General features: G+C 38.4%; 3 protein-coding genes and 1 long non-coding RNA gene across 9 annotated transcripts; 1 reads left to right on the top strand and 3 right to left on the bottom strand.

Moving 5' to 3' along the window:
* Window positions 1-358: 358 nt before the first annotated feature.
* On the bottom strand, window positions 359-81105 carry LOC105394222 (protein hu-li tai shao). Of its 5 annotated transcripts, XM_048629928.1 has the most exons (22): window positions 80778-81105; window positions 63808-63857; window positions 32146-32272; window positions 31238-31411; window positions 30499-30631; window positions 29326-29496; window positions 28684-28851; window positions 27412-27632; window positions 26640-26777; window positions 24046-24140; window positions 23485-23608; window positions 20878-20901; window positions 18865-18975; window positions 18213-18344; window positions 17648-17801; window positions 17053-17148; window positions 16592-16663; window positions 15411-15464; window positions 11585-11671; window positions 5066-5133; window positions 4146-4288; window positions 359-3268 (listed from the first exon to the last, which is right to left on the bottom strand). In XM_048629928.1, exons 3-21 carry the CDS (start codon window positions 32245-32247, stop codon window positions 4148-4150), a joined length of 2265 nt encoding a protein of 754 aa, XP_048485885.1. In that variant the 5' UTR covers window positions 32248-32272; window positions 63808-63857; window positions 80778-81105; the 3' UTR covers window positions 359-3268; window positions 4146-4147. The 5 variants fall into 5 exon arrangements, with proteins under 5 accessions (XP_048485885.1, XP_048485888.1, XP_048485887.1 ...); XM_048629931.1 differs by lacking the exon at window positions 11585-11671 and having other exon boundaries at window positions 80778-81104; XM_048629930.1 differs by lacking the exon at window positions 15411-15464 and having other exon boundaries at window positions 80778-81104.
* A 1857-nt stretch (window positions 81106-82962) lies between these two features.
* LOC105388212 (U4/U6.U5 small nuclear ribonucleoprotein 27 kDa protein) lies at window positions 82963-83409 on the top strand. Its single transcript, XM_011559085.3, has one exon. The coding sequence runs from the start codon at window positions 82963-82965 to the stop codon at window positions 83407-83409; it is 447 nt and encodes a 148-aa protein (XP_011557387.2).
* A 16133-nt stretch (window positions 83410-99542) lies between these two features.
* On the bottom strand, window positions 99543-103579 carry LOC105388235. 2 transcript variants are annotated; one of them, XM_038110487.2, is made up of 8 exons: window positions 103400-103579; window positions 103022-103164; window positions 102601-102671; window positions 102223-102375; window positions 101309-101453; window positions 100714-100806; window positions 100231-100318; window positions 99543-99705 (listed from the first exon to the last, which is right to left on the bottom strand). In XM_038110487.2, exons 2-8 carry the CDS (start codon window positions 103154-103156, stop codon window positions 99578-99580), a joined length of 813 nt encoding a protein of 270 aa, XP_037966415.1. In that variant the 5' UTR covers window positions 103157-103164; window positions 103400-103579; the 3' UTR covers window positions 99543-99577. The 2 variants fall into 2 exon arrangements, with proteins under 2 accessions (XP_037966415.1, XP_037966416.1); XM_038110488.2 differs by having other exon boundaries at window positions 103022-103161.
* Window positions 103580-111684: 8105 nt separating this feature from the next.
* On the bottom strand, window positions 111685-113081 carry LOC125490507. The gene is made up of 2 exons (XR_007267716.1): window positions 112589-113081; window positions 111685-111946 (listed from the first exon to the last, which is right to left on the bottom strand). It is a non-coding gene; the product is annotated as an uncharacterized LOC125490507 (long non-coding RNA).
* Between the last annotated feature and the right edge of the window lie 204 nt (window positions 113082-113285).

Genomic DNA, 113285 nt, shown 5'->3' with positions numbered 1-113285 from the left:
GTTTTCGATAGGTACTTAGTTTTCATAAAAAAAACATATCTCGAGATTTAAACGCCTTACGGACATGAAATAAAATGAAATAAAAAATTCCACAACTGCTATAAAGTTACATAAAATCTAATCTAAAAAAACAGCTAAAATTTACATTTACTTTAATTACTTTGAAAATACCTTTAATACCTTTGATGGTATTTTTTATGTTTTTATTAAAAAGTATTTGAAATAAGCTAAACAATGATACCAAAACCTTATCTGTACGTCGAGGCATTCAAGAATTATTGAAGTTCAAAACACACCTAACGGAGCGCCACTTTCGTAAGGGATTTTAGGGATTTAGATGCCATAATAAAAATACAAGTTAATTTTCATAATTTTTTATTGCATATCAAGCCTGCGTGTCTATTCAATTTTACTTAAAAGGCAAAATCGTTTCTGATTTTTCAAATCGCAACTTTAAAACTATGAACTTCTAGACTTTTACAAAATCGAAGACTGAAATACGATTGGACAAAATCAAAAACGGTTCAGTCACCACTCGAGATTATTACGACAAAGACAAAATATTACTGCGCAATCATAGTCTTTCCAAATTTAACATAATATTTTGTTTGTAGATGGCGTTAGTGTTGGGAGAATGTTTACGACAGTCACTAGATGGCGCTGTTAACAGTAGCAAATGTAATTAAAATGAATCATTTATTAAGATATCCAAGATGTGTACTTGAATAATTTAACACTATTCAAATTTATATGTATTGAGGAGAAAATCTTTTAGATTATGTACCTATAATTGTTCACCGATTTATCTTTGCATGTACTTAGATATACTTACTTTATGTAAAGTTGAAGTCACTTTTTCTATGGCAGTGAATACTTTTTCTTATTCTCGTAAAAAGTAATTAATAATGTACCATTTTATTGTCCAGAATATTCAAGTACAAATTATACAAGTAAATTAAAATTCCCTTTTTTTTAAAGTTCACAATTTGTACTGATTGGTAATTATAATGATATAATTAGAAGAAAAAAAAACTGGTCCTAAGTAAAGGTATTTTTTACCACTCGACCACCGTTAAGTTTACTCTTCAATGTTGCGCTGAGAAGTGCCGCACTGTACCACTAGAGGGCATTAATTTGACTACGAGTATTTGAATTAGATAATTAGAGTAATCCTCAAGGCGTTCGGTAGGCGAAGAAACCTACGTAGGTACTACCAAAAGTGCGTTACATAATTTGTGTTCACATTATTAGCACCTAAACAGGCAAAGATACAAGATAACGTTGCGAATGCAAAATATATCTTAATTAAAGGTTAGATTCCATTATGTCAGACAGCAGCGTGCCAGGCCACATCGCAATCGTATTTTATATGAAAATGCGGCCAGCTGTGCCGTTGTTCATTTTAAGTTTACTGGAGCGATTTTTGCTGTGCGTCCCGGTACGCTTCTTCCAGACATTATGTGCTAGAACCTTAAATAAAGCACCATCTCACATTGATAGATGCGTTTCTAGATTTCCGTTCAGGAACCTCATAAAATTTATACCATCAAAAGCCACGCAACACTCACGTATGTCAGTTATACTTAGAAAATACGTTTCTAAAACTTTACCGGAATTAAATCTTCAAAGGTGTAATTTTATTAAGTTTACATAAAATAGCATAATTATAGCCTGCATTTTTACAGGTTTTTTTTAACATTTTATATACGAATATTTAGTTTATCTTTCCAGTAAAGTTTTACCTATCCTTAACAACATTAATTACTACACAAAATAAAACAACTTGTTGTCAATATTATATCTTTAGAATAGCGTATATTTAAAAAATAAAATTACAAGATACAAATCATATAACTTTTCTTACATTTAAAAGTATAATCACTTACCAACTAGAGAAAAAGCCAAGTATTAGTTGTTGATACTGGCAACATTTGTGACAGTAGAGGAAATAAAAAAGAAAAAAAATCTTGTAAAACTAATAATTTATTTAATCAAAATACATATTGCGTTATCATTATAATATTTAATAAAATTGTCGGTGTCATAGTTTTTACACTAAAAAGTACATGCTTAAAAAATATTTAAATAACAAGACGCTTGTTTAAACACCAAAGTTTTAACTATACGTACAAAACTTATCTGTTTTCAAGCATCATGTTTTTAGAGTCAGACTAATGATTGAATATACCGACTAGGCAGATTAAATATTTAAAGAAAAGATATATTAAAATCTACCGTTCATGTTTTTTTTTGAGGAACGTTGACTATGGAATTATTTCCACTTTTCCAACTAAAAAGCCAGTACATACTATCATTAGACAGACTCTAGTAGGTATAACGTATCATATAAGTCAACTTGTCATTTTAACAACACTAGAACTTATTCTAGGTAATGTCAAATTGCGTCAGGGTCGATCTTGTTCCGATTTGTTGAAAATAATAATAATAATGGACCCTTTTAACAGTGTAACGCGTACTCTTGTTAGGAACGCCCTATTTTTTTACACAAAAAAGACAAAGAGGCCGATTTTTATTTCCATTTGTTTTTACTGGACCCCGTTTTCGAAGCATTACATGCGTTTTAAAAAAGAACTTAATTAGGTTGCACCAGTAAACGTCATTGAAAATAGCATCAACACATCCGCAATGTATAAAAAATAAATTCATTAAAAAAGTAAATTGGCAAGGTATAAAAAAATATTTGAGTACTTTGTATTCTGATGCATTTTTTTGTCAAATAAATAAAAAATAACGTAACTATCTGCCAATGTACTTTGAACATAGAATAACGATTTTATTCTAATATGAATTCAAACCAGCTCGCCTAGAGAAGATATAAATACTATTGTATATCAATAATATTAATCATAAATGATAATATGTGTGTTTTTTGCGAGCCAGATCTAAACCCTAATAGATTTAAATCCTAAAAAAACGTAACACGTAAGTGCAATACAATATTAAATTAATATTCAGCTATTGAGTACAGACAGATATTTATATATTAATTTAAACTTATATTAATAAGCCACAAACAAGTTTAAACTAATTCAAAATACAATATCTGCAATATCATAGACTTTTCGTGAAAAAATGCTTAATATTCATTCTCCAATGAAAGTATTTTTCGCAGATAATAATTGAATAAAATAGCTGAATATAACATTAAATAAAAGTAGAATATATAGAACGGCTATGCAGGCGTCACCTTACGATTAAATTACAAGTATTTTGAAAGCGAGATGGCAGTGACCTTACGATGCTTTATCTGTAAACAAGAAAACGTATAGTAAGTAAATAACAAGGGCAAAAAATATTTTACACCAAAAGATGGCGTGACCAGAGACATAACTAGAGGTTTTCTGAAGAGTTCATTAAAACATTCATAGATGGCGATTCGATTCTTTCATTCATCCAGTAGCGCCATTTTTGTTATCAATTACATATTATAAATTTTCTGGAATGATATCTGTCTGTGGTAGTGAAACTCCCCGCCGAACCGGATTTCCTAATGTTTAGTCTTAGCCACAATATATGATATCAAAATCTAGGCCATTCAAAAGTGATGCTACTTTTAGGGTGGAATGTACCTAACATTTTAACTCAATTGCTGTATTGGTTTGAAAGTATATTGTCAAAGAGCAATAGATTTGATTTAATTTAATTGTTTGGTGCAAGCCTCCCTTAGGCTGTTTTTAACAGCATCCATATTTGATCACGCAAGCGGGATTGCCCCGCATGCGTGATGAATCCCGCACGCTGATAAAAACAGCCTAACGCGTGGAATATGCACGCGAGAAGCGGGTAAATGGCGTTGGCGTGCCATCCCGCGGGCGTGATGAAATCCGCATGTTGTTAAAAACTGCCTCAGTGTTGAATGTCGAGGGTTTTTTACGTTGTTAGTTATAGGTTACTAGCTGTTCCCGCGAGCTTCGCTTCGCCTTAAAAAGTATTCCCGTGGGAATTCCGGCATAAAAAGTAGCCTATGTTCTTTCTCAGGGTCTAGACCGTATGTATACCAAATTTCATTCAAATCCGTTCAGAAGTTTTGGCGTGAAAGAGTAACAGACAGACAGACACAGTTACTTTCGCATTTATAATATTATATAGTTAGAAATTAGAATAGGATTAGGATAAATGCTCACCTCTAGGCGGGCTGGGGCGTGCTGGATTTGTCCTTCTTCTTCTCCTTCTTCTTCTTGAGGAACGACGGCGTCCGCAGCCCCTTCTTCTTCTTCTTGTCCTTCTTGGGAGAGCCCTCCGTCGACATCTCCTTGGACGGGGAGCCCTGGTGTGAAATGTGACGGTGTGAGTTTTGTGGGTGGCGGTGTGAAATGTGCACTTTTGCATTTTTTCTATTTCCCTCGTTACTAAGGTAGACCTAATTTCAGAGGCTTTATACTACAGAATGGCTATACAGTTAAAAAAACACATAGATAGAGTGCAACAAAGAAACTTTGCAACGGGTAACATATGGGCATAGGTTATAAATTCTTTAACTTTTTTATTCAAATAATTTGGTAACTACTGGCACTGAAACTTTTTCCTTGCTCGTGAGGGTCATCAATACTCATCATCATCACGACCAATCACGTCCCCACTGCTGGGACTCGGGGTTCCAATGAAGGAAGGGTTAGGCCTAGTCCACCACGCTGGCCTAGTATCTCGTGAGTGTGTTTTGATCAAATTCTAAATTTCCATAAAAATTAGTTCCCATATGTTGGCATTTTGTAAGTGGAACTTTTTCATTGCCCGTGAGTGTATTATATTTACAATAGCTAAAAAAAAAAAAAAAAAAAACACGCACTCACGCCTTGTACTAATGTACTCCCTTGCGGGGTAGGCAGAGGTGCATTGCTGCACCCACTTTTCGCCAGAGTGTATGTTAGTCCCAATGTAATAGGGGGCGGGCCTATTGCCATTTTACGGGCACATCCAAGACCCGAGAACAAATATCTGTGTTTAAACAAATATCTGCCCCAGCCGGGAATCGAACCCGGGACCATCGGCTCAGTAGTCAGGGTCACTAACCACTACGCCATTCGGTCGTCACAATAGCTCTTACCTCTTTACTGCTATGCGAGAAAGTGCTCTGGTGTGCGTCGGAGTGGTCTCCGTTCAGCGTGTGCTCGCCTGGAAGAGATTGTTTTAATGCCATAAGTCATTGCATTCCATTTGTCATGATATGTATAATATTCATGGATAGTTAAACTGGAGAGTAGGTGTACATGTCATCGAATAAGGATAATAATCATCATCTAATGATAATCTATACATAATAAGAATTCTTTAATAAGTCTGTTATTGCTGAATTTCTGGGGTTTTTAACCTAGGTTAGGTCATATTCTAAAGCAAATTAAATTAGTAAAAAACCGTGCACACACAAACACAAAATGATTAGTATAAAGCATAACTTACCATCTCTCGGCGCGGTCAGTAAAATAAAACTTCTCTCCCGAAACCATCCAAAAGCTAGGTGTCATGCGTTTGTCATGTGCGGTACGTATGCGGGTTAGAAATAAGCAAACATAATTTGAATGTGAAACTAAAGTTTGTTAGTGGTAAAGCGAGGATTTAAGAACACTACTTTAAATTGCCACCGATAGATTTAGGTATGATGAGATCCACCTCTTCTAATCCATTAGAAGTATACTTAAACTTAAAAAATATTGCTGCCATTTGCAAATTTGTCTCATCCAAGTACAATAAAGCAGTGTTCTTAAATACCTCAAGAAATAAATAAATATTGTGACAAATAATTGAATAACAAAAAAACAACCACAAAAAATAGAAGCATTTAATAAAACAATAGCACAATGAAACACAAAAACTTATAAACTAATGTAAGCATTTCGTATTCGAGTCAAAATGTAAATTAACACACTAGTAAAAGAAAGGTGCATTACATCTTAAATATGAAATTTTGAAATTTAAAGCAGGTTTACAACTATCACTAGCTGACTTCAACAAAACCAACAAATATCCATTTGGTATATTTTCTAGCATAACATTTTAGTATAGACAAATATGAAACACAAAATTTAAAGCATGCAAGGTAAAAGACTAATTACTAAACTGTTAATCAAAATACCATAATATAGACCTAATAGTTTAAGACATAATTTAATGACAAATTCGGAGAACAGAATGTGTATTAATAATTGAATTTAAAACCTACCTGTTACAAATTTGCGCCTACCTATAACACATCTCAGTAGTAGGTAATTATTATATTTAAAAGTATGGTTTCTACGATATAAAAAGGTAAGATCATACCTACAAAGACATTTCTTCCCTATAAGTAACATCTAAAATTCATGCACTCTACCACATCTAACTTCACAAACTAGACTCATAATTCTCAAAATCGCTCGGATCAAAACTCTCAGACATCCTAAACTTAGAGATGATTTTGTAAAACAACGATTCTTCGAATGGAGGCCAACTGTAATACTGTCTTCTGTTCCTAGCACCGCTCGATAACCTTTCTAGTTTATTACCGTAAAGTAACTTCTTTTGTGGTGTATCTGTTTCTTCGACTACCCTTAGAGGTTGCTTTTTTTCGTTAACAGGAGTTCTAAACTCCGCCGACTCACAAGTATCAAAGCTCTCAGTTTTAGAAGCACAGGCTGTTGCAAAACTATCGCTTAGCTCCTCGCAAAAGACGCTTTTTCGTTTAACCGCTTTCTGATCTTTGTCCCAGTATTTCGGCGAGTCTGTATCGTTTATGCACTCTTTGAAATCGTTATCTTGTTTTTCATTATTCAAGTTGATACTAATGAAACTTGGGGTGGCGTTTTCTGTGTGTCTTTTGAAACCTTTCAACGGTTTGTCATCATTTAGATTGCTGTCAAAAGAGACCCAGTATTTAATGCCACCGCTGTGGAATGAATGCGACATGGATATCACTGGAGCTTTCTTAACGAAAGGTGATCCCAAAATGGTATCATCCTTTTCGTATAAGACGCTTAAATCTTCACCAATAAATGTAGCATCAGTGTTTCTGATAGGAGACTCGTCGCACACATCGAAAACTACTGAATTTTCTCGGACTGGTGAAGAGAAATTATTGACATTGACAAATGATACATCAGCCACAAATGCCATATTCATCTCTTCTACCGCTTGTATGTCTTCGTTGACATTTTTCAGGACAAAAGTTCTGTTATGTATGTTAGAGTCTCTATGCACGTACCCTGCCTTGGTTCTTAGTTGTTCATCTTCAACTATACTTTCGTGAATTGCAAGAGAGTCATCGAGGGCTTTATTAATTATTTCTTCAGCTAACGAAATGCTATCATCATTGTCTACGTCATTGTAGATTTGAAACTGTTCATAGGATATCGTGTAGGATTTGTTGTAGGCAATAAATGAATCGTTAAAAACGTCGCCGGTTTCGACATCATCTTCGCAATATTCAAAATTAGTTACGTTTGAACTTTCAAGAAAGTTATCTAATAACGCGTCTAATAAACTTTTAATTAAGTTGTATGCCATTTCATAATTCTCATCTTGATTAGTTTCTTTAGCCTGCATTTCCGTAATGATATGGTCAAGCGATTTCTGTTCATTTGAACATAGGACATATTTGGGTGGTTCATCATTATTTTCACAGGCGATTACATCATGCTCTACGGTTACTGAATCACCAACTAACAAACTGTCATCATCATCATCATCTAAAACTGTACTGATAACAGCTTTAATAGTCTCCGGCATACCATCAATACTTGGTATAGTTTCCTTGTCTTCATTATCAGCTGCTAGTCGAAACAGAGTTGATATGAGTTCCGGTGACGGAGGGACAAAGTCTACAGCATTTTTAAACAAATCTTCTTGAGCTAGATTTGGTTCAAAACTTATTATTTCATCCACTACTTCACAACGATCTATGTCCGGTGTAAAAAGTTTTTCTGCATGCAGTATAGTTTCTAGTGCTATATCTGTGCTGAAAACTACATTATTTATTGGTTCGATGCTATTGCTATCCCAAAGTGGTTTCGCGGTGAATAGAATATCTTCAGCATCAACCACCGTGACAACTTTTTTGACTTTTCTGTCGCTATCCACTTTCATGTTATGAGAAACAGTGGCATATGTCAGTTCCAACAATTGCTGTATGATGCCTTCAATAACCTTTTCTGGTTGTCTTTTAGGATCTAAATCACTGTTGTCTGTTAATAGAGAGTCGTGCATACTAACCGAGGTGGTTTCTTTCTTCATCAACTCTTCTTGTTCTTCAATGACCCGTATCAAAAGTGCAATGGAGAAATTTTCTTCAGCCTCTGTTTCATTTACGTTTGACAGATTTTCAACATCATCTTTGTCTTGGCAATTATCTGGGGACCCGTCGATTACAGCCGTATTCTTATTGTAAGATTCTACTTTAGAACTATTGTCAAAAAGTTTTACATTGCGATCCTGCGCTATAGTATGAAGTTCGTCAGAGAAATCTAAATCGAATGTCTCAGTAGCTAGCAAAAATTTATTTAGTATTATGCCAATGATTTCTGATACCGCTTCATACTTCTCGAACTCAACGGTAGAGTTAAAACTTGGTGTTTCAATGACAGTGCTCGCAATACTGTAGTCGGATGTTATTGATATTTTTCCAACAGCCATTTTGTTTTCATTTACTTCTTCATTTATGGCACTAGCATTAATACCGTTTCCTGGCGGCGCTACTGTGACTATTTTCGTTGTAGCTTTAACTTCCTCTAAACAATGATCTCCAGCCGCAAGGATTTCTTTATGTTCATTTACCTGTTCCATATCTTTTTCAACTTTCTGACATTCAATCGATTTCACACTATCGCCTCTCTCTTGCGTTTCTTCCAATCCAATGTCCATAGCTATGTCATTTATTAGGTCATCTAGAAACACAGCTGCTACAGTCATTAGATCGTTTAAACCTGATTTCATATCCGCAAAGCTTTCGTTATGTTTTGATGTTCCATCAGAGTGATTACCCTGAGTTATAACTGACATATTATCTTTATTATTTATAGCAGTTATATTAGACGATTCGTCACCACATGAGCTTTTCGATTCTTCAAGTATTGGTTCCAGGACAATTGATTTTGCAGATTCCCGTCTCTTTTTCGGCGACTTTCCTGAATTGTAATCTTCACAATAGAAATTGATAGGCACAGAATAATCCCTTATATCTTTGCCGACTAAGTCTTTCACTGGACTCTCGTAAACTGCCTGGTCAAAATCCATTTCAGCACTAAAATTAAGATACTCTCCTTCGCTATTTTCCACTGAAACATAGACATCATTATCAGGGTCACCTTCGATTGTAGCACATTCATCAGCATTAGCTTCAACATTTCCTTCTTCTTTCAACAATTGACTGTTTAGTTCTTTTACAACCTCATCGAAAAACTCATCCCGGCGTGAATTCTTTACAGTGCTTTCTTCTTCAGAAGCATAGGACACGGCAGGTGGAGTTTTCTCTATAACTGTGAGGTTTTCAGAAGATGTACTGTTAACTATGTCCCCCAAGTAACAATCTTCATTGAACTCTTGACAATCAACAAATTCTGTCTCCTCCTCATTGAGTACCTTTACTTTACAGACTGGAACCTCTTTTGCCTCAACTCTGACCAATTCACAGTCTGGTGTAATGGTTTTATCTGCATCTTCAATGCATTTCTGCGCAACATTATCAATGGATTCGTAAATTGAATCTTGTCCTTTTCTAAAACAATTTTTTTCACTTTTGTCTCTGGACAACTCCCAAACGTACGACGAATTGGTCGATCCACAGGATCTGCAGCGTGGCAAATGGAAGTGAACAGGCTCGGGGTCTTTCAATTGAGAATTTATAAACCCAGCGTGAGATTGTGTCCGGAATAAATGGCCTAAGCTACACTTTTTACCTGGACGCGGTAGTGACCTGGTTTTGAACAGGAATTCTGTCTTCCTTCCGTCCCATTCTATCGATGGTATAGAGTACAAACTAGACCTACTACTAGGAATACCATGGTAAATATCTAGAGCATCAGACCTAACATTATCATTAGAACCTACAAGTCTAGAACTGAGGCTAATTTTACACTTTGGCTGTGCAGTTTTGTGATCATCTATAAGTTCTTTTGTTTCTGGTGAGTCGTATTTTTTGACTAGCGTGTCGAATTTTGCGTTTCTGGTGTAGTCACGTTTAAGCGAAGTGTTAGTTGGTGTTATTTTGTTAGCGTGCGCGTGCGATGGTTTGCTGTCAAGCTTCGAACCTGCAAACGACAAAGCTAGCAAACAAACAGGCAATGTTAGGAAGCATTAACTGCCAGTTTCTATAACTCTATCTATCTATAACTGGTAGTCACTTTCATACGATTTTGACAGATTGTTACTTTTGATTATGTCAAAATCGTATGAAAGTAACTACCAGTTATGGATAGATAGAGATATAGAAACTGGCAGTAAGGTAGTAGAATATAACATTTGTACGACTCTTTTATGCCGTGATTAACAAATAATATTTTAAAGTAAATATAAAATATAATGTCATATATTATATTGTCGTACAAATGAAATAACTACATGCAGGTTACAGCAGTACAGTCAGCCAATAATATGTTAATTTTAAGATTGAATTGGTTCATTATAATTATTAGATGACTGTACAACGAACACACACAGATGAAAACACAACACAAAATAATATCCAAAATGCACAGGACAATTATAAATACAAAATAGCTATGGATTAAGTATAATAAAATGTAAATGAATTGTGCATAGACTAAATCTAATGGACAAAAGAAACTTGTAGCAGAAAAAACTCTTCATAAACAAAAACTAGACGATACAGCAAATGTGTTTGATGTACACAAAAAGTTAAACCAATAGCAGTACAAGCAGCCTGATCCAATACAATCATAGACAAATACACAAGAACCTAAAGAAAAACACTTCCTTAATTTACACGAGACCACCATGAAATCGGAAACAACACAAGATATCGAAGAGTTTCCTCACATTCAAACACATCTTTCATTCACTGAGATGATAGATTCACACATTTAGGCCAAGACCTCAAGAAGCCAAACGGGATGCCCTCCACGAGCACTGGAGCGACCGAGGTAGAGTCTATATGATGTATAAATATCTTCCGAAAACCTGGATTCGAAGCGGGCACATAAGCCACGACTCTAATCACAATACTGGAATTCTTACTTTTTAATTTTTACTCTCTCTTACATATCATAGTCCATACATTTTCTTTGTATTTTTTTTCAATTTCAAGGGAAAACCACCTTTATTTGCACATACAGTCATACATATCTCGCTCTCATTCCAACACAATAGAGGTCAACAACACCAACAACAACAATAGACAAGGACGCCACTACCAACAGCTACCGTACCACCACCGACACATTTAACAATCCATAAGCAGCGTCGCTTGCCTGTCAGATATCTGTCAAATCCATACAAGTTTCATGAGATTTGACAAGATTGTTAAAGCTCGGTAGAGGTAACCCCACAGATTGATTAACCCAAACGCACATAAACCTCTCTCTCTCTCTCACTCCAACACACAACAATAGACAAGGACGCCACTACCGACAGGGAGTACCTCTGACTACGGAATGCTGCACTACGGCGCGGTGGCTCACCACCGGTGACGTCATAGGCGTGGAAACAGCTGACGACGTCTCGTGTTCTAAATTCAAAAGTGACAGTTCGCGTGAGACAAAATGGCGGAGGGAGTTTAACGGTTTTTGTAACCGTTTGGCGGGTTAAAATTGAGACTAGATGTGTTTAATAATAGTGCTGCGAAAGAAATAGGTTTTGTTTTGGCCACTGCCAGTGCATTATGGAAGTAGGAACACCGAATAAATTGCAGTTATTATTTAAAGGAGTCAAACTATACCATAACATAGCATATAAAAATATTGCATAGTGTAGTTAATAAAAACAGTGTCTAGTTGTAATGGTATAATCAAACCCCTTACACTGTTATTAGTAATCTTACGGAATTCTGACAGTTATCAATTTTAGAATAATCAGAGATCACAAACCTTTTTGGGCTGGGCACTTTTTCAATACGAGTCTGGACATCTGAGACTATAATATATTTTTTTTAGTCCCTGTATCCATTTTATTAAGTGCGGCGCTCCAAATTAAAAGGGGATTTACCTACGGTGAGAAATAATTACCGTACCTACCTAAATATATTACAAACAGTGAAAAATACAATTAAAGATAATCTCAATTATCTTATATAATTATCGCTGTCGTAGAAAATATATCTAAAAACAACTAGTAATTATTTTTGAAACGGTAGCCGCGCCGATGGGGTGCGTATTGCGACGTATAAAAACGAAATGTATAATTTCACATTAATAACGTTCACAACATATAATGAACGTTACGTATAACAACAAAATCTATATTTTCATAAGGTATAAGATTCAATTGGTATAACGTAGGTACATTTTATATAAAATCAAAATATATAATACTTACGAGGACTAATATCAATTCGTATAACATACATTACGTATATCGTTTAAAATATATAATATCATTTAGTATAAAGTTCATAAAACATACTAACATATAACATTCTGTGTTTAATTACCCAACGCCGTCAAACCCCCTAGCACCAAAACCTAAAGATAGGTGCGACGACGAGCAAAGCGAGGAGGAGCGTGTTAGGTGCACATGTTCGTTGAAACCAAAGCGGAGCGCAGCGAAGCGGAGCGGAGCGTCTCCCCACATAGCGCCAATAATAATAATAATGCCAAAACCCCTAGTACCAAAACCTAAAGATAGGTGCGACGACGAGCAAAGCGGAGCGCAGCGAAGCGGAGCGGAGCGTTCTCCCCACATAACTTTAATAATAATGAAAATACCATACGACAATCTTTATACTTTTTGTGCATTATACATTATGATAATTATATCCGTTGTAGAATATATGTTATAAACGTTATATATTATGAACGTTATGCATTTTAATCGTTATATCATTTGAAATTATACTTTTTGAACGTTATTCTTTACGAAATTATGTATTTAGTAATTATGCCTTTCGTTTGTTATGCACGGTGATCGTTATACTTAATAAATTTATATCATATGGGCGTATACCTTGTGAATGTTATACCATTTGTTTTTATACCTCGTATTACTTACCCGCGCCGATGTCAGGGCGATGTTGCGTTCGTATTTGAATAGAGGTAAAAAAAAGAGATGTCGCTCTATAAAATTGTATTGTGTGCACTGACTGGCTTGCGTGTCGTCACAGCAAACTGTGAGTCTAAAATGTGCGGTGGAGGTACCAAATTAGCGATACAGGTGAAATTGTGTCAGCGACTCATCGCTGACAGCAGAACACGTTTACCCCATCGGTCATCGGTTCTTCGACAGATGTGACCAGCCCATTGCCACTTAAGCTTACTAACTCGGTGAGCTATGTCGGTGACTTTAGTTCTCTGTCAGATTACTTCGTTCCGGATGCGATCTTTCAAGCATAGCTCCAAGCATAGCTCTTTCCATAGCTCGCTTCGTGACCTTCCGTTTATGAACCAGTCCCACAGTAAGTGTCCACGTTTCAGCCCCATAGGTCATAACCGGTAGGACACACTGATCAAAGACTTTCGTCTTGAGACTTTGTGGTATGGGCGACGAGAAGACCACTGCGGTGTTGGTGGGTTCACATATGATCACAGATGTTTTCCTTCTCCGTAAGAGCGATGGTATACATTGTACTTAAATTCAAAGAACTCATTGTTACCTACATGTCAGCGCCGAGATTCGAACCCGCATCTCTTGCTTGAGAAGCGGGCGCTTACCCGACTGAGCCAGTTGGACTCGCGCAGTGAGTGTTCCGTACAAGTATACTTAATTACCTGAGGTAGTTTTCCTTTTAATTTCATCATAATTATGTACATCTATACGAAATATCAGCTTGATATCTTTACCCGTTTCCGAGAAAAAAGGTGGTGACAACAAAGTGTGATCTTATAAGGGTTCCTTTTTTTCCTTTTGAGGTACGGAACCCTCAAAAAGAATAGTGACAATCGGATCAATCGTTTCGGAGATATGCGTGGACAAACATACATACCAACAAGCATATTTATAAACGTACATAGGTACATAAACATTTATAAAATTTTGAATATTTGTTTATTAGCCCTAATACTCGTATATTGTCATATGTCAATATGGTGCAGTTCCAATAATCTTACATACATACCGAACATATTATATGTACTTACCGAATAGACAATCTTTTTTTGAAATTGACTAAAAAGGTTTATTATCCCTGAATTTAGTAGGAAGTGATGCCATGCTAAAGAATAAAATAAAGCAATTAAAATTAATTCGATACATGGGTCGTGAGTCGTGATCCTACTTCATATTATAAATGCGAAAGTTTGTAAGTGTATATGTGTATGTATGTATGTATGTATGTGTGTATGTTTGTTATTTCTTCACGTCAAAACGGCTGAACCGATTTTAATGAAATTTGGAATGAAGTTAGCTGACACCCTGGATTAACACATATGTTACTTTTTATCGCGGAATTCCCACGGGAAAACTTATTAAGGCGAAGCGAAGCTCGCGGGAACAGCTATTATATTGAAATATTTGTTATTTTTGTATTAGTTTACTTGAGCAAGTAAATATTTAGATTTATCTTTTTGTATAAAAATATGAAGAAAAAATTATTGCCCAGAAATGAATCGCAATTTTTAATTTTTTCGGTAAAGAACTTTTTTAGTAGCATCACTTATAAAATGTCAGAATTCTTTCCAATTAAAAATCAGAGAGTAGGCATAAAAAAATATCGCATAGTAGGTACAAGGTTTTGACAGTTTACAAAAACTAAAAGAAATTCCGCATACAAAGCGCCTCTAAACATTTGACAGAAAACGAACGTTAATCTCAAGAAAACGGTATAGTGCCACAAACTTATCTGTTCCGGTGAGAGTGAACTAAATTGATCCATATCTCATTACTTACTAATTAATTGTATATTGATATAGATTAGATGGGTTTATTAAAACCTCAAGGGCAAATTACCACTACGGGCAAACTTAAAATCTTATAAAATTAAGAAATATTAGACATTTACTTGAACTGTCACCGGAACAGATAAGTTTGTGGCACTATAACTACTATCGTTAATGTAAACGTCAAAACCTGTAATTTAATCACAGGATTCGATACTATTTTCGAATTTTTACACAAACATAATTAGAAAAAACAAAAGTATCGTCAACTATCACTGTCAAAATGTAAAGTAAATTTGTCAGTTACAAAAGTGACATTTGTTTTTCCCATATGTTTGTGTAGATTCGAAAATAGTATCGAATCCTGTGATCCCTGCACTGTACTAAAACTAGGCATGCCACTAAACACTACACCACGTGCGTCGTACGCGTGCGTACCTCTAGTCCTGTCCGCGTGCGTACGCTCGGCTTGCAGGAAGTCCGTCGCGTCCACTGCGCGGCGGAGAAAGGGGGGGTAAAGACTAAAGTCACACATGCGGTGGGGGGTACGGTTGAAGGCTGTTTTAACAGCGTGAGGATTTCATCACGCACGCGGGATGGCACGTTACGCCATTTGAATAATATGTGGGGATATCTCACACACGGCCATCCGACCCCAAGCTAGGCACGGCCTGTGTTATGGGTATCGGACAACTGATATATCTACACAAATGTATAGATAGATAGGTACATATTAAATATAAATACCAACACCCAAGACCCGAGTAAAATATCTGTCTGTAAACAAATATCTGCCCCAGCCGGGAATCGAACCCGGGACCTTCGGATCAGCAGTCAGGGCCAGTAACCACTACACCAGCCGTCCCGACATTTTCCCGCGTCTCGCGTGCATATTCCACGCGTTACAATGAATACTTGTATGAACGCGTGCGGGACAATCCCGCGTGCGTGGTCAAATCAGCATGCTGTTGAAAACAGCCGAAAGATGGGAGAAGATTTTGTGTGTCTTTGATTCACAAAATTCTTTATAATGCAGCCATTTGTACATATTTACATACACATTGCAATTTGCAGTAATATTATGTATAATTTGAAATAACTACTTAAACAAAAAGATAAAAGTTTTATCATGATGCAAAATAATTTAGAAATTATTTGTGATAAAAAAGATATGCTAAGAAAACATCGTGCCTGGAATTTGTAACACTACAAGAAATTCAAAAAGATCGTGCCAAATGCATTGAAAAGTAGTAAAAATCATAATTATATTATTTTCTAACACCAGAGGGCAGCACATAAAGTTTTGTCAACTGTAATATAAGTACATTTTTGTAAACAAAACAAGTAACATAACATGTTTTGTTTCAGTATGACCGTACATGAAAACCGTAACATGATGAAATAACAAAAAAAAATATGAAAACTTTTAATAACAAGAACCCGCCGCCCTCTAGCGTCAAAAACTTGAACATACCATTATTTTTCAGGTCTTCGCAATACATACTCATATCTCTATCCCTGTTAGTCCCTGCGCGCTCACAGTCCTAGACCCTTTCTACATAAATCCCCTTATGTATTCACTATACATAACTGTTATGTACTAATCGTTATGTACTCACCGTCGCTAAGCACCACCTCCGGCTGGCTGCGCACCGGCACCGACTTGGTCTCTATTCTTAGCACGCGGTGCTCTGGAAAACATTACAGAAAAACATCATCAAATAAAGTTTTATTGGAGTTTGTAGGTATTAAATAATTATGCAAATGGAGAAGGTAGTTGGAGAGAATCCAGGAAGGTTGCTGAGGATATTTTTTTTGGTAACTCCAGGGCTACGACGGAAAACGTAATCCGACGTCATCGTTCGCTCTCGTTTTCGCGTTAGATTGGGTTGGAAAATTTACTTAATTGCATACTGTGGCAGGTCATTGGATAGCCTTGGGCGGGTGGGTAGATAGGTGGTAACATAAATAGTCTAATGAGGAAAACCAAGGGAATAGTGTTGCCACGCTCCTTGGGAGAGGCCTACGTCCAGCATTGAACGATTACAGGCTGATGTTGATGATAAAAGTAGCTAATTACCGTCACGCGATTCCTCCTCGGTTTCAGACGGCGCGCTAGCGGGAGACGTCATCTGCGCGGCGCTGATCGCCTCGGACTCCGACAGGTCTGTGTCGTCTGTTGAATATACAGAAAACATTATAACACCTCATTATTAAAATTATTATGTACGGTCAGCTGCATAAGTAGCTATTCACTTTTGTACCTTGTCAAAATGACGAACCGTCAATGTTTCAATGAATGGATAAGCGGTTTCAGATTGACAAGATACAAAAGTGTATAGCTACTTATGCAGCTGACTGTACCCATAATAGCTCTGGGAACCAATTCCCCAATCGATCGTATACGTGAAAACTGACAGATTACACTTTACTGGAAGGAATACTGAAGTTTACGAAACATGCACGGCATACGTAGCAAGAAGCGCTCGTCTATAGCGCGAGTACAAACGTGATTACAAGTGTACTCTCAACAATACTGCGGTCAATCTATCGTGATTACAAGTGTACTCACACGGCAGGCGGCCCTCGACGCGGCACCTATTTACTCAACTACGTCCTGAACGATACCGTGCTCGACCTATCGCGAGTACAAAAATGATTACAATTGTACTCACACGGCAGGCGGCCCTCGACGCGGCGCCGGTACTCGTCGATGTCCTGGTCGGTGACGTGGTCGAACGGGTTGCGCGAGTACGGAGCCGAGTACATTGTGGCGTTGTGCTGGTACCCACGCTGGATTATGCCCTTGGAGGCTGCGCCCATCAACACCTGTAAAGGGAAAAGAGGGGGTAAGAAAAATAAAAAATAAAGTTATAGATAGCTTAAATAGCTATTGTGAGAAAGACAAATTTTCTGGCTCCAGATAGAAAATGCATTTTATTTTATGATTCCAAAAAATATGGATTGGCCACTTAAGACACTTTACCTGTAAATGCCACGGTTGGTTATCACTACCCTTGCTGGCCCGTATTTAGATCTAAATCTAGACGGCCTTGATTGACGTTATCATTAGAAAACATGTCGATAAGTCGCTATCACAGGTTCACGTCCGGCCCAAAGGACCAATTTATGGACGGGAAAAAGAGAAATCTCTTTAAGATACCCTTTTTCGCCCTATATTTAGCTAGCTTCCATAACTTTTGATTCTAGGTCTATATCTAGATGGCCTAGGCTACTCACGACATGGTCGCCGGTCTGCGTGGTGGTGGCGTCCTCGGCGGCCATCTTGTTGGCCTCGTCCCACGTGACCCCCTCCAGGATATGGGACTGCGGCCCCGCGCTTATCTTGTCCGCGCGGCGGTTGTCCTTTATCTGTTGGGTTTTGGGGTAAATTGTGGTGTATTAACTGTTGACATATCAAAAGTATTATAATACATTTATTAACATATCAAAAGTATATTTATGTATCTTAACAACCACAGTAAGACTATTTCTGTTACAAAAAAATAGTTTTAAATTTTTTTTTTTATAAAATGACATAATGTTTTTTTAAGTCTGTCCTCTGACCTTCGCTACGACTGCTGGGCAAAGGTCTCATTTTTTGTACATCTAACAATTTAAAATTATTAACCTATTTAGATAGCCACCACTTTCTCGACATCACCAAAGGTTAACTGGTAGAGAATGCTACTAGCATTAAGTTCGCCTTTGTACATTTTTTTTATGTGCAATAAAGGATTTATAATAATAATAGCGTCTTCGAAACTAGATCTAGCTTCAAATGGTTTTTGATTCAACACAGAATCTATCTGTCCATTTTTGGACGATACCAGACAGAATAACTTCACTTACGGGCAGTATTTTATATTTAAATAAATTAAATTGTACATACCTGCTGCTGCAGAGCCTTGAATTCCTTCGGGTTAGTGTTCTTGGGCACAAACTGGAGAGTGTCGATTTTGAGCGGAGTGCTCGAGTGCGCAGGCGACTGATCTTGAACCCACTGCCGCACGGAATAGAGTCCACAATCCAATGACGCGACGTTAACGTTTCGAGCGAGGGGGGAAGAGAAAAATCTTGAATTAGTAAAAATGTTGCCAGCATGACGCACTTGAAATTCGCCAAAAATATTCTTTTATTGCACTTTTTTTTTATAAAAAAAAAATATTTTTTGACAAATCTTGTACGTTTAGGGATTGATTATAAAGTAGGTAAAGGAAAGGTGATAAGAAAGGCAGAAGTGGCATTCGGAATAAAGGAATAAATACAATAATGTGCTTTAAGAAATAAAAATGTTTTTTTAATGTATACAAATTCTAACCTGGCGTTTTTAACCACCGAGTGTGTACAGTATAGACTATTTTTAGTAAAAAAAAATATATATTTTTGCCATGCAACTATAGTAACATAAAGGCTACTTTCTTCTATTATTTGTTAAATTTTGCCATCAAAACATGCCATTTGCAAAAATCAAGTTTAGTGTAAGTCGAACAAAAAAATTACGATATAAAACAAACATGGATGAAAATAAAAAGGGAGAACAGAAATGATTTCGTGCAAGGATAAGGATTGGTTTCATGTGGCAACATTTTATACCAATTTGTATGTTGTTATTTTATCTACACTGTACAGACTCGTTGCAACAATTATTAATTAGAAAAAATCAATATATCATGTTTTAAGTCAAAAATCGGTTCATAGTTTTGTTAATTACCTAATGACATTAATGGATTTTGTACCAGTTATACTTGAATCGGTTAAAAGGGTGTATTCTGAGTAAGAATATTGTTTTGTATACAATATTTTTACTAAGAATTCTGTTAATTGATGAAATGCTTTCGATATACATAAGTGTGTTTAGTTTTAGAGTAATAAGCAATAAAAAACGATGTTATTTCTAGTTAGCAAACATATACAATACAAAGATTAATGATATACATAAAATACAATCTATTTACGACTTTTGGAAATTTTAAAAGGTATTTTTTATCCAAAAGTCGTACAAAATATGTAATGTTAAGTCGTACAACCCTATTTCGAAAGAAATATTTTTTTTGCGAATGATGAAGATATGCTAAATAAATCGTAGCATTTCAATATACCCCTGACTAGATATGTTTCGACCAATGACCAGGTACAACCAAAGAAGAGTGTGTAGAAGAAAATATATAAAAAATGAAAAAGTATATTGTAAGTATGACTAAATTTTCATTGTAAAATGAGCTGCAAAGTTTTATCAGTTTTATGTCTATTTCATGTCTAGTTTGAGTAAAATCGCTTATAGCAATAAGATAAATTTTAAATGCTAATAATAAAAATCTATGTTAATACACTCACGGGCAAAGAAACAGTTCCACTTGCGAAATACAGACACCTATTTGCCCCAATTTTTGTAAACATTTAAAGGGAAATTTCAACAAAATCTTTACGTTTTTAGTTCGTAATATACCTACTGATGCACCGTTAAATATTGCAGAAGGCCTCAGTAAGTTTTTTTTCGTATACGAGTAGGTAAATTGGTGATTTTCTCACTGGAACTTTTTCATTGCCCGCGAGTGTATGATATTCCATTTGCGTACAATTAATTTTTTCTACACCCTGTAAAAGCCTTCAATCTAAGTTTTACAACCTATCAAGTGATTACATTATGTACAGTACATAGAGAGTGACACGATTGCGAGTCACTTGTAACTACCCATTTCAGGGATACGAGTGGTCTGCATATAAATATTAAAGTAGCTCATTTAACAATGAAAATATCCAGTTATAAATACAATATGAAACCATTTTAACCCAACAGAGATAAACAATATAGGTGAAGAAAAAGAATGGCAGAGAGTAGCCAAAGAAAAGACAATCGAAAAGGAACTTTAAAGTGAAAGAGAAAAGACACATTTCTATTTACCTCCTCGTTGTTAGCGTCCACCCACTGGAAAACATTGTTATATTAGTCACAAAAACAAAACAAAACAAAAAAAACTCTTAGTGAAAAACAAAAAAATATATATTGAAAGCATTTCATAGGTGTGATGAGCTTTCAAAAACGTTTAGTATTTTTTTAATATACTTTATTGATTGTAAACATACGTAAAAAGCACACGACAAGCTTTTTCTGAAGGCCTAGTGTAAGTTTTCTCATCTACAAAGTTGACTAGTACAAGTATCGATATAAGCGCCATCTAGTGTTGTACTCGTGGTATTATTTGTATGATCAAAAAATACTTTACGCAGACAGAGTAGTGAGAATAACTTACAATTTAAGCCTCTATTTCAATTTGTATAGAAAAATATATTTATGAAATTATATATTTTTACGGCTAAAATAAGTGTAGGTACATAACACGAAGGGTTTTTATACATACCGTCTATAAGTTGTACGATGCATCATTAAATTTAAAAAATTATAATCTCTTAATTACATTTTTCTATACAAAGCTGAAACTTCAGTTAATTAACACATCATATTACGCAAAAAGCATGATAGTAATAAAATCTTTTATAATCATAAATATTCTTTACTTTAAATATAACCTCTAAGCTATTCTATATCAAGTTTAAATAAAATAAAAATTTAAAAAGAAAAGACTCAAAAAAATCTGAATGACTAATATAGTTTGAGCCATTTCACTTAAAAAGTATGTAAGAAATAATATATAAAAATATGAAAAATTATGCTTTATGCCAAGATATAGATAAAAACTTTCTTATATCTACGAAAGGAATGTAGGTATATTAGACTCAATCTTTTAAAAGACTTAAATTATCAAATATCATGAACGATGTAAGATTTTTCACAATATAATATCAGAATATTACTAGCACAAGTGATGTTTATTAGATTGATAAAATCTTAAATGAACGTATGTTCCAAAAAAACTAACCATACACACAAGGCAATAGTATAGATTTTCAACTGTGGCGTTTTTCGGTTCTCCATAAGTAGGTAAACTGCATTTTTTATGTTTGGCATAAAAGGTAAACAATGCTATGTGACTTTTTATTGGATTTTATTTAAAAACTAGGTTTTAAAATAAAACATAAGAACCAATAAAATACTTAAAAGCTAAAATGGCTACTTCGCAATGAAATAATTGATTTTAACTATAGATTTCTTGTTTAATAATATGTTGATTAACACACTGACATTATAGACACACTAAAATTGTTTTCCTTGTATGCCAAGTATCAAAAAATTCAGTATAAAATGGCACTGAGGGTTCGAAGAATAAAAATGCATAATATTTTATACTACCTAAAGTTGAAATATCAGAAAACCTGAGTATTATTCGATTCAATAGTATTCTCTAGTCATAATGCCGTACCAAAGAGCGTATTTTCATCTGCTCAGCTTGAATTAAATGACAATGGGCGTTTTGGGACCTATGTCCAATAAGGATGAGACATACATCGTTGGATAGCTCTTTTCAAGTGAGAAAAAAAGTATTATGACGACAAATCCGTATAAGTTGTCCATTTTGAAATATATTCGTCGGAAGGAAGTATTTTTCTATGGCATTGCACTCTCTCTCCTGATGACAGTTAGGGCGTAATACACGTAAACACGTATTATTGAAATTGGAGAAATTATTTTCAACTGGTTTTATTTACTGAGATAATAAACAAATATAATATTATATGAAATATAATCATTTTGTTACAAAAATTAAAAATGAATGTGAAAAACTAACAAAAACATTAAAATTACAGAAATATAAAAACTTTCAAGGTACGATTATTCTAATTGGACAGTAAATCAAGACTAGCGCTTCCGTTATTGATATTCTGCAAAAAAATACCTTTTCAACGACGTATCACTCATTTCTATTGGTGCTGGTCCCAGCTTCCATATATTGGTGCCCATCATCATTTGGCGTAACTATAGCTTTGATGTTGAACAAATGCTTTCATCTTTGTTTCCTAACCGCTGAAGAGTCCAGACTGGAGAAATCCAGTAATATCAGTATCGCTATGAATGAATATGAAAGCGGATTCATAGCTGAACTGCTCAAAATGAAAACCTAGTAACCAAATATTTATAAAATGGTTGTTTTATCTACCCAAAATTTGAGAATAACTTTTGCACTGACCATATAACCAAGATTTTGCATATCCGAACATTCCTACGTATGAAGGTTACTTTGGCAACACCTGCACCTGGATATCGGCACTGCTCTGTTAAAGTGCTGTTTAAATTACATATCCTAATACTTCTTTTCAAATCTCAAATTTTCTTGATTTAGCGCAGCAAAGCCTCTCCTCTCCTACTATACTCAAATCAGTTTCAACCGCCATTTTCTTATTCTGCCTTTGCACCAGCGATGTGCTATGCAGCTATGCTATGCTATATTTTCCAATGAACATGATTGGCATTAGATTAGACCTATGAAACACATCATTACATACCACACCTCTGGTGCAAAAGCGCCCCCATTCTTGCGTTACTAGGTTTTCATTCCACCCCGCCCTACCCCCCGCTACCCCTCTACTCGGCCTCCACGCGCAAGTATTCTACCTTGGTGATCTTCTTGGGGTCGCTGGTGCCGGTCTCTAACACCTCCACCTTCTGGTACACGTTGGGTGAGTTGAGCCAGCGCGTGCGCTCGCCCACCTTCATGCCTTGCCCCTTCTTCCAGAGCCTGATGGGGGGAAAGGATAATAATATAAGTATATGTTTACATAGTTTATTGTGACATAGTTTTTATAATCAGCACACCTAGCATAGGATGCGAGACGGTCACAAGATGTGACATATATCGCGGAGCCTCGAGAGCGAGCGCAGAAACTTATGTCATATCTTGACGTGTGCGTATTGAGCATATTAGATATGCTGCAAGATTAAGTACTGGTTATGAGTGAGACCACATATGCCGACTAATGACTGGTGGGGTTAAGTGAAAGTGGAGACTACGAACTCGAAAGATTAACGTATGTGCATGATATCAGTTTATCTAATAATAATTTTTTTTTCTTTATATCTCTACATACAGTAATCTGCATCCCAGTATACGCCTAGGTTGTCCGTATGTCCCGGAATACCCCTGATCCCGGGGAGATGATTGCAAGTGCTACTCACCCCTGCTTGTACATCTCCTCTTCTTCAAGCAGATATCCGAGAGAGGACACGGCCGGCGGCACCTCCACGTCGCTCTTCGGCTTGGGCACGTCGTTCTGGAAATAAATGTCATTATTTTAATTCCAATGGACATAGTACATTAAATTTATTAAAGGCCATACATCTCAACCCTGCATTCCCTAAAGCTTGGAAATCCGAGCGTAGCGAGGCAACACTAACCTTATCCTTTAGTCTGGATTCGCTCGGTTCTCCAGGTTTTAGGAAATGTGGAGTGATGTGTTTGGCCTCGCTTCGCTCGGCTCTTTGAAGTTTAAAAAGTTACAGTTAAGTTTGTATTGCCTCGCTTCGCTCGGTTCTCTAAGCTTCAGGGTATGCAGGGTGGAGATGTATGGCCTCGCTTCGCTCGGCTCTTTACAGATTGAAGCAAAAGTGGTATAGAAAGTAAGGGGGTGATCCAGGAGGTCATGCTGAGCAACTAATGTTAGGTTTGTGCTGCCTCGCTTTGCGCGGCTCTGTAGGTTTTAGGAAATGCTGAGTGGGTATATATGGCCTCGCTGCGCTCGGCTCTTTGGGGCTTAGAAAGTGGCGGTTTGGTTTGTATTGCCTCGCTTCGCTCGGCCCTTTTAGAGTTTAGAAAGTGCCGGTAAGGTTAGTTTGGCCTCGCTGCGCTCGGCTCTCTAGCCTTTAAGGAATGCAGGATAGAGATGTATGGCATCGCTTTGCCCGGCTCTTAACGGTTTAGGAATTGCCGGTTAGGTTTGTATTGCCTCGCTTCGCTCGGATCTCTACTGATGCAAAAGTGGTATACACTCGCGAGCAACCAAATCGACTCAAGCCTTCACGGCGCACATATACATTGATTTTCCTAAAACGATAAATGGTAAATATAAAAGTGATATGTCATTCGAAAGCTGAAGAATTAGGCTTTCAATTAAGATCAATACCATAAAAAAAAACTAAGCGCAGATTTAATGACGCATTTTAATTGCCCGTCAGTGTTAATTACCTCATTAGGAATCCACGCCTTGCGCTACCTGATCCCGCTATAAAACCTTTCCACATCCGGTGTACCTTATCAGTCGCTTGTTGCAAGTTGACCGGTACACATCTCGTTGCATTGTATTCCTTGTTTTCGCAAACCCATGGATACCACACCAGAAGAAGCTGCTCAAGTTGTTGCCTTGCTGCAACAAGGGTTAAGTCAGCGAGCAGTCGCTGCCCAGCTCCACTTGAGCCAGTCTGCTGTATCCCGAGTATACAGACGGTTCCAAGAGACTGGTGCCTTCAATCGAAGACCAAGAACGGGCCGCCACCGCTGCACTTCAGAGAGAGACGACCGCTTCATTGTCTCAACCTCGCTGCGCAATCGACACCTTACGGGCGTTGATGTGCAGCAAGAACTGAGACGTGTACGACAAGTGGCTGTCAGCGAGTGGACAGTGAGAAGACGCTTGAAGGAAGCCAACTTGACACCAAAAAGACCTGCATCAGGCCCCAAATTGACTGCAGGCCACCGACAAGCGCGTCTTCAGTTTGCTCGAGAGCATCTCGATTGGAGCATTGCGCAATGGCGGTCGGTCCTGTTTACTGATGAGTGCAGAGTGTGTCTGCATGGCAGTGACAGGAGAGGCCGGGTCTACCGGCGTCCGGGGGAACGATTTGCCCAATGTTGTTTCGCTGAAACAGTAGCATATGGCGGCGGTTCCTGCATGATGTGGGCTGGTATTTCTCTAGAGGGAAAAACCGCACTTGTTTTCGTGCCTGGAGGCGGCCGAGGAGGCGGGTTAACAGCTGATCGGTACATCACCGACATTCTACTCGGTCATGTTGTGCCCTATGCAGAATTTGTCGGTGAAGACTTCGTGCTAATGCACGACAATGCCCGCTGCCACACGGCACGAGTCAGTCGGCAGTTTCTGAGAGAGAAGGAATTGCGCACGATGGACTGGCCTGCGCTCAGTCCTGACCTGAATCCCATCGAACACTTATGGGACGAGCTCAAAAGAAGAGTTCGGGCCAGGAATCCAGTCCCTGCAAGCGTGGACGAGCTGAAGACAGCTTTATTAGAGGAGTGGGACGGCATTCCTCAGGAAACTGTCAAAAAGTTGATAAGGTCTATGAGAAACAGGCTGCAGGCTGTAATTAGGGCAAGAGGGGGCAATACAAAGTATTGATTTAAATAAATAAATTTTTATCTTAACATTTTTTGTTTAATTTGTATAATACGATACCCATACCCTTTTTTCCTAAATTCCCGTTTTTCCTACAATTGCGTTCAGACATCATTTATTTCAAAAATGATGAATGGATTTCAATAATAATGATATCAAATTAAAGCTGACATCTTAAGCTTTTAAATGACATATCATTTTTATTATTTCTATTCATAATTTTACTTGTATTAATGTATGTTTGCGCCGTCAAGGCTTGAGTCGATTTGGTTGCTCGCGAGTGTAGAAGGGTCATTCTGAGCGTAGTAGTCAAAGTTTATTGTTATTGTATTGCGATACTACTTATTCAGCTAAAATTTCACGTCAATACACGGTTGCGTCCAGGGGGACACAGGCACACCCACTTTTTTATCTTATCCTCACCTTAACGAGCGGGTGCCGGTAGATGTATCCGGTGCGGAAGCCGGCGTTGTCCAGCATACGCATCAGCGCCTCGAACTCCTCGCCGCCGACGCGCCACTTCACGCCGTCGGCCGGCGGCTGGCGGGACGCCTCGTAGATCTGGGGAAAGGGAGAGGGGCTTAGTGAATCATATGTGGGGACTGCTCACTCACGACCCTCCGAAGATAGGCAGAGCCTGTGATATGGGTGTCGGAGAGGTGATGTATCAAGTCAGACACACCGGCAGGGCCCGACGAGAATTTAGTATAGAAATGGCAAAAAAGCAGAAATGGCGTAAGGGTCAATTTATACTGGGGCAGAGTCGAAGCACAGCGAAGCGTAAAACTCTTCACAACTAAAGCAAAGCCGCACGAATGGTTGGTTGCGTTGGTCACGCGTAGACGCGCGAATCACGAAGAATGCGCGCGACTTTTTAAAATCTCAGTAGCAATGTGTGCGTTATGCTGTGGTGTTAATGTTGTATTTGTAATGTTCAGTATTGAATAGACGCTTCGATGCGCTTTGACTCTGTACTAGTATAAATTGACCCTAAGGAGAATTTACAAAGTTCTATAGATATCCTCGTCTCGCATTGCCGGTGGAAAACCAAACTGTGGTGCACTAGGCCAAAACCAAAAACTTTACGGCGAAAAATTTGACGACGGGTTTCATCGTTCCTACACGCCCTTACTTGTTTCTTTGATCATATCATGTCGGGGTCACCAATTTCCCAACTACAGGCCGTTCCTCTCACCTGCTTCCTCCTCTCCGGCTCGATCAGCAGCAGCTCGTCGCGCGGCACGCCGCCGAGTCTCAACTGCACGTCGCAGGCGGACGCCAGCTGCCGCGCCTGGTGGAACGCCTCCTCGAGCGTCTGGCCGCAGCACAGGGCGCCGTCCCCGGTCAGGAACAGAACCTTGGACGACGGGCCCAGGATGCGGACCACTCGGTCGCGCTCCTCGTTGTCTAGGATGCCTGGGGAGAACAGAAATTGTTATTGTATTGTATTTTGTAAGAAATTAAATAATTTATTTTTGTCTATGAGAATAGTTTAAGAGAGTAGTTTGTAAAAATTGACTTTCATCAGAAAATTTTATATTTATACGATGAATAAAAACATTTGACTTTGACTTATGCCTAAACTTAGATTCCCGCCTGGTTAGGATAGGTTTCCTTCGTAAATTTAAGCTATAAGTTCCGTCATAAGTTAATCCTTCGGGCTGGATATGAGTCTTAATTCTTCGTTTTAAACCTGTATTTTGTATGTAGGCTTCACTTACCTGGTGGAGCAGCCAAGTAAGCCGGCTCCCCTATCAGACACGCCTCGGCAGTGAGCGGCAGCAGCCCGCCGCGGTAGCTGGACACGGCCAGCGCGGACGCGCAGCGCAGGTGTGTATAATTATGTGTGCACTGATGAAAGTTACTATTTTGCCATTTGTGTTGAAGCTAGAGGTATTTACATATTATACTGTCGGTAGATTTATGTCGTTCCTCCATTTCCCTTTTTTCCTCATCATTTCGTGGTCCTCCGGGCCGGATTACAGTCTAGACATATTGTCTCTGTGTGTGTTTACTTTTGTCATTAACATTTCTTAGTCCTTCGGGCCGGATAAGTGTCTAATTCCTCGTTTTAAACCTGTATTTTGTATGTTTGGTTGTAGAATTAACTTACCAGGCGGAGCAGCCAAGTAAGCCGGCTCCCCTATCAGACACGCCTCGGCAGTGAGCGGCAGCAGCCCGCCACGGCAGCTGGACACGGCCAGCTTGTTTGTATATATAATTATGTGTGCACTGATGAAAGTTACTATTTTGTCATTAATGTAGTTTCATTTGTGTTAAAGCCATATAATATAATAGCCTTTTTCTTCACCATTTTTTGGTCCTTCGGGCCGGATTAGAGTCTAGATCTAATATCTGTGTGTGTTTACTTTTGTCCTTAACATTTCTTGGTCCCTCGAGCCAGATTAAAGTCTAATTCCTCGTTTTATACCTGTATTTTGTATGTTTGGTTGTAGAATTAACTTACCCGGTGGAGCAGCCAAGTAAGCCGGCTCCCCTATCAGACAGGCCTCGGCAGTGAGCGGCAGCAGCCCGCCGCGGCAGCTGGACACGGCCAGCGCGGACGCGCAGCGCAGGTGCAGCACGCAGCGGATGTCCGGACGCGCCGCGTGGACGGACGCGTGGATGGAGAAGCCTGGAATAGAGGGGAGGTGTGAGTTTGATGTAAAACGAAGAGTCGGCGGAGGGAACTTAGACTAGGAATAAATACTGTAAGTAGGTATATTAACTCTAAAAATGATTTGTTGTAACAGTAAAATAGAAGCTATGTTCATTCATCATTTTCATCAACCCCAGCAGCAGTGCATATTTAAATAATTGTATTTTTTAGTGACCTGTATAAATTCTTTTTTTGTTTTGGTTTATGTAACCAGTGAAGAAAGCCATAAGATAAATAAATAAATTGGTGGCTATGCTCCGATAACTGCTTATTATATAAATTTAATTCCACATTTGACGACCGACGTCAAGCCAAACGGACTATTTATTCTTTTAATGCACAGCATACAAAAGTAATGATGTACAATCAGGTACATTTAATGCCAAAACCATTTTCTACCACAAAACCTGCAGCATCTATTTTAAACACTCGCCGTCGCGGTCCACTCACCCTGCACATTGACGGGGAAGTTGGTGGTGCCCTGGTCCACGACCAGCCCCTGCATGTCCACCTTCACCAGCGAGGACGCGGTCACCTCGTGCGGCAGCAGCCCCCGCGGCGTGGTCAGCACCTGCTCCACGGCCGTGTTGAGGCGCGCGGTGATCTGGCTGCCTACGCCGGCTGAAAAAAGAATTTGGGGATCGTTTAGTATGTTTAAAAGTAAAATTGGGGATGCACGAAAAGAGCTTTTCCTTATATAAGTCTGATGCAACCTGCTGCCTCTACATGGGTTTGTTATCGACGCAGACAAACGTCACTTTATCGCGATTCATCGCATAAATACAGCACAGCGCTGATTGGTGGAACGCGCATTAAACGAGTTTATCGACGTCGATAATACCCGTGCCGTGGCCACTGGACAGTCAGCGACTGGCGTTAATCTGAGTGGCCAATCCTTTCACCACGATGACAAACCCTAGATTAGCTCTTGCATTTGTCACCCAAGAAGTTAAAAGTAAAGAATAGAAGACCAGAGAGAATATAGTGTCAACATTCCTATTTTAGTAGTTAGATTAGTCCCTAATCCTCTCAAAACAAACACCAAAGTCCTCCTGAAGATATCAACAAAGGAGTTTGACTCCTATCCCCTTCAACTCAAACCAACTCACACTGAGTCCAGCCGAACAGGTCGACCAGGCGGTAGACGGCGGCGAGCTTGCAGCGCAGGATCTTCTCGCCCTTCTCGTAGCCGACGCCCTCCATGCCGCGGATGTCGTTGATGGGCAGCACGCAGCTCGGGCCCTGGGGGACCTCCAGGGTCCCAGAGTAGTACCAAGGAGTTTGACTGCTATACCCCTCAACACAAACCCAGTCCAACTCAAACTGCGCACCCAAACAGATCTACAAAGGACTCCTTTGCCTCTCAACGCAAACCTCTAGGGCCTTACCACAAAAACATAGACAGTATCCAACAGATGACTAGCGCTGTCAAACGACCACAAAATCTGCCAAATTTTGATTTAATCACTTGTTAAGCAGTGTTTAAAGTTTTTTGTGGTAGCATATATTGTATTTAACAGATGTTTAGCGCTGTCAAACGCCTCCGAAATCTGTCAAATTTCGTTTTAAACACTTTTTAAACAGTGTTTCAAGTGTACCCAGTACAGCAAAAGTCCAACTCACACTGAGTCCACCCGAACAGGTCGACCAGGCGGTAGACGGCGGCGAGCTTGCAGCGCAGGATCTTCTCGCCCTTCTCGTAGCCGACGCCCTCCATGCCGCGGATGTCGTTGATGGGCAGCACGCAGCTCGGGCCCTGGGGGAGGAGGAGGTCAGGGTTAGAAGGGCATATTGTCTGTGACATAACATACGACTCTGTTGAGGAACCATAGGGTGGAAATCCAACAGAACTCGGACCCTGGAAGATCAGGAGTCAGAGTTACTATGATTTATGTATGACATAATAGTTGGTATAGCGTTTCGACCTGTGATTGGTCGTTGGATTGATCTTACGAAGAACCCAATGGGTCTCTAGATCCGCTAGGAAACATTTATGTATCAAGCTGTGAAAGTGATTTTTCTAAAAGGACTTCGTTATTGACAGAGATTACTCTATCAAAGCCGAAGCATGGTTCATATCTTTATTGATCCTGGGTGTCTTGTGGAGGTAAATATGAAGGGCATCCCCCAACCCTGCAGCAACACTCACGTTGAAGCTACCTCATCTGCTGGTCCAAGACTCGCTTCAGCTTATCCCTTCTGCTGTCCCACAACCCTTTATACCCTTCATCACACTTCCCCAATCCTGAAGCAACACGCACCTTAAAGCTACCTTATCCGCCGGTCCAATGCTCCAGCTTTAGTGGTCCAAGACGCCAGCTTATCCCTTCAGCTTCCCACAGACCCCGCAACTCCCACTCACCCGCAGACTGCCGGTGTGCAGGCGCCCGCCCACCATCTCCTTGATGCGCTGCAGCAGCGGCGCGTCGGCGCCCTCGCTCATCTGCTGGTCCAGCACGCGCTCCAGCTCCTCGCGGAACAGGCGCGACGACATGAGCGCCTCCACGCGCTTGCGCCGCTCCATCTCGCGGACGTCCTGGAAGGGGGGAGAGAGATGGCATATAGTTATGGAAATTGATTTATTTAGGGTGGGTTGCACCATTTAACTTTAACTATTACAAACGTCAAATCTCTTGAAGATTGATCTCTCTCGTCAAGGGATTTGACGTTTGTAATAGTTAAAGTTAAATGGTGCAACCCATCCTTAGTGTTATTGTGGTTAGAGGATTACACAGTCTGATGGTATAGTTCCAGAGTATAATTATCTGGGAGGCCGTGGGGAAGAGATGGCGTTTAGTGGTGGCGTGGTTAAAGGATTCGGCAGATTGTTGGATCATTCATATCGTCCATTGGTTAGGTCTTAATATGAGTATCTGCTAAGAACCGATAGGCTGATGTTGACGATAAATTATAACATCCGTCTAAGAAGTACGGATCCAAAATAGCTCTTATATCTGCAAACTGAATTGGCCTGTTATATCTGTGAAGACCACGAACAAGCAAACGAAGAATGTAATCCACAAACTACCGATGCTTAAACTACAGCGGTAGCCGGTAGTTATTGGAATAGCAGGGAAGGCCCAGAACAGAAGAAGATTACGACCCTCCTTGGGAAGTGCACGAAATAACCATCCGTATAAACTGAAGTTTATAATATATACGTCTAGCGCACCCTTGTCAGACCAACAACTAATCTCACCGGACCAATGCTTTAACCATGGTAGCAAAACTCCAGTGCTTGACTTTGTCACCAACACGCGAAGCACTTACAGCATCGATATCAGCCGGCCGCTGCTTCATCCTCTCATCCTCCTCCTCGGCCGAGAGCCCGCCGGTGCCGTTCGGTATCACCTCCGTGTCTGTGTCCGCCATCTTGGATTGTCAGCTGACGGGTCGGCTGGAAGGAAAGAGAGATTTTTGTTAGACTTGCTGGTAATAATAATAATTTGCCTGGAAGAGATCGCTCAGCGAAAAGGCCTCCCATTGAGCTTATTCTTACTTTGTAATGTAATAATTAGGTTGTGTGTTTTTTTCAATAAAGCCTTACTGTATTGTAATATGTGGCGACATCTCATACACGGCCATCCGACTCCAAACACGGCAGTCAGTAATATGCGTATAGACATATCGATACATGTACATAGATAAATAAATTATTATCAATGGTTAAGTTTAATTTATTTATACTTTGGCCGGGACAAATTGTGCAGATTTTTGCCTCAGGAGGTTTACAAATGAGACGTGTGGAGTAAACATGGGAAGGCCTATGAATGATTAATAACACAATAACCTATACATGTAAACAAAAGAGACCCAAACTCTCTATAGCTAAACAATTCTTCTATGAGTTAAAATAACATTCTGCAGAATAAAACTGACGTCAGGTCAAAGATATGTATTTGAAGTGATTACTGAAGTGGTCGGCCCAACGATTGTTATCGTGGTATCTGCGACCGCTTTCTTTCAACGATGCGATATGGATAAGAATGTTGTCGATAATTAAACAAAGACATAACATAAGTTTTTCATAGTAACACCATCAAGTACTCATGACTCATCAGCTCTGGTGGTACACTTCTTTATCTATCGAAGCTAATCATAAAAATTATATACGATGGCATGCCTATTTGTATCCAAGACTGATAAATATGTTATTAATGATGTTATAAGTTTAGTGTGTCTCTGTATCCGTCTGTGGTAGCGTAGGTCCTAAACGGCTGAACCGATTTTCGATTTGTTTATTTTTTTGTCATAGGTAATGTTACCCCGAGTGTGCTTAGGAAAATTTTAACAAAATCGGCTTAGCGGTGCGAAAAATTACTTTTCGCGGGTTTTTAACGTTGGTTCGGTTATTTTTTATTTATTTATTCTTTTATTGCACAATTTACAAAAGTAGATGTACAATGAGGTGGACTTAATGCTAAGAGCATTCTCTACCAGTTAACCTGTTATTCTCTATGATACTCCGTACAAATGACCATCCTGGCTAGATGAGGAAGATCAAGCAAATTACATATACTCGAGAGCTCTCAGGATTACTCTGGAAGATGATTACACCACAGGGACACCACCAATTAAAACGCACGTGAAACATGGGATTACGTAACATTAATAAAACGACGCTTCGTTTCGTCCGACAGATAACTCATCATCTCAGTCGGAAACCAGACGGAAACGGACCTTAACACGTGAAATTAAGATGCAATATCGGCAGTCGCACGCGCACGCAGCCTGCATACATAACGATCGTAAATCTTTTACAGTGTGTAATCACTGATTCAATGACGACGTCGAATAGTTCTGGCACGTGACGAATGCAGGTGTAGACAGTGCTGCTAAGTTATATCAATTAAGCTGTTTGTAAGATAGAACAGCAGCTTTATCGTCATCAGGTAAAAAACGACCACTGCTGGACACATGCATCTCAACTCAACAGACTACAATAATCCAGTTACTCTCGACTGCCTGCTTAAGGTTTTCTATACAGGCGGAGGAAAAATCTACTACATCTGCAGTTAATGGTATCCACTCCACAGTCGATGATATAATATAACGGATGGTTATATCATCTTATACCTCGTTTCAGCTAAGATAATTCCTGTGACAGTAGAGTGCGAAATCTGTGTCAATTAATAACATTTCATTGGATACAACTCATACAATAAGTCTTATAGATAAAATCTATAGAATTTCTATAAAACAGTAAAACACAAAACGTCTCCATAACGTCACAGGAATCAGCTAGGCCAAAGTCAAAGTCAAATGTTTTTATTCATCGTATAAATATAAAAAATTCTGACGAACGTCAATTTTTACAAACTACTCTCTACTCAAAAGAACCTCTCTGCCAAGTCCAAAGAACCTCTGTCGCAAAGCCCAGTGGCTGCAGAGACGCGGGGTGCAGGGAAGGGAAGTCATGTTACCTGCGTATGCTAATGGCTTGATTCAATGTGCGCAGCGTAAGCCATTGTGTCAGATTATCCGTGTGTTGTGTAACTGGTGTACTTCGTTATGGTTCAGAATTACGTTTACTCGACTTTACCTGTAGCTAGCGCCAAGGCATGGCTGCGTAACCGAATATTGATTTGAGTAACAATAATAGTGGTTGATTAAGACACCTTATCTTCTCTATGTACAGCGTAAACCTGACCCCCTCTTATTAGCAATGTCACTCAAAGAGGGGTCAGGTTTCTGTGCAGCCCATTGTACAACATACAAGATAAGATCAATCATGATCAGCCCGTAGTCAAGACTGTCTTCGGCCTTCCTCATCCAGACATCACAGGCGAGGAAATAGTGACGATACTATCGTCGTGCCACGCATTTGTATATATTATAGTCTCATAGAAGGTGTCTCAACACGGCGATGTTATTTGTGGTTTCCTCACCTGTGGAGACGGCCTTTAAGGTCGTCGGTTCAGCGTCCCACGTCAACGCGACCCCAATACCCATTCAGCATAGCACCAGAAGTAGGCAGTAACAGAATACCTAGGTCACATTCTTTCACCTTGACTTCAGTGACGTGACATTTCGCCGCGGCCAGTTCAACGACCCAGTATCGATCGAGTTTGGCTGCCATTATCATTCAAGTGTAATCCGTATATTTATAGTTGTACGAGTGGGATTGGTGTGGCATTTAGACCACATATGTCACTGTCTGTGGTTTCTAGGTGACCGCATATGGTATTGTTCGCTATCAAACTTGTAAATTATGTTTTGGGGCACAGTATTTCGTCCACCGTTGAGGTTGATAGTCAGGAAGCGAAGAATCAGACTGCTTTATCAATTCACCGCGGTGACAAACCCCAAACCCTAGTCCAGCTGTAGTGTTTGCCACCGACACTATAAGAACCATAAATCAATAATTCTATGATGACCCAATTCTATAAACTCTGTTCGATTATCGAGCGTAAAATCGATTATGATTGAGCAAGCGAAATGGGGCCAGACGCACCGAATATAAACACGCCTAAGTACAGGCCAAGACCATAAAAAAAACAGTTAAACAAACGAGAAAAAAGAAAACAAAACCGACATAATGGGCAGACACAGACACTTACGAATAAGAATTAAAAAGTTGGTGAAATTTAAAATTGGAACTGGAGCGGGCGGAAGTGCATTCCTTGGGCGCGCGGTCACTATTCCGTCTTTCGGTGTTCCATAAAGCATTTCGAATTAAAAAAAAAAAACAAACATGGCCGCCATGACATTCCTTTGCCGCGTGAATTTGTGCCGTGCACGGAGTTACATTTACGTTTAAAGATTGTTTTGACAACTGCCACGAGGCGAGGAAAGATATTGGATGATCGAGCTTAATTAATTCTGTGTGTATTTGAATCGAGCGCTAGAAATAGTCGGTCGCTTGGGTGGGAACTACATTTTCAGGTTATTTTTACTTTATTGGGTTCAATAAACAGAGGATAAAATGTAATAGTCTAATTTTCTTGCTATATAAATCTGACAGCTGTCTATTGTGACAGCAGATTAACCAATCACAATAGCAAAAAAATCAAAGCCCACAGATAGGTACTTGAAAGGGACAGGAGGAAAATTTGACACCGGCATGTCATTTTGACACTTATGTATGTACGAGTTCTACCTTTAGTTTAAATAATACAAGATAGGTATTATGTACACTAATATACAGTTTAATAGGCATATTTCCATAAAATCCTGTTTTAAAACACAATTTGCATGGCCGTGTCATACCTATACTGGTTTATGCAAAGTCCCAGACACTGTAGTAAAAGATGTGAAAGCTCAATAAAAGCTCAACCGACGAAAGCTCCTCCACTTTATGTCTCCCTCGAGATTCAAACTGGGTTGAAGCGTACAACGTTAACTTTCCAACAAGTCAAAAAGGATGTGGTGACATCTCACACACAGCCATCCAATCCCAAGCTAGGCAGAGCCTCTTATATAGATATCTGTTAGCTGATATGTTACACAGATAGATACATATGAGTACTAACACCCGACACCAAATATCTGTCTTTTTACAAATATCTGGGGTTATCGAACCCGGGACCTTCGATATAGCAGTAAGGGTCACTAACCACTACGCTACCACAGACAGATACACAGAAACTTATAGCACCCCTATTTTTCCATTGGGGGTTAATAAAGACTATATAAATAGAACTCACACAATATCTGCGTCCTATACCGTCTATCCGCCATTTCTAGAATATTGAGATTTGACCCCACATATGGGGGTTTTTTCCCGATGAAATTACTCGTAGAATCCACCCTTTAAAGTTTGTCGGGTCCGAAAAACCACACACTGTAGAAAAGGTCAAACTAAAAGTTTCTATTTATAACAAAGAAGACGTTAAGGGGAATTATGTAAATGGGTAAATTGTTCGTCTCGTGGTAATTTTGTACAATGACTATGAACGGACGGCTGATGGCTCGGATTGTGGTGTGGCCATGCGCTGCAGGTGCAGCGGGACTTTTAAATTAAAATATAGGTGAATATATATGTATTGGATGACGTGGTATTTGGTTGTAAAGTAATCAAGATAATTTGCCATTACTTCACTGTGAGCTACAAGTAATAAGTATACTTAAATAAAATAAATAAAGATCTAATTAAGTAACTTATTTTTTTTAAATAACACCTTTCGATCGAACAGTGCAGAAAGCAAAACCAATATCGTTTTTTTTATTGTACAGTGTAGTAATGTAAAATTATGAAGCTAGTTATTCGTTATTAAAAACCAATCTGCTTTAAAAAAACTTCAGAACTCGGCCCACACCCTATGGATGACTCCAGCTGACGAAAATCTAAGTTTCGGAGCTCTGCTGTGGTAACAACTACAGTCTATCTAGCTGCAGTAAACGTACCGATTGTATGTTCTTATTCATTCGTTTCTTGTCAAGCTAGACGTAGCCCACCAGCTCGGCACACACCACTAATCCCCGGGCCACCGCCCCTCGCGACCCCCGCAGACCCCGCAACCCCCGCGACCGCACACAGAAGCCCTACGCCGCCCCACTTCCCCACACACCTGGAGGGCACGAGGTAATCGAATATGGCACGGGTGTGACACAGTTCCGTCTGTAGACTGATTGCTTCGGAGTGGAGACAACGACAAATAAACACTAACGACTGCTAGTCTGTTTTGAACAGCGTGAGAGATTACAGCGGGAAAATGGCGGCCATCCCGCGTGCGTGATAAAATCCGCATGCTGTTGAAAACAGCCTAGTCCCGTCAGTGTTTAGAGCTTTTAACAGAACACAAATATTTTATATTGGACGATCGGTTAATTTATAAATCATCCTCTTTCTCAGGTTAAGCACGTAACGGGCGCCATATTCTTTTGAATATTACTAATTAAATAATAAACACTCGATGGCCGTTAGCCATCACCTAACAGATATAATAACCAGCTATATGATAGGTTTGCCAGTATAGTCTATCTATGCTGTGCTGTGAGTAACACGCTAATGATCCAACTGTCAACGAGATAACAAATTAAGCAGCGAACTAAACTAATTACTACTACCTACTAATTGTTTAGAATTTCCTGTACAAATGCACCGGTAACTTTTAGACAAAATAGATGGATAAGTTATTTATTTACTTAACACAACATAAAATTAAGCATTTATTTATCCTATATTTACACAGCGAAATTTCCCCTATTGTTCTGAAGCACTTAACACCCTCCAGTGCAACTCCAGGGAGTCCAAAATTTACTTACAAACTACAAGCGAACTTAAAACACTTACCCCAAAAAATGCATTTTTCCTAGATGTCCCGAGAACTATGTGGACTCATGGTCACCCTACCGCGAAGGGCATCGCCCCCGCTCAAATATCCAAGACAATTGCCTGTGATCTTTGATTTACGTCCGAGACTAGAGTCACCATTAAGCGCGCTTTAATACGGGCTTGTGTTTATAACGGGTTGGGACACGGATAAAAATGATATTCAGGGCTATATTTATTAATTAATATGACAGAGAGGGCGGAAACGTAATATTTTGTACATAAAAAACGCGATTGTTCTTATTAATGAAATATTTTTCTAGTGAGATTCGCTGTCTCAAAGCTAATTTTGGGAGGAAATCCGGGATAAAAGTAAGTAAAGTAATTTTATAAATCGATAGCTGGTCCCGCGAGCTGCGCTTCGCCTTAAAAAGTTTTCCCGTGGAAATTCCGGAACAAAAAGGCTAGCCTATGTTCTTTCTCAGGGTGTAGACCATATACCAAATTTCATTCAAATCCGTTCATTGGCGTGTCTGTTTCGTTGGCGTGAAAGAGTAACAGGCAGACAGAAGGACAGACAGACAGACAGACACAGTTACTTTCGCATTTATAAAATTAGTTAGGATTTAAGTAGGTTAATCCGCAGGTCACAGACAAAAGCTAGTAGCTAAATAAATGAATTGATCAATACCCAACGGCAACGTTATGCCAAATCAATAATTTTACTAATTACACTCCGTAACAAATCATATACCTGATCATTGCAATCATTACAAATGATGAGTCATGATCGAAACCTCGATCGAATCGAAACTTAATTTCACGAGGAACCCGCAGTTACACTCTGTCATCGCAATTGTGGCATTGCATCTTTGGTTCTGGAGTGGAGACCCCGTGTCGGCAAACGGCGTGTCGGTCGCCCCCCAACCCGTTGGTCTGATGATCTGCGGAAGGTAGCGGGAAGCCGCTGGATGCAGATGGCGGGTGACCGTTTGGGGTGGCGATCGTTAGGAGAGGCCTATGTCCAACAGTGGACTACAGAAGGCTGAGAGAGAGAGAGAGATCTTTGATAAACAATACGAACAAGTGAGCGTTTATTTTGAATTTGTTAATCTTCTTCATCTAGTTTGTTCAGTTGTCAAATAATAATAATAATTTATTTCAAACATGAAGGTCCATAATTAATTACAAAAAATCATTAAAACACATGCAATAAAATCATAAATAATTACATTAATCTAAGTATAGGTATCAATAAAATTTCATAAAAAATATCAGATTTAAAAATTAAAAAAATAGCTTCCTTAGATTCAAATAGATGTCACTATCCCGGAATCTGTATCTCGGTATTAAGATTTCTTTCTTGTCAAAATTCACCTTTGTAATTATATCAATAAACGTTGCTTCTACTACCAGCGACCCGATCATAAGGCTACCAAGCCTTTTCACGGTCCTTCGAGTATTACAGTATCGTTGCCTGTCATCGAAGCGCAATGCCATCTAGTGGCATAATGACGTAACTTTATCGCAAAAAACTCACGCTCCCATAATGTTATGTTGGCATAATAGATTATTTAACGCGAGGTTAGTTTTTTGCGGCGGCGGCTGCGTGTATGTTAAACTGCTAATCTGGAGGCCCGGAAAGGTTGTTATAAGAAAATACGTTAATAGTACACTTTGAGGTGTTAAAATATACAGTGCGAAATTTTATCATTGACGGCTCGTACAAGACTCTTGACGACCGAATGGCGTTGTGGTTAGTGACCCTGACTACTGAGCCGAAGGTCCCGGGTTCGATTCCCGGGTTCGATTCCCGGCTGGGGCAGATATTTGTTTAAACACAGATATTTGTTCTCGGGTCTTGGATGTGCCCGTAAAATGGCAATAGGACCGCCCCCTATTACATTAGGACTAACATAACACTGGCGAAAAATTTGTGCAGCAATGCACCTCTGCCTACCCCGCAAGGGAGTACATTAGTACAAGGTGTGAGTGTTTGTTTTGTCTCTTACAGGACCAACTCGGTAATGGTGAAAATTATCTGCTGTTCCATTCATTCTGGTTGAGTAGACCTTCAATTTTGCTATAAAACGTTTCTACAATAAGTTCGGATCTAATTACAGATTGGTTTCATTCGAATTCATAGGTTCACTGAAGCGCGAGATCGTAATTATTCTGAGATCTCTCAATATTTTCAACAATTTACTTCATACAAAAAAATTGATAAATTTTTCAAAAGAATAGGTAGGTTTTTAATATGTCTTACGTACATTTGTAATTAAAGAGTAACGCTCATTGGTAAATACAAAACGACACAAAGCCTTTATCCGAGCCAAGAAAGCTCTTTTTCATAAAACCTAATATTTAGGTATGTTACGTAAACCCTAGTCACCGCTCTGTAATCACCAAAACGATGAAATCAGACTTGTGCAGACGCATGACTGATAACAAACACACACTATCGGACATTCATACTGACCGATATTGGATATTTGTAACTTCTTGTCAAGTAGAAGCGAATTAATATCTGATGCCAGGGACCTTTTTGTATAGATTTTTTGGACCGCTGCCGCTGCTGCGCGAACCACGAGTTTCCTCGTGTTATTCTTGTGGCAGTACACGGTGGCTCGACCATTGTCTCGTATCCAAATCGGCTTGGAACTCAATAATGGATGTTAGCATAAAATATAATGTATTCTGGTCTGATCATTTACCGCTAATGATACAATGTAATATTAGTACCATTAAGATTAATTTTCAAGATGTAAATAACAGTCTGAATAAAATAATTTGGGGTGTAAGAAACCCGGAACAAATTAGTTTATATGCAAATGAGTGTAATAAAAACTTGCGAACGATAAATCTTCCTGAACAACTTAGGAATTGCTGTGACAAATTGCTATGTTTTGACAATCATCATCATCAGCTACTTGACGATTTGTATGCAAGAATTGTGAATATTCTGAGTGAAGCGTCGAAGTGTAGCAGTAAACTTAAATCTTATAAAAAAGTATCGCCGATTATTGGATGGAACAGGCACGTCAGGGATGCTCACAGAGAGGCGCGGGTGAAGTTTGATGTATGGAACAGTACTGGTAGATCAAGAATCGGGAAAGCTTATGAGGAGATGTGTGTATCGCGTAGGATTTTTAAAGCTAAGTTGAAGTGGTGTCAGAAAAACCAGGAACAAATAAAAATGGACATTTTGGCCACTCAGAGGCATAATAAGGACTTTAAAAAATTCTGGAAAAACACTGATAGACTGAACATCAAGCCAGGCCGACCTGTGAGCATCGATGGGGTGTCCGACCTAGGCGCTATAGCGAACTTGTTTAGAGAACATTTTAGCGTTAAGTCTCCTCTCGGCCCGTCTAAGCTGGTGCTCAGTGCTGGAGCTCATGACGGTGATGTACCAGTTAGGTTCTCGGCGAAGGATGTTGAGAGTGCAATTAAAAACATGCATCGAGGCAGATCACCGGGACATGACAGCTTGAGCATTGAGCACTTGCAGTATGCTGGTGTTCATATGTGCCGTGTATTGTCTTTGTTCTTTTCGTTGTGTGTAGTACATTCATACCTACCGCCTGAACTTGTGAAGGTTATAGTCGTGCCAATAGTTAAGAACAGAACTGGTGATCTATCAGACAAGAGCAACTACCGGCCAATTTCGTTAGCTACAGTTATCGCGAAGGTATTTGATCACCTAGTAGACTCTTGTCTAGATAAATATATTAAGTTGAATGACGCACAGTTTGGCTTCCGCCCAGCTCTTTCCACGGAGGCCGCGATATTATGTCTAAAGCATACGGTGAGGTACTATTTAGACAGAAATACACCTATCTATGCGTGTTTTCTAGACCTCTCCAAGGCGTTTGACCTAGTGTCGTACGACATTTTGTGGAATAAGCTGGACGGAATTATACCGAGTGATATTTTATCTGTGCTCAAGTATTGGTACGACAAACAGGTAAATTTTGTGAGATGGGGGGATATACTGTCTGACTCCTATAAAATGGAATGTGGGGTGAGACAGGGAGGGGTGACCTCTCCTAAATTGTTCAATCTATATATAAATGCATTGATTGGGGAACTAAAACGCACTGGTGTCGGATGCCATGTAGATGGGATTTGTTTTAACAATATAAGTTATGCAGATGATATGGTGCTGCTGGGCCCCTCAGTCAATGCATTGAGGAAATTGTTGGGGGTTTGTGAAACATTCGCAAATAGTCACGGATTGTCATATAATGTTAAAAAATCTGAATTTATGTTTTTTGCTGTAGGTAAAAAAAGGTTTAGAACGGTTCCTGACCTATTTCTTAATGGTACTAAATTGAATCGTGTAAAAAGTTTTAAGTATCTAGGTCATTATGTGACTGAAAATCTGTGTGATGATATGGATATGGAAAGAGAACGCAGGGCGTTGGCCATCAGGGGTAATATGTTGGTCCGAAGGTTTGCGTATTGCTCTAAGCAGGTGAAGGTTACCTTATTCAAAGCTTATTGTCAATCAGTGTATACAAGCAGCCTCTGGACTAACTATACTCAGAAGGCTTTCAGCGCCCTGCGCGTTCAATATAATAACACCTTCAGGATGATGATGGGGCTGCCCCGCTACTGCAGCGCGTCAGGCATGTTCGCAGCCGAGCGCACGGATGACTTTTACGCCATTATCCGGAAGCGAACAGCGTCTCTGCTGGGCAGAGTGCGGGCCAGCGACAACAGCCTCCTGAGGGTGATCGCCGAGAGGGTGGATGGCCCTATCTTGAGACACTGGGTCCAAGTACTTAACTGGAACAGGGTAGGATCAGTACTCAGTGTTTCAAAATAGGGTGTGTAAATAAATATATTAATGTGTTTGTGTTTGTATTTAGCCTAACCTAGTATTAAGATTCATTGTTACTAACACTTACTATGGACTATGTGGTCTGAAATAAATATTTATTATTATTATTATTATTATTATTACCGAGTAAATAAAAGCAATTCGAACCTTGCTAGTTGCATTGTAAGCTAGAGCACCCCTCCTAAAGGTAAGCTTACACCTATCACACAAAGCGGATTGTCATAAATGTATGGGGAAACGGCGTCGGCAATACCGATTGCTACTATTCGCCATTGGCCACCTGTCTGAGGCTTTCGGTCCAGTACCATGTATTATATTAGCGATTGTCGATACTCTAAAGATAATTTATGATCGATAAATAAAACAGCCAATCATTCAGCAGTATCCTCTTAATCACCGTAAACATAACCTAAAAACTTTTCCTTACACGTACAGTGTAAGCGCAGTAGGTTTACGAGGGGCGTAAAATATTGATTGCCGTGCTCACATGCACGCCATTACGTCACGCGCAATCTTGCGATGATGGCACAGTGTGACGAGATGCAGAGTAGAAACCATGAAGTGCATACACCATACACCACAGACACATTAGCTATTAACAATCCATAAGCAGCGTCGCTCGCCTGTCAAACCTCTGTCAGATCCCAAGTTACAAGAGTTGACAAGCGATTGCTAATATTGGATGGTGGTAACCCTGCAGGAGTCAAGAGTTTTATGATAAGTGATTGATTACCTATAACGGAGGCGATCACAGCGATGCTACAAGAGAATCTTCAAGCGCCGATGACGGTATTACCACAAACACTAGACAGTAGTTTAGTATTGTAAATTACGTTACGCATCTGACAAAATCCGTGACAAACGCTACGGCCTCTAAGGTCTTCCTTAACGCATCTCATTCACTAAAAAGGAAATTTCAGGAAACCTTGAAGAATAACATCAGAATAAGGTTATAAAGAAATATTCTATTCCATTTCTTCAGAAAAAACCGTGAGCATAGCTCTTTTCACAGCCTAACTGTAATTACTAAGCTGCCTTCCCACTGTACCCTCAAGTACTATACAAGATGTCAGTCTGTAAGCTACTTAGCGACTAATGGGGTAGCCGGATTGCCACTTACCTCCGTTACAGGCTGTCTCGCAACGAATAGTTGGCCGTGTCTGATTCCAGCTGTCTCGCCGCCGTTAGAAACGGCTGGTTCGATCTTGTGTGATGATTATAATGTCATAGCTTGTTCTGATGGTCTGAATCAGTTGATTGCGTTATTACTCGTGTGTCCCCGGTTTCTTATAAGTATACGTTCGACTTGAGGCACCCTGGGCAGTCAGCGACTGACGCTAAACTGACTGACCATCCATCCTGTTACCACGGTAACAAATCTGTGACCAGCTCTGGTATTTGTCACCGACACTTTAAGAAGATTACCCTCCTTTCACATTCGATTCCTTCACAGCACATATTACCTATACAACCTTTACAACTATCTACAACTGCAGCGTAAACTCCGCAACTGTGTCAAATCGTGACCACATATTACATCTAATTAATGCCCATACATGGCTGAAACATTATTCAAATGCATTCGTTGTGGCCTGACAAAGCCCCTGAGTGCCCCATACACATAGCTGCATGCAGTTTCTCTGTGTTTTGCTCATTAATTACTTTCATTAAATCACGTAAATTTTGGTTGCTTTCCTAGTTACAAGAACTGACAACTGACGCATTGTCATATGGACTCTTCGTCTTTGTTGTTTACTTTTTCGTATCTGACTGCGCAGTACCAACCTTTAGCCGCGTAGCATGACTGATCCGGTACACTGTTCTACAAGAAGCCCCTATATTGAGACATTATACGATTTGTTGTTTTTAACGTTATTTTGTTGACGAATTATAGATACCTAATAATAATAATAATATAATGATAATATTAAAAAGGCCTCAACACTCATCCTAAGACTAATGGTCTCAGGATCAATGGTCTCATGTGGGTCGCGCTCAAATTATGACAGACTATTAAGACATGTGGCCGCCTCGGCTGCGCGGCCGAGACTGCCGTAACAATGACATGCAGTGCACGCGTTGCCCTTCCCCGCTACCCTCCCGCTACCCGCTGTCGTCTAGGGTACCTCGTCCCCTCCGCGTCTTTCACCTTGCAAGGAGGGTCGCCAAGCAACTTGCCAATCTATAGTTCGTATTAAAACGTCGTTGCCTGTCATCGAAGCGCAATGCCATCTAGTGGCATAATGACGTAACTTTATCGCAAAAAACTCACGCTCCCATAATGTTATGTTGGCATAATAGATTATTTAACGCGAGGTTAGTTTTTTGCGGCGGCGGCTGCGTGTATGTTAAACTGCTAATCTGGAGGCCCGGAAAGGTTGTTATAAGAAAATACGTTAATAGTACACTTTGAGGTGTTAAAATATACAGTGCGAAATTTTATCATTGACGGCTCGTACAAGACTCTTGACGACCGAATGGCGTTGTGGTTAGTGACCCTGACTACTGAGCCGAAGGTCCCGGGTTCGATTCCCGGGTTCGATTCCCGGCTGGGGCAGATATTTGTTTAAACACAGATATTTGTTCTCGGGTCTTGGATGTGCCCGTAAAATGGCAATAGGACCGCCCCCTATTACATTAGGACTAACATAACACTGGCGAAAAATTTGTGCAGCAATGCACCTCTGCCTACCCCGCAAGGGAGTACATTAGTACAAGGTGTGAGTGTTTGTTTTGTCTCTTACAGGACCAACTCGGTAATGGTGAAAATTATCTGCTGTTCCATTCATTCTGGTTGAGTAGACCTTCAATTTTGCTATAAAACGTTTCTACAATAAGTTCGGATCTAATTACAGATTGGTTTCATTCGAATTCATAGGTTCACTGAAGCGCGAGATCGTAATTATTCTGAGATCTCTCAATATTTTCAACAATTTACTTCATACAAAAAAATTGATAAATTTTTCAAAAGAATAGGTAGGTTTTTAATATGTCTTACGTACATTTGTAATTAAAGAGTAACGCTCATTGGTAAATACAAAACGACACAAAGCCTTTATCCGAGCCAAGAAAGCTCTTTTTCATAAAACCTAATATTTAGGTATGTTACGTAAACCCTAGTCACCGCTCTGTAATCACCAAAACGATGAAATCAGACTTGTGCAGACGCATGACTGATAACAAACACACACTATCGGACATTCATACTGACCGATATTGGATATTTGTAACTTCTTGTCAAGTAGAAGCGAATTAATATCTGATGCCAGGGACCTTTTTGTATAGATTTTTTGGACCGCTGCCGCTGCTGCGCGAACCACGAGTTTCCTCGTGTTATTCTTGTGGCAGTACACGGTGGCTCGACCATTGTCTCGTATCCAAATCGGCTTGGAACTCAATAATGGATGTTAGCATAAAATATAATGTATTCTGGTCTGATCATTTACCGCTAATGATACAATGTAATATTAGTACCATTAAGATTAATTTTCAAGATGTAAATAACAGTCTGAATAAAATAATTTGGGGTGTAAGAAACCCGGAACAAATTAGTTTATATGCAAATGAGTGTAATAAAAACTTGCGAACGATAAATCTTCCTGAACAACTTAGGAATTGCTGTGACAAATTGCTATGTTTTGACAATCATCATCATCAGCTACTTGACGATTTGTATGCAAGAATTGTGAATATTCTGAGTGAAGCGTCGAAGTGTAGCAGTAAACTTAAATCTTATAAAAAAGTATCGCCGATTATTGGATGGAACAGGCACGTCAGGGATGCTCACAGAGAGGCGCGGGTGAAGTTTGATGTATGGAACAGTACTGGTAGATCAAGAATCGGGAAAGCTTATGAGGAGATGTGTGTATCGCGTAGGATTTTTAAAGCTAAGTTGAAGTGGTGTCAGAAAAACCAGGAACAAATAAAAATGGACATTTTGGCCACTCAGAGGCATAATAAGGACTTTAAAAAATTCTGGAAAAACACTGATAGACTGAACATCAAGCCAGGCCGACCTGTGAGCATCGATGGGGTGTCCGACCTAGGCGCTATAGCGAACTTGTTTAGAGAACATTTTAGCGTTAAGTCTCCTCTCGGCCCGTCTAAGCTGGTGCTCAGTGCTGGAGCTCATGACGGTGATGTACCAGTTAGGTTCTCGGCGAAGGATGTTGAGAGTGCAATTAAAAACATGCATCGAGGCAGATCACCGGGACATGACAGCTTGAGCATTGAGCACTTGCAGTATGCTGGTGTTCATATGTGCCGTGTATTGTCTTTGTTCTTTTCGTTGTGTGTAGTACATTCATACCTACCGCCTGAACTTGTGAAGGTTATAGTCGTGCCAATAGTTAAGAACAGAACTGGTGATCTATCAGACAAGAGCAACTACCGGCCAATTTCGTTAGCTACAGTTATCGCGAAGGTATTTGATCACCTAGTAGACTCTTGTCTAGATAAATATATTAAGTTGAATGACGCACAGTTTGGCTTCCGCCCAGCTCTTTCCACGGAGGCCGCGATATTATGTCTAAAGCATACGGTGAGGTACTATTTAGACAGAAATACACCTATCTATGCGTGTTTTCTAGACCTCTCCAAGGCGTTTGACCTAGTGTCGTACGACATTTTGTGGAATAAGCTGGACGGAATTATACCGAGTGATATTTTATCTGTGCTCAAGTATTGGTACGACAAACAGGTAAATTTTGTGAGATGGGGGGATATACTGTCTGACTCCTATAAAATGGAATGTGGGGTGAGACAGGGAGGGGTGACCTCTCCTAAATTGTTCAATCTATATATAAATGCATTGATTGGGGAACTAAAACGCACTGGTGTCGGATGCCATGTAGATGGGATTTGTTTTAACAATATAAGTTATGCAGATGATATGGTGCTGCTGGGCCCCTCAGTCAATGCATTGAGGAAATTGTTGGGGGTTTGTGAAACATTCGCAAATAGTCACGGATTGTCATATAATGTTAAAAAATCTGAATTTATGTTTTTTGCTGTAGGTAAAAAAAGGTTTAGAACGGTTCCTGACCTATTTCTTAATGGTACTAAATTGAATCGTGTAAAAAGTTTTAAGTATCTAGGTCATTATGTGACTGAAAATCTGTGTGATGATATGGATATGGAAAGAGAACGCAGGGCGTTGGCCATCAGGGGTAATATGTTGGTCCGAAGGTTTGCGTATTGCTCTAAGCAGGTGAAGGTTACCTTATTCAAAGCTTATTGTCAATCAGTGTATACAAGCAGCCTCTGGACTAACTATACTCAGAAGGCTTTCAGCGCCCTGCGCGTTCAATATAATAACACCTTCAGGATGATGATGGGGCTGCCCCGCTACTGCAGCGCGTCAGGCATGTTCGCAGCCGAGCGCACGGATGACTTTTACGCCATTATCCGGAAGCGAACAGCGTCTCTGCTGGGCAGAGTGCGGGCCAGCGACAACAGCCTCCTGAGGGTGATCGCCGAGAGGGTGGATGGCCCTATCTTGAGACACTGGGTCCAAGTACTTAACTGGAACAGGGTAGGATCAGTACTCAGTGTTTCAAAATAGGGTGTGTAAATAAATATATTAATGTGTTTGTGTTTGTATTTAGCCTAACCTAGTATTAAGATTCATTGTTACTAACACTTACTATGGACTATGTGGTCTGAAATAAATATTTATTATTATTATTATTATTATTATTACCGAGTAAATAAAAGCAATTCGAACCTTGCTAGTTGCATTGTAAGCTAGAGCACCCCTCCTAAAGGTAAGCTTACACCTATCACACAAAGCGGATTGTCATAAATGTATGGGGAAACGGCGTCGGCAATACCGATTGCTACTATTCGCCATTGGCCACCTGTCTGAGGCTTTCGGTCCAGTACCATGTATTATATTAGCGATTGTCGATACTCTAAAGATAATTTATGATCGATAAATAAAACAGCCAATCATTCAGCAGTATCCTCTTAATCACCGTAAACATAACCTAAAAACTTTTCCTTACACGTACAGTGTAAGCGCAGTAGGTTTACGAGGGGCGTAAAATATTGATTGCCGTGCTCACATGCACGCCATTACGTCACGCGCAATCTTGCGATGATGGCACAGTGTGACGAGATGCAGAGTAGAAACCATGAAGTGCATACACCATACACCACAGACACATTAGCTATTAACAATCCATAAGCAGCGTCGCTCGCCTGTCAAACCTCTGTCAGATCCCAAGTTACAAGAGTTGACAAGCGATTGCTAATATTGGATGGTGGTAACCCTGCAGGAGTCAAGAGTTTTATGATAAGTGATTGATTACCTATAACGGAGGCGATCACAGCGATGCTACAAGAGAATCTTCAAGCGCCGATGACGGTATTACCACAAACACTAGACAGTAGTTTAGTATTGTAAATTACGTTACGCATCTGACAAAATCCGTGACAAACGCTACGGCCTCTAAGGTCTTCCTTAACGCATCTCATTCACTAAAAAGGAAATTTCAGGAAACCTTGAAGAATAACATCAGAATAAGGTTATAAAGAAATATTCTATTCCATTTCTTCAGAAAAAACCGTGAGCATAGCTCTTTTCACAGCCTAACTGTAATTACTAAGCTGCCTTCCCACTGTACCCTCAAGTACTATACAAGATGTCAGTCTGTAAGCTACTTAGCGACTAATGGGGTAGCCGGATTGCCACTTACCTCCGTTACAGGCTGTCTCGCAACGAATAGTTGGCCGTGTCTGATTCCAGCTGTCTCGCCGCCGTTAGAAACGGCTGGTTCGATCTTGTGTGATGATTATAATGTCATAGCTTGTTCTGATGGTCTGAATCAGTTGATTGCGTTATTACTCGTGTGTCCCCGGTTTCTTATAAGTATACGTTCGACTTGAGGCACCCTGGGCAGTCAGCGACTGACGCTAAACTGACTGACCATCCATCCTGTTACCACGGTAACAAATCTGTGACCAGCTCTGGTATTTGTCACCGACACTTTAAGAAGATTACCCTCCTTTCACATTCGATTCCTTCACAGCACATATTACCTATACAACCTTTACAACTATCTACAACTGCAGCGTAAACTCCGCAACTGTGTCAAATCGTGACCACATATTACATCTAATTAATGCCCATACATGGCTGAAACATTATTCAAATGCATTCGTTGTGGCCTGACAAAGCCCCTGAGTGCCCCATACACATAGCTGCATGCAGTCACTGCATTCTGTTCTACATAACTTATGCCGCCATTGTTAAAAGTGTCTCGTGTCACACTATTCTACAGCGATATAGCTTATGTCTGAATGTAGAGGTTATTAAATGTGTTTCATCGGGAAAATCCAGATTTTACGACCATGTCCCGTGCGCAACTCGTCATGTGAGCATGTCTGAAGTCAGCAGTCAGGCTTCAAGCGGACAAACTTTAGGGTGCTATTTCATGTGCTATGCGAGGATTGCTAGGGTCATATAGATGGGTTTGATATCCACCAATCATATTCATTGGTCTACAGAGCATAATAGCACTGGCTTTCTTTCACATCATAGCAGCATATACACATAATTAATTATCTGGCGCTACGGGCCGATTCCCTGATAGTACGCATGACGCATACCTCCCCCAAACTCCGAGAAGATAGATTAAGGAGGAAAATTAGTTCAGATCCGTCGGAAATGGGTCAATGCGCACTTTCCATGCGCAGATAAACTACTCGCTCTTTGTTCCATCTGGTATTCGCCAAGGACAAAGGGGCTTAGAGTTGAAGGCCACGGTGGCGCTTCTGGGCCTGGGATGGCCGTGTGTGAGATGTCCCCACATATTTATTTATTATTATTATGTTCAAGTCCAGGGAACTATGTCCAGCAGATTGCGATATCGTTAGCTGTCGGTAAACAATATTGAAATCAGGCAGTTTAGACCTTGGGGATATGCACAAAGGTTCCATTCGAGAGAGTCAGGTGCAGGTACTTACACCCCCACAGAGAATAGAATAGAATAGAATAGACAGGAGTCTCAAACCTGCTAGCTTTTCCACGCCAGCTTTGCAGCATCGTTGTTAAAGGATTTCCCGTGGGAATACCGGGATAGAACGTAGCCTGCGCAGCCACTGGTTGAGAATTAATTGCCGTTGTGGTATTCTAAGGTTCAAGTCAAAACCGTAGGGTGAAATACCCCTATTTCGACCATACCATAGTCGTGTAAAAACCTTTCCTTTTTCCGGACAAAGGAGGTGCGTGCGACCTGTATCGATTGTGGACTCGCCCGGTCGGCGCCCGGCGCTTCACCTTACACAATATCCGACCCTATTCCCAGGACACTAAGGCCTAGTTTCAGTTTTGTGGAGACCATTTGAAAGGCTGTATGTAATTTGCGGCCGTAAAATGGGGATTTATGTAATTCTAATTTGTGATTAAGTTAAATCAGTAATTAAGCCATACAACTTGGTGTTTACAATTGATTCGTTTTACTACTACACTATATTCTTTTAGTTTATTTACTATCAGAGAATGGGATGAGATTTTAAGGGAGTATTAAATCAAATCAGCTCCTTTTCGTATCCGATCTGTAGGTAATCAAAATGTATAATCGTTTATGTAGTGGATAAATTAATTACTTACAACAATCAATGAAGAATCTATGGAAGCTTTGCTTCAAACGACGTCTCATATAATCACCTACAAAAACATTTTCACACATAAATTGATACATAGTTAGTAAATTCATATTGAATTGAGTTTAACGTCAAAGCAAAATAACGCCTAAATCCATACAACATAACAGTACTCTAATACCGTCCAAAATGAACCAGCAAAATTCCTTCCAAGGATGCGTACTCCAATCGATTTGTGCGTGCCTTTGGCTGTTGTTGCAAAAACTACCTTATAAGGATGAGCACAGGCGCTTTTATTCCATGAAACTTCGTTTTAGTTTTCGTGAGGTCACTGATTGACACATGTGTATTATATTTTGGAAATTCAGAAACAAAAATGGGGTCCAAAACCATGAATTTCGAAAAATCACCTGCCCCATATACATTTTTGATTATGTCTATAGCTATTTATTATCTTTAGTAGTTTAGGCGATACGGCTCGCGACCTATCATACATCATCAGTACAAATGAACAGCGGAAAGCGGCTGACTCGCTTGCGAGTCACCTCTGACTACCCCTTCGGGGAGAGCGGTGGTAGCTCAGTCGGGTGAGCGCCCGATTCTCAATCAAGAGATGCGGGTTCGAATCCCGGCGCTGACATGTACCAATGAGTTCTTTTCTGAATTTAAGTACAATGTATACCATCGCTCTTACGGTGAAGGAAAAACATCGTGAGGAAACCTGCATATCTAGATTTAGCACATCAATCTAGATATGTGAACCCACCAACCCGCATTGGACCAGCGTGGTGGGAAATGGTCCAAGCTTAGGAAGGCAGTTTAGACCTTGGGGATATGCACAAAGGTTCCATTCGAGAGAGCCAGGTGCAGGTACTTACACACCCCCACAGAGAATAGAATAGAATACCCCTTCGGGGATTACAGTCGTGAGCATATGTACATAATGTATGTATGTATCTTTAGTAGTTAAACTTGGCAACGGTAACACCACTGATAAAATTCCAAAATGTATACTGACTATTTGTGTTTGGGGAATTCCCCGGGCACTCTTGCCGTCAAGGGCACATTGACAATAAAGACAGTCCTTCTCCCCGCCTCTACTCTAGGGGTTATGGTTGCGACTGTACCACTCTTAATACACTTTCCTTTTTGTGTTACATTTTATAAGTACTAACTAATATTATAAATGCGAAAGTAACTGTGTCTGTATGACTGTCTGTCTGTTACTCTTTCACGCTAAAACTACTAAACAGCTACTTTTTATCCCGAAATTCCCACGGAAAAACTATTTAAGGCGAAGCGAAGCTCGCGGGAACAGCTAGTAAATAATATATATAATGCTGGAAAGATTATTATTTCGTTATCTGCAAGTAGGTATGTTTTTTATACTCTAACTATTTTAAATTAGTGTTGGATATACCGTAAAAAGTACATGCCTATAGAGTAAACTATACCAGCCGTAAACCAGCTTAAATATCATATCTAATATGAAAACAGAGCCTTTGTTATTACCAGCAGCCCGGCTTAGTTTATTTATAATTTAATATTGGCGCCCAACGTGGGCCCAGTATCTACTCACAACAGTAAATTGCTGTATAGACAATGTAATCAGGGAGAGTATAAAAGCATTCACTTAATGGAATGAGCTAAGTAAATAATTGATTTAAACTTGTTTTATGGGTTTTAATTGGCATACATGAATTTTGGCGCCCAACGTGGTCCAAATGAAAACTACAGACCTACGTTTTAGAGTTTTCATAGATATAGAACATCAAGTTTTATTAAATTGACTATAATAGACTCTTCTATAACAAATTATAACCTGTCATAACATCCAAAGAACTCATGCTTCCTGAAAAGGTAATTACGCATTGTTCGCAAAGGTCTACGGATGAAGAATTCATAAGGCCTTCATTATTTCTCCAAACATTGGATCCTCTGCCTGAATTCACAAACTCCCTGTCCGAATCCAACTCTCAATAACGTATTCCGAACGCAAATCCTACCCAATTCCGTTGAAAACCCTGGATTAAGGTGTGACGTCATTTGCTTTTGCTTGTGACGAGGCTTAGGACAGTGACCTTGTATTGATCCATGTAATGAATGTACAAGCAATGTAGTTTATTCCAAACTATAAAATAATTGTTAATGAACAATTTGAACGCTAAAGTTTGCTGTTGCTCGTGTGGTCCCCTATTCCAAAAAGCTAAAGCTTGAATGAGTAAAATAATGCTATAGCTTATATCAGTGTTTTTCAACCTGTGGGTCGCGACCCCCTGGGGGGTCGCGAAGCTTCTAGAGGGGGGTCGCCAGAGGCCGAAAAAATTGGGTACTTTAGAACAAAAAACAATAAATACAATTATTATTCGTATTCAGCGATACCTCTCACGTGAGTACAAATTTACAGGGAAAAGCGGGTGCAATTTAGAAGTTAATCTAACTAAAAAACTCTTTCAAATGGAAGTTGATTTTTTATCCACTGGCGACGCTAGTTCTGCGTTTAATAGCGCAAAGGGATCGCTGATATCTCTTGCTCTGAGAAGTAATTACATAATTCTTCAAATTATTAACTACCACCATTTTTATACCAGGTGTGTTATATGCCTTGATGTTCACCCCACAATCGGCTTCTTCAGTAAAATATTGTGTCGACGAAAAAGCATCATTTTTTTTGTAAAGCCATGTACTTATTCAGGGTGTTGCAAAAAGGGCATACTAAGCCGAAACCAGCATGTGCAGCATGTTATATCTAAACCCGAAACTGAAATCAGAATTTTAAAATTCGCGAAAAAAAATATTAATTATCCATTGTCAAAAGTCATGTGACCAACTAAGTCTCTATGAAAAATCTTTTTTTTCTCGCGAATTTTAAAATTCTGATTTCAGTTTCGGGTTTAGATATAACATGCTGCATATGTTGGTTTCGGCTTAGTATACCCTTTTTGCAACACCCTGTTTAGTTGTTTGCAGTGATGACATTTTTATTTCAACCTTGAAGATTTTTATTCAAGATATTTAAGATAGCTGAAATAAGTCAGAAAGAAAAGCTAATTTCAAAAAAAATCTATGTCGACGTATCTGATGTATATTAATCCGAATCCTAATAATGGAGACCACAAATCGTATGGAATGAATATTGGTAATACTGTAACATATAAAGACGTACAACGTACATGATAAAAAGCCAAAGAGTCAAGGGGGTCGCGAAATATTTTTTTACACCAGGGGGGTCGCATCACGAAAAAGGTTGAAAAACACTGGCTTATATGAATTGTATGAAAAAATATCTGAAATAAATAAATAATTAATTAATTATTTGTAGCGACAGTAGATATTTCGCACAGGACGTGTTTTCGAAGAACTTCGATGTTTTTCTTTCTGGCCTATATTAATGTATCGTATTTCTGAATGTCCTTTCGGGGTTACACAACAAATTTAGGCGGAGAAACGCTTAAAAGGAAACACACAGAGAAGCTTTGATTCCAAGCCTTAGAGAACTTCATGAATATCCTCGCAGCCCTTTTGTACTCGTAAGGAGGAGAAAAGAATGAGGGCAACACATTCTCGCGCGCCTTTTCAAATGAGAGCTATCTACCGCAGGGAAGCCTGTTAATTGGCAGGGGAAGACATGAGGTTGCAGTTGACGGCATGTCGCAACGTCACTATTGGTTTCTACGATTTCTTTGGCATTTTAACCCTTTAACTGTCATGGCTATAAAGATTATTTAATTAGTTTTTGCCCTAACTCAAGGGGTTACAGTTCAAAACAAGTGGGGATCGATACCGATTTACGTTTTCCGTGAAGCCTAGTCTTTTCTCCTTTGAAAACTTCCACTGACACAGATACCTCAAAAACAGTGCGTTCTTTCTCTTGCCCGAAAAACGGAATCCAAGATGGCCGCCGAACAGAAGCACCTTGTCCGGTAGCAGTGGCACGTCGAGGCGCCGACATTAACCCTGATTAGGACAATTAGCGCCACTTGAACTCAGTCCGTTCATACAGGCGGAATTTGGGGCTGGTTGTATTCTGGTTAGGTCAGCGAGATTGAGGGTCATTCTGGCTTCGTTATAAATATAGTTTGAGGAGTCCTTTAACTAAGACTCTATCTGAAACTATGACAGCTGTCTAAAACTTTGTATTAAGTCAAGCAAACCTTTGGCACTTAAAAAGCACCTTTGGTCTGCACGATTTACCTGTGAAATTAACTAGATCATCAAATTGGTTTCATTTGACTTTGCTTAGGATAGTCCTGATTTGATCAGTGATCAATTAAACATTTAACACTTAAATAATTTTTTCTATATATTCAGTTGAGGATAGGAAACGATAGACAGGATTATTGAACCGCAGTAGGAAAGCTAAGTAAGCCAGAATAGTCTCTTCATATACAGATGTGAGATTTACTGTAGCGGTGTATATGAATCACTTCATGATGACTGAGTGTGATCTCATCTACACCACCAAATGTAGTCCCAATAAATTAAAATTGTATTGGGTCTCGTGTGATTCACGATTGCTTTGATGTTCAAAAGGTTAAAAGACAGGTAGGACTAATTCACCCTCTGTAGCCAATCCATTCGCAGTATTTGCCTCGACTTATAACATTCAGCTTTGGCGTTACAGATTTGAGCATTACGTCAGTGAAGTAAGAGAAACGATCATTACAATACCTTGTAATTATACAGTAATTAGGTAGATGATACAATTATGGTAGTCATTAGTAGTCATACATTACATTGCATGCGAATGCTTGTCGCCGTCGTAAAGCTCAAAGACGATTCTATAACGTTACAGTTCAAGTGAATGCTTCCGGTGAATGAGCACCTTAAGTCTGCAACAGGCTGATAAATGGCCATGAACTAGAGATTTCAATTAAATTATAGTGCGAAACCGTTTTGGCGACCTTTAGGCCAGACCAGGCGTCGCGCCGGCGCCGTCTGGCGCACGTTTTATTAAAATGAAAAATACTTGGAAAACAATAGCTTATGCGTGTTCAGCATTCATTAGTTGGAGTGATTAGATCGAAGTTTGTGCCAAAATTACATACTAGTAAGCGGAATGGCAATGGTGAACTTTTTAGGCCTGCTCAACAATTTTAGTCTGGAAAATCGAATGTGAAAACTAGAGTTCTGTTCGTAAATAATTAGATATTAAAACATTGAGCAAAGCAGACATACTAAAATTAGATCAATAAGAGAAGAAAAATAATTATTTCATTCCATAAATGGCTAACTGGATTAACTAGGCACCTTAGGTGTTTGGAGCTCGAGAGAAACCTGTATACAATCTCGTAAAAAATACAGCCTTATACCTACAGCCCGGTAATAATCGTACACAACATTTCAAATTATAAATCACAAGCTTCAAGCAACGTTATTAATTAATAAGCTTCCCAAAAACCTGTTTCTGTTGCCCAGCGCTTGCACAGCACCATACACCATTTATTTATAATCCAACACCATAATCTTCTACATCCAGCCGCCATTTTCACCAAAACCTGCTCCGGTCCGACGAAAACCGTGACCCTGATGATGTTATTACATAATATAATGGGCGAATTGTAACTCGAATACATTATTCATATCGGAACCGGCTAGATGTAGACCGAATTAATTATACTCGTCCACAACCACACCTACATAAGAGCTATATCTCATGACAACAGTCTGACAGTCTCAATCCGACAATCGACCGGGCTCTAAGACGCCGTAGTGGCAGGGTTACTCTATACTGACGAAAAACTAACGAACGAGAGCTGTCGTGCAATCGGAACGTTTAATACAACGAGATAGAGTCGAAGCTCGCGCAGTGGCGCCCAAAACTTAGTTTTGTCGTCAGTATAGAGTGACCCCAAGTATCGAAGGCTCGTTCGCTGCGTAGGCGCAACCATCGCGGCACCGTCGCAGGTCAACGACCGATGACTCATCCCGCCCTTCGCCGCGCCGTGGGCCGAACAGGCTTCGAATTTCAAATTTAAATTTCGTATCTCGCGTTTCTGCTATCGAGTATTTTACGGAACATTGGCGGAAAAGCGCGCACGAGACGGGGCCGGTTTGGAAGCGGGCCAATGGGCTATCTGTGACGTCACGAGACTATGCGTATCGACAATTTTGAGATTGTCGGCGAAGATGGAGAAAGGTGTAATGTTGTATCAACGGTTACTGTGGCCAAATATTGGTATTAAGATTCTGTTTGGTACCACTAAGACCTTGGACAGGTGGCCGGTGGTGGCTGGATGAAGAAGGCTGAGGCAGAAGAAACAGCTCAGCAAGTTCAACATTTTATAACTAAATCGCCTTTGAAGTATACTTTCTATGTTTTTATCTCTCAACAAGTTTTTGTTTTTACTATATTGCGTTGGTTCTTTGATGAAACCCGCTGGGCTGAGTGAACAGTTAGCCATTTCCGCCATAGAAGACGGCTGATTAGACGTCGCCGACCGCAGACGCAGAATTATTGGCATAAAAATAACAAAGAGCCCATTTTCAGAGAGTAGCTTGTAAAACATTGACGTTGAACAGAAAATTTTATATTTATATCCGATGAATAAAAGCATGAGTTCTGCTTCGAGTTATGTGCCTGGTTCATCGGTGAAACGTCTGTATATAAGGTGCAAGATAACCTACTCGAACTTAAAACCCAAGCATGCAAATTAAAAAAGAGTATCATTTTGTAGAAAAATGTGCCAACAATAACTCAAACACACTCCAATAATAGATTTTACAACATAGATAAGATTCATCCGGAAACAAACGTGAAAAAAGTACACACATGGCAACACCCATGATATCAAAAAAGTATACCATATGTAGATATACCGCCAACACCTGTTACGGAACTAAGGCATTAGCCACGAGACTATTTTAGTAACGAACTAACGACTAAAACTACTAAAATAGTTGCGAGTCGCCTTGACATAGATCCCACTGTGATAAGATCATGACATAATCATGTCAGCAGTGACAATATCTTGACAATGAAATTCAATAGAAGCCAGATGTGTAATGTGTACATAATAGTCTACAAGTACACGTATAGAGAACGTCCTGCGCTTGCAGGTTCGTGGTCTCCAGACGAGAACTGGCATACCCCACTGGTGAAGCATAATATATGGCATAAATGGTCGGCCCACTAGCACTTCAGCTTGCAGAGTTTAGGTTTGGACATACGTTTTCCGTCGGTCTCACTCACATGAATCGCGATTGCTAGGCCTTCAGTTTATTCATTTATTTATATATAAACACTTTATTGTACACTAGCTGTTCCCGCGCGCTTCGCTTCGCCTTAAAAAGTTTTCCCGTGGGAATTCCGGGATAAAAAGTAGCCTATGTTCTTTCCCAGGGTCTAGACCGTATGTATACCAAATTTCATTCAAATCCGTTCAGTAGTTTTGGCGTGAAAGAGTAACAGACAGACAGACACAGTTACTTTCGCATTTATAATATTAGTTAGGATTATAAAGTTACAATAATAAAAGGTGAAGAACATTAAAAGAAAACTAACAATGTACAAAGGCGGGCTTATTGCCAAAAAGCAATTTCAGTTATACATCCTTGATGTTTTTATCGAGAAAATATTCGTCTATAATTCCTCTGCTCTCAGAGGCTACATGACTATATCCACCGTCCACTGTTTGGTCGCAGCATAACACAGCCTAAGCAAACTTGGGCACGGCCTTGTTAACCGAACCTGTGTGTTCACACAATCGATTTGTGTCACTGTATGATGAGTTGAACTCGTAAAAATATGTACGGACCTACGACTATGGCTTATAAATATTAAAGCCAAAATATATATGTATTCAAAATTAAAGATTGCATTACTAAAGTGAAAGTGGCAGTGAAAACCTCAATTTTGCTCATCATATACACCAGGACACAACTTACAAAAAAACATTGTACATAAATATTATAAAAGTTGGTTTATTTTTCTGGTACTTGCTAGTCGCTAATTAAAAAATGTCACCAAAACGTCCAAAACCATTGTCACAAAAGCTGGTTATCCTACCTAGGCTGTATACAGAAAAAAAGCTGGAAACTTATAAGCACTTACTTTACCATGGATATTTTTCCTCCTCTTATCAGTGCTGATTCGGAAAAGTATGGAAAAGTAAGACCTTATAAGTTTACAGTTTTCTTTCTGTATACTGCCTTACTTATTTTGTTATAAGTTCCACCCATTTTCGCCCATACAACCATACCAACAAGCCGAGTTACAATACTGAATGATACATTGCTTCAAATTGCCACTGATACGTGTGTGGGTGCGCGAATAAAAACCACTGAACGCCACTAACCTTGATACTGATTTACCAATGACATAATCCAGAGCGGAGTGAATAAGACCCACATTATCAAATGTACAATGTACGAATACATGACCAACAAATATTACGTATATACTCTTAGGGCGCCTTCAAATTAGTCGCTAATTGTCGCGCGACTGCAGCGCCGCAGCTGCGCTGCAGTCGCGCGTTAATAATTTATATGGAATTTAGACAGCAGCGCGGCTGCAGCCGCGCGACACTTAGCGACTAATTTGAAGGCGCCCTTAGCCTTTCGAGTGGAGTGTAAAATCCATTCATAGCATTGAAGAGTAGCGGACTCGTAGGTCTTAAAGTAAATAAAGACGTAAATTATGATTTGAATCGTGCATTTTGGAAGAGGAGCTTTGGAAAAACCAAACAACAGCGATGACTACGGCTGTATTTCGTTGTATTAAATGTGCCGATTGCGTGATAATTCTCGATCGTTCGTGGATTTAGGGAATGACCACCTAGACCATAGAGCACGGGTGCTCCACAGGAGCGGATCGAGAAATGGCCGCCGTAACGTAACCGCCGACGTTAATAGTCTTTGTCAGACCCATACAAGATGTCAGATTTGACAAGCGAGCGACCCTGCTTAAGGATTGGTAATTGCTTAATGTTCAGTTGTGGTAACCCCACAGGTGGCGTACTGGGGACGCAAACGCTCCAGACCATAGAGCACGGGAGCGGATCGCGAAATGGTCGTAATATCCTCGGTCAAGCACTCGGTCAATTGCTAGCCGCTGCTATCGGTCGAGGATCGGCTAGCCGGTCTCGCCACTCTACTCGTAAGGTGTAACAAGGGCAATAGAGCACGGGTGCTGCACGGGAGCGGATCGCGAAATGGCCGCCGCCGCCCGGAAGGCAGGTTCCGCAGGACGCGTCCAATTGACGCCGCCGGAAGTGGCGGCGGCGCGGGAAGATGGCCGCGATACAGAGACCGTTACACGTTCGCTTTTCAAACTGATCCCTGGAGTTTTACCGATTCGATTATTGATCATTATTTTTAGTTGTCAAATAATTACATTACATGTGATAACCGTAAAAAACAAAACAAAAATCGGTTCCTGCCGTAGCTACGAGCTACGCTTCTACCGACAGATACACTCATCGTCAAACTTATAACATCCCTATTTTCCGTCGGGGGTAAAAATGCCCCTTCGGCCGCCGACGAAACCACGCTACGTATAGCCCATAAATGTAATTATGTATTTTTATGCGATTCATCACTAGCGACACGATCATACGACGCTCGAATATATGCCATTTGAATTACTTTAACGGCCGACTGGTGTAGTGGATAGTGACCCTGACTGCTGACTGCTGGGGCAGATACGTCTGATGATCAAGTTACCTCGTCACCAAGTGATAACTATTACTTTCATTGAGTAATAGTTGACATTTAGTGACGATGTAACTTGATCATCAGACCACAAACGAATCACGAATTACGAACAGATTGACCGCAATCAGTTTTGAGTTCACACCATGGCACACACCAACATGAATTAAACGGCGATACGGTTCGCCACCTATCACGTATAATATTACAGCAATCAGCGATGACATACGCTTTTGGAGTTACAAGTAGTATGCTCAGTAAGCCTTTAACTGGTGGAAATAAATTCTTTGGTTTTGGACCGGGTTCCCCTCATCTCGCCTAATCTTTATTGCACAAAACTCGTTTCGCATAACTCGTAAGGTCTAAACTTTTTTGGTCGAATCATCACTTTGCAAAATCTTAAGAGGCAGAAGACTCGTTATGTCTAAAACTCTTTTGGCACAATCTTGAAACACATAAGTCTCGTTTGCTCAAATTGTTCGTATAGGTATAATCTTGTTTCTCCTAATATTATCTTAATAAATAATATATTAAGTATGTTGTAAATGTACAAATTGTGGTATTTTTCTCCTACATTCCGAAAATCACGATATTGAATTATCAAAATATCGAAAGTTAATGACCACTATAATTATTACAAACACCATTAAACCTCATGTGATCGAAACCTAAAGATAGGTGCTACGACGGGCAAAGCGAGGAGGAGCGTGTAAGGTGCACATTTTCGTCAAAAGCAAAGCGGAGCGCAGCGGAGCGTTTCCTACATACAAGGAAACAATATAAGGCACCAGTTGCGCTAAGTCGCCCCATCCAAGTTAAAGCCCGAATATTATTACTTTATATAACCTATGTCATAGCATTATTAGACTATTCAAGATTTGGCCATACCATTATTAGGCTAAACAATATTATGCGAAATAACTTACTAAACGAGATTTATGCCATACGATTTTCGGCGAAATGAGACTTTGACCAAACGTTACTATGCAATACGAGATTAGGCAAATAAATCTTATGCCAAAAAAGGTAGAACCTTTTGGACCATATAGGTTAACGGTACACGGTTAAGCGTTAAGCATAAAGTTTAAAATACGTCTGCCATAATTTGACCACTACTGGTAAAATGGTTACCGCCAACCTCATTATAATATCACCTCATTCGGACTGAACCTCTATGCTGTCAACTGTCATAAACTTTCTATATTTAAAATTTCGTATTCGAATGCTAAATAAACTCATTCATGATTCTATTACCGAGGGGTGTGGACGTGTGTATGACCTCATGGCGCGAAATAATTTTATCTAAATCTGAAGATTTTAAAGATTTCTGTCATGTTCTTTTCAAATTTTGTTTGTAATTAATTATTGTGTAATATGAACTAACCGCGAGTTCATACTATTTATTTATATAAAATGTAACGTTATCGGAATTCTAATAACAATACTAAAGCATATTTATATATTTGGTTTGTTATTTACACATCTAACAATATTATAACAATTTTCCTCAAAGATCTAAAAATAACATCCCACACTGCGTTCAGTTAGCTAACCATAAATAAACTATCGAGAACCAATCTAAGAAAATGAAAGATAAATATATGATCAGCAATCTAATGGATTCCTGCTAGTTTTATAAGCTGACTGCTATGCCGAAGGTCCCGGGTTCGTTTCCGGGCCAGGGCAGATATTTGTTTAAAGACAGATCTTTGTACTTGGGTGTTGGGTGTTAATATCTGTGCAGATATATCAGCTATCCGATACCCATATTAAAGGCTCTGCCTAGCTTAGGGTCAGATGGCCGTGTGTAAGATGTCCCCACATATTATTTCAACTATGTAATTTCTTTACTTCCTGAACTCTTTTGTTATACGCCTGTAACTGGCATATCGTATTAGATGTAAGACCTTCTTTCAATGTATCTTTTAAAACTGTAATAATATGTATGCTATTGGTGTATCTACCTATAATAAATTAAAAAATTAAATTTCATCATCATCTCATCATCACGACCCATCACATCCCCACAGCTGTGGCATGGGTCTGCTTCCAATGAAGGAAGGGTTTTAGGTCTAGTCCACCGACAGGCCAAGTGCGGGTTGTTAGTGTCTTTTGTTATACAATCACGTTTATTTAGCTAGTGGCAACCCTACACCCCTGCAATCGTTGCACTGCGACATTGCGACCAAACGACAGTCGTATTTCCCTTTATTGATTGCGACTGCATGGCGCCTGCACCCTCACCCTGCTATATTATATCAACAACATCCGTATGCTAATAGCTATAAGAGCTACTGTAGCATCGACATTTCGAGGATTGATTGCCACCTTTACGCCTCTAGCAATAAGATTGCGAATCGCATTAAGTGAAACAGGTATGCACCCTTCAATCAAGCTTGTCTTTTATAGTTCCATGTTTTCCTGGTACTTTTGGGGCGTTTAAGTTGTTTTTTTTGTGCGTTTGAAGTTGGAAGGAGTTCGTTAGCGGATTTTTAGCACAAGTTTATGGTAATTTAAACAAATACGATCAGGGCCCGAAGTCGGTTAAATTTTATAGATCTCGAGCCATTATACCACCGGATCATTATAAATGAAATATTTATTGGACACTTACTCAATAAAAATGTACGAAGTTATTCTTGGCTCTGGTCACTCATGCACGACCTGTGAAGAAGAAACACGTGTTATACAAAGGCTGTAGAATAGTAGATTAGATTAGATGCCATAGGTCTGGCATAATAAAGGTAAGCGCCCACCTATCGGTATCTTACTTATCCGACCAAACGGATTACGATTCGTGGTTAGCGCTACAGTTTTGATTTTCGTAACCTTCAGAGAGCTGCGCTAAACATATAAGCACGGTTCTATCTCTTTATAGTAAGCGTGACAATTCATGTTCGTACGTTCGTCATTTAAAGATTGACCCCCCTGGTGCTGAAACCTAAAGATAATCTTGTTTCTATGCACATGGACAATAACAGAACCGTAGCCAAAAAATCTAACTTAACCCAAGAATGAATCACTTAAACAAATGAATCCCCAACGAACCTCACTTTCTAGACTCCTTCATATTCAACATTTAGTTCTAAACTTTACACGCCTACCACAAACTAGAAACAATAGACAATCACTTGACGTGCGCCGGCTAAGAGGCGGCGCTGATCAAATTAGCACCCTATGATGATACCAGCAGGAATTCCTTTTGCATTGTGCTTCGGCTGAGTCATCTGTTCATAGAGCTATGAAGTACATCAATGTTTCTGGTTTTATAGCTCGAAATAGCTCGAAAGTAGCGGCACAACACTCTATTCATGGTATTCCCCATACACACGTTTACGTGTACAAGAACTGTGGGGTTACCACCACCGAAAATTTGCCATTTGTCAAATCTGACGTAACATGTATGGATCTGAGATATGTTTGACGATATACGATTGTTAATTGATAATGTGTCGATGGTGATACGGTAGCTGGGCATTATACCAACAAAACTTTACTATTAACTTCAGCTTCTCAACTTATTTAATCAATCAAATGAACATAGATTTATTATTGAAAAGCTACAATTCGAGTCTATTTACTTAGCTATAGTATGTATGGTTTATTTAGGTATTATAACTCAAAACTCAAACTGAATTTTTTTTTATTCATCGTAAAAATATAAAATTTTCTGATGAACGTCAATTTTTACAAACTACTCTCCGTTCGGATAAGGGGGGCTCTTTCTAAAAGTAGGTATTATTATATATTATATAGTTAGTTATATTTTGTTAGTATTGGTACACCGCCCTCTAATTTGTCACTTTGTTTCCGCAATATACAGGATGTTGCAAAAAGGGTATACTAAACCGAAACCTACATGTGCAGCATGTTATATCTAAGCCCTGAATTTTCAAATTCTGATTTCAGTTTCGGGCTTACATATAACATGCTGCACATGTAGGTTTCGGCTTAGTACCTATACCAATTTTGCAACACCCTGTATAAGGTTGCCTGTAAGAGATCGCTCTCAGCGATAAGGCCGCCTATTATACATTAGTTCTAGTCTATAAGTATGTTTTTTGTACGTCTGATTTATGTGGTGTTCAATAAAGCTATATTCTATTCTATTATAACATTCATAGACTCATCTGGTCAGGCAAGCTGAATAGGATAATACTAACTAGATATACTGCTATTGAAGATTCAACAAAGAACTCTATTACTGGTACACAAAAGGTAGTTTTAGATTGATAGACGTTGGAATGAATCAAACTGACTGCAGAATACTGGGTTTCACAAGGTATTATAACAGTTATATTGGAATTATTTTTGGAGTTAGGATGTTATATGTAGTACCTATATTTAAGCTACAATATTGATAGCTTAGAAAGGCAACATCGCGCGCCTTGGTATTGCATATGGCGTTTTTTACTACTTTCCCAAGTTTTTTATGGGAGAAATTAGGTTTTTTAAAATATACTCCGGATCGGGAAGGAAAGAGATAGCGGGCGGATCCGCTATGTTTACCAGATGGATTACCGGATCCACCGGACCGGATTGTAAGCCTCTTGAGTCTTGTCTATCGCAAGTCTCTCATCTCTTGTCTAACGAGATTGAGTCCTGGCTCGCGCGCGCAGGGTGTTGCAAAAAGGGTATACTAAACCGAAACCGTGTGCAGCATGTTATATCTAAGCCAGAATCAGAAATCGGATTTTCAAAATTCGCAAAAAAAATAAAATATTCTCTATAGTAAAAAGTCACGTGATCAACTACGTTTCTATGGAAAATGAAAAAAAAAATCACGAATTTTGAAATTCTGATTTCAGTTTCGGGCCTGTAGAGTGACCTGCCAGGTCGCGTGTATCAGAGCGTGTCCACTCGGAACTGTCATCCGCACAATGGACCGATTGATCGCCGCCGGCCTTGCGCACGCGCAGGGGTCGCCACGCGTTTTGATCACATTGGGATTATATATTTTATTTTATTTTATATAGGCATAGCTGTTCCCGCGAGCTTCGCTTCGCCTTAAATGAGCATATATTCTTTCCCAGAGTCTATACCATATGTCGGCGGCGTACTCACATGCCCACATTGTGCGAGGGGGTTCGCCGCAAAGATCGGCTATATAAGTCATCTTAGGGCGCACGCGCGCCAACAGAACTAGGGGTCGAAGTGGTCGCCATGGCCGAAATCGGACGGACCAATCATCATCATCATCACCATATGTATACCAAATTTCATTCAAATCTGTTCAGTAGTTTTGGCGTGAAAGAGTAACAGACAGATAGACACAGTTACTTTCGCATTTATAATATTAGTTAGGATATCCATAATTGTGTCCCACTGGGCATTCAACTAATAGTTTAAAGTAATTGTAAATGTAAAAAAAGTGAAAGACTTTTGATGGGGTGGACGAGGCACAGATCGACTGAGCCCGTTATTTCTTATTCTATTATATATTATGCGACTCTATTATCTTATAGATTCAGTACTTGAATATTACTGATTCAATTTCTTGAATATTACTGATTTAATTAGACGACCGAATGGCGTAGTGGTTAGTGACCCTGACTACTGAGCCGAAGGTCCCGGGTTCGATTCCCGGCTGGGGCAGATATTTGTTTAAAGACAGATATATGTACTCGGGTCTTGGGTGTTGATATTTATATTTAGTATCTATCTATCTATGTATTTGTGTAGATATATCAGCTGTCCGACACCCATAACACAGGTTCTGCCTAGCTTGGGGTCGGATGGCCGTGTGTGAGATGTCCCCACATATTTATTTATTTCAATAAAATATAGAAACGCTCTCAGTCTAATATGTACGTGTCCATTCCGACACTTATGTTTAGATATACGTGGCTACAGCAATATTTAGTTATTGCCTTTGCAACAACGTATAGTCCAACAATAAAGTCCTGACAATAAAGAGTGCGATTTTGCTAAGACTTTTTAGTATTATCAGTTATTTACTTACATTTATATACATTTTAAAAATAAAATACCGTTTGGTTATGGCTTTTTCTTTAATAAATACAATAATACATGGATTAAATACGGTCTGTAACAATTAGTTACAATCCACTTCCGTTTTCAGGACTTTATAGTTTTACTGTATATCCCGATCAAAAGAGTAAAGTGTGGCCAGGTGGCCACCCTACTGCCCCGCTGCAGGCACTCCGGCGACCTTGCCAGCTATTTCGGACTATAAACGTACTTCAGTTAGTACCGCAACGCGTAAACACCATGAATTTAAACTACTCGTTTAACTGGAGTTTCGAATGGTTTAGCCTGCTCGTGTGGCGTATCATCTGCTCCTGATATAATAGGTTCTGCAAAATCCTTTCACCACTGTAACAAACTCTAGTCCAGCTCTTGAGTTTGTAAATGGTATGAAAAATTAAATTCTAATTAAAAAAATGTGTCACATCTGTTTTTATAATAAATAATTATCATTATCAAAAGCCTGGAAAATTTTGTAATAGCAACTCAGCACAAACCCTACCATCTTAGCACTTAATAGACATGAAAGTGACAAAAACTGATGATTGTTTTGCTTATTTCCTGATCAACAGGCGTGAAATAACATAACAGGTTACTGTGTAACTGAAGCAATATAATCCAATGACACAAATCTCATCAGCGTAGATGCAACCGTCTGGCAAAATCAACAGATCTTTGACAGAGTTGTGTGAACCGGGCTTGCACTCCCGATTCACAGATTTGAAGTAAACCCTTGCCTGTGTAGACGGCTCCTTAAACTTATCTGGCAAACATCTATCGAATCCAAGTTATGTCAGATCTTGTAGATAAGCAATGCTAGATAATGTGCGATGGTGATACGGTAGTGGCTATGCTATTATATTCCATTCTACGCTGTGGGGGTGTAAGTTACCTGCAGGCTCTCTCAAATGGAACCTTTGTACCCCCTAGGTCTTAACTTCCTAAGCTATAACATCTTGCATTCGTAATGCGAGTGTAAGCCTCCAGTTTCAGTGATCATCTCTGTTTAGGTTTACACATAATGTTTGTGTGTGTTTTGATTTGTGATAATCGTGATGTGATATTGTTTATGGGACTGCGATTGAAATTATGATGCTCGTGCCTCAGGGAGTTACTCGGAACTTGGCGGAAATATACTGATGCATTTCTGTTCCAAAAATTCTCGTTTCGATAAAGTATTTTAAGCGTAGACACAAAGATTTAGTTTCATTAAAAGGCTATATAGGAACAAAAATCAAAGTTGGCCTAAAAGATCTTTCAGACGCCCTGACAATCTCGAATTACGAAACGACAGAACATAATCAAACATGAAGAACACAGTCATATGACCTACAAAACGTGAAAGAGAAACACGCTGCATCACCATAACAAATGAATGACCATAGACAATGCAAACCGTATCCAATCTACCACGCCACGCCACCACCAACCATATAGAGCGGTTAAGTAACATGGGAAAGAGTTAGATGTTCTAGACGATTTAGATTTACAGTGCAGTAGAGTTGCTCTCCTTACTCTCCAAAAAGCTCCCAAAGACAAGGAACCAGTGCTAACACAACCTGTGGGGTTACCACCACCAAACATTAGCAATAAACCATCCTTAAGTAGCCTCGCCCGCTTGTCAAATCGATGTTACAGTGCTCCAAAATTGATAATGCGCATAGAAATCTTTGACAGATCGGTTGTTTTCGATTATGTGACACATGATATTGACTCCTATTTCTTTCGAACAAGGTGCAAAATGCAATTGTTTTTTTAAGGCTCTTACGATTTAATGATTCGGGTGTGAAGATCTGCATGTGCATTATTAATTTTGGAGAAGTGTACTTGTATGGATCTGACAGGTGTTTGACAGGTTGTGCGGTTGGTCGGTGGTGGTTCGGTAGCTGGTGATAACATCTCCGTCACTACGAGGTGTCTACACTGTAGTTCTACAGTTAATCTTGAAACAATAAGCTTTCCCGTTACGATACAATCTGACTGAAGGAGAAAGTGAAGAAAGACTGGGTAGAGATACGCAACATATTGAATTAGAATATGTTATTTATAGAAGAATAAACTTATTTATATGCAAGATTACGAAAGAAGGATGACGTCGAATTATTTGATGTTCCTCATTTCATATTCATTGAAAATCACAGATGTAATACATAATACCTACATACTTTATCACAATTCAGGGTGTTACAAAAGTGATACATACTACGACCGAATGGCGTAGTGGTTAGTGACCCTGACTACTGAGCCGATGGTCCCGGGTTCGATTCCCGGCTGGGGCAGATATTTGTTTAAATACAGATATTTGTTATCGGGTCTTGGATGTGCCCGTAAAATGGCAATAGCCCTATTACATTGGGACTAACATACACTCTGGCGAAAAGTGGGTGCAGCAATGCACCTCTGCCTACCCCGCAAGGGAGTACATTAGTACAAGGCGTGAGTGCGTGTTTTTTTTTTTTTGATACATACTATAGCCCCCAAATTCATAAGGGCTTTTTGTCACTTTAAAAGAGGTTTACAAATAACGTTGCGAATTACGACTTGTTGATTGACATAAACAGATAGACTGATTTTCAATTTCATTTCTAAACCTTCTCTAAACTTACAATACGGTCTATGATATAGATTAAGTCTTTCGGCTTCTTCAAAATATTGCTGAAGGATTCAGAAGTGGCATAGAAAGCGTAAAAGTGGAAAACTGCTTTTTTATGTTTTAACTTTTAGAAACCTTTTATGGATTCAAGTGTCGGAGTGGAATGTTTTATTCAAAGTTTTTTAATTTCGAAATAACAATTTGTACGACTTCAACAACAGCTCAAGATTCTCAAGAAGCAAAAAAGTCAAGGAAAAAAAACTTTACAGCTTGGTTGATCCGGACAAAAATCCTTTTCTATACTATAAAACCAAAATAATGAATCTTTAAATATCCCTCCCATATCGTCCAACATTCGTTGCACTAAATGACTTATCAATGAGTACATCGATAACTTATTTTGGTCCCGTTTCATGAAAATGTCAATCTTCCGTGTGGTAAGTATCTAGTGCACAAGATTAAGGGCCGTTTACAATCTTTTAGCGTATCCTTGACAAACGTCATACTTCTCATTTAAAAAAAAAATAATTTAAAACGTAATTCGGGTTATGTTGACATTTTCTTTAGACGTTGCTTGTTAAACGAAAGTTTATTGAAAATAATAAAAGATACTCGAGGAGCTTCTTTCGCCATTCTTGACAATCAAAAAATAATTGTAAAATTTTACGTTGAATAAATGATGACACAGAATCTATTCGCAATATTGTTTGAAACCTCAAATTGTTATCATAAAATGCGATTGTCAGTTCACCGAAACGGGGCCCAACTGCAACCGGCCGATAAGATAAGAATCAGTTCCAACTAGGGTTTCTGCTCGAGAATTCTCGAGCTCGAGAAGATTCGAGAAATTCGGCTTGGTTCGAGACGAGAAAAAAATCTGAAGACTCGAGAATTTCTCGAGCCTTGAGATAAAACTTAAGAATATTCAATTCGAATTTTCCTGCGCCGCTTAACAACACACACGCATACGCATGTTAAATCTTCATTTAAGCTAGTGCTGTACTGATAATACCAATGAATGATTAAAAGATAACGTAGTAATATAATAGTTACGTACTGTTTCTTAGTTCAGGTGGACCAAAAGAGGTCATCCGATGTTGTTTGGCTCTCATTTTTTTTCTAATTGAATATCTTTGATTCTGTTTTTTGATTATGTTTATTTGAACCTTTACAATTTTATTGGTAAAGTCGAGAAAATGATATCGGCGAAATGGGCGCCATTACAATTGATTGCCATACGGGCTCGTTTTATAGCATTTCCCCTCACTTCAGCGAAAACTTCGGGCGAGAGATTCTTGCACTCGTGTCGAATGTTGTCCTTAAGGGCTTCCAAAGACACGGGTATATTCACATTTATAAACACGGGACTTCAAAAAACCGCAGAAAAACTGTCTGAAACGGTTAAATCGGGCGATATTGCATGGAAAAATTACAGATAAAACGAAAAAAAAACACAATTATTCCGAGTTCTTGGGGAGTATATCACTCCACGGCTTTTGAACTTGTATTCTGCATTTGTATAGTCCACCAATATCAAAACTGATTTGAAATTGGCGGCCATTTGCAAATGAGAGCAACTTCCAATAGGGTGATTACTTTTGGCCCACCTTGTACTGAAATTAGTAGCTAGCTATACAGATTAGTAAAGTATTTTCTTTGTGATTAAGTTGACAAAGTAAAAAAGGAGATTTAGTGGTATTTTTTAAAATTAGGGCTTTTTTCTAAAGGTTTTCTTAGAAAGGCTCGAGACTCGAGAAGACTCGAGAATTTGGGCTCGAGAATTCTCGAAGCTCGAGAACGAAAACAGGTCGAGAAATCAGAAACCCTAGTTCCAACTTCTGATAAGCTTCGCCTTTTACCATTTCTTTATCTGGAAAAATAGTTTATTTTTAGTTCACATACTCCAAGTAGACCGTGTTCTTGACATTTTCGCGTTTACTTTTGTGGCATTTATTTTATTCACCGTTCGTACTTTAGTTTACTTTTGTACAATAGATGAATTTATGAATGTACCTATAATAATAATCCAACTAATGCATAATCTCGTATAATTATAATACATTATAATTGTATCCATTGATTTTTTGTAATGAGCTATTAATTGTCGTAGAATAATTTAAATTATATAAATTGCATGCCCTCAATTGCTACACCTGAAAAAGGTGTACTAAGTTGTAAGTGCCTCGTATTAAGAATATAACACCATGTACACACTTAGTATGCATTTCGTCTTTTTGCCACACCTTGTATTATATTATATACAGTTGATACGTAACTCGAGGAGCCCAATTCCATGAACCCTTTCGCTCCATTACCCATGACACAGGAATCCCAGTGAAAACTGGGTCGATAAGCTTCGGACTCCTTATCTCAATGGCACACATCTCGAGAGCTTCACAAGTACTTCGACGAAAGCAGATGTGAGTTGTGAGCTCCAAGTGCGCAAACATACACTATGACATCAACAACTGGGCATCGAGCACTGAGTGTATGATGTAATCATCAAGCCTTAAGTGGCAAATAAAACGTGTTTCCACTGTAAGAGGGTTAAGGTTCCCATTGAAAAATCCACTGTCGATTTCTTGGATATTCATCATCAACATCATCATCAGAAGCTATTAAGTCCCCACTGCTGAGGCACGGGTCGTCTTGCATGAATGAAGAGTAAAGGCCTAGTCCACCACGCTGACCTAGTGCTGGTTGGTGGACCCCAACACAAGCAAGCTTGTGCTGAGACAGTTCTCGGGTAAGTGGGCAACCCGACTGTCAGATGTTTTCAGGCTGCAGATGCCAGCATGGATCAAAAATGATAAATATGCACTCTTTGAATAGGACACCTATCTAGGGCTCTACGATGGTTCTTAAATATTAAACGTGTGGTGGCAACCCTAATCAATGCGACTGTTTACACGGTAGCTTTTCATTCCCGTGTACCTAGTACCCACCTATTTATTTATTTTATTTATTAATTCTTCATTGCACAATATACAAAAGTAATTATGTACAATTAGGTGGACTTAATGCTAAAAGCAGATCCTTCAGGGTTGTCTACTGACAGCTTTCTGCGGAATGAAGTTGTGTGAAAGTGAAGAATCTTTTTCGGCGTCGTCTGTCTGCTGTGACCTCATGTCGTAGGGGATCTATTTGCACCTTAAGTGGACACAAGGTGATGATCCAGAGTAGTTTTACTGGTGACGAATATCTTAATAGTGCTCAAGTGTTTCGGCCGTGGGTACTAGGCTACTGGATAGTGTGACTACCTACTCTAATTCAACAGGCATAGAATAGACATGACACCTTTGTTACTGGTTTTTAAACCCCGACGGAAAAAGAGGGCTGTTATAAGCTTAATGTGTCTTTGTATCTGTTTGTGGTGGCGTGGCTCCCAAGTCTCAAACGGCAGTTACTTTTGTTTATGGTTCCTAGGTAATGTTACTATGAGTGTTCTTACCTATGATTCATGGAAATCGGTTAAGCTGTTTAAAAGTTATGCGACTTTTAGTGTTGAATGTCGGGGGTTTTTAACGTTTATTTTTTATTTATTTATTTATTTTTATTTTATTTATTATTAAAGATACACCAACAGCATACATATTATTACAGTCTTTAAAAGATATGTTGTAAGGTCTTACATCTAATACGATATGCCAGTTACAGGCGTATACAACATTATTAAAATCAACAAACCTTAAAAGTAATAAAATTAAAATTTTATAACAAAATTAAAATATTGACAATAGAATTCAAATGTAAATATTATTAATATTAGGTAAATATTATTAATATTAGGTAAATATTATTAATATTAGGTTATTAATATTTAAAACTATTATGAAACTTTTGTATGGAAATAACAGAAGTAAATGTAAACCTTTTCACATTTTGAAAGTTGAGATCTATTTATTATCCGCTTTAAAGCCAAAATTACATCCACCTTTTACCATATATATAATGGTAAAACCGCGCAAATTGTATCTAACGAGCGATATCAACCTACATCATCCAGGGACTCTCTCACTCGCTCCTACATTCAAGCCTATAGGCTGTCTCGCTCTAACGTCTGGATTTCGGCGAACCGGTTCTTCGAATCCGGCGTGACTTGTCTTTGACTTGACGACAAAAAATACTGGCTGGTTACTCTGTGGTACACCCTCGAATTTCGTTGTTCCATTTTTGAATTTGGTAGGCATCAACCTCTTCTTTCTTTTTACGGGCAATATGTAATAGCTCGTTCTTTTTTAAATGTATTATTAGGGCAAAATTTTCAATGGTCAGATAAGTGTTATCTGAAGAATAAAATTCTTACTGTCACTGTCTAATACAAACCTTCAGATGCATCAGCAACAATTTTATTCCACATATAACACTTATCTGACTATTGAAAAATCAGCCCTTATTCAAATAAATGAACTTTTAAGGAAAAATTTCAAATTCAATTAAATTCTTGATCCTTTGGAGGTTCTTTATTTCTTTAACTGGTCGACTTTTCGCTCATGGAATGCCTCTTACGAAGCAAACGAGAAAATTAGTGCAAAAACTGCGTAAGTGGCCTCAAATACGGCTTTTATCCTTATAAGGTTAAACTGTACTTATTTACACTGAAGGAGTTTTTGTGTTTATTCAGGGTACTGCAAGAATGGTATAGCACTATGGTGAGCAATAAAGACATATTCTAACTATTAACATAAGCTCATTCAGTTATTACATTATATTAAGCCAGATATACCCAGAAAAACAAATAGATTTTACATGATAATTAAATACCTAATATTCGCTAACATTTAACCAGGAACAGCGATTCGCGGGAAAACAGTTAAAACCTACAAATTCACTAGCAGTTCCATCTAAATCCGTCTATGACCTCTTAAGAGTCGCACTTTAAGTACACTTTTAGCCAACAGTTAGATAAGTTCGTGTTGCATACCAGACAGTTGTGCAAAGATATCAAAAGTTCATGTTTATGGCGAGACTCCGTGTTGCTTCAACCGGCTTAGTCAGGTTTGAGGCTTCCCTGCAGCAAAAGCTATGCTATGTATAGCTTAATCGGAGGCGCTACGCTCCCTGCACGAGAGTCGAGGCGGCGTCGCGGCGGCGGCGATAAAGAGGCGCTCTTAATATTTTTTATGTGCGTCGACACTTACTGAAGGCGCGGGCGAGGTGCCGGCGAGGTTCATTTTATTTGGCATTTGTTAGATTTCAATGGAAAACAAGCTTTATTTCGCAGCTATAAGCATATGTCAATCAAACGTCATACTTCTTATGCTATATATTTTACAAAGTATAGCTTCCCCACTATGTCTGAGATCCGTGGAACACAGCCCTAACGAAACCGGTGTCCGGAGGCTGGGTTGTGAAAAATAAATAATGGTTATGTTATTGCGGTTTTTGTAACTGAGACGCGGTAGGACGGTTGCGGCGATCTAAGCACAAGACTACTCTACACTCACGAGCAATGAAAAAAATCCAGTGACAATAGCACCAAATTATGTACTTCTAAGCGGAAAAATGATGCTGACGTCGTCTGCATCATTGAAGTAAGGCCTGGGTCTCCTATTTTATGCTATATGCGGCGTCCGACTTTGACGTAAACGTTTTGATCAACGTTCTATGGCTTACCTACGGCGTCTAAGCGCCAACGTCGGCGTGTGAGGGAGACCGCATCAGTAGGTACATTTCTATAGTGAGCATCGTGACGCGGCCTACGGCGGTGACACTTGACGCGACCTACGGAGTAAATAGGAGACCCGGGCCTAAGTTGAACAGCGCATCAGAATATTGCCAACGGAGAATTACTTGGATTAGGAGTAATTTGGTGTTATGTCACTGCAACTTTTTCATTGCACGCGATTGTAGTAATACATTTACGGCCATCAAACTTATACCTCGCCGAACGTGTATTTAAGAAACATTTCCAGAGTGCGCTATAAGGAAACTTCATCCCAAGGCGAATGAATCATGGATTGAATAACCGGGATTTTCTTTCAGCCATAAATAGCAGTCGCCATTTTGGTAAAACAATGTTTAAACGGGCTTAGAATGTTTTATAAACAAATCCGAGTAAGTTTAATTTAAAATTCATTATTATACTAACACACCATTAAAAATACTGCACCATTTTTCTCATTTACATCACATACAATACATGTATGTACCAATGCTCAAGACTGTAATCCCCGAAGGGTTATTAGTCAGAGGTGACTCGCAAGCGAACCACCCGCATTTCGCCGCATTTTTGTACTCAGGTGATACCTCGCGAGCCGTATCGCTGATTTCTCATTTATATCTTGTAGCTTATGATTCGACTTAGGTAAGTACCTATACATATAGGACCTATAGGACATGTAAGTCCACAGCCACAGTGACTCCATGGCGCGAAAGGTCTTGAGCCCGTTCGATTAGTCCATAGACGTGGACACTTATCTCTTCAGCTGACTGTACACTTGGCCGGCGGCCAGAATGTATCACATTCAGGGGCTACTTCGTCCGCGCGTGCGTAATCGTGGTATTTATGTTTTTTTGTACTATTGCGGCGCGTTTATTTCACAGCTGAATTTTCCGCGAGCTACGTTCCGGGGGGAAAGAATTTCCCGTGGGAATTCTGGGATAGGAAATATCATAATACACAATATCATTGACCATAGTATGTGATTTTTTTTATTTATTTATTTATTTTATTTGACGACCGAATGGCGTAGTGGTTAGTGACCCTGACTACTGAGCCGATGGTCCCGGGTTCGATTCCCGGCTGGGGCAGATATTTGTTTAAACACAGATATTTGTTCTCGGGTCTTGGATGTGCCCGTAAAATGGCAATAGGCCCGCCCCCTATTACATTGGGACTAACATAACACTCTGGCGAAAAGTGGGTGCAGCAATGCACCTCTGCCTACCCCGCAAGGGAGTACATTAGTACAAGGCGTGAGTGCGTGTTTTTTTTTTTATTTTATTTTATTTATTTATTTTTAGAAAATTAACAGCGTTAAATATGCAGTTACAAGATAAATGTATAAATAGTAAGGCCAATAACAAATTTTCCTTAATTTAACATACAATACAGGTGCACAAAATATGAACTTAAATTAAGTAGTAACTTTAAAAACTTAAACAACTTAAAAAAACAGTTAGGTAATCATTTAACACTTATTTTATATTGGTTTACATCTCCTATACCATATCCTTACGTATACCTACCTACTATAAGAAAAACAGTCAAGGGTATGGGTGGATATAATATTCAGACTAATATATTATATGTACATGTATAGGTACTAAAAAAATACATATAAATACCAATATTCACAGTAAATACGAAATATACTATATATACAGTTACGTTATACTGACAAAATATATTATTAAGTGATCCTAGTTATATATTTTTTAGTTATATATTTTTTTTCATGTGATTTCAGTTTACTTCTTCTAGATTAGGCTGTAGTCATAATGGAGAAAGGATTTTTGGAGGGATAGTTTTTCGCTTCGCGCTTCGCGAGTCACCTCTGACTTCCCCTTCTGCGATTACAATCGTTACTCGGAAACTACACTCACGTGAAATAGAAAAGTCCGACTTACAAAATGCCGACTCTAAAATGGACTCAATAATACATTTAATTAAAATTTTCGTTTCTGGTTGGTCAAATGTATGTTACGTCATTTGATGTTGAGTAATTTGGTCATTTTCTCACTGGATCTTTCATTGCTCGTTAGGATCAATTCAGACGTACCACAACCACACCACAGCGACAACCACACCACAACCACGTGGTGTGGTCGGGCGTATATTTTGTATTGACAATGAATAATCCAATTCACACGTGCCACATTTTGCCGTTGTTATCGACCACCTGTGTAATACGACCACATCGCAACCACAACGCAACCACATCGCAACGGCAACGCCGCCACGCGGCGGCGGCACCGCGGCAACCTGTTTTCCGTATTAACTGCACACGACGACGTGGTTACCACATCGCAATGATCGCAATGAATGAATGATCGCGACAACGCAACCACATCGACATTTTGTCGCTGCCACAACACAACTGCAAAAAGCCGCTGTCACACAATTCACACGTAACCACAGCTTGACCACATTTTGTCGCTGCGACGTGGTGTGGTTGTGGTACGTGTGAATTGACGCTTAGTGTATTTGGCTAAAATCAGTCACTACGAGGACGCAATACACGTTCAGCCTTAGCTTTTATAGTGTACGGAGTTAATAGTGCATTGTTAATGTGTGTCTGTCCGTCTGTCTGTCATAAAGCCATTGTGTTGGAAAGACGCCAAGTTTGCCTAATACGACATGTGCGATGAGTTGCTAGGACGGGATTCGTTTTATTCTAATCAGGCTGGAGGTTTACTCTGTACTGACGAAAAATGAGAGCTGATCGAGACCGGTCTAGTACAGGTCTGATAGATTGCCGAAAACTATAAAAGTTTCAGTTTTCTCACATACACAGTGGCGCTTCTAGCGGAAACTATCATTAAACTTTTGACAGATAATGTATGCAGGTGACAGAAGAAAAGGAAAACTTTTTCGTTTAGGCCCGGGTCTCCTATTTACGCCGTAGGTCGTGTCCAGCGTCACGCCGTAGGCCGCGTCACGATGCTCACTATAGAAATGTACTGATGCGGTCTCCCTCACACGCCGAGGTTGGCGCGTAGATGTAGTGAGCATCGTGACGCGGCCTACGGCGGTGACACTTGACGCGACCTACGGAGTAAATAGGAGACCCGGGCCTTACATTAATTGTAAAACTCGTACTAGAGGCCCTGTCGCGCAATAGTCACGTTTAATACAACGAGATATGGTGGCGTGAGCCGCACAGTAGCACTCCGAAATTTAGTTTTTCGACATAGAGTACACCTCCATCTTTGCCCTGCCCTTCTGAAAACTGGCCTGTTTTCAAAATACCTAATGGGATAAAATACATGCAGTTCAGTTACAGCAGGTCACTTGGTGAGTTACAGCATGTCTTTTATCCCACAGGTAGCTATTATTCAGACATTGTGAAACAGACAGACTGATTATGGTATTACAACCATATTACATTGGAGTCCTACTCGCACCTGATTGGTTATTCGTTTGAATTTTATTGTACAGTTTAGGTTTACTCTGAACTAATCATAAAATTGAAAATAAGGGTTTTAAATTTCATTCAAAAATTATTAAATTGTATTCTTGTATAACTAAGTCAACCTACGTTTGCAAAAAATAAGATAAAATTTTATCACTAAGAAAAGTTATTACAATGCTGCACCTAGATTCTTGAGTATTTACTTATAAGGATATCTTTTTAATTTGTGTTATTTATCAGTAACCCTCATATCAGTACCACATTTATCTTGATGATAAGCAATGAGTGTCTTTGATTCTGCATCAACTTCTAGGAGTTTTTTTAAAGAAATTACAACTTTATGATAAATTCTGTTTGTGACATTTTATTCTATTCTGAGAGGGCATAAGTTCCGGTGTGACTCTCTTTAGTGGAACCTTTGTCACTTGTTATAAAACATAGATGGTTCTAGTTTAACCCCATAGATGGTTCCAAACCCCAGGTTTAGACTACTGATTTATACAAAAGCATTTCTAAACCAGTACTATCTATAGTATATTTTTTATAATAAGTAGGTTTTTGTTTATCTCAGCCAGCTTAGCTCTTGAGCAAACTGGAGCAGCAATCCACGAGCTGAGATAGGTCCTACATAAGGACCTGTTTTTGATACCAAGGCATAGTTACTTAATTCAGAGTGGCAATCTCCACGCACCTTAAGTATGGAATGCGACTTAAGGATTTTATCCAGTGAGAAACTTGACATACACCCTGATTTAAACAGTTGGTACACATCAGAATGAGCTTAAAGTGCAGTTATAAAAGAAATTATTCATATGAGCCAAAACCTAAACCACTTCTATAAAGTAGCAGAGATTCTATTGTTGTCTAGTAACTACTACTAGTAATGGTGGTTTTTTCCCACAGTTCATTGACCTTTCTTTTGTTTCAATGTCAATGGCTTTTAGTATTTAATCATGGCTATAATTTTGTAAATGTTGAGTTTAAGGTACGAAAAATATTTAGAACTGAAGAAAATGGTGAAAGAAGTCTGGCACAGATTTGATTCCTGGTTGTTATGTTTAACACCGCAGATCATTTTTTGCGACTAAATCAAAGAGTTAAATACAATTTAACACAACAAAACACATCTTAAATGTACGTATTGGCGAGTTCCATTGCATTCATTGCCATGGTCTAATAAATCTGCTTATGCATACAAATGTTTTATCCATTCATTAGAATATAACTCATTCATGATCTACTGTGCATTTAGGATCGCATTGTCAGAGGCTACACATAGTTTCGTTTATATCTCCATTGATAGTGAAGAAATAAACTTCAATTGAGCATCAAATCTTGATCTATAACCCATTAGGTGACCTTAGGTCAAATTCAAAATTCATTGAACATACAGATAACCCGACCGATATAAAAACGAGTGTTGAATAAACAGACACGCGTTCGCCGGTAGACGCCGTATTTTGGTCGGGTTGCCTAGTATACGCCCGGCAAATGACATCATCACTTTATTGAGAGAGATAACATGAAATTGACGAGTGTCACGCCCAAAAACACCTTCTACTATCTATAAATTGGATTTAAACAGCGTTTTTAATTAAACAAAGGTATATTTGAGTCAGTACTACAAGTTAAGACCCTCAACTGTTTAGTTACCAACTCAACTACGGAGTTTCGGTCGAATAAATGTAGGAATGTGTGATGTTGGCGAAATTTTTGTAAATACTGAATATTGGTGCATATCATAACGCTGTTTCTTGGCGGCTTATCCAGTGGCGGCTATAAAAAACCGACCCCATTATACATACCGATAAGACACACCCAAATCAAATGGATACGAGATACCGACTTCACGCCTGATCGGAACCAGTCTTGGGTAAAAAAGAAACACTGTCGTGAGAAAGAAAGCACATAATACGCTATACATACCGGCAATTGAATCCAAGAAGAATAATAATTCGTACGAATTTCACAGACACAACACTCAGCACCACACTTCTTGTTGGGAGCAATGTAACTTCACTAAGCACGAAATCGGCATGAAACCATAACTATATCACGCACAAATGGTTCCTCCTTATATTTAAACGCACTAGCACCACCACATAACGCGTATAGCGCGTTTTTTCATCGATTTTGTTCGAAAAAGCCGTCTGCACGGTACCGCAGTAGATAGATCGATGTCGGAAAAGTTTCGTTTTTTCGCCGCACGCAGCGTCGTTGTCGCTACAAGCTGCACGCGCACGTCGTTTGACAGCACAGATGGCGCTAGCATCGCACACCCTTAAAATGTTGCCTGAAATTACTAAATAATTTACCTTACAAGGGGGTCCCATGAAAGGGACAATATAGTAGAAAGAGAGGCAAATAAATTTATACTTTATTTATTATCACGTTTATCAGTTATTGTTTAATGATTTTTTTTAAATATTACGAACTCTTTAATTACATGCTTGATTGGGAATTTGTTGTTTGTTGCCTAAAGAGCAATATTGGCATATTAATTCAGCATGTAATGATAACCAACTCAATCGTTTGCAAGCACGATTTTACTGTATTTGTTTATGTAATAGGTACTTAAGTGCATAGAACAAATCACTGCACAAAACTTCAAGCATTCTGCTATAATACTTACGTAGTATCCTATGTCCCCTGGACGGGGCAGAGGGCGTCCACAGTGACTCTCCATCGCGACCTGTCTTGAGCTTCGCGTTTGATTTCACTCCAAGACTTCTCGATCTTTTTCGCTCATGCTATAATAGACATTCTATAATATGAGTCAACATACAGGAAGAGGTAAAATAAAATAGAATACTAATTTATTGGCTAAATAGAACACAAATAACAATTTATACATACAGTGGATATAACACGCCATATCGCGATAAAGCGATCTCTTCCGGGCAACCTTTGGGTGATTCAAAGAATAAATGAGGAAGCACAGGATATATTATTATCTACCTAGTTATGTAGATTTAGGTAGAATTTGGTGTGCGGCTACTAACTGCAAATATTAAAATAAAATAAAAAATAAAGCTCATTAACACGAATGAAAAAGTAGAAAAAAACTCCAATTTCCAAAAAGATAAGGTGTGAAAAGGCTTGATAGCCTTACGACCGGATCGGACATAAGGCTACCAAGATCGGACCAGACCGGTAGTAGAAGCAATGTTTATTGATATATTACAAAGGGTTATGAATATAGAAGATAACTTAATACCGCGATTTAGTTTGCGGGATAGTGACATCTATGTATAATACAAGAAAGCTATTTGATAACTGAACATACCGCCCACCAAGAACGTACCTTCATCATTACCACCCTCACCATGAGGTCAAGGGGGTACCACAAGATGCATGGACTTGATTACAAGCTGATATGGACCTACATGCATCCTGTGTGCTATAAGATGTGGCTGGTATATACAGTTATTTACATAAATTTTACAATATAATTTTGATAAGAGTTAATTTACAATATAATTTTGCTAAGATCTTCTGTCTTTGCTATTGCTGTGCAGTAAATATCTAAATTTATGATTTACTAAGCATCTTTTAAGGTAGTATTTCTCCTTACATTTAGGATTATTTATATATCCTGGCAACTTTACTCTTAATATTCCTTCCATTACACGCAGACTAATTTTATAGTAAAATGATCTTCTGAAAAAAAAACTGAAATGGAACGTTTGATGTCTGCGTTTTGTTCTTGCATAGGAATGTTATAATTACCACCTTTTTAGCATATTTTTACCGTACTCCCATGTTTTTTATTATTTTCAACAACAAAAAAACATGAAAATTTGTAAAAGATAAAAATAAACAAGTGATAACTAAAATTATGTCAAAATCACAAACGTTATTTTTTTGAAACTGAAACTAAACGTCACAACAATGCTACAACGAAACAAAACGCTTATAAAAATTTAACGATTTCCAAAATGGCGACCATGTAGGCTGTGTGTTTCTGTTGCTTATTTTCTAGTTTATTTAAAAATATAAATGCTGTTATCTGAATACTGAGGTAATTTGAGTTTCTTCATAACATTCTTTACTACATTTCTTGTAGGCAAGATTTAAAACTGTGTATTTTCATTGAATTTTAGGTTAAACCATGGGGCGCTCGCCAAGCCCTCCAAGACGGCGTGACGACAGGCGGCGGGAGCGCGACGACCGCGCAGACCGGCGCGACCGGCGGAGACCGCGCACGAGGTCCCGCTCCAGGAGTCTGGAGCGCCGGCGCCGCTCCCCCGAGCGCCGCCGCTCGCCATCACCCAGAAGACGCCGGTCGCCATCCCCCGGCCCATCCACCACCTTCGTCCCCAAACAAAAGAAGACTTTCGGCGAGCGGCCGATCGTCACGCCGGCAGATTTGGAGGGAAAGTCCCCGGAAGAGCAAGAAATGCTCAAAGTAATGGGCTTCTGCGGCTTCGACACTACCAAAGGTAAGAAAGTCGAGGATAACGTAGAGGGGGATGTCCACGTCGTTTTAAAGCGGAAGTACCGCCAGTACATGAACCGGAAGGGCGGGTTCAACCGGCCCCTGGACTACGTCGCGTAGTTAACCTCAGTATTGCCACGGAAATGTGCAGCTCTACATTTGTTGTGTTTGCGTTTCTACTGTACCACTTCTGGGCAGGTAAGATTGTAATGGAACAGTTACTTCTTTAGTACACAGGATAACCTCATAGTGTGTCTCATATTTATGGTGTTAGACCTAGCAGTTAATGCTGAATTAAGATGAATAGCCCAATACTGCTCATCTTACTTTTGACTACCCAATTCATTCACACTTTTTACAATCAACATAATGAAAAGCATGGGTGTATGTGACTGCTCCATTATAAACTTATTTAACTGAAAGAGCCCGGAATTTACCAGTAATTTTTGGTACCGAAATGTGATATTGAAACGTCTGTCAACCTACAAGTCTACATCTTCTAAAACCAACCAAATTGTTGAATAACACAAGAGTTTAGCATTGATTGACAGCCAATTTGTAGGTCCACAGAAGTTTACGAAAACAGTTGCGATTTTTACGTAGGAATAAGTGTTATAGTAATATTGTTTCTTTTACAATTTCCATCAAACATTTTCGGAATGCTGCATCACCTTTACAACCAACAAAATCATTGATTGCCAAGAACTACATGAATAATCCAAAATTTGTATGCAAATTTTGTAATTGAAAATTCTAAGCCATCATTTAGATACTTTAGATTTTGTTGTTAACTTTTCTGGCTGTTTTTTTTTTCTCAGCGGTAAAATAATCTCATTTTTGATGATATCCTTTTGGTTGAAAGAGTGAATGCAGCTTCCCACATGAACTGCTGCCACATTACATGAAATATTGTTACAATGCAGAAGTAATTTGACCTTAAATGAATTTTAATCCATTCAGTAATTAACATAAGTCCATTTCCAGGACCACTGTAAAATCCAAAAATCTAGTAATGTGGTAGCCGACATGCTCCAGTAGTAGTTAAGTCTAGTCTGTAAGCCGGATGCCCCGTGCCCGCGCGCTGCCCCGGCCCGCGCGGGAATCGAACCTGGCGCTTCGGCGCAACAAGATTCACCCCGAACTCGCTCCACGAACGACACATCAAAGTCTGCTTTTCCTCTGCAACAAACTGACCAGTTCGACCACCATTTTTATTGTTATGTTACTGTTTGCACTTGCTTTGGACTCTCACCTCCACTGATTCCACTGAGAGCTCCAATCAAGTACTTAAATGCAGAAATTTGACCTAAATTACTGTTTAATTCCATCAGTTACAAGCACAGGAAGATTTCAGACTGTCCTATAAGACTGACATTGGCCGTTCCTAAGTTTTAAGTTGACTCGTTTGGTGCCCCACACTTCTTAACTAGCCATAGTTAATACATAGATAGTTATTTACTATACACACTGCCCCCACTCTCCCCTCTCCTCCATAATCTACAATAGTTACAGGCTGTGTTGCCAGAAAGTGAGGTTTTTGCAGCTTTTGCAAGACATCTGTTTAGTTAAGTGGCAAATTTATACATTGCCATTTGAGCTAAATGGGTGTCTTTCTATGTTGAAGCTGGAAAAACAATGCTTTCTGCCAATGCAGCCTCCATAGACCATATACAATATACACAGGTTGTTTGAAATGTGATATTTTTTTAAATATTATTATAATATAACGCACAGGCACCAAGCGAGGGGCGCGGCTAGTGATTATACACGTTGTGCGGGGAACGAGTTTTGGGTGTCTGTCACAACATCTACAATTTTCTAATGAATCAAAAAATCTAAGAAATTGTAATTTTTGGATGTCGAAATTTCAGATACAATCTTAAATGGTGATTTGCCATTTTGTTATACTTTGCAGAGAAAAATAAGTATGTTACACATTTTCACTGAACTAAAGTAAGCACAATTCTGTCATATCATGCAATTTATCAGTCAATGCTTATGTTTAGTGCAAATGTGCCTATCTATCTCTTTTATTTGTCAAGTAAATTCTCTATAATTTGTATTATTAACAAATTATTAATTTATTATCAATCATGAACTTTAAAAATAAGTCTACTTAACTAGTTTTAAAAAGTTTTTTTCCAAAATCCGATGTGTGTTCACTAAAAAATACTGCACACTTTTTTTTCATTTTTCAATCTTTATGAAAAACTTAATTGATATTTAACACAAACAAGTCTTTATACAAAATAAACATTGATTCATTTCCGTGTACATACCACAATTTATTTATTAAAATACAACTTACTCTAAATCTTTATTTTAACCATTGAATGTTAAAATTACTTACTTGGTCACTGAAATATGTTTTCCTCATTCATACATTGAATACTAGCTAGTTCCTGCTATACTGTACTAGCATTTTATGTTTAATTATATTATGTCTATAGAAAGTGCAATCGAACAATTCCTATTTAGAAATGATTATGAAAAACCTATTGTGTAAAAATTCACTTTTTGGTAAATCTTGAAGCACTATTGCTTTATAGAATGTATTTCTATTATTCAAAATATGCAAACATGCTGTTTTTATTGATGAATGAGAGGGTTAATCTTTCAGGACCTAAGTAAAAAGGTAGACAAACCTTGTAGTAACTATTCCAACTATTTCCGATGACATGGCAGGCAAAATGTATGTGAAAAAATCATGCATCTCGCTCAATCTCGCTGTACTTGCATTTATTGGTTAAAATAAACAAAAACCTAATTGTACTCATTTGTAATGTAAATTTTTAATAAAAAATTTGTAAATTTATCTGTAAAAATACGATACCCTTGGCGGTTTAGGCTATAATTATTAGCTTATGGATACTTTATTTTTCGTTAATATTTGTAATTAACTAAATAGTTTAGTTTTTTGTATATTTGTTATGAATACTAAAAGATTGTGTCAAGGGTAAATTTTATTTTTGAATAAATAATCTTGTATTTGATAGTATTGGGTTTTACTTATGTACCTATAAGACTTCAAAAACCTCATAGTATAGGTAATAGGTATACATGATGCAAAAATGATTTCTAAATAGATAGAAGATTATTTTGCAACCCCTTGTATAATGTTTCCGAGTGACACTATCTACTGAGGAAGATCTCAAAATGAAAACACCGAATCCATTTCGCTTATGATTTAATATATTTTTGATTATTAACACCATTCATGACTATATTATCTAAATACATAACTTTTAATGTACAGTTATTAGGTAATATCGTACCTCAGAGGTAGCCAGTAATAAGTCGACTTTTTAGGAATAATCTCTTTTACTTTAGTGAGATCACGAGAATGTATGAATACTGACAAAAGTTTACTTATTATTGTAAGTACCTCACAGATATGTTATCTTTACATCATAATAAAGTTACTTACCAAATTGAAACATAATGTAGGTAAGCACTAACAATAACAAAAAGCTTACAGTATAGCTGAAATATATATTTTTTCTATAAAAATACATAGGTACTTACATAGTTTACATTGAGAACGTCTTCCTTTTTTAGGTGTCGTTAAAATAGTTTCGTAGAAGAAACCCTTATGGAATAAAATAATTAAAGCAAGCTTATAAATGTACAGTCAGAATCATAATTTTTGACTAGAATTATACCACTTCAACTTAAATGAGATCGTGCTATACAAGTACGTAATATAAAATACAGGTTGTTTTTTAAAAATGCTGAACAGAAATTATAGGTAAAGTAAACGAAAAGTTATATGTCATATTCTATTCAATCATATTCTAAAATCAGACAAATTTTGTAGGAACTATGAGAATACAACAAAATTATTAAGTAGGTATAAGTACATACTAATACATGGTGGTAACCTTATTGGTAGGAACATAATATTTAAGTACTTACTAACATTACAATTTATATTTTATACAACATACATAATAATTAATTATGTAAATCAACTCTTACAACGCAAGCTTAAGATGGTTTCACGTAGTCTGATTTTATTTTTGTTTTTCATAAAATACACCCAATTTATTTGAGATCCAATCCAATCTCCAGTCATCATCATCATCATCATCAGGGGAGCATGACTGGAGCCTCCTGAGTGACGTATCACCAGTTCCCAACATACTATTTAGCAGTAACTTTATGCCATCGGATTCGTGCCTCTTTCTGCTTCCATAGAAATAATAACATAATATAATATGTGTTATATGTGGGAAACTCACACACGGCCATCCGACCCCAAAATAGGCGGAACCTGTGATATGGGTGTCGGGCAGCTGATATATCTACACAAATACATAGATACATACATATTACCTACCTAAATAGATAAATGACACCAGAAACAGGGCAAACACAAATGCTCATCACACATAAATGTTTTGCTTGGGATTCGAACCCGCGGCCCCAAGCCATGGCTTAAAATCATTCAGTATATTTACTTATACGGTCTCAACCTTTCAACACAATAATATCCGCTTATTTAATACTAGCTGTTCCCGCGCGCTTCGCTTTGCCTTAAAAAGTTTTCCCGTGGGAATTCCGGGATAAAAAGTAGCCTATGTTCTTTCCCAGGGTCTAGACCGTATGTATACTAGTGATGTAGCGAATGTGTGTTTTTGGACATTCGCGAATGCGAATGCGAATGCGAATATCTGATATCGACATTCGCGAATGCGAATGCGAATGCGAATGCGAATATTCAGTTTGTGTTCAAATTTGGGGTTATTTGTATGGTTTGGTGGCAGTCTCGTACTGAACGAGGTAAGTTCCGTTCTAGGCGCATTCCGAATCAGACTAGAAATACTAGACGCATTTTTTTATGTTACACTTTATTTAGCTCCGTAACAGTTACCTACTACACATTGCGACTGTGTGCAGTTTCTGAGGACAATTTACACGAAACATTTAAACATATTTAAATGTATGGCTGCCTTGCTCTGACACTATACTGAATTACGATAACTGGACGCCGAAGAGGGTTTTTAAAAACTCAAATTGATTTTTGAGATATTTAATTAATTAATAAATGATTACATAGAAGTGATTAAAACTAATTAATAACTATGTGATCTCGATGATCAGAGGATTGACCTTCGGCTACCGCGATTGGAGCACAAAGACACCTTTAACACTAAAAACTGTCCCACGGAACTTTTGGAATTTACTTGTCAGCACTAAATGAATAATGAAGCAATCACAATACAGTTCCTTTGAATATGGGTATGACGAAATATGTGTAGAGAGGGCTTGCACTCGTAACACCTCCCCTCCTAGACGAGTGACTATTTGCTGACGTGTACAGCAAATGTCGCGGCTTTCCTTTCCTCCAGGGACGTCATGGACTCATTCGTAGAAGAGGGCAGCTTCGTCTCAGCATTCGACTGCAGCTTTGGATTCCATTTTATGTTTCTTCGACGGCGTTGAATCAGTATAATAATTGTCAGTACAGATGCACCGGATAGTATGATGATGTACACAGGTATAGTGGTGTGATACAGTGAACTCACATCAGCAGTATCGAGTTTCGCTGGCGATTCTGTCATAATTTGCTGTTGAATATTGTGCAATTTATTCAAGTCGATTGTTGTAAAGTTATAGCGAACTCGTGATTTTGATGACTCCGGCAATTTCTGGGAAGCGGTGATTTCAACGGCATATCCAAGAACTTTATTTTCGATGTTGTAAGCAGTGAATTCTGGGGATTTTATATAGCAATTATGTGGAATTGTAGCTAGGAAACTGCCTTCTAATAGTCGATGTTCTTCTTGACCGCATTCTAGTTGCACCTTAGTTGGTTTCGGGAATGACATGATATAGTGTTGACTATCTAGCTCCAGTAGAGCTTCCTTGTACAGAGAGATAGGCGTGGGGTGGCACGTTCCTTCTATCTCCTGTTGGTAGATGAGGTCATAGACGCAATCTCGATGTTCCTTGTTCTGGATCCGCGCTTTATGATTGCAGATGTACCACGTAGCGACTTTCTGGCATTCAGCCTCCATGTAGACAAATTCCTTGGAATTAGTTGCCATAAAAGGGAGTGTGGGTAGGATAATTTGGGAATATTTGTTAGGTACGGGACAGAGTCTATAGAGGTCATACGTGGGCAGTAAAACTAAAGGAAACTTTAATACTATAACTATTTTTTTTCTATGAAATAGTATCCTAAGCTAATTAAATCATAGTAATACCTAATATCTAAGCTTAAAATATTATCTGAAGTATATAACTGTTTTAATTTTTTCAACATTCCTTTAAGATCTTTGCTAGATAGTAAAGAATGATGAATGGATTTAGTGCGGCTAAATGCTAATATATTTTCTATTCTACTAATTTCGTCGGAAAGCTTTTGAATATTATAGCTTAATATCGTGAACAGTTGCGACAGCTGCATATATTTTATTGAAAGGTCCTTATCAGTACTAGTGACATTAACTATGTAACTGATAGCCTTTTCTAATGTTCGCTGATTACTACTTATGTTATCCAATACCTGACTTTGCTGTAAGGATAGTTCCTTATATAGACTAATGTGCTGAGACAAACTTTCAGACAGTAAATTTTCATTATTCTGCAGAATTTTGAGTGCATTTTCGAATCTCAGAGCGTCATTGTTATCTAGGTTTCCGGATATACTTTTTATAAAGGTGCCTAGCGGGTTAAATAAACCGCGTTTAACTCGAATGGGTTCAAAAGTGCTGATTTTAGTTGAAATTTCGTTTAGTCTATTAGTTAGGTGAAAGATAATGTATTTAAAAGATAGGAAGTGCTGATTTGGAATCCTGTTAGCTAAGTCAGTAAGTTGAAGTTTTATAAGATCTATTTGTTGGTCTATTTTTTCAAGGTCTATCTCTTCGAGGAATGTGTGGTAGTGGGAAATAATTTTAGTGGGGCCAAGTCTGAAGGGTAGTAGTCCAGGGCTGTCAGCTAAACTGTCAAGTCGGATGTTGGTTGCTTGTGGATGGTCGGCTTGTGCTTGGACCACCATTAGGGTCATTATCGGTCTGTAACAATTGAGTTTTATTAGGTTTTTTAATTCTAGCTTTAGCGATGCGTCCGCGCTTTTTTGATGTATAGATGTGTATAGGTAAGTTTGTTACAACTTTATCGTGAGTGTATCGCGGGGCGAGCTTTTGTCGCTGTGCGGCAGGGTTTCGAATATATATCTCCTGGTTGACGTTATAGTCTACAACAGGTTCACGGCTAATGTTACGCTGTGTCATTAAGGACTCGCGGTTTGACAGTGAAGACTCATGAATGACACCATATACTGTTTCCATTGCTCGACGGTGATCTTGTATGTACTGTTGGTATAATCTTAGGTTCAAATCTAAGTCAGTGGGGTCTCTAGGATCGTAATGTCCAGTTATTAATTCGAACGGTCTAGCTTTGGTCAAACTATGTGTTGAACTATTATACGCTATTAGTGCTATTGGGATGAGGTTCGACACGGGCTCGTTTCGGTATTGTAATCTTAGTAATCTCAGGTGTTCAAGCAGTGTACTGTGAAAACGTTCTATGGCGCCGTTTTCGTTTGGGGCGTGTGCGGCTGTGGTGTGGTGGTGTATCTTGTGCAATTTGAGGAATTCGCTTACGACTTGATTATTAAATTCAGTTCCGTTGTCTGTTGTGCAAGTAAGGGGAAAACCGTGATGACTACTGAATAAGATAAGAGCTTTTACTATGTTCGGGGCGGTACAATCTGGTAACCGGTACGCTTGGGCGTATTTTGAAAATGTATCGATTATGGTTAAGTATTTTTCGTGCTCAATAGTTAACACATCCATGTGGATTATTTGAAATGGCTTTGAGGGCGGGGGAACAATCTGAAATTCCTGACGCGGGGGTGCACGATCGTACTTTGCTCGTCCACATATTGAACATTCATTAATAAATTTTGTGACGCTCTCTTTTAACTTTGGCCAGAAATATCTTTGAGATAAAGAGAGGTGTGTTTCATTTATGCCACGGTGGTTGGTTTTTCCTGTGTGGTACTTAGATATGATGTCCTGTTGTACTAAGTAGTCGGTTATGTCTTGTAGTTCTCTTTTAACTAGGACGAGGTTAAGGGATGAACTCTGTATAGTTTTTTGTAAAATCGGGACGATAGTATACATTTTATCTAACGGTTCTACCAGGATTGCTGTCTTGAATTTGGGGTCAATGTGATTTTTTGCCACTGAAATTATGTCATTTTCGAATGAATTCTCGCTGACTTCTATTATGGTTTTTTGAAAATTATCGAATGGTTTTGTGGTTTTTGGTTTCGCTTTATTGATTTTATTGACAATTTTAATGTGAATTTGTCTTTTGAATTTATTCAGGGGGTCATCAGTAGAAGGTATTTCTAAAATGGGATCTTCTACACTAGTGTGAGCTGTAGTTACGGGTAAGTCATTCTGTAAGTCGTCATCGAAAATTGGGTTTTGACTGGGGGCGGTATCAGTTGAAGATTGACTCCGCAATGGTCTTTCATCTGGAGCGGACAAGGTAAGGGATGACCGTCTGGATGATGAACTAGAGCTTATGTTCACAACTACTGACTCTAATTCATTATTATTAATTTCGATCCGAGATAGTGCATCAGCGTTCGTATTATTTTTTCCTTTTTTATATATAATAGTATAGTCATAGGCTGATAAGCTGAGTCGCCATCTAGTAAGGCGTGGATTGGGCTCTTTAAGATTCATAAGCCACTGCAACGGCTTATGGTCGGTGATTATTTTAAATTTTCTGCCAAAAAGGTAGGGCCGAAAGTATTTAACGGCCCACACAATAGCGAGGAGTTCCTTTTCGATAGTGGAGTAGTTAAGCTCACTATCGTTAAGCGTTCTTGACGCATAAGCTATTGGTCGGTCAGACCCAATTGGTCCCTGCGACAAAATCGCACCTAGGGCCACGTTACTGGCGTCGGTGGTTAATAGAAACTCTTTACTAAAGTCTGGGTAGATAAGTACGGGATCATTAGTCAGTAAAGTTTTACAGTGTTCGAAACACTTTACGTAGTCGGGTGACAAATTAATTTTCGCGCCTTTTTTCAAACAAGCAGTTAGCGGTTTGGTTAGACGAGCGAAGTCGGGGATAAAACGCCTATAGTATCCTAATAGCCCGAGAAAACCTTTTATTTGTCTGGGGGTTCTGGGGATGGGATATTTAGTTATTGCCGAAATTTTCTCTGGGTTGGGTTTCACTCCCTCGGGTGTAATCACATGTCCTAAATATGGGGTCTCGCGTTTTAAAAATTCGGACTTGTCCATTTGAATTTTGAAGTTAGATTGTCTGAGTCTGTCAAATACTTTTCCGAGGTTAACTACGTGTTCTTGCAGTGAAGTACTGAAGACTAATATGTCATCCAAGTAAACTACACAAATCACATTCTGGAGGCCTCTGAGGATGTTGTCCATCACTCTTTGGAATGTGGAAGGGCTGTTCTTAAGACCCATGGGCATACGGAGGAATTCGTAGTGCCCATGGCCGTCGGCTACGCTGAATCCAGTCTTGTGGATGTCTGCTGGATCCATTTCAACTTGGTAAAATCCACTACAAAGATCTATGCTAGAAAAATAGTTACATCTTCCTAGCTTATCTAGGATGTCTGAGATATTAGGGATGGGGTACTTGTCATCCACGGTCTTTTCGTTGAGCTTCCTAAAGTCAACTACTAATCTGTGCTTTATTTTGCCAGATGCATCGGCTTTCTTGGGTACGATCCATATTGGTGCATTCCAAGCAGATGATGAGGGCCTAATTATGCCTTGGTTAAGCATTTTGTCTATCTGATTCTTAACTTCCTCCCTATGAATGTAAGGGTACCTATAGGTTTTGCTATGTACCGGGATTTCGTCTTTTGTGATAATTTTGTGTTTGATTTGGTTGGTAAAAGTCAAAGGCTCGTTTTCTAAATAAAAAATGTCAGAGTACTCATTACATAATGATAATAAGTTGGCTTTCTCCTCTGGGTTCAAATGGTCGGTGCGCAACCGCGATAGGACTTCTTGGAATCGCTCGGTCTTGCCATTGTTATAATAAGTGCATGGCATAGTCTGTTCGCTAAATATATGTGCGCGCATTGGTTCGCTTAGGGTGAAAATTTGGTCATTGTGGGTCGGGTTGGAAATTTCTATTAGAGCATGACTATTTTTGGCAGTAGACAAACAATCTATGATATTGCAACCACTAATCGTTTGTCCGTCAATAGAAACGTCACCTTCAGAAATGTTAATCGGCACATGTATTAGTTGGGTGGACTGTGCGGGTATGATAACTTCAAGTAAGTTAGTACTTTGTCCTGATTGATACATGTAAATGGGATTTTCTGTATATTCAGTCTTTAGTGATCGGGACTTAAGGTCAATTTTTGAATGCCACTGTTCCAGCAGGTCGCATCCAATCAATCCATCAAAGTACTCATGAAATCGATAGATATAGAGTTTGATTGGTTTTTCGTCTTTGATTTCCGAAAAACATGGGATGGTTATAGAATAATGATTATGGGTTGTCGCGTGAATGTTGGTCACTGTGAACGGATCATAATCGGGGGTAATGTCGGCAAAAAAACTTTGTACTGCTTCGGGGCTGATGAAAGATTTATTCGCGCCTGTATCGATCAATAATTTTAATGGTGGGTTATTGATTTGGATGTACGGTAAGTTACGCTTATTCTGTGAATAATTAAGTTCTATTCTGGGGCCGTATTCAACTGGTCCTTGCAAAAATTTTCGTCCTCGTTTTGGGTAAAATTTTCAGTCTGTGGTTCGGTAATAGTAACTACATTTTGGTCATAGTTATAGTCAGTATGTAAGTTTCTGGACAGTATTCATAGTAATTGTCTGTAGCATAGTCGAAGTCGCTGAAATAAGGGTCACATGTTTCATTAACATTAAGCTGCTGCTGCTGACGGTACTGCGGTGTAGGAGGCAGCGTACGGGCGGGTGGGTGAGCCACGCCACTCATAGGCCTAGGGTATTGCTGTTGAACGCTGTGAATGGGTTGGGGCATGTTAGGGCGGGGGGGAATCTTAAACCCTGTGCTCATGTTAGATCGGGGTAATGCTTTCATCATTTGCTGTGTCCTAGAAATACCCTGAAAAGGTGGTCTGAAATTCGACACTTGTGGTTGTTGTTGCTGGTTAAATTTTGGTGAAAAGTTAGAATTAATATTCTGCAATGGTACCATGATATTGGGCCTAAATTGTCCTTTAAACGGGTGATTAAATAATTGATTTGCACTGGGGAAATGGTCTTGCGAGTTGTACATAGATTGTTTCCTAGGATAGGTGCCATAATTATTTTTACTTTGCAAGTACATGACATTTAATTCTTCTTGGGCAAATTCTAATGCTTTTTCGAGTGAATCAGGACGCATGCAACGAATGCGAGAACCAAGTGGCTCGCTTAACCCACGAATATAGGTTTGTAGCGCTAGTTTTTTATATAGTTCGCGCTTGGCTTCAACAGTTGTTGAAACGGATTCATGCAGTTCTACATAGGTCATGATGGTACTTAGTAGATTTTGTACACGCTCATAGTATACTTGGGGGGTGTCATATTTTTGGGTTAACATAGATAAGTCGGTATACAATGCTGTTTCGTCTCTGTGATCCGAAAAACTATTAATGAGGGCATTTCTTATGCCATTCCAGTCCCTGGGAATGCCATTTGTTGCTAGCATTCCAGCAGCGGGTCCCGTGATTTTATTTAGGATACCATTCAAAAGGGCTGAGTTAGTAAGTTCATTTCCAGGGGCTGGGTTCATATAATTTAAGATCAGTTGATCGCAAATGTCTAAAAATCTGACCAGCACGTTAGTGTTACCATTAAATTCAGGAACTAACCTAAGAGCTCTCCAAATTTGGTCTGTGACGTCATGCATGTTGCTAGGACGTCCTTCTGATGCTACACTTGGAGTACTGGAGGGTGTTCTACTCTCCATCTCTGAGTCTTCTTCTAACTCTTCTAATTGATCTAATAGGTGTTTATGAAATCTAAAAGATTGTCGAAGGCTAGTTGTACTGGGTTTTAAACCCTTATTACTCCTTGGGTGAAAAATTTTTACTACTTTAATTTACTACTAGTTAAAAATAGGATCTTACTGGGTAGGGAATGGGAATAGCAACTAATAGGAATATTGTGCTACTCACATTAACAGATGATTCTGCATAGCGCCTGGGCTCATCGAGGTTCGGATGAAGACGCGGGTGGGTCCTCTGTCGGCGACACTTGTAGGTTCGTAGAGATAGTCAACGCGGCGGCGATGCTGCTATCAGTAGATCGAAGTTGGATTCACTGACTCGACTACCTCTCCGTCGACTGCGCCAATTACGATAACTGGACGCCGAAGAGGGTTTTTAAAAACTCAAATTGATTTTTGAGATATTTAATTAATTAATAAATGATTACATAGAAGTGATTAAAACTAATTAATAACTATGTGATCTCGATGATCAGAGGATTGACCTTCGGCTACCGCGATTGGAGCACAAAGACACCTTTAACACTAAAAACTGTCCCACGGAACTTTTGGAATTTACTTGTCAGCACTAAATGAATAATGAAGCAATCACAATACAGTTCCTTTGAATATGGGTATGACGAAATATGTGTAGAGAGGGCTTGCACTCGTAACAACTGTCAAAATACGCTTTTTGTTTGTTTATTTACACTCACGGGCAATGAAAAAGATACATTAAGAAAAACACCAAATTACTCCTAAGCGCAAAAAAATACTTAATGACGACTTCTGCAATTTTTAAGTTCATTTAACGACGCATCAGAATATTACCAACTAAAAACGTTAATATTTTATTCAAATTTTCTATTAAATGTTTAAGTTCTATTTGGTGTCTGCATTTTTAAATGAAACTGTTTCTTTGCACTTGAACATGTTTAGGTCTTATAAAACTACAAGGTGGACCAATAGAAGTCATCCGATGTTGACTGGCTCTCATTTTTTTTCTAAATGAAAAACTTGGATTCTGTTTTTCGATTATGTTTATATGAACCTTTACAATTTTATTGGTAAAATCTAGAAGATGATATTGGCCAAATGGGCGACGTCACAATGGACAACATTTCATTTTCTTTACCCTATATTTTTATTAGTTATTCGGAAAGTTTATAGAAAATTAGTGGACCCGTATTTTTTTATTTTGTATATACATAAATTTTTGCATGTTATTTTTAACTTTAAAGTTAATTATTTTAAAACTGGAAGTGACGTCACATATTAGGCTCAATTTTTATTTTTGTCTATTGCCTGAGTCTTAAAAAAAACATAAATGACACTGACAAGTGGCATTTAAACTTTGTTTACATGCCAACCAACAAATGGGTCATTTTCAAATGACCTTGATATTTCTAATGATGGAAAGTAGGTACTTATCATGTAAAAAAATAAGCAGAAGCATTTTTTCAGCTGTGTAGGCGGTGGCATGCTCTGGGACATATTATATAGAGGTCATCTCTTAATAATAAATAAAAAAAATAGTCAGAAAGTGTCAGAACTGAATTAATGAAAATGACCCAAATAAACAACAACGTCACGATAAAACGTCAACGTCAATCAAAAATGAAAGTGACAGTTACTTTGTTTTTAAATCTATAGGCTTTGATCATCAAATTGCATCGCACCTGATGCATGACGTCAACTGCACTTTTTTACTATTTTATGATTTTCTCGAAAATGATACATCCAAAAAATACAAAAACTTTTTTTTGTGGCCTTTAGAGCTAAATCTCGAAATGGTTTTCGATTTATAGCAGCTTTAGTTTTTTGAAATGTTGTCCATTGATTGCCTACGGGCTCCTTTTATATATGGCATTTCTCATCACTTCAACGAGAACTTCGAGCGAGAGATTCTCGAACCCGTTCACATAAACACGGGTCTTCAAGACGGGACGGTCAAGAAACCCCACAAAAACCGTCTCAAATGGCAAAACCGGGCGATTTTGCAGGGAAAAATGAGAGATATAGATAGATTCAGATAAAACGAAAAAAAGCGTCCTGAAAACTGAATAAGTATACACAATTATTCCGCGATCTTGGGAAGTATATCACTCCATGGCTTCTGAATTTTTATTCTGCATTTGTATAGTCCACCAATATCAAAACAAATTTGAAATTGGTTGCCATTTGTACAAATGGGGTGATTATTTTTGGCCCACCTTGTTTTAACTATTTCTAAAGTTTCATTACCCAAAAAAAAAATAAAGAAAATATAAAAATACCAAATGATAAAGTAAGACTAGTAATGTGATTAAGACGGTAACTAGTAATAAAAGGTTATAGACGAATGAATTTTGATATTGTTAACCTACCATTATTTTAAAATACTTTTTTCTAATAAGTACTGATATTCGCAAAACATTCGCACAAAATTTTGCGAATGCGAATATCCAAAAAAGTGCGAATATTCGCGAATGCGAATGCGAATGCGAATATTCGTTACATCACTAATGTATACCTACCAAGTTTCATTCAAATCCGTTCAGTAGTTTTGGCGTGAAAGAGTAACAGACAGACAGACAGACAGACACAGTTACTTTCGCATTTATAATATTAGTTAGGATAATCTTAATAATATGTACCTACTATCTATTAGCTTAAGGGTGACTTGCATAACAAAGTTAAATAAAATTAAATAGTTTGTCTCTTGCTCTGACAGTATAATGTCAGAGCAAGAGGTCATAGATTTAATTTTGATTAAATTTGTTGTGCAAGACGCCCTAAGTAGTGTATCTTTTAGAGCAGATTTTTCGATAGTCAGATAAATGTTATGTTATCTTAGGAATAAAACTGTTAAAATTCAGACTTGACAGTGTCCAGTCTCCATTCCACCTTTAGCGGACTATCGAAAAATCAGCCCTAAAAACATTTTAATCTATTAAAATGGTTTAATATATTGTCAATCGGTCTATGTCGTGATGGTGGCAGCTTAGGTATATTTAAAACAAGTAGAATCTGGCAAAGCTAACTTTGCAACAGGTACTATTTTTCTCTTAGAGGTTTTTTTTTTCTTTTTCTTTAGTAGCCCTAAATTAATGAACAAGAGTAAAATGTACAGTCAACAAAAGAGATAATGTGAGCCACTCCAGCGCACACCCACGTTAGTGTCAGAAATTATTAAGTTTGTAACACTTTTTTGTGTCGGCACATGTTGCTATAGCAAAGTTAGCTTTATCGGGACCTATCTACCTACTTATCTAGATATCCAGCGTAATTTATGCAAACATGTGCTTTATGTGATATAATTTGTATGATTTATAGGTACAGGTTCTTAATTCGTAGACAATAAGGGGTAAATTTCAACTGCAAGTGACCAGCCTCTGTTTACAATTTACTTACAAATAGGTATACTTACGTTATCCAACAAAATTAGCTTAATAACAACTATCAACATACGAATATATTTTTTCTGTAGGAATGTGAATGGGTGTGGAATGTGAGGCAGTTAACGCATATACGAAAAATGCATTAAAACTTACAGTCCAACTATAAAGTCGTGAAAATGGAAGTGGATTCTAACTAATTATTTAAGATCGTATTTAATCGATCTGTTATATTTATTAAAGGAAAAATCCTTTAAAAATCCATAACCAACCGGTATTTTATTTTTAAAATGTATATGTAAAAGTAAGTAAATAGCTGATGATTACAAAAAGACAAAAAGTCTTAGCAAAATCGCACTCTTTGATGTCAGGACTTTATAGTTTGACTGTAGGTACGGTGTTAGTTCTCTGAGTCTTTCTACTACAGGCTGGCAAATAAGAATAGGAAATATAAAATAACTTTTTATAATATAGTTAATATCATCTGATTTTACCTGTTCTTATGGATAATGTAGAAATAAGATACCGATTTAATATATTTGTGCTATAATAAAATATAGGTAACAAATTAAGCTAACACTAGTTCAAATAATTATTGAGTATCCATTTCCATTTGCCAGACTGTACAATGTAAGTACATATAAATTATATGCTATTTCTCACATCTAACAGGTTCCTACACTCTCACGCCGCATACCATGGAATGACTAGAAGCAGTAAAATATTCTAGAAGCCTGTAGAACGTTTAAAAATCCTGTAGAACATTCTAGAAGCCTGTTCAAGGTTCTAGAAGCGTGTAGATCATTTTTAGAAGTGTCTAGAACGTTCTACAAGCCTTCAGTTCGTTCTATAAGATACTGGAATGTCCTAAAAACCTGTAGAACGTTCTAGAAGCCTGCAGAACATTCAATAAGCTACTGGAATCAAGAAGTGTCTAGAATGTTCTAGAAAGGCTGAGCTTCGTCCAGCGTGTGGAGCCAGTTGAAGATCATCATGTTTCGCTCGTATTTCGACAGAGGGCGCCCGCGCTCTCTTTCTAGATCTGCCGCCGTCAACGCCAGGTTTGCCGCTTCTGGAAGACAAATTATTGTAGAAATAGTATTCTTATACATTTTATAATAAGAAAGTTGTGTTGATAACCTACTCTATTTATAACTCAAGAACGGCTGAACCGATTTGGCTGAAAATTGGTAGGGAAGTAGGTAATCAGTAGAAGCACCTAGTATATTTTTTTATCCCGGAATTGAACTTGTAACTTGAGAAATTGAAATTTTATTTTTGATGTCTTTTATGTGTTTTTATTAGGTAACTATTATTGTGTTTTTTTACTAGGTTATTTACTTAGACAAGTAAACCACAGTGGTCGACATATTTCTGGTTATATATTATTGTGTTTTTTGTTAATAAGCTGTAAGTTTTCAAGTATTTAAAATAAAGGGACCTTTTTTAGGCAAAATGGGCTCGTGGGTCGTGGGCAACATCTAGTTATACAAACTAACTACCTATAAAATATGTAAAAAAAAACTGTGTAGGATTGCTTGTTAATTGCCACATACTGAACTGAACTGAACTAAATAGTGGGGGCACGGGCACGTACCTGGGTGCACGGACCGGCAGTGCGGCTTGAGTGGGGGCACCAGCAGCGTGGTGGGGCCCGCGCCCGCCACCGCGCACACTGCCGCCGCCTGGCGGGGGAAATGGAAACTAAATTAACATTTAATTGCTTAGGTTTATTGTCATTCTGAACAACTTATGTTAAAAGAATTTTGGAAATTGTGTAAAAGAAATAAGTCCAATGTTGTAAAAAATCATGCGACCAATAAAGTTTCTACGTAGAAGCTAATTTTATTTTCGCTAATGTTCAGAATGACCCCCGGAGCCACCCTGTTTTTACGTAACCACTTTTGCTTTTAATTTTATAGGGTCCTGCTAGGTAAGCAAACTTTATTGGTCGCATGATTTTTTACAACATTGGACTTATTTCTTTTACACAATTTCCAAAATTCTTAACTTTTTCTATAAATACTTTTTTGATTAAGTATCTACCTACTATTTTATGTGAATGAAATGTCTTAAATACCTCTAGTTTATCGAGATTGAACTCCGACTGCGAGAGTCGCTCGAGCGCGCGGTACGTGGACAGCAGCCGCTTCTTGATGTAGCTCTGACGGATCTGAAATAATATACGAGGAACAAAAGGTTAGGTTGTTGTTGATATACCTAGTAGGTAGAAAGTTACAATAATTGAGGAACTTTGGTGTGAACAAAGCGTGCAATTTGGAACTTGGAAGTTAGAGTCACTGAATGATAACCTGATTCTATTTCAATTCTATCCACCGTATTGTAGGGTCACAGGAAAGCGTTCTCAAATCCAGCTTTGTTAAAACTAATAAAGTTAATAAACTGTATGATCATAAATACTTAGGTACAAACGTATAGTATGCAGGGAGGGAATAATGACTACAAAATAAAGCAATTTCCTTACAAACAAAAATAAACGCAACTTTTTTAAATAATAAAATTTTGACTATTTTGACCGAGCTTTTCTGGTAGTTTGACAATCTTGACAATCAACAAATAATTGTAAAATGTACGCTGATAATGTATGATAATAAATTATGAATTTGACTTTGGAAAAAATTGCGTAGAACGAATTAACCAACAAACAGACTCACCTTACTGCTAACCAACGCCACATGCCGTGGCGGCGGCGCCGGCGCTACAGGCAGGTCCCCGGCGGCCGCGCACGCCGAGCTGGAGCGCGACGCCGCCGCCAGCGCCCGCTGCAACGCGCCGCCCAGACCCACCTCCGAGCTGCAGCTGGAGGTAACAGACTAGTTATAAGCTGATCTGTGGTTATTGGAGGCCCGAATGTGGCTTCAGAAGCTATAGCAGCCAAAAAACAGTATATTGGTGACCCCGACGTGATACGATTCTGTAACAGAACGCATTTTGGTCCGCTTGAAGATGCTAGAAATATGAAGAACTATATACAACCTTTGCTCGACGCGGTATAAAACCAAAAAACCGGTAGCTATTCCTTTCTTGCAGCAAGGAAAATAATTAAAAATACAAGATGGCCGCCATTTTTAACCGACTTCAAAAAAGGAGGAGGTTCTCAATTCGTCGGGATCTTTGTGGCCGCCGCCGCCAGGGTAAGCTGCAGCGCGCCGCCCAGCTGGAGATAAGACACTAATATACTAGAGATCACTAGGATGGGGGCTGCCAACCTGCAGTAGCAAGCAAATGGTAGGTATATTGGTGAGCCCGAACTGATGTGACTAGAACAACACTTAGGCCACACTACTCCAATGTTTTGCTTAAATACAGGATTTATTATGCTGCACGCTTAACGGATTAACATGTAAGATTTGTTGTCAGTCAAATGCCCAGTGTAGAACCATACTCATAATATTTCGATACTTCACAGTCGATAATATTTCTCTCTAGAAAACTCCTTTCATAAACCTCAAGCAATTTGCTTTATTAACAGAACATGATATACCTTATAATGTTTCTTTGCAGCTCTATATTTTATGAAGATGATTATAGAGCTGTAAAGAAACATTATGAGATAAACTTGACTCACTTCCTCACTATTTCTGGTGCATCTCTCTCTGCAGCAATGTCTCCGGAGCTGAACGACCTGCGCAGGCCGAGTGCAGCGCCCAGCGCCGAGCACCCCGCTAGCAGGGAGCGGCAACTGTCCACTTGGTTGGGCAGCGTTGATGTGGAGAGACGTCTGAAAAGAACAAATATAATATAATACAAACTGTTTGCTTGCCTATCGCATTGGAGTAGCTGTAATGATAGGTTTTAAGTTATTAAATAAATAAATAATATTTACTCATAATGAACGAAAGTCATTCAAAAAATCTTGACAAACTCAACAACTACGAATTCAATTCAAGCAAACTAAATTATTTTTATTGCTGCTTCTGAGAAATAGGGTAAAATATTAGCTTACTTATTTGATAAACTTTTGCTGTCTGGGTTGGGGCTGGCTACCCTCAATGTGGGATCAGGACCCTGGCCCGCCTGCAAAATAATAAAAAACACAGATATTAATGAAGGGTCAGCTATCATTATGGCCACTTGGGCCCGGGAAGTTGTTACCAATAGAACAGTTACCAATCATTTATTTATAATTATGTTTTTAGCACCACTCAATCTCAAGAGAAGTCATCAATCTCAAGTTAAAGGACATTAGAATGTTTAGAGCTACTCTTACAAGAAAATTTAAGTTTAGGGAGCTTAATTTTTTTGTGAATCTAGTGTGGTCCTTCTTAATTTTTGTTGATAAACAGTTTAAACAGTGTACTATTTGTGCGACATTTGTTATCACTTAACACTGTAGTTATGCATAAAGGACCTTTAAAATCAGTTACCTTGCAGGCGAGCATCCTCAGGACTTTGGCATCGGAGGCGGCAGAGCTGACACTGAACAGAGACAGGTCCGTGGTCACGCTCTCGTGGGACGGAGACCGCGGCACCCCGCGCCACGTCTCCCCCGAGGTACACATGTCACCTGCTTTTAACCAATCACATTTTTAGAAACCAAGGGTTTTCAAACAGATGTTATGACATTTTGCATGGGTTGTTTTGGTGAAATTGGGGAGATATCGGTGGAATAACGTCTAAATGTAATGAAAGGAGATGAGTTAGTATCGTTAGTGATAGTTAAGATCAATAAAATACGATGAAAAGAAATTACGTCGGAAAAACTGAGGCGATGTGATGTAAACAAAACAATAATATTTACGCACCGGCCTTTAGAGTATCCACTGCGAATACTTGCGTCAGATCACAAAATTAAAATGCTTGGTAATGAATTTGCGATTGTAATAATCTACTTTGTTGACCTTTAAATGTGTTTAAAATAAATTGCGGAATTCTCAATTTTCCAGCCGGATATAGAAATTTCAGATGAAAAGAATTTTCATTGGTTCACAGACAGAATCATTCAACACAGATAAAAACGTCAAATTCTGCACATACTTTACAGGTTCCTTATTCTGAGATTGCTATCGTCTAGGCAAAGGCCAGAGGATGCCAACCTTTTTTTTATCAGGGGTGTCTTTTATATTATTTTTGTTGGGCAGATTCAGCTCACTATAAATCCGTATGAATAGGTATCCCTCCAGTTTTTTCTACTAAAACCTTCATATGACACCGTTGTGTGATGTCATATAAGGTTTTACTAGCGCCATCTATGAGCAAATCCCCCATTTTAGTAGCCTATGAATCCTATGATCATGAGAATGGAGGATTATGGAGGAGCGTGGAATATGGAAGTAATAGTTCGTAGGTACCTACTTAGTACTTATTGACTTTTACATGATTTAACTATAACAGTGGTATTTAACCTACTAAGGCACACTACATAGCTACATACACTCAGATACTATCGTACCTATCCATAAAACTTATAGCTGTATTAAAACTAGTTAATTGTTAATGAACCATTTTCAATTATTTAATTACTGTTTCTAAGCAATATGTGTGCATAGCTTTATAAATATGTATGTATGTATGTTACCTATGTGTTGTCATACACACGCTAGCCTGGTACTTACCTTGATTTGTTGATCTATAAAGACTATTAGGGTTGTCAATTAATCAAATATTAAGTGGAACCGTTACCTAAATAATTAAATAATAATGTTTAAAATTATGATTTAAGTAAATTAGTTCTTATATATTCTCAGTTCACGTCTGAGCCTCTAGTACGGGTTTTGCAATATTAACGAAAACTAAAAAATATTAGGTTTTCTTCTGTGATCTATCATGTATTTTAACTATCATGGGCGGTTTTCATACTGCCTATTATAGGGGTTCAATTAGAATAGAATAGAAAATGTTTATATTATCATACATATACACGGGCAAAGTAGAAAAAAAACAATATTTTAAAAAGAAAATCTAAGAAAACACTTGTCTTTACAATATTTTTTCATTGTTATGGTATGATAAAAGGGGTAGGCTCAGCATAAGCTATGCAAGTGACCAAAAGGGCACAGCACAGCGCTGGTTTTCAGCGGACCCCAATCTCATAAATCCACACATGTACGTTAAATACATTTATGATACTGTGTTAAAGAACAAACTATACAGGGTGGCCCAAAGAGTGACGTCCAAAGGAAAATGTTTGATTCCTTAGGTCAAGGGGTAGCCAAATCACCCCCATGTATGTTCAGCAATTTTTAGTAGTTTAGGAGTTATGATTTTTTTAACAAATTTTCTACGAAAATCGACCTCAGTGGATCAATTATGTTTTATTATTTTTTTGGATAACTTTTTTAAATTATTTTTTATTTTTGTGTCATCCTCTTAAGTTGTTCTTTTAACCATAAAAGTTTCAGCTTCCTAGCTGTAATGTAAGTTAGTTATTTTTATGTCGAAAGTTCAAATTATATCATCGAGCTAGACTGCTCTGAATTTTCAACTTGAAATTAAAAATTGAAATAGATATTTTCATGGTCCCTTATTAATTTTAAAAACTCCGCAAGGTTCCAAAAAACATAAAAATAAAAATAAACTATTGCTTAATGGGGTATTATTTGCAGAAAATAGCCTTCAAAGGTACTTGGGTGGAAATTACCTCAGAAGTCAATTGTTTCAGAAAGTTGAAAGATTCCTGTTATGTCATTACTAAGGACTAATTCAGTTAGAAAATGTATCAAATTAAAGGGAAAATAAAATTATTTACTATTACTTTTTATTTAAGTTACATTTTTGAATGTAAATTCTTAGTAAAATGTTTAAGTCTGAGTTGTAAGATTTATGAGATAATTGTATTATTAATAATAAATAAATAAACTCAAATAATTCTTTTACAAATTTACTCACAATAAATTTTCAAAATGGCGACCTCCCACAGCAATACACTACCTCCATCTACGCAAGAAATTTTCTTTAAGTCAAAAAAGTGACAAATGTAAAAAATATGACATCTGTCAAAAAGTTAAACATGTCAAAAAAGTAACTTTTCTCAAAAATGTGACATCTGTCAAAAAGTGACATCTGAATGAAACAGAGAAGCGTATAGGCGACTTAAAGAAAATTTCTTGCGTAGATGTAGGTAGTGTATTGCTGTGGGAGGTCGCCATTTTGAAAATTTATTGTGAGTAAATGTGTAAAATAATTATTTGAGTTTATTTACTTAGTATTAATAATACAATTATCTCATAAATCTTACAACTCAGACTTAAACATTTTACTAAGAATTTACATTCAAAAATGTGACTTAAATAAAAAAAAAAAGTAAATAATTTTATTTTCCCTTTAATTTGATACTTTTTCTAACTGAATTAGTCCTTAGTAATGACATAACAGGAATCTTTCAACTTTCTGAAACAATTTACTAATTAGGTAATTTCCACCCAAGTTCCTTTGAAGGCTGTTTTCTGCAAATAATACCCCATTAAGCAATAGTTTATTTTTATTTTTATTTTATTTTGGAACCTTGCGGAGTTTTTAAAATTAATAAGGGACCATGAGAATATCTTTTTCAATTTTTAATTTCAAGTAGAAAATTCAGAGCAGTCTAGCTCGATGATATAATTCGAACTTTCGATAAAAAAATAACTAACTTACATTACAGCTAGGAAGCTGAAACTTTTATGGTTAAAAGAACAACTTAAGAGGATGACACAAAAATAAAAAATGCTTTAAAAAAGTTATCCAAAAAATAATAAAACATAATTAATCCACTGAGGTCGATTTTCGTAGAAAATTAGGAAAAAAAATCATAACTCCTAAACTACTAAAAATTGCTGAACATACATGGGGGTGATTTGGCTACCCCTTGACCTAAGGAATCAAACATTTTCCTTTGGACGTCACTCTTTGGGCCACCCTGTATATTGACGACCGAATGGCGTAGTGGTAGTGACCCTGACTACTGAGCCCATGGTCCCGGGTTCGATTCCCGGCTGGGGCAGATATTTGTTTAAACACAGATATTTGTTCTCGGGTCTTGGATGTGCCCGTAAAATGGCAATAGGCCCGCCCCCTATTACATTGGGACTAACATAACACTCTGGCGAAAAGTGGGTGCAGCAATGCACCTCTGCCTACCCCGCAAGGAGTACATAAGTACAAGGCGTGAGTGCGTGTTTTTTTTTTTTATATACAAGCAAACTATATTAAAGAGAGAGAAAAAAAAATGACAGCTACCTACATTTTTTAGAAAATTACAAAATAGTTATCAGGGAGTACTCAAACCATTCGGACGTAGTCTAGTAAGGGGTTAAATGCAAGCAAAATAGCTTCTCCATACAATCTTTCTGCATAGGTAGTTATATGAATTAGTATGCCCATCTGAAAATTCATTAATATTAAAAAAAAAAACCTTAACGTAGAAATGTAGAAATTCTAAATAAAAAACTAGGTAGGTATTGATTGATAAACAATTGTACATCGGTAAGTAGTAGTAAGTACCTTGTATTAACGATAAGTAGGGTATGTGATCTACTTAAAAACACATATAAAAATATACTTAACAGTTATGATAAGCCCTTCTGAGAATCATTAGACTCGTCATACAATTAGAAATTCAATATTAAATAATTATTTTCCTTTTAAAAACCTCAATTCAATCTTGTACCTAATTAATGGGCAACCCTGACCCACACACACACACAAGCGCAGCTCATTTTAACACGTGCACATACACACACGCACACAGGGATAGAAGCGGATATATGAAACCGAATGCTTGTCAAACCAAATGGATACGGTAAGTTAGGGATGGGAAACAATCGATATAAAAATCCTCCTTTTTTCGGTTAAAAATAATTGTTTATACAGGGCGTTGCAAAAGAGGTTAGGTAGTTAGGTACTAGACAGAGAGAGCGTAACTAGGAAGCATTGTGAGTATCGTCTTCTCCTCGTCTTTTGAAAATTTGCGTTTTTTTTTAATTTTCCATAGAAATTTTGTTGGTCACGTGACTATTCAAATTCAAATTCAAATTTATTTATTTCATATAACATAACATAACAACAAAACAGAACATAAAATTAGAAATAAAATAAGTAAGTAGGTACGGTACACAAACAAAATACTTATATATGTGGTTATACAATTACAGTTTTGTTATGTCAAGTGCGTTCTTGTACAAATGACGACAATTAGTTTGATCCTCACACTAGGCGTACCCGTATCGTGAGGATCAGGTACACGAGGTAACAGTTTTGGTCGGAACACGCGCTTAAACTAAAGTTAATACTAAATTATATAATAATACATACATTTACAATTATATATGAAATGTGATGATTTATGTGTGTTAAGGAACTAGGTACTTATTAGAAACTGTGTTTGTAATTATAATACTTTAAATTATAGATTTTCTGACTAATACGTAAAATTAAGATTTTTCTATTGGAGCCGTAAGAACAATTCTTCAGTCTGACTGTAGGTAAGGTTTAGGAGCCAGTTACTTAGTTTCTTTTTAGCATCTCTTAAAGTACAGGATTTTATATCGCAGAGCTTACTAATTTTATTGTACAAAAATGCGGAAATAAAAGGATCAAAGCGTTGTGCGAAATAAGTTTTAACCAACGGTACCGCTATTTTGAAATTTCTGCTATTCATCATGTGATGGTACTTATCTGATCGAAGTACGGTCCCATGTGTGGATACTGTGCTTTTTAGGATAAAAAGTTTACGTATGCTAAGGACGCTCGCTTCTCTGTACAGATCAGTGGTTGGATACCTATGTGGCTTCCTGAACATTGTTTTGAGGACAGCTCTCTGCGCTCTTTCAACTTGAATCATAGTTGTGTTGGCTGCGTTACCCCAACACGAAATACAATATGTCAGCAAGGAATGGCATAATGCATAATACACCATTTTCATCACATCATTGGAAGCCGCATTACGAAGGTTACGGAAGATGTAAATGCATTTGCGAACTTGACCAGACAGTTTAGTTATGTGGTGTTTGAATGTGAGTTTACTGTCGATCATTACGCCTAAGTATCGAATGACATCACACCGGGCTATTGCAGAGCAGTCACATTCAGAGGCACTATTAGAACATGTGTGGATCTTGATGCTTGCCAATTCGGGACCTGGTGCAGATGCGTCGGAAATGTGAAAGAAAATGAATTTCGTTTTCTTAACATTTAGTGTTAATAGGTTCCTTTGAAGCCACGATGCCACTTCAACCATTCCCACTTCGGCTGCCAAGTGAACCTGTTCCCAGCTGTTTGCATGATAAAGCAAGACTGTATCATCAGCATAACAGATTATTTCAGCGTTACCCAGGGTAAGTTTGTGGATATCATTCATGTAGATTAAGAAGAGTGTTGGTCCTAAAATACTTCCCTGGGGAACACCAAAACGTACTGGTCTTTCACTGCTTTTATATTGACTGATTCTGAGACACTGCCTCCGTTCCATTAGGTAGCTTTTGAACCAGTTTAATCCTATGCCTCTGATACCCATAGCTTCGAGTTTTTTGAGAAGTAAAGTAGTGGAGACAGTGTCGAAAGCCTTAGCAAGATCTAAGAAAACTCCTAGACACTTACTGCTTTATTTACTATGGAACACCAAAATTTTGTTTTGCTAATTTCCATAAATCCAGTTTTTGATATAAGTAGTAAGCAGAAGTAAGTACTTTTTAAGCTAGCTAATCCTTTCATGCTGGTACCCCGGTTCTACCTTTTTTGGCATAAGATTTATTTGCCTAATCTCGTATTGCATAGTAACGTTTGGTCAAAGTCTCGTTACGCCGAAAATCGTATGGCATAAATCTCGTTTAGTAAAAAGTTATTTCGCATAACATTGTTTAGCCTAATAATGGTATTGCCAAATCTTGAATAGCCTAATAATACTATGGCATATGTTTATACAAAGTAATAATATTCGTTTGGCTTTAACTTTGACGGAGGGTCTCCCTACATAGCGCAAACTGGTGCCTTGTACTGTTTCCGCTGTTTTGGAAAACGCTCCGCTTTGATTTTGATGAACATGTGCACCTAACACGCTCCTCCTCGCTTTGCTCGTCGTCGCACTCTATTTTTAGCTTTCGATCTCATGGGGTTTGTAATAATTATATTGGTCTTTAACTTTCGATTTTTTGATCATACAATATCGTAATTTTCGGGATGTAGGAGAAAAATACCACAATTTGTACATTTACTACATACTTAATATATTATTTATTAAGATAACATTAGGAGAAACAAGATTATACATAGGTATAGACGAACATAAATTTGAGCAAACGAAACTTAGGTGTTTAAAGATTGTGCCTAAAGAGTTTTAGACGAAACGAGCCTTATGCCACATAAGTCTTGGCAATGTGATGGTTCGGCCAAAAAAGTTTAGACCATACGAGTTATGCGAAATGAGTTTTGGTCAATAAAGATTATGCGAGATGAGCGGAACCCTGGTACCCCACTTGGCTATTCGTATTTGCCAAAGTTTCCATGTACAGGGTGTTGCAAAAAGGGTACATACTAAGCCGAAACCTACATGTGCAGCATGGTATATCTAAGCCCGAAAATGAAATCAGAATTTCAAAATTCGCGATTTTTTTTCATTTTCCATATAAACTATGTTCCTCATGTGACTTTTTACTACGAAGAATGGTTTTTTACGCGAATTTTGAATACCCTTTTTGCATCTGTATAGTCAGTATATATTCGCCAAACTTATTAAAAAAGGAGGTGGTTCTCAATTCGTCTGTGTATTTTTTTATGTATGTTCACCGATTACTCCGCCATATATGGACCGATTTTGAAAATTCTTTTTTTATCGAGCAAAGTTCTATCGACAAACAGCCATCCCTATTGTGTGCAGGCAGAGCGGCGCGCGGGACATGGTCGTATTATTATTAGCGTCCTTAGCCCGCGTGCACACTGGCACAGTTATAGGAAATAATAATAATAATAGTAATTTGATCAAAAAAGGTTAACTGGAAGAGAAAGAGAATGTTACTAGCAATAAGTTCGCCTTTGCATATTTTTTATTTATGTGAAATAAAGAAATTTACAACAATTAGCTGAAGAAAAAAATAATAAATTAACTAGTTAACAGATATAGGTGCCTATTCCAGTTGAATTCGTTCATAATTTGTATTTTTTTACTTAAGTACCTACTTAGGTATTCTTGTAATCGTGTTGCCAATGGTTTAAAAAAAACACAAAAAAATACGCACTCACGCCTTGTACCCCCTTGTACTCCCTTGCGGGGTAGGCAGAGGTGCATTGCTGCACCCACTTTTCGCCAGAGTGTTATATTAGTCCCAATGTAATAGGGGGCGGGCCTATTGCCATTTTACGGGCACATCCAAGACCCGAGAACAAATATCTGTGTTTAAACAAATATCTTTCCCAGCCGGGAATCGAACCCGGGACCATCGGCTCAGTAGTCAGGGTCACTAACCACTACGCCATTCGGTCGTCTTTTGTGCTGACAAATTAAACATTAAATTACAAAGTAATAAAATACATATAATAAATACAATATACAACCCAACAAGCAAAATGGTCGAATAAGGGCCCATTTATAGCACTTAAAATCGAATAAGTATTGATTAATGGCTGAAATTTTACTAGATTGCGCCATAAAAGTGGTACAGCTATTAATAAGCATTTTTATCTAATTTGCGCTGTAACAATGTCGAATACACATCTACTCGACCTATATTCGACCTATATAGCCCGTTTATTCGACATTTCTATAAAAGCTGCTTTATTTTATTTAACGCACACATTAGTGCTGAAAGAGAGCTTTAAGAGTTATTAATTCGCTTATTGATTGTTCAGGTTGCTATTATAGAACTATTACTCATCATTGTATTATTTGGATCTAATTTGCTGAATAAAAGATTTTATTTTACTATACTGCATCATTGTAACTCTTATAGCTTCATTAATCGACATTTCGAATAAAAGCTTTCAAATAACTGTAATAGCTCACATACTATTTGAAATGCTCTTATGGCACATTAATTCGATAAATAATTCAGTAACAGCATTTTGGTTACGTTTATACAGTTTGTAGTATTTTAATGTGACAAGCAAATAAATAATTCCATTGCACATTCATTTTTTTATTACGTGATAAAATGGATTACAAGTCATGGAAATTAAAAAAGAAAATTAAAACAAAGATACGGAAAAATTCAAACTAAGGTTCAAACAAAGTATTTGTCTCAAAATTCGTCAAGTGCGATGGCCGAAACGTCAAGTGGTTCCGTTGTTCCACAGAAAACAACTGAAGAAATCGTGGGCCTGGTGTCTCGGTCCATAAAACATATCCTCCCTTCTCAATTGTCTGCACAATCTTGAAAACCATTCTGGAAAAAAAGCGTGATTAGTATCTTTTCTGCTTTATTCAAGTTGTATACTTGCTTGCTTTGCAATCAATCAATCACTTTTAAATGTTTGCTATATTCTATTCTGAAAATCAATGTAATAAATTTTTCATCGTGTGAAGAAAATGAAGTTTTTTTTTATAATTATATAGTTGCTAATTTATCATTAAGTATGAAATGAAGCAAATATGAACCAATCGTTAATTAATTACATTTAATAAAATACATCAAATGACATTCACCCCAACTCGGGTTAGTCAAGCTAAGGATTTTGCATTGAGGAACCCTAAATTTATTTAATGATGGCTGCTTGTTTTGCTATAAGTGCAACATTGTAACTATTATTGCATCAAAAATCGATTAATAGTGCTGTAATAGCGATATACGAACAAACATGGCTATTATTTTATTTTAATAATTTATTTAATTAATTTTGACCATATTTACTATTTTTTAAGAAAGATTTAACGTAGCCCTTAAACATATGTTAAAGAATTCCTATTACTTTATCGATAAAGTTAAATGCGCCTAAGATTTTTCGTATACGAATGTGTAAAATGCAACAATACGAGTAGAAATTGCACTAGTAATAACTCATTTAGTTATTAATGGAGACTTACTTACCTTTATGCTTTTGTAATCAGTCATTACGATAGATCAGTCACAATAATCCACAGATTTTCTTCCATATATTTTTCTGCAACAGTGTGACTAAAATTCAGCTAAATAGTGGGGAAAAAGTAATTTTGTTGCATTTATCCCACAAAAATGAAGAGTTGTAGCAACTCGACAGCTATTATTCTACTTATTAGTCGATTAATGAGCACCACATCGCTGTTACTGCACCCTTAGTGTAGAAGCTGCAACAAAATTGCTATGACAACCCTAAATTGGGTACAGTTTACTTTTACTCGACTTTTAACCTACTATATAAGCTTCTTGGTTACAGTCACTCGACTTTCATAGCACTGAATTGCTGTATAATTTGTGCCCTTTTCGCGTCGAGACAGCGCTGCCGTGACCATTATTCGACTAATTACGGGACTTTTACAGCACATATTAGCAAAACAGGAACGTGGCCGTTACCTTTATTGCACATATTTTTGCTACTTGGGAATTTTACCTTAGCCTGAGATTCAAATCAAATTATGGACAAATCCGACCATTCTATACCAGGCCTTACATTTTACCTATTGGTAGATACGCTTATACCTAGATATCACTTAGAACTTGTACAGATACTCAAGGACTCAACATTATCTGTTTCTATATCTAGTACACTTTTCAGAAAATTTAATTAATGTTATTACTTACTTATTAG

The sequence above is a fragment of the Plutella xylostella genome, chromosome 24 (assembly GCF_932276165.1).
Source record: "Plutella xylostella chromosome 24, ilPluXylo3.1, whole genome shotgun sequence".
NCBI classification, from domain to species: domain Eukaryota; kingdom Metazoa; phylum Arthropoda; class Insecta; order Lepidoptera; family Plutellidae; genus Plutella; species Plutella xylostella.
This window is presented reverse-complemented; position numbering and strand designations above follow the sequence as displayed.

Bases quoted from the DNA above. Each gene is read 5' to 3' on its own strand.
- LOC105394222 (XM_048629928.1), bottom strand. From the start codon at position 32,247: ATGGCGGACACAGACACGGAGGTGATACCGAACGGCACCGGCGGGCTC. The intron at 30,632-31,237 runs GTGAGTGGGAGT...CTCCTCCCCCAG, and splicing joins TGCACACCGGCAGTCTGCGG to GGCCCGAGCTGCGTGCTGCC. The intron at 17,802-18,212 runs GTGAGTAGCCTA...TTCCCTTTACAG, and splicing joins CGCAGACCGGCGACCATGTC to GTGTTGATGGGCGCAGCCTC.
- LOC105388212 (XM_011559085.3), top strand. From the start codon at position 82,963: ATGGGGCGCTCGCCAAGCCCTCCAAGACGGCGTGACGACAGGCGGCGG.
- LOC105388235 (XM_038110487.2), bottom strand. From the start codon at position 103,156: ATGTGTACCTCGGGGGAGACGTGGCGCGGGGTGCCGCGGTCTCCGTCC. The intron at 100,807-101,308 runs GTGAGTCTGTTT...ATATTATTTCAG, and splicing joins TGGCGTTGGTTAGCAGTAAG to ATCCGTCAGAGCTACATCAA. The intron at 100,319-100,713 runs GTATTTAAGACA...TTCCCCCGCCAG, and splicing joins TCAATCTCGATAAACTAGAG to GCGGCGGCAGTGTGCGCGGT.